The sequence below is a fragment of the Podarcis vaucheri genome, assembly GCF_965113315.1.
Source record: "Podarcis vaucheri genome assembly, chromosome: 10".
NCBI classification, from domain to species: domain Eukaryota; kingdom Metazoa; phylum Chordata; class Lepidosauria; order Squamata; family Lacertidae; genus Podarcis; species Podarcis vaucheri.
In genome coordinates, this window is record NC_138748.1 from 73872121 (window position 1) to 73992273 (window position 120153).

General features: G+C 48.6%; 8 protein-coding genes across 18 annotated transcripts in view; 7 read left to right on the plus strand and 1 right to left on the minus strand.

The window, feature by feature from the left end:
* LOC309542456 (uncharacterized protein) overlaps positions 1–9435 on the plus strand; it is an 18708-nt gene extending 9273 nt beyond the window's left edge. Inside the window, exons 3-5 of the mRNA XM_082241255.1 lie at positions 964–1232; positions 2361–2506; positions 6596–9435. Of these exons, the coding sequence (XP_082097381.1) occupies positions 964–1232; positions 2361–2506; positions 6596–9178 (2998 nt within the window). The 3' untranslated portion in view covers positions 9179–9435. The remainder of the gene's footprint in view (positions 1–963; positions 1233–2360; positions 2507–6595) is intronic.
* A 4399-nt stretch (positions 9436–13834) lies between these two features.
* LOC309541334 (acrosin-like) lies at positions 13835–31150 on the plus strand. Its single transcript, XM_082239105.1, has 5 exons — positions 13835–13943; positions 16006–16209; positions 18345–18610; positions 21237–21382; positions 30221–31150. Exons 1-5 carry the CDS (start codon positions 13870–13872, stop codon positions 30992–30994), a joined length of 1464 nt encoding a protein of 487 aa, XP_082095231.1. The 5' UTR covers positions 13835–13869; the 3' UTR covers positions 30995–31150.
* Positions 31151–37026: 5876 nt separating this feature from the next.
* Positions 37027–45925, plus strand: LOC309542536 (acrosin-like). The gene is made up of 5 exons (XM_082241388.1): positions 37027–37173; positions 39955–40158; positions 42227–42492; positions 42949–43097; positions 44703–45925. Exons 1-5 carry the CDS (start codon positions 37049–37051, stop codon positions 45417–45419), a joined length of 1461 nt encoding a protein of 486 aa, XP_082097514.1. The 5' UTR covers positions 37027–37048; the 3' UTR covers positions 45420–45925.
* Positions 45926–48921: 2996 nt separating this feature from the next.
* On the plus strand, positions 48922–61204 carry LOC309541384 (acrosin-like). 2 transcript variants are annotated; one of them, XM_082239213.1, is made up of 6 exons: positions 48945–49052; positions 56310–56411; positions 56889–57092; positions 59023–59297; positions 60261–60400; positions 60638–61204. In XM_082239213.1, exons 3-6 carry the CDS (start codon positions 56932–56934, stop codon positions 61151–61153), a joined length of 1092 nt encoding a protein of 363 aa, XP_082095339.1. In that variant the 5' UTR covers positions 48945–49052; positions 56310–56411; positions 56889–56931; the 3' UTR covers positions 61154–61204. The 2 variants fall into 2 exon arrangements, with proteins under 2 accessions (XP_082095340.1, XP_082095339.1); XM_082239214.1 differs by lacking the exon at positions 56310–56411 and having other exon boundaries at positions 48922–49052.
* A 5873-nt stretch (positions 61205–67077) lies between these two features.
* LOC309541362 (acrosin-like) lies at positions 67078–75297 on the minus strand. Of its 3 annotated transcripts, none has more exons than XM_082239167.1 (5): positions 75129–75297; positions 72355–72558; positions 70402–70676; positions 68948–69087; positions 67078–67716 (listed from the first exon to the last, which is right to left on the minus strand). In XM_082239167.1, exons 2-5 carry the CDS (start codon positions 72513–72515, stop codon positions 67192–67194), a joined length of 1101 nt encoding a protein of 366 aa, XP_082095293.1. In that variant the 5' UTR covers positions 72516–72558; positions 75129–75297; the 3' UTR covers positions 67078–67191. The 3 variants fall into 3 exon arrangements, with proteins under 3 accessions (XP_082095293.1, XP_082095292.1, XP_082095294.1); XM_082239166.1 differs by lacking the exon at positions 75129–75297 and adding an exon at positions 73113–73244; XM_082239168.1 differs by lacking the exon at positions 75129–75297 and adding an exon at positions 72646–72664.
* A 127-nt stretch (positions 75298–75424) lies between these two features.
* On the plus strand, positions 75425–82200 carry LOC309541358 (acrosin-like). Its single transcript, XM_082239162.1, has 5 exons — positions 75425–75556; positions 76746–76949; positions 77628–77887; positions 79636–79784; positions 81456–82200. The coding sequence occupies exons 1-5, from the start codon at positions 75447–75449 to the stop codon at positions 81990–81992; spliced, it is 1260 nt and encodes a 419-aa protein (XP_082095288.1). The 5' UTR covers positions 75425–75446; the 3' UTR covers positions 81993–82200.
* A 2781-nt stretch (positions 82201–84981) lies between these two features.
* Positions 84982–91988, plus strand: LOC309541350 (acrosin-like). 2 transcript variants are annotated; one of them, XM_082239148.1, is made up of 5 exons: positions 84982–85144; positions 85775–85975; positions 88157–88431; positions 89231–89376; positions 89714–89845. In XM_082239148.1, exons 1-5 carry the CDS (start codon positions 85035–85037, stop codon positions 89750–89752), a joined length of 771 nt encoding a protein of 256 aa, XP_082095274.1. In that variant the 5' UTR covers positions 84982–85034; the 3' UTR covers positions 89753–89845. The 2 variants fall into 2 exon arrangements, with proteins under 2 accessions (XP_082095274.1, XP_082095273.1); XM_082239147.1 differs by lacking the exon at positions 89714–89845 and adding an exon at positions 91165–91988 and having other exon boundaries at positions 85000–85144.
* A 7839-nt stretch (positions 91989–99827) lies between these two features.
* On the plus strand, positions 99828–118472 carry LOC309541238 (uncharacterized protein). Of its 7 annotated transcripts, none has more exons than XM_082238856.1 (6): positions 99979–100125; positions 100735–100961; positions 102301–102584; positions 103702–103847; positions 104825–105711; positions 117979–118472. In XM_082238856.1, exons 1-6 carry the CDS (start codon positions 99994–99996, stop codon positions 118124–118126), a joined length of 1824 nt encoding a protein of 607 aa, XP_082094982.1. In that variant the 5' UTR covers positions 99979–99993; the 3' UTR covers positions 118127–118472. The 7 variants fall into 7 exon arrangements, with proteins under 7 accessions (XP_082094979.1, XP_082094982.1, XP_082094983.1 ...); XM_082238858.1 differs by having other exon boundaries at positions 99980–100125; positions 100761–100961; XM_082238853.1 differs by lacking the exons at positions 100735–100961; positions 102301–102584; positions 103702–103847; positions 104825–105711 and adding exons at positions 112999–113199; positions 114905–115188; positions 116245–116390 and having other exon boundaries at positions 99828–100125; positions 116597–118472.
* The last annotated feature ends 1681 nt before the right edge of the window (positions 118473–120153 follow it).

The following is a 120153-nucleotide window of genomic DNA, read 5'->3' on the forward strand; positions in this document are numbered from 1 at the left end:
CACAGAATAGTGGGCAGAGATTCTAGGCAGACTCAGCTGCATGCTAGAAACTGGACACTGGTGGGAGCTGTCTGCTTCCTTCTGTCCTTTCGCCATGTCTCAGAAACTTTATGTTGCCTCATCGGCACATCAGGTGTTTCCCTGCAGTGGGTCACCCCTTCCCTGCTTCAGAAGCTGTTTGTGCAGGGGCTGGTTCTGATACCTGGCTGATTCCCAGGGGTGGGACATTCAGAGGGACAAGAGGAGCAGCTATTCTGATACATGTACTTTGTGATTTAAATGACCATCCAGAATGCTGGCACGCCATTTTGGACTAACTGTAAAAGTATACAGGCACATTAACATGAATCTATAGGTAACTTCAGCCCAGTGCAGTGTCCCAGCAAAATGTGTGCAGTGTGACTCATCAGTTAGTTCTACTATTTGCTCAGTACCAGCAACCAACAAAACCACAAGACTGGCATGTTAACATCTGCATGAAGCTGGAATTGGTGTAAATAGTCCAGGTGTGCCTCATAGCTTGATGATGATGATGATGATATATTATTTATACCCTGCCCATGGGTTTCCTCAGCCACTCTGGGCAGCTTCCAACCGAATATTTAATAACAATACAGTGTCAGACATTAAAAACTTCCCTAAACATGGCTGCCTTCAGATGTCTTCTAAAAGTCAGATAGTTGTTTATTTCCTTGACATCTGATGGGAGGCTGTTCCCTCTGCCTGGTTCCCTGTCACCTCACTTCTCACAGGGAGGGAACCACCAGAAGGCTCTCGGCGCTGGACCTCAGTGTCCGGGCTGGATGATGGGGATGAAGACGCTCCTTCAGGTATACATGTTTATCAGTATTAGGGTGTCCAGGAATTATTATTCCCCCCATTTTTGCAGCAGTAGTCAGGGAAAACTCTGTTTAAAAAAACTCCGGAGGGCCTCGCGCTAACCATGTTCTGTTTTACCTGCAGCTCACTGAATCTCTGGAGGATTGTGGTGGGTGCCACAGACCTTTCCAAGTTGCCGGACAATGTGCAAATCCGCTCGGTGCACAAAGTCCTCCTCCACCAGGATTACAACCCGCGCACGGAGGCCAATGACATTGCACTGATAAAACTCGAGAAACCTGTGGCTTTTAGCGACTACGTTCAGCCAGCCTGCCTGCCTCCTGTCACCATGGGCTCTGATACCAGCTTCTCAGACTGCCACATCAGTGGCTGGGGCACCACCTCCCAGAACAGTGAGAGACTGGGAGCAGAGGGAGACAGGGACTGGGGGCAGCTCAAGCAGGGGTGGAAACGCAGCTGTGAAGATAACACACAGGGCAGGGGGAGATAGAGGTGCTGCTGTGTGGATGGCTGGTATCCCAGTCCCCACAAACTTCAGATCTGGGAGAACAGAAATTAATGAAGGCTTATTTCAGGTCAGATGGAAATCTGGCTGCTTCCCCTTCACACAAAGGTAGTTGTTTTCTGGTGCTTCCTTCTCTGGAAGTGGAAAATAGATCCAACCCACATGTGGGTAATTAATACTAAAACAAATTGGCCAGGCGCCTAGATTCAAAACATGAGGCTTTGCACACTCTCCCGCAGGAGAGAGCCTCCAGCAGAGCTTACAACGCCCTCAGAGTTAACCCCCAGAATAGCGTAGAAATTGGGATATTTTGCCTACAGGCAACACCCTGTTAAGTAAGTTTAAAAGCTTTACTTACTAAATTGAAAGGTCTGGTTCATGCATTATTCCATGCAGCAGCAAGGAGGAAGAATTGTCCTGGGTGTAAAATACAGATTATAGTTTCAAGCATGCGGTCTGTACTTTGGAACAAGTTCAGACATGTCCGTACTGGTCAGTTACATAACTAGAGGAGAGTGAGCAAAAGAAAGAGAAGCAGATTCGCTTCCCCCCTCACGGAGGTAAGGGGGAGTGGCCTACCTGGTCTTAACCCCTTCATGCACTAACTAGCACTCATGCATGTTTAACTGCAACTCCCACACCTTCCTCCTTCCATTTTGCTTACAGGAGCTTTAAAAATATCCTAAGGTGCTGAAATGATTTGAGTAGCACACAAAATGAGTGTGTGTGTATGTAACTTGTTTTGGTTTCTTCCTCTTCCTCTGCCAAGCTACATTTTACATTGAATGCATATTTTAATTTGTGTGTGTGTGATCCTGAACCTGTGACTTTAACAACAACAACTACTGCACACACAGAAGCAAATACCTATTTAATGTAACATGTAGTTTTGCCAAGCTATATTCCAGCAGGGAAATTGCGTGTGTGTTTGTGTGTGGCTAGGGAAGGGAAGAGCTGTGGATTGCAGTGCTTGGAGAAAGCAGAAACCAACCTAATCTGCTGGCTTTCCTGACAGGTGTGAAGACATCAGACATCCTTCAGGAGGCGAGAATCAACATTCTGGACACCAAGAAATGCAACAGCAGCCAGTGGTACAATGGGGCCATGAGTCCTCACACCATATGTGCAGGATATGAGGAAGGGGGCATTGACAGCTGCCAGGTAAGGAATCCCACTGCTGTGATAGGTCTTCCTTAGCACAGCTGCTTGAGATCCCTCTAACTGTCAGGCGGCAGAGGAACCCCCAGGATGGACAAGACAAGGAAAACTCCTTATCATCTGCTTTTATTCAATATCCACAGAGAGACTTGGGAATGTGGCGTCTCAGAATAATGGCGTTGCTCCTCATGAGTCTCCACCCCCTCTGTCTCTCCCACTTCCTCATGAGTCATCGCTACTGGTGCTGAAAAGTGTCCTCTGCCTTTGAGCTCTTTGCTCTCCTACTTTCAAGGCCCGCCTTGTCTTGGGAGAGGGAGGGTCTGGAATGCTTTCTAAAGACACTGAGTCCATCAGCTGTCACTCCCCTGTGCTTCTTCTCTCCTCCTCCTCCTCTCTCATCATTTCCCAGCTTTCCCCCTCATCTGCCTCTGAGTTGTGACCTCCCTCAAACCCCTGTTGTAATTCTGAACTGTCTCCTTCTTCTCTGGAAGGGTCAGGCTGGGGAAGAGGTCTCCACCACTCCTCCTCTGCCCAGTCCCTGACACTAACTGAAGCTGCCCAGGATTGAACCTTTGATGAGCAAAGCATATGCTCCGTCGCTGAGCTAAGGGACGCCTTTTGCTTTGGGCAACTGGGGCTGTGCCTGTTGGGATGTGTCAGGGGAGATGGGGGCATTTGGCAGGCCCCCAGCTGGCTCCAGCCCTTTGGCTAGCAGCTGGGCAAACTCTGGTTCTCAGAACAGCATCAAAAACTGCGACTCAAGTCTCAGAGACCTTTAGAGACTGAGCACACAAGCCAACAGAGATAAGAACTCTTTGCAACGGAGGTAGTGGACAGAGGCATATGTAGGCATATTTACAGCATTTTATTCAGCAGCAGGACAAAGGAAAAACATGTCTCCTTCCCTTCGTGTCCAAGCAAAAAGCATAGGCAAAAGCTATATACAACGGAAGTTCCCAGCAGACTGTGCTGGAAGTAAACAGACATGTGACATACAACAATTCCACATGCCTGTTCTAAAGGTGGAATGGGACTATATCCTAACAGTGCCCTCTCCCACACACAGTGGACACCCTTTGAACCTAAAACTTGAGACCACTCTTCCTCACCTCTTCCCCTCCACCAATGGTAGGGAACCTCTGGCCCTCTAGACATAGCTGAGCTACAATGCCCATCAGCCCCAGCAAAAATGGCCAATGGCCATGGCTGATGCAAGTTGCAATTCATCAGCAGCTGGAGGGCCACAGGTTCGCCACTCCTGCCTCACACTCTAATACCTTACTCTCTGCTTTCTGTCTGCCTTGCTGCATGGAGTCTGCACGGCCTGCTTTCCCTCATCTCACTTCTGTATTTGGGCTCGTCCATACTTCTGCTTGTCTCATGCCCAGAAAGCATGCGTCAGAGTGGTTTGTCGCTCAATCCGTGTTGGCGTCATGTGAACAATGGGTGAAACTCCACAGTGCTTGGACTCATGTCTTGAGTTAGCACATCTTCCCATGTCTGGATGTTCAGAGATAAGGGTGCCAGTTGTACTGGGTTACCAAAGCAACACCTGCAAGGTTGAGTGTATGACTTGCCGATTCTTCCACCCTCCCATTGGTCCAGGAATGTAGACCAATGGGCATAGTAGGGCATTGTTTTCATTATGTTCCTGTCCTGTTGCACGTCCGTGTCTTGTCATGTTTGCTGTCAGGGTCTGATACTGAATCTGCGAGAGTCAGGGGAAAGGCTGTGGGCTTTACACACCAACATAAGCTACCATGGGGATAGTGTTAGCAGATCTGTCTGTACATATGTATGCTTACTTCAGAGACCAGATGAATTGAATCTAGTAGTATTTAGCTTTGTCTTGCATCTGGAGATAATAAACAGTTGATATGAACTGTGTGGAAGAGGAGTTTTCCCCTAAACTAGGGACTCTGGGGAAAAACTGTTCTGCTGGGAGCGGGAGATCTCTGAAGACTCTGCTGGGGCTTTGCATGCACAGCTGAGGTCGAGGTGTGGTGAGCTGCCAGCTGACTTCCACAGGTGGAATGGGACTATATCCTAACAGTGCCCTCTCCCACACACAGTGGACACCCTTTGAACCTAAAACTTGAGACCACTCTTCCTCACCTCTTCCCCTCCACCAATGGTAGGGAACCTCTGGCCCTCTAGACATAGCTGAGCTACAATGCCCATCAGCCCCAGCAAAAATGGCCAATGGCCATGGCTGATGCAAGTTGCAATTCATCAGCAGCTGGAGGGCCACAGGTTCGCCACTCCTGCCTCACACTCTAATACCTTACTCTCTGCTTTCTGTCTGCCTTGAATTGAATCTAGTAGTATTTAGCTTTGTCTTGCATCTGGAGATAATAAACAGTTGATATGAACTGTGTGGAAGAGGAGTTTTCCCCTAAACTAGGGACTCTGGGGAAAAACTGTTCTGCTGGGAGCGGGAGATCTCTGAAGACTCTGCTGGGGCTTTGCATGCACAGCTGAGGTCGAGGTGTGGTGAGCTGCCAGCTGACTTCCACAAGTCACCAGCAACTTGTGCTTTCTAGACACAGGTCTGAGCGGTTTTCCTTTTGCCCCAGGGAAAACCGGCTCTTTAGTGACAGATTGGAACCAATGGCAATGGGGAAAGCCTGAAGTGCTGTTTGCTCCAACTGAGCACTAAAGAGCATTTTTTCTGGGGCTGAAGGAGGACAAGAGAAAGCATGAATAAGCCCAGGGTTAATCTTTTTTCCTGTCTTTCTCTCTCTCTTTCCAAGACCGTGTCAGGATGTTGTCGGTGGGTTTCAGCTGTTGCCCAGGAAACTATAAAGTCAAGGAAAGGTTTCTTACTGTCCTTTTTTAGTCAATATTTACAGAGAGAGGCTGTAGAACCCAGCCTCTTGGATAATCTACCACCCCCCCCCCAGTCTCTCCCACTTCCTCATTCGTCACTTCTATGGGTGCTGTTATGTACCCTCTGTCTTTGAGCTCTTTTCTCTCCTACTTTCAAGGCTCGATGGGTTCTGGGAGATGGAGGGTCTGGGAAGCTTTCTGATGATACCATGTCAGCTAGCTGCCGCTCCGCTTCTGCCTCCTCCTCCTCCTCTCCCATTATTTCCCAACTTTCCCCCTCATCTGCTTCTGAGCTGTGATCTCCCTCAAACCCATGTTGTAAATCTAAACTGTCTTTCTCTTCCCCCTTCCTGGAAGGGTTAGACTGGGGATGTGGTCTCCACCATTCTTCCTCTGCCCAGTCCCCGACAGACCTCCTCACCCAAGTTACTCAAACTAAGGGATTAGTTGAGAAAACACTGTAGCCCTGTAGTCATCGGTACTCCAAAAGTGAATTTGTGCCTCATACCATTGAAGAAGAAGAAGAAGAAGAGTTTGGATTTGATATCCCGCCTTTCACTCCCTTTAAGGAGTCTCAAAGCGGCTAACATTCTCCTTTCCAGATTTTCTGAAAATACAATTCAGACATTTTCTCCCAAACCATAAATCTCATGTCAGCATATGCAAAAATTAGGGAGATTAATACAGTTTTAAAACAGACAATTACAAAAAAAAGCTCAGAACTAATCAATTCTGATAATCAATTTTACGAACAAATGCATTTAGAGAGAGTGTCTGCTCTATTATGGCAAATCTCAGCTCTTTCCCTGAAGGTATGTTCCAAGGAACTTCACATTCAGCATGGAAACAGACGCGGCATTATTCATTCTGTAGTGATAGCGCCATGTATTTAAAGCCCATTTAAAGTACATGGCTTGCCCCAGAGAATCCTGGGAACTGCAGTTTGCTGGAAATTGTAATTCTGTGAAAGATAAGTTATGGTTCCCGGGATTCTTGAGGGAAGCCATGTGCTTTAAATGAATAGTGTGAATGTGTTCCTGGTAACACAGGCAGAAGCACAAGATGGGTGGGCGTTTCTTGGCAAGCAATGAAGAGATGAATGGCAGGGGGTGAGTCTGTGGTGTCATGTAGCAGCTAAGAAGGTTTATGTGGTCTTTGGTCCTGGCAGCTGGGTGGGCTTAGACTTGCACCTACACCATAAGTGTGAGGGGACCTTGCTTTCCTGAAAGAGCACTTAAGTTTCTTCCTTCCTTCTCTCTGTAGGGTGACAGTGGGGGCCCCTTGATGTGCAAGACAAGCCAGGATTCCCCGTATTACGTGATTGGCATCACAAGCTGGGGAAAGGGCTGTGCCCAGGCAAACAACCCAGGAATCTATACCTTTACCAAAGACTTCCTTGAATGGATCTTGGGGGAGATGGTGGAAGCCAAAGGGCAGAAGCCCAAGAAGAAGAAGAAGAAGAAGAGAAAGTCACCTGGTGGAATAACGCTCCTGCCTAACAGAAAGGACATCTTGATGACACAAGAGCCAGCAACCAACCCAAAGGTGGCCACTGGTCCTCTGTCCACCACCACTCCTTCAACAGCACCTGAAACCCCCACAGAGGTGCTCACAGTCCCTCTGCCCACAGATGCTCCAGAAACTTCCTCACAGGTGCTCACAGTTCCTCTGCCCACAAATGCCTCTGAAACTTCCTCGCAGGTGCTCACGGTCCCTCTGCCCACAGATGCCTCCAAAAAGTCCCCACAGGCACTCACAGTCCCTCCGCCCACAAATGCCTCTGAAACTTCCTCACAGGTGCTCACTGTCCCTCTGCCCACAGATGCCTCCAAAAAGTCCCCACAGGTGCTCACTGTCCCTCTGCCCACAGATGCCTCCAAAAAGACCCCACAGGTGCTCACGGTCCCTCTGCCCACAGATGCCTCCAAAAAGACCCCACAGGTGCTCACGGTCCCTCTGCCCACAGATGCCTCCAAAAAGACCCCACAGGTGCTCACGGTCCCTCTGCCCACAGATGCCTCCAAAAAGACCCCACAGATGCTCACGGTCCCTCTGCCCACAGATGCCTCCAAAAAGACCCCACAGGTGCTCACGGTCCCTCTGCCCACAGATGCCTCCAAAAAGACCCCACAGATGCTCACGGTCCCTCTGCCCACAGCTGCTTCTCCAAAAGCCCATGGTGCTCACTCAACACATCCCACCAAACGCCGTCGTCGAAGGCCCAAGGCAACTTTGAGGTCCCCGCACAATGATCCAGAGCCAACCATCCTTGTGGAGCCCCCTTTCATACCCCCAATAATTACACCTCCCCCTATTGAAGCCCCATATGTCCCTTCAGAACGAACTGTCACCCTGGAAGCACCCTATTTTCCCCAAGAAACAGCACCCAAACCTCTAGCTCCTCCACGTATTCCTAAAGAGATACAGCCCACGGCTCTAGAGGCCCCCTACATCCCCCCTGACGTGACTGCATCTCTGGAGCCCCCCTATATTCCTCTGGGGGAGCCTTACACTGCCCCAGAGCCTCCATTTCTTCCCCCACCACCCAAATACATCTCTCCAAAACAAGGCAGTGTCTCATCCAATTCCTCAGAGTCCCCGTATGTCCCACAAGAAAGACCATTCGCTCTGGATCCTCCATATATTCCTCCAGAGACATCAGTCACTCTGGAGCCTCCATACATCCCCCAAGAAACACCCCCAGGGGCAACTGCCATTCTGGATCGCCCATACACTCCGCCAGAGAACCCAGTCACTATAGAACCCCCATTCATCCCCCCAGAGAACCCTGTCATTTTGCAGGCTCCATACATGCCTCAAGACAAACCGGTCACTCTGGAGCCTCCATATACCCTGTCAGAGACACCGGTCACCCTAGAACCCCCATACACTCCTCCAGAGACGCTGGTCACCCTACAACCCCCATACACTCCTTCAGAGACATCAGTCACTCTAGAACCTCCATACACTCCTCCAGAGACATCAGTCACTCTAGAACCTCCATACACTCCTCCAGAGACATCAGTCACTCTAGAACCTCCATACACTCCCCCAGAGACATCAGTCACTCTAGAACCCCCATACACACCTCCAGAGACACCTGCCACTCTGGAGCCTCCGTACACCCCACCAGAGGCACTTGTCACTCTAGAACCCCCATACACCCCTCCAGAGACACCTGCCACTCTGGAGCCTCCATACACCCCACCAGAAGCACTTGTCACTCTAGAACCCCCATACACCCCTCCAGAGACACCTGCCACTCTGGAGCCTCCATACACCCCACCAGAGGCACTTGTCACTCTAGAACCCCCATACACCCCTCCAGAGACACCTGTTGCCCTAGAACCGCCATACACCCCACCAGAGGCACTTGTCACTCTAGAACCCCCATACACCCCTCCAGAGACACCTGTTGCCCTAGAACCGCCATACACCCCTCCAGAGCTGCCTCTCACTCTGGAGCCTCCATACACCCCGCCAGAGCCACCTGTCGCCCTAGAACCCCCATATATTCCTCCGGAACCACCTGCCACCCTAGAACCCCCATATATCCCCCCAGAGACACCTCTCACTCTGGAGCCTCCATACAATCTCCCAGAGACACCTGTCACCCTGGAAGCCCCCTACACTCCCCCTGAGATCCCGTACACTGATCCATACCCTCCATACATCCCTCCAGAGGCCCAAAATATCCCAGAAGGTTCAGCTGAGAACCCAGAGGCACCATATAGCATTCAAGTGGCTGCTGACCCTCCCAAGTCTTACAAGCGTTCTCCAGCATTCTATGCTATTCGCATTCCCCGAGCTGCTCCTCCAGGCCGACGCTGGCAACCTTCCAAATAAGAGAGTCCACACATGGGCTGCAACCTGCCTACAGCTCTTTGTCCGTCTGACCCTCAGGCTGTCCTCAACTAGCCAGTTCTTCAGAAGGCCACGCAGCAGTAAGTGCCATCCGTCTCCCAAATACTGTAATTTGCACTTCGATACCATGACCTCCATCCTCACATGCCAGGGCCCAAAGCTCCCTTGGATTTTCAAGATTACCAAAGAGAAGGGATGCGATTAAAGCAGTTGATTGCCAGTCCGTAGCAGATAGCGGGACTCATGTGGACTTACGGAGGAGCAACGGGATGGCACACAGGGTGCAAAACCTGCCCTGCTTTATGTCACTGGTGGCCTTGGGACTACGAGGTGGTTAATTCAAAGTAAAAGAGGAGGAGATGCATGAGGGAACATCCACATCACTGAGAATCCACGCACAGACCTGCCATGTGGTCTCACCCTCTGCTGCAGCCGCAGGAATGCCTTAATTCCAGAGGGGAAGCAGTCGGAGCAAAATGCTACCATGCTTGCTTGGAAACACGCAGGTCTGGCATGTGCCTGAGAACCTGATTCCGGGTCCTGCCAGTGCCCTCCCTCACCCTCAGGAACTACGGGCAACTGGAGGAAATCTGGCGGTGTAGGAATTCTGCCTCTTCTATTCCCACTGGAGGACAGAAAGCTATTGCTCCAGTAACTCTGGTTCAGAACATGGTGGGCAAAAACCGATTATAAAAAGAGGGAGGGGAAATTAAATTGGCCTGCGCTTATTTATTTTTAATTGCAAACATGAAGGTTGAAATCATATAGACCTTTCGTTAAGCTCAGTTGACTGTTGCCGGGATGCGCTTCCATCCGATGGCTCCGTAAATCTCTTTTAAACAACAACTTGGTTAATATTATCCAGTCTAAGCCGGAGCTGGATAGCCCAGCAGTGAATCTCTGAATTAATTCCCTCTGCTAGGCTTTTCTAGCCGAACCAATCCAATCATTTCTCAGATATGAATATTTACACTAGGATGGCCAGATCCAGCCCTCCGGGCTGCAAGAAGTGACCTGCTAGCTCCTGCAGCTTTATCTCCCCAAAGGATCACAAGAACATAAGAACAGCCTACTGGATCAGACCAAAGGGGGCCCATTTAGTCCGGCATCCAGTCAGATGCCTATGGGCAGAACATGATCACAAGGGCCCTCTCCTCTCCTGAGGTTTCCAGCAACTAACATTCAGAAACCTTGGTGCATGTAGATAATAAGAGAGTTTGTGTACTGGTCCAGTAAACGCTTCCACTGCGCCACCAGCAACAGCTCTCTTTGCAGAGCATTAATTAAGTCCAGTGCAGAGATTCTTGTTGCAGTACAAATTTCAGAGTCTCAGCAGCAAAGAAATAACGACACAGGGAAGCCTGTCTTTCCAAAGACAGGTTTATTGCAGAAAGATCACAAAAACACCTCCGGAGCTTTCGGACATTTTTGCTTCACGCCCCACACCACGCAGAGAAACAAACACTCTTTATATACTGAGCAACTTAACAACTTAATGAGCTTGACTACTTAAAGTTACATGACATTGCTAACTTGCCAGCATCTTAGGTTTCACACCCTAACAGATAAGTGTATTCACACATACACCCACACACCAATATATGCAACCAAACACACCACCGACAGAGATCCAACCAGATCTAGGCTAGATCTACACAGTAAAAAAAAACCCACTTTGAAAACACTCTTGGGGGTAAATCGTTGTAAAGCTCACAATGGAAAATATTGTGTTGCGATTTCAGTTCTACACTGGTGTCACAGTGTTATAACGCATTTATAATGTTGTAGTTTGACTAATGTAGCTGAGTCCCTATGGGCCATTTAAACTTTAAATCCCCTTACACAACAGTTCCCCCTATAGGGATTAGGCAAAGAACTGCAGGCATCGCCTCCACTGAGAAGCAACGGAGAACAGGAGACTTGGCAAACCAGCGGAGTCAGATAAGGCTGCAATTAGCAGAAGTTATTAATCTCGGCCAATTTTATGAATGGAAATTCAGGAGAAACATGAATGAACACTACAAATTGTACGGAAATGGTTTAATTGCAAATAAAAGTCAAAGCAAAGATCACACACGTTAACCAAAGAGGTTCCAGGTTGCAGGGCCTGACCCAACCACAAACTGCCATAATCTCCAAGGCACAGGATCACGTAGACCAGCCTTTCTTAACCTGTGGATCCCCAGATGTTGTTGAACTACAACTCCCCTCACTCCTGGCTAGCAAGGCCAGAGCTCAGAGATGATGGGAGTTGTAGTCCAACAACATCTGGGGACTCGCTGACGTAGACACAATCCAGTCTTGGAGAATTGCAAATAAACTATCAGCACTGGTAATGGGGGGGGGGGAGGACAGCAATCAATGGAGAAATATAGAAGTGGTTAAAGCAAACAAGGTGAAGGGAATATGGCAATGGCTCTGACTGCTCAGTAATCCTGTTTAAGGGATCCAGGGAACTCAAAAATCCAGCACGGACCAGGCTATTTGCCAGGGGATTTTTCTATCTCTCCAGCCTCCCTTTGCAATGATAGTTCTTTGTGGAACTCAGCCAGGAAAGCAAAGCTTGATCTGGCTACTGCTTAAGGGCACAGGTCCGTGCTTTACAGTGCCATGCTTAATCACTTTTTTCGTGCTTTCCCCGCGGAAACCCACTCTTTACTGCTGAATGTCAACTCACAGAAACCCCGAATTATTGTTTGTTCCAATTCAGTATTAAAGAGCAAGTTTTGTGGAGAAAGTGCTGAGGCAATAAATAAATCAATAAATAAATTGTTCAGCTGCCTGTACCTAAAAAGCACAAGGCAAAAGGTGAGTGTGGATGAGTCCTTACTGTATTCTCCCATCCACCCTTCTATTACTTTGAAGAGCATCATGTGCATTGATGGTGCTTAACAGCAGTATACTTCACTATTTATCTGCATGCGGTACTCCTGCTTTTGCAGGTGAGATATTTGAGTAAACGCAACAGTAAGTGCACCACCGGAGGGCTCATCCACACTAACCTTTCCTCTGCTTTTTCCAGGCACAGCCCACAATTTAAAGCTCTGTGTCCAAGTGCCCTTTTTTTCACACCAAAGCCTTCTCCACAGAAATCCGCTCTCTAAAGCTCAATTGGAGCAAACGGCAATCCACAGGAAACCTAAATTGACTTTTGCTCCAATTCAGCTTTAAAGAGCAGGTTTTTGTGGGGAAAGCTCCCAGGTGAAGGGCACACACATGCTCCTGGAAGGCGTCGGACAAGAGATAAGTGTGAATAAGACAAGACATTATTTGCTTAACAACTGAAGCTTCTCTCTGCTGAATTTCTAGAATCTGAACAAACACAAACCCCTGTGTTGCAAAATGTAACAATCTACAAAAATGAAAACGCAACACGTTGGTTAGTGAATATATAATTGGTTATGATGTCATTCAAAATATACAAATAAGCCACTTCAAAATTTTGTATCCCTCACGTGATCACATTTATGCATAACAGATCCTCTATATTTTATTTTCTCTCTCTTTTTAAATTTTTTATTTGATTTTACAAATTCATTCACACTCTAATCACAAAGAATAAACATTACACAAGATTCTTCCGAATATCAAGACTTTCCTCCTCCCCTCCGTGGGTTATTTAAGTAACTTTTTTTAACTGGATATTATAAGTCCATCTAATTTACAATCCTCCATTGTATCCAAAATCTGTGTAACATTACAAGAGTCATTTAAAACCTGCCAAAGAGTTCAGGTGTTTACCATGGTATTTCAAATATAATATAAATTTGTCCCATTCTTTGTTGACATTTTGATCCTCCTGGTTTATGATTTCCCCAGTTAATCTTGCAATCTCTGTATAGTCCACATTTTATTCTTGCTGCAACTCTGTGGTTTAAGAAGAGGGACAGCAGATTGCTCTAGGACACCCAATAAGCTTGATGACTGAAGAAGGATTTGAACCCAGGTCCCCACAGTTCCGGTGGTGCTGTGGGTTAAACCACAGAGCCTAGGACTTGCCGATTAGAAGGTCGGTGGTTCGAATTCCTGTGACAGGGTGAGCTCCTATTGCTCGGTCCCTGCTCCTGCCAACCTAGCAGTTTGAAAGCACTGCAAGTAGATAAATAGGTACCACTCCGGTGGGAAGGTAAACGGCGTTTCCGTGCGCTGCTCTGGTTCACCAGAAACATCTTAGTCATGCTGGCCACATGACCCGGAAGCTGTATGCTGGCTCCCTTGGCCAATAAAGCAAGATGAGTGCCGCAACCTCAGAGTCGGTCATGACTGGACCTAATGGTCAGGGGTCCCTTTACCTTTTACCCCGCAGTTCCAGTCCAACCCTACACTGCACATGCTCTATTCTAATCCAAATTTAACAAATAATCATAGTAATAATTCTAAGTAAACTATCTTCAAGCACTCTGCGGGGTTATGGCAATCCTCCTCCACCAGCTGGGCATGGTGAACAAAGAGTTAAAGGTTCCTTCCCAGTTTCCCTCTAGCTCCATGCTCAGGTGCTTGAATGTATCCGTGGTGCAGCCCTGAGACTTCTCAATGCACCTTCCTGGGGCTCAATGACTCGTTCCAAAGGAAACTAAAGAACAACTGCTGGCACTTCTGTGTGATGTCATATAGAACATAGTTCTATATGATGTCAAGTGGAGAGAGAGCAGGAAGCAGCAATCGCAAAGAGGATGAGAAGGCTGCTTCTCGCTCTCCTGGCCCTCCTCACAACCTGCCCTATGCGTGCCGCAGATGACAGCTGCAGGTGAGTGACCACAGCAAGAGCAGCCTCTGTTCACCTGGATGATACCACTAGCTCATTGCAAAGACGCCTTTCCCAGAAAGCTGAATTATGCAGACGGCATCAGTTCCACAGCCTGCAGGGCACAGGCTTGGGTCTACTAGTTACCTAGGGTTGCAGTCTTTCAAAAAGTAAAAACCGGGATACCCCACAAGTTGTTGAGCTTGTCAAGTTGTGGTTGAACATATCAGACGACACAGCGATTCTTCAAACAGCTCTTGTTTATTCACAGGCCAGGACAGAACTGAACTGAACTGAAGGGTTCAGTCAGCCTGCTTATATAGAGTTCCAGTACAATGTAACTGTAACAAAAAACTAAAACTATCCAATCACTGAACATTACTTTCGATCCCTTATTTGCATAACTATATACAGTATCCCCCTGCTGGCCCAGGGTGAGAACTTCAGTACATAACAGAGCTTTATTTTTAGGATGCCACCGAAATTGTTGATCCTACAAATCACCCCTCTGAGAGGCAGCATAAGTAATGGGGAGAGGCGGACCCCTTCTGGTAGAATAGGATAGCCCACTTCCCCTGAATTTAGAAGAGTTGGGTTCAGCTCCTGAAAGAATTGGAAATAATAATAATAATAATAATAATAATAATAATAATAATAATAATAATTTTTTTTTCATATCACCCTTCCCAGTTCAGAAAACCGGGCTCAGGGCAGCTAACAACAAATTTAAAACACTTAATTGATGCAACAAAAACAGCATAAAATACAGTATAAAACATGAATAACAATAAATTCGGAATTCAAAAATCTTTTTTTTGGGGGGGGGGGAATCCATCCAATAAACATTAGCTGGCTAAATTAGTCCTATTTGAGCCAGCGAGGAGACCAGGGGAGAATGAGCTGTGAGATCCCAGAGTGGGTAATCTTCATAAAAAGGGGAGAGGGAGGGAAGGAAGGGGAATAAAAGATCAGGCTAAGTTCAAATTGAAAGCCAGGCAGAATAGCTCTGTCTTACAGGCCCTGCGGAAGGAGGTTAAATCCTGCAGGGCCCTGGTCTTCTGGGACACAGGTTCTATATCTGCTGAAGTGTATAGATAAACCCCATTTCAGCTGCAAGATGCCCTGTTTTCAGGTGTTCTAACCACAAGCTCTGTTAAAGATAAGCTTCTAAGCGAGTCGGCGCTTACTTAGTTGAAATATGCTCGGAGTCCTATAGTGATTTCATGCTCTTTATTGCAGCTTGTAAAACAGTGATTGAATTATCCCCCAAACCTCAGGCTTTTATATACATTATTTACACAATGAGTCCCTTCTGATTGGCTGATTCTGCTTCCCTCCTGGAGCTTGATTGGTCTTTTCCTGCAGGCCAATCAGTTGTTGCATTCTAGGATCCTACCAGACTAAGAGGCTAGTTAACTTCCTCCTGGAGCCTGATTGGTTTTCTCCTGCAAGCCAATCAGTTGTTGCATTCTAGGATCCTACTTGCCTATTGTTGTAGGATCCAAGCTTAGTACATAACATTATAAAATAATAATAATAATAATAATAATAATAATAATAATAATAATAATAATTTGTTTTTACCCCGCCCATCTGGCTGAGTCTCCCCAGCCACTCTGGGCGGCTCCCAATCAGTGTTAAAAACAATACAGCATTAAATATTAAAAACTTCCCTGAACAGGGCTGCCTTCAGATGTCTTTTAAAGACAGGATAGCTGCTTATTTCCTTCACATCTGAAGGGAGGGCATTCCACAGGGCGGGCGCCACTACCGAGAAGGCCCTCTGTCTGGTTCCCTGTAACCTCACTTCTCGCAATGAGGGAACCACCAGAAGGCCCTCGGCGCTGGATCTCAGTGTCCGGGCTAAACGATGGGGGTGGAGACGCTCCTTCAGGTATACATTAGCTGTTGTAACCTTCTGGTCTTTGGTGGAGGAAAAGCGCAACATTTTCATTTCTGACAGTGATGTAAATCGTCTTGGAGAAGCTGTTGAAGGGCAGGATATATAAGCTAACCGAGGAATAAATCCTACCCTTGATGCTCTTTCCGCTGCTCTCCTTTCCAGTGGAATTTGTGGGAGGCGCCCCTTGGCATCCAGCCACAGCAGCTCCCTTGAGATGGGGGGAGGCGTCAACACCTTGCCAGGAACCTGGCCTTGGATGGTCAGCATCCGGACGCCGTTCCGGTCAGGTTATCAGCACACCTGCGGAGGGTCCCTCATCAGCGCCAAGTGGATTCTGACTGCAGCCCACTGCTTTAGAGATAAGAGGTGAGCCAAAGGATCTGGGGCGAGAAATAGACTTGTAGGGGGGCTTTAAAAGAGGACTGGACAAAACCACAGAGGTCAAGCTGTCGGTGCCTATAAGCCACAGTTGCTATGCTCTGCCCCTCATGCTTCTGAATACCAGCTGCTGAGAATCGCAAAGTGGAGACAGTTGCTGTCTGTGGGAATGTTGAGGAAAGTAGGAGAGGATATATTGATTGCATACTATCCCTCCTCACTCCCACTAGTGAGCAAGCAGCAGAGCACATTCCCCTGTGCATTGCTGGCACCAAGCTGATGGATTCGTTAGAATCACTTTAGTTGAGCAATCCAGACTGGCTTCTCCAGTCTGGATTGTTCTTGGTAAGTTTCCCCTTTTATTTCCCTCTTAAAAATATAGTCATACCTTGGGTTAAATATGCTTCAGGTTGAGCGTTTTCAGGTTACGCTCCGTGGCAACCCAGAAGTAATGGAACTCATTACTTCCGGGTTTCACCACTCATGCATGTGCAGATGCTCAAAATGATATCACACACATGCGCAGAAGCGGCGAATCATGACCCGTGCATGCGCAGTCGCCGGTTGCATTCTACTCAGGAAGCGAACGGGGCTCCAGAATGGATCCCATTCGCATCCAGAGGTACCACTGTAATAACACGACAAGTCACGTAGTGATTTCATGCTCTGTATTGCAGCTCGTAATGAATAAATTTCCCTCAAAACCTTGGGATTTATATACATTATTTACACAATGGGTCCTGTGTGATTGGCTGATTCTGCTTTCCTCCTAGAGCCTGATTGGGCTGCTCCTGCAAGCCAACTGGTTGTTGCGTTCTAGGATCCTACCTGCCTATTGTTCTAGGATCCAAGCTCAGTACATGACAAAGAGTAAACCTTACTTACCATACATTCAGTTCACAGTATGTCCTGAAGGCAGGCTTTATCTTGTAGAGAAAAGAAGTTTGAGCTAGGCCTCAGACTTTCTACCTTGTGGCTTCCATCCTCTGGAAGAGTGAGCCATGTGCTGCTGGCTAAGAGTCAGAAGAGAGGAAGATGGCAAAAGAGCAAAAGAGCAAAAGGGGGAAGATGGCTGCATGGCTAGCCCTTTTGTAGGGTCTGCTAGGACCATGCCCATCTACCTGGTCACACAAAGGGGGAGGAGGCTCCACGGCAGGTATGACAGGAAGTCTTCCCTCTCTGGAGCCACATTCCCCTGTGTGTCCACTGTTGTTGTTTAGTCATTTAGTTGTGTCTGACTCTTCGTGACCCCCTGGACCAGAGCACACCAGGCACTCCTGCCTTCCACTGCCTCCCACAGTTTGGTCAAACTCATGCTGGTAGCTTCGAGAACACTGTCCCACCATCTCGTCCTCCGTTGTCCCCTTCTCCTTGTGCCCTCCACCTTTCCCAACACCAGGGTCTTTTCCAGGGAGTCTTCTCCTCACCTGAGGTGGCCAAAGTCTTGGAGCCTCAGCTTCAGGATCTGTCCTTCCAGTGAGCACTCAGGGCTGATTTCCTTCAGAATGGATCGGTTTGATCTTCTTGCAGTCCATGGGACTCTCAAGAATCTCCTCCAGTGCCATAATTCAAAAGCATCAATTCTTCGGTGACCAGCCTTCTTTATGGTCCAGCTCTCACTTCCGTGTCCACTCTAGGCAACAGGAAATGCTGTGTTTGACTGCTTCAGTGATGACACATCCCACACTGTCACACTCAAGTCCTGCTTGCTGACTTCTCACTGGGACATCTCATTGGCCACTGTGAGGACAGGATGTTGGACTAGATAGACCGCTTTTGCTCTGACCATACTGCAGGGCTTTTCTGACCTCATGAAGAGGACAGTGAGCGTTGAGAGTGGAGGGAGGGAGAGAGGCGGAGATTTCACACAGGCGCCAAGGAAAAGCATGAAGGGGGTCGTTGCACCCATGGGTACCACTCTGGCAACCCTAGTGCTAGCTTACGCTCCCCTTCTTGGGGAAGGGGCAGAACTCAGTGGTAGAGCATGGGCACTGCCATCAAATGGTCCCAGGTTCAACTCTGGTCAGCTGTGGTCAGAGCTGCTGTCCATCACAGCAGACAATACTGAGGTAAATGGGCAAAGTGTTGCGTAAGACGCTTCCTGTTTTCTTTCTCTGCTCTAGATATCTAGAAAATTGGGAGCTGCTGTTGGGTTCCACCGTGCTCTCCCGGCCTGGCCCTGATGCGGAGGTGCGCTTCCTCAAGAGGGTGGTGGAGCACGAGAACTACATCCCACAGCAGCAAGTCAACGACATCGCTTTGATAGAGCTGGATGACCCGATCCAGTGCAGTGACTACATCCAGCCTGCCTGCCTGCCAGAGAGCTTTGTGGACGTGTCTGCCATGGCCCATTGCTACATCGCTGGCTGGGGTTACACGCATGAGAAATGTGAGAGAGATGCAGCAATGCCCTGATGCTCCTTTAGGCCTGGGACAGGATGGGAAGCAGTGGAACAACCGTGTGATTAATCAGAAGGAAGCCCAGTCTCTGCTGGCAGTCTCTCTCCCCCACCCCACCCCCAAAAAACCCAGCCTCCAAGACCCTAAAAGCATCAATGCTGCAAAATCAGAAGTTTGCAGCAGAAAAGCTGTACCGTGAGCCAAGGGCATATGATCTCCATACACCTTGGGACTGCAGCTGGTGGGCTGAGGTCATAACAGAGATGCCTTGAGCTAAGAACGGTTATGTATGCTTTTAAAACAGGGGTCAGCAACCTTTTTCAGCTGTGGGCCGGTCCACCGTCCCTCAGACCATGTGGTGGGCCGGACTATATTTTGGGGGAAAATATGAACGAATTCCTATTCCCCCAAAATAACTCAGAGATGCATTTTAAATAAAAGCACACATTGTACTCATGTAAAAGCGCGCTGATTTCTGGACCGTCCACGGGCTGGATTGAGAAGGCGATTGGGCCGGATCCGGCCCACGGGCCTTAGGTTGACGACCCCTGTTTCAAAAGAAGAAGAAAAATGAAGAGAGGAAAGCAGGAAAGGGGTGGCAAAGCCGAGAGAGAAAGAGTGAAGGCGTCAAAGGAGAAAAATAGACACACCGTGTAATATTGGACTTCAAGCGGTAGTCTACAAACTCAGTTTGGCTCTACATCAGTGTAACTGTTGTTGCTTTCCCCAGTGAATCCTGGGAATTGTAGTTCATGAGGATGCTGGGATGCATGTGTTAGAGATCTCTTGACACTCATCCCAGGGTCCCTTGGTGAGATAACTATGAAACCAGTTCAAGTCTGTGGTATTGTCCCAATTCAAGTCACGTCCTTTGATATGCAAAGTTGGAACAGGACAAATGGTTTCCAAAAAGACAGAACCATGCACAAAAGTGGGGCCTAGGGATGAAGAGGAAGTAGGGAAGGGTGCACAGATTTATATGGGCTGCAAAGAGTGTACTCAAGTATACTGCACAGTTTAGGCCACTGGTGTCCAAACTTTTTTCAAAGAGGGCCAGATTTGATGAAGTGACCAAAGGGCTAACTAAACTTATTGACATTTTTTTAGGGTTTGAGTTTTTGAGGTTTTTTTAGCACAGGAAATAAACTGCCAGGATTGAACAGGATTAGGCCCCCCAAACAGACTTTAGACATGCCGGGCTTAGGCAAGCCTGATGACCTATAAATGTTGTTCAACACCATCTTCCATCGACCCCACCCAGCATCACCCATGGTAGAGAATTATGGGAGATGGAGTCCAACAACATCTGGTTTGGCACCAGAGTGGCAAGCCCTGGTACAGCCCTTCAAATAATAAGCCCTGAGGAAATGTAGTTAAAATCACTGAATGGAAAATGAAATCATTCAATATGTCACTCTGAAGGTATGGCTAAGACACAAACCTCTCATAAACTGTAGCAGTGTTAGAAACAGAGATATGAAAGCTAGAAACTGAGATACGGAAGCTAGGAGCTAAATGACACCTTAAGACTAGGGCACAACAACGGAATGTCTAGGCACGCTTTTTAATAACAAGAATACAAAGCTGAAAGTGAATGAACTGCAGCTAAAATATTATGTTTGTTTTTCACATGGTCTACTCTAGTCCTTCCGCTGCCCCCCCTAATATTCTTAAGGGGGTCTCTTCTCCTGTCTTCAGAGAGTAGCTGGAAGTGGGGAGGCAGAAAAAGGTCCTCCTTTCCTTCCACTCTGCAGTTTTAATCTGAAATTTTAGGTGCAGTACTGTGCCCAGAGCTCAGAAATCACTTGCCCTAATGAAATCCCATTGCAAAATGCGCCTAGAACAATGGGATTTTTTTAAAAAAAATAAATTTCATTAGTATTTTCCACACAACAACACGAAAAATATCGGAAAATGATAATACACAACACACAAAAACCAACATTCAAAAACTAAAGAAAGGGGGAAAAAACAAAAAAAAACACAAATCCATATCTTACAAGTTAATACTATAAACACTAAAACAACAAGAAGATATTGACTTCCACCAATCCCACAGCACCTCCTTTATCTCTCATTGTGTCTTCCTGTTTTCCTGATCATCTCTATCCTAGTATCTAGATATAAATCCCTCTTTCTTATCCTTTCAATTCACAAAATTATTCCAGACTCAGCCAGATTTCTGTCCTCAAAGCTTGACTTTGGAGGTATTCATTTAGGCACTCCCAGAACAATGGGAATTTTGAACACTGAACTGTAGTCTGTTTTTAGAGATGCAATGGCCCAACTGTCGCCTTTGTGCAAGTCGATCTGCACCTATTTCAGAAGTTCTGCCTCTGCACACATTCTGATATTGACTTCTTTTATTGACCCAGTCAAGCACATGGAGTGAGATTCGCCAGGTAATGGGAACCCCCAGCCCTAGTCTCTGGCAAGGAGCTACTGGGTCAAACAGCCTTCTAAGCATAACTCACCACATAGGAAGGCGAAGGATGGCTGGTTCCAAGGGTTTTCCCCGGGAATAGAAAATGAGTAGACAACAGAGAAAAAGGCTGGAGCGTTCACTGGACGGGTCCTGCGCATGTAGAAATTTCATAACTGTTTTCTCCTTACAGCGAATGCTCCATCCGACATCCTGAAGGAGGCCAAAGTGGAACTTATTTCCCAAGAAAGGTGCAATAGCACTTCCTGGTACTATGGAAGCATCAGAGTCAACAACCTGTGTGCAGGGTTCGAGGCAGGAGGCATTGACACTTGCCAGGTATGTGAATTTGGGCTGCTGCCACTCACCTGCATCTTCCAACTTTCCTGCGTCTTCGGCCAGATACTTCTTCAATTCTCTCATCACCGGCTAGTGCTGAGGAAAAGTTACAAAGCAGGGCTGAGGTGTGCCCCAGCCAGCATCAAGGCCAAGTGTTTAAAAGGGGAGTAGAATCGTTGGAAGGGACCTGTAATGGGAATTGGGGGTTGCTCGTGTGTAAGTTGCCGCCACTCTCAGTGAGGTTGCCTGGATAAACCTTTCCCTGGCTGGACAGTCCTGATTCCGCGTCTGTCTCAGTCACTGGCAGAATCCGTCAGTGGGCGTTTCCTGAACTTCTTCCAACATAAAAGTTCCTTGACGGATAGTCTCCGCCTAGCCTCCCTGCGCGGAAGTCTTCTGCGCAGGGTGGGTGTGGTCAGTGGAGGACCAATGCTCTCCCCGCTGGTCTCTGGCGGAGAGTCCTGGAGCCATCCCTCCGAAGCCCGCCTCCGCCCGCCTTTCTCCCTGGTGTAACGCTGATTTCCTTCCCCGGTTACTGAGTCCCCTCTTTTCCTGCTGGGACCTTCTCCGGCATCGCTCGGGAGCCCTTCCTCCACTCCTGACTGCGATGGCAGTTCCCTGACAGGACCCCAGGGGGACATCTAGCTCAACCCCCCATCCACAATGCAGGAAGAATAATAATAATAATTTATTATTTATACCCCGCCCATCTGGCTGGGTTTCCCCAGCCACTCTGGGCGGCTTCCAAAAGAATATTAAAATACTGTGATACATCAAACATTAAAAGCTTCCCTAAATCTCAGCTAAAGCATCCTGGACAGAGGGCCATCCAATCTCTGCTGTAAAACCTCCAAGGAAGGAGAGGCCACCACTGGCAAGGGGATAAAATGAGGGCATCTGCCACCATTGTGTTCTGTGCCATTCAGAAAACATACATGGTCCCAGTCTCATGAAACCTAGCACCTTCTGCGTGCAAGTCAAAGCGATTTGCAAACGTCCCAGAGAAACAGCTCCTTACAAAAGATGGCACCTCACCAAAGCTCGAGTTTTTTGGGGAGGTTTTTTGGATGAAAAAATTATTTATTGAAATTCATTAATGTCATTACAGATTTAACTTCACACATATACTATATATATATATATTTAAATTAGTTTAACTTAGAATGTTAATTTAACCTTCTAATTACACTTAGATATCAGCTAAGCTAAAATCATATAATGGTACATGAAGTAAAGTAAAACAACAACAAGAAACCAAAGTAAAATAAATATAGACTTCCCATCATTTGCCAATATAGCTGACATTTGTGATTTTGACTGTACTTATAATTATTATTATTGTTGTTGTTGTTTAGTCATTCAGTCGTGTCCGACTCTTCATGACCCCATGAACCAGAGCACGCCAGGCACTCCTGTCTTCCACTGCCTCCTGCAGCTTGGTCAGATTCATGTTTATAGCTTCGAGAAAACTGTCCAACCATCTCGTCCTCTGTCATCCCCTTCTGCTTGTGCCCTCAATCTTTCCCCACATCAGGGTCTTTTCCAGGGAGTCTTCTCTTCTCATGAGGTGGCCAAAGTCTTGGAGCCTCAGCTTCATGATCTGTCCTTCCAGTGAGCACTCAGGGCTAATTTCCTTAAGAATGGATGTGTTTGATCTTCTTGCAGTCCATGGGACACTCAAGAGTCTCCTCCAGCACCAGAATTCAAAAGCATCAATTCTTCGGCGATCAGCCATCTTTATGGTCCAGCTCTCACTTCCATACATACGAGACAGGCCTGGGGATTAACATGACAGCAAAAAATGGAAATTTATTTAAAGACAATTATGAAAAATGCTGGGCCGAAGTGAAAAAAGATTTAGTAATTTGGTCAAATTTGAAGCTTTCACTGTTGGGTCGTATTGCTGCGATAAAAATGAATGTATTGCCTAGTATGTTGTTCTTGTTTCAAACATTACAAATTGTGGGTAAAATGGACTGTTTCAAGAAGTGGCAGACAGATATTTATAGATTTGGCTGGCAGGGCAAGAAGCCTAGAATAAAATTTAAAATTCTAACATATGCAAAGGAAAGAGGTGGATTTGCCCTGCCAGACTTTAAACTTTACTATGAATCAGCAACTTTTTGCTGGTTGAAAGAATGGCTGCTTCTTGAAAACACAGACATTTTGGATTTAGAAGGTTTTAACAATGTATTTGGATGGCATGCATATCTGTGGTATGATAAGGTCAAAGCACATAAAGCGTTTAAAAATCATATTGTCAGGAAAGCATTGTTTAATGTCTGGATAAGATACAAGGATTTATTGGAAAATAAAACCCCAAGGCGGCTGTCACCGATGGAAGCCAAAGCACAGAAAAAGCTCAATATGGAGACCAAATGGCCAAAATATTGGGAAATTCTGGAACAAGAGGGAGATAGACTGAAATTGCAGAGTTTTGAGGAACTAAAAAATAAAGTGCGAGATTGGCTTCATTATTATCAGATAATGGAGGCATATAATTCGGACAAGAAAATTGGTTTCCAGGTAGAGAAATCAAAATTAGAAACAGAACTGTTAGAACCCAATACTAAGATTTTGTCAAGGATGTACAATCTGCTGTTGAAATGGAATACTCAGGATGAAATGGTGAAATCTGTTATGTTTAAATGGGCACAAGATGTGGGACATAATATAATGATGGCTGACTGGGAACAGTTATGGACCACAGGTATGAAGTTTATGGCATGTAATGCCTTAAGAGAGAATATTATGAAAATGGTATACAGGTGGTACATGACCCCAGTCAAGCTTGCAAAAATCTATCATTTGCCCGATAACAAATGTTGGAAACGTAAAGAACCTGAAGGTACATTCTTTCACCTTTGGTGGACGTGCCCAAGGATTAAGGCTTTCTGGGAGATGATCTATAATGAATTGAAAAAAGTATTTAAATATACCTTCTTGAAGAAACCAGAGGCCTTCCTCCTGGGCATAGTCGGTCAATTGGTGCCAAAGAAGGACAGAACTTTTTTTATGTATGCCACAACAGCAGCAAGAATACTCATCGCAAAGTATTGGAAGACACAAGATCTACCCACTCTGGAAGAATGGCAGATGAAGGTGATTGATTATATGGAACTGGTGGAAATGACTGGCAGAATCTGAGACCAGGGAGAAGAAGAAGAAGAAGAGTTTGGATTTGCTATCCCGCTTTATCACTACCCTAAGGAGTCTCAAAGCGGCTAACATTCTCCTTTCCCTTCCTCCCCCACAACAAACACTCTGTGAGGTGAGTGGGGCTGAGAGACTTCAAAGAAGTGTGACTGGCCCAAGGTCACCCAGCAGCTGCAGGCGGAGGAGCGGAGACATGAACCCGGTTCCCCAGATTACGAGACTACCGCTCTTAACCACTACATCACACTGGCTCCCAGAGTTGGTGGAAGAAGATTGGAAGAAATTTAAAGACTATTTACAGAAATATTGTAAAATTAATGAATGTTAGAATGATGTTGGATAGAAACTAAGTGGTTTTTAGCTGCAATACTATAAGGAAATATGAAAAATGGATTACTAATAGGTAAAGATTTAATGTTACTGTACAATATTTTAAGATTAAAGATTAGGATAAATAAAGAGGGGAAGGATTTGCTGAACCAACAAACTGAATTGGAATACAAAAAAGGGAGGCGTGAGGAGGTCCGGGAAACTAATGAAAAATAAGTAATGGAAAGACTGAGTTGTTTTTAATTATTTTTATTTTGTATTTTTTTTAATTTTTTGTAATATTTTGAAAATCTTAATAAATTTCTTATAAAAAAAATAAGAATGGATGTGTTTGATCTTCTTGCAGTCCATGGGACACTCAAGAGTCTCCTCCAGCACCATAATTCAAAAGCACCCATTTTTCGGAGATCAGCCTTCTTTATGGTCCAGCTCTCACTTCCATACATCACTACTGGGAAAACCAAGGCTTTAACTGTATGGACCTTTGTTGGAAAGATGATGTCTCTGCTTTTTAAGATGCTGTCTAGGTTTGTCATTGCTTTCCTCCCAAGAAGCAGGCGTCTTTTAATTTCGTGGCTGCTGTCACCATCTGCAGTGATCATGGAGCTCAAGAAAGTAAAATCTCTCACTGCCTCCATTTCTTCCGCTTCTATTTGCCAGGAGGTGATGGGCCCAGTGGCCATGATCTTCGTTTTTTTGATGTTGAGCTTCAGACCATATTTTGCTTCACTCCTCTTTCACCCTCATTAAAAGGTTTTTAATTCCTCCACACTTTCTGCCATCAAGATTGTGTCATCTGCATATCTGAGGTTGTTGATATTTCTTCCGGCGATCTTAATTCTGGCTTGGGATTCATCCAGCCCAGCCTTTTGCATGATGAATTCTGCATATAAGTTAAATAAGCAGGGAGACAATATACAGCCTTGTCACACTCCTTTCCCAATTTTGAACCAATCAGTTGTTCCATATCCAGTTCTAACTGTAGCTTCTTGTCCCACATAGAGATTTCTCAGGAGACAGATGAGGTGATCAGGCACTCCCATTTCTTTAAGAACTTGCCATAGTTTGCTGTGGTTGACACAGTCAAAGGCTTTTGCATAGCCAATGAAGTAGATGTCTTTCTGGAACTCTCTAGCTTTCTCCATAATCCAGTGCATGTTTGCCATTTGGTCTCTGGTTCCTCTGCCTCTTCTAAATCCAGCTTGCACTTCTGGGAGTTCTTGGTCCACATACTGCTTAAGCCTGCCTTGTAGAATTTTAAGCATAACCTTGCTAGCGTGTGAAATGAGTGCAATTGTGCAATTGTGCGGTAGTTGGAGCATTCTTTGGCACTGCCCTTCTTTGGGATTGGGATGTAGACTGATCTTCTCCAATCCTCTGGCCACTGCTGAGTTTTCCAAATTTTCTGGCATATTGAGTGTAGCGCCTTAACAGCATCATCTTTTAAATTTTTAAATAGTTCAGCTGGAATATCATCACTTCCACTGGCCTTGTTATTAGCAGTGCTTTCTAAGGCCCATTTGACTTCACTCTCCAGGATGTCTGGCTCAAGGTCAGCAACCACACTACCTGGGGTGTACGAGACATCCATATCCTTCTGGTATAATTCCTCTGTGTATTCTTGCCACCTCTTCTTGATGTCTTCTGCTTCTGTTAGGTCCTTTCCACTTTTGTCTTTTATTATGGTAATCTTTGTACGAAATGTTCCTTTCATATCTCCAGTTTTCTTGAACAAATCTCTTGTTTTTCCTAATCTCTTGTTTTTCCTATTCTATTTTCCTATTCTATTGTTTTCCTCTATCTCTTTGCATTGCTCGTTTAAGAAGGCCTTCTTGCTATTTTTTGGAAATCTGCATTCAATTTCCTGTATCTTTCACTATCTCCTTCGCATTTTTCTTGCCTTCTCTCCCCCGCTATTTGTAAGGCCTCGTTGGACAGCCACTTTGCTTTCTTGCATTTCCTTTTCATTGGGATGGTTTTTCTTGCTGCCTCCTGTATAATGTTACGAGCCTCCACCCATAGTTCTTCAGGCACTCTGTCCACCAAATCTAAATCCTTAAACCTGTTCCTCACTTCCACTGTGTATTCATAAGGGATTTGACTTAGATTGTATCTTACCAGCCCAGTGGTTTTTCCTACTTTCTTGAGTTTAAGCTTGAATTTTGCTATAAGAAGCTGATGATCTGAGCCACAGTCAGCTCCAGGTCTTGTTTTTGCTGACTGTATAGAGCTTCTCCATCTTTGGCTGCAGAAAATATATTCAATCTGATTCCGATGCTGCCCATCTGGTGATATCCATGTGTAGAGTCATCTCTTCTGTTGTTGGAAAAGAGTGTTTGTGATGACCATAATAATAATTTATTATTTATACCCCGCCCATCTGGCTGGGCTTCCCCAGCCATTCTGGGCAGTTTCCAAGAAATATTAAAATACTGTGATACATCAAACATTAAAAGCCTCCCTAAACAGGGCTGCCTTCAGATGTCTTCTATAAGTCTGGTAGTTGTTGTTCTCTTTGACATCTGGTGGGAGGGCGTTCCACAGGGAGGGCGCCACTACCGAGAAGGCCCTCTGCCTAGTTCCCTGTAACTTGGCTTCTCGCAGGGAGGGAACCGCCAGGAGGGCCCTTGGTGCTGGACCTCAGTGTCCGGGTAGAACGATGGGGGTGGAGACGCTCCTTCAGATATACTGGACCAAGGCCGTTTAGGGCTTTAAAGGTCAGCACCAACACTTTGAATTGTGCTCGGAAACATCCTGGGAGCCAATGTAGCTCTTTCAAGATCGGTGTTATATGGTCTCGGCAGCCACTCCCAGTCCCCAGTCTAGCTGCCGCATTCTGGATTAGTTGTAGTTTCTGGGTCACCTTCAAAGGTAGCCCCTTGTAGAGTGCATTGCAGTAGTCCAAGTGGGAGATAACCAGAGCATGCACCACTCTGGCGAGGCAGTCCGCAGGCAGATAGGGTCTCAGCCTACGTACCAGATGGAGCTGGTACACAGCTGCCCTGGACACAGATTTGACCTGTGCCTCCATGGACAGCTGTGAGTCCAAAATGACTCCCAGGCTGTGCACCTGGTCCTTCAGGGGCACAGTTACCCAATCAGGACCAGGGAATCCTCCACATCTGCCCGCCTCCTGTCCCCCAAAAACAGTACTTCTGTCTTGTCAGGATTCAATCTCAATCTGTTAGCCGCCATCCATCCTCCAACCGCCTCCAGACACTCACACAGGACCTTCACCGCCTTCACTGGTTCTGATTTAAAAGAGAGGTAGAGCTGGGTATCATCCGCATACTAATGAACACCCAGCCCAAACCCCCTGATGATCTCTCCCAGCGGTTGCATGTAGATGTTGAAAAGCATGGGGGAGAGGACAGAACCCTGAGGCACCCCACAAGTGGGAGCCCAGGGATCTGATCACTCATCCCCCACCACCACTTTCTGAACACGGCCCAGGAGGAAGGAGCGGAACCACTGTATGACAGTACCCCCAGCTCCCAGCCCCTCAAGACGCTCCAGAAGGATGTTATGGTCGATGGTATCAAACGCCGCTGAGAGATCCAGCAGAACTAGGAAACAGCTCTCACCTTTGTCCCTTGCCCGCCAGAGATCATCAACCAGTGCGACCAAGGCAGTTTCAGTCCTATGATGAGGCCTGAATCCCAGCTTGTTCTCTTGGCAGAACTCTATTAGCCTTTGCCCTGCTTCAATTTGAACTCCAAGGCCAAACTTGCCAGTTGTTCCTTTTATCTCTTGACTCCCTACTTTAGCATTCCAATCCCCTATAATGAGAAGAACATCCTTCTTTGGTGTCATTTCTATAAGTTGTTGTAAGTCTTCATAGAATTGGTCAGTTTCAGTTTCTTCAGCACCAGTGGTTGGTGCATAAACTTGGATTACTGTGATGTTAAAAGGTCTGCCTTGGATTCGTATCGATATTATTCTATCATTTTTTGAGATTGCATCCCAGTACAGCTTTCGCCACTCTTTTGTTGACTTTGAGAGCCACTCCATTTCTTTTACGGGATTCTTGCCCACAGTTCTTGAGAGTCCTTTCGGCTTTGGCCCAGCCGCTTCATCAGCTCTGAATCTACTTGTACTTGTCCTCCACTCTTCCTCAGTAGCATGTTGGACGCCTTCCGACCTGAGGGGCTCATCTTCCAGCGTCATAACTTTTATATGCCTGTTGTCTTTGTCCATGGAGTTTTCTTGGCAGGGATACTGGAGTGGCTTGCCGATTCCTGCTCCAGGTGGATCACGTTTGGTCAAAACTCTCCGCTATGACCTGTCCATCTTGGATGGCCCTGCACGGCATAGCTCATAGCTTCTCTGAGTTATTCAAGCCCCTTTGCCATGGCAAGGCAGTGATCCATGAAGGGGACTTATAATTATTACCTTACATTTAATATACTTTCTAATACTTTCTTACAACCTAGCACAGAGGGAAGATGAGGGACTTTCCTGGAGGTTTTTAAGCAGAGGTTGGGTAGCCATCTACCATGGATGCTTTAGCTGAGATTCCTGCATTGCAGAGGGGTGGACTAGATGGGCCCCTTCCAACTCGATAATTTGATGATTTGATGATTCATTGACATTTTTATTATATTAAAACAGGCATAGACAAACTCGGCCCTCCAGATGTTTTGGGACTACAACTCCCATCATCCCTAGCTAACAGGACCAGTAGTCAAGGATGATGGGAGTTGTAGTCCCAAAACATCTGGAGGGCCGAGTTTGCCTATGCCTGTATTAAAACATATTATTATTAAAACTAATATAGTGTAATATATAAAAATAATATATCGAGGTAATATTGTTATATAAAAATAATAAGAACAGCATTTTTTCTATGACTTCTTATTTTGTTATATACTTCCTTTCCTGCTGCATATCTAGGCACTGAACCACACTTTAAAGTGCCATGTCCAAATGGGTTGTTTTAATTCCTGCTCCTTTCCTCAGGAAAAGCTGCTCTTTACCGCTGAATTGAAGAAAACAGCAATCTGCAGAAAAACCCAAATTGCTTTTTGTTCCGATTGAACACGAAAGAATGTGTTTTCCTGGGGAAAGTGGCAGGACAAACAAACGAAAAGCACTCAGACCTTGAGCTTGGAAGCACAGACCTGTGTCTAGAAAGGTCAGTGTGGATGAGCTCTGAGTCAGACCACTGGCCATCAGTACTGTCTACACTGACCGGCAGCCATGGCCCTCCAGGTTTCTGGCAGGAGTCCCCCTGTCCACCTGGAGATGCCACTGGGGACTGGACCTGGGACCTTCCTCTGGCAGGGCAGGGACTCTCTCCACTGAGTGGCTGGCCTTCCCCTTCCTCACACGGCTGTCCTCTCCCCACTGCAGGGCGACAGCGGCGGGCCCCTCATGTGCCGGGAGGATCGCTCCGAGCGCTACTGGGTGGTGGGGATCACCAGCTGGGGACTGGGCTGCGCCAGAGCCCAGAAGCCCGGCGTCTACACCTCCACGCAGCACTTCTTCAACTGGATCCAGAGCTACACAAGGCCAAACTCACAACCACCCCCGGCGCCGACCGAGGAAGAGCAGGCGCCTGAAGAAACTGAGCCGACACTCGAGCCAAATCTGCACATGTCTGAGTCGGACTGGTCAGAGATATTAGCCCCACCGCAAATGGAAACAGCACCCGAACCAAATCCTCAGCCGCCACCCCAGAAACCCAAACGACCCAGATTGCTTCGGTTTCCACAGCTGCCGCCCGCATCTGAAGCACCACCCCAAAGGGCAGAGCCACAGCCTGTAACAGACACCACAACCACAACCATGACCACCACTACCACCACTACCACCACCACTACCACCACTACCACCACTACCACCACCACTACCACCACGACACCCACCACTACCACCACTACCACCACCACTACCACCACGACACCCACCACTACCACCACCACGACACCCACCACTACTACCACAACACCCACCACTACTACCACAACACCCACCACTACTACCACAACACCCACAACAACGACCCCGTATTATTTCATACCATATATTCCAAAACGCAAAAAGAACAGACAAATGACCACCAGCGTCAGCTACGGCAGCAGTTGGGGTAGCTGGCCTGGCAAACGGGCGCCATTGCAAGCCTGACGTCGGCGTTTGTGACGCAGCCCGTCCTTTTATTAACTTTATAAGCGTTCAGTTACGCAAGCAAAGTGTTCCACAATGGAGCGTGTCGGTATATCCAATGTGTTGAAATCGTTGTGCTTAAAAATAAAGACATGCCACGCTTAGCCTGTGTTCGAATGGCGATTGCTCGGAGTCCCAATATTGCAAGCTTTGAAATTTCGGAATTGATGGTGCCTTCGCTGCTGTCAGCGTTGCTGCAGAAAAGCCGACTGCCGTTTGCTCCGACTCAGCAGTAAAATGCAGGCTCTCCCAGAGAAAGTAGCAGGGCAGAAAATAAAAGCCACTGGGGCACAGACCTGGAATCCCTAGAAAGTGCAGTATGAAAGGGAGTGTGGATGAGCCCCAAGAGAGGATTACTGGCCTATCTGCTTTTTGTCTGCATCTCCTCCCTCCATTTTTCCAGGCATCCTTTTAACCTCAGGCTTCATGGTCCATCATATTGGCAAAACCTATTGGTGTTTCACAACTTTCTGACTAGTTGCAGGACCTTAGACAGACCTAGCAGAGTAAACGCAGAATCCATGGAAGCAATTGGCAACTTGACTGCAGACAGGATGGACGAAGCAGGAACCAGGAACTTGTAGTTAGGTGTTTATTATATACAGTGGACTATTTACAGGAACAGAACACAGATCTTTTGCTTGCTCTCTCTGACACAACTCCAGTTAGTAGGCCATCACTCCCTTGAGAGAGCTTGACCAATCATGGAGCTGTCCCCATGCCTCTGTTATCACCAGGCAGACTTACTCCTTCACATAACCTTTTGGCTGTCTGCCAAACCTTAATTGACTCTGTGTGAGTAGCTGCATGTACACAGTTTCCCAACACATCTTTCCATTTATCTATAGGTATTTATGATATTTCTAGGCCATTATTCCAAAATGACTTGACCACATACAGGTCTTGTCAAATAACATACTTATTTATGAGAGCAGCCACAATTACAGACATATCAGGAGTCCAAGTTCCCAGCTTGATAACACAGTAAGCGTAGATAATTAAAAAGGAGGATTTATTGCAAAAACAAACAGCTCCGGATGGCTCTAACAAAGCCTCCAGCATCATTACTCAAGGTGACTCTTCTGAAGACTCCTTCCGGTGTCGACCGAAGATATTGAACTTAGGAACTTTACGTCTCTTGTTTTGTTTCCTATCTAGCAGCCCTCCCATTCGCTGACTCTTCTGACTTAGTGGATCAGCTCCAACCTCTTCCTTTTCTGAGAGGTTATCTCTGAGTCTATTCAGCCTATTTGTGCTTCCTGCGAGCTTTGGCTGTGTTCTAGTCTTCTCTCAACTACTGCCTTATCATCCTTCCTGCCAAGGTCAGGAAGAGCCAAAGTCTGCAGCTGCCAGCTCTCCCCTGCCTGACTAACATCTAAGCCTGTCTGTTACTGGCTGCTTTCTGCAGTTGGCTGCAAACCTTTGCTTGGAGCTGGCTCATTCCTGACAAGGCATCCCAAAACTTTTCCTCTCTTTTGTGACAAACTCAGATGCTTCAACTCCTACCAGTTGAAAAACAGGTATGCAATTTCTCCTTCATGGAGCAGGATGATTGACACAACTCACTGCAATATTTTACAAAATTTAATTTCAAAATAGACAAACGCGTATTGCACAATTTTGGTACCACAAGCCTTTCTCTTTCTCTTTGGCATGTTCTTTTCTGGTAGTATTTAGGAATGTTTGGTTTTAATTACTCTGCTGTTGATTATAAAATCTAGAGGGTAGAACACAAAACAAGCAATTCCATCTACTTTTTCGTCTTGCACAGAACGCGGGTACAACATGATGAACATTTCGGGGTGGGGTGTGGGGTGCTGCAGTCTCTTTTGACCAATAGTTCAGACATGGAAAGAACACACCAGTGTTATGTTTGGCTCAGCTCAGTTTATTTAATTTATGCCCTCCTTTTCTACATGGGTTTCTAAAGCAGCTTAAAAATGGAGGAAACACAAGATAAAATAAAACCCACATTAATTCAACCAACAATCTGATAGTCTGAGATCTTGCCCACAATTCTGCTTGTCTTGCTGCTTTCACTGGGAAAAACCCATTGTTTACTGCTGAATCAGAATAAACACAAATTGGGTTTTCTGTGGAGTGACGTTTGTTCCGATTCAATGGTGGGTTTTCCCAGGCAAAGAGCAGGGCAAATGAAAACCTCTTGGACCTGGACCTTGAAAACACAGGACAGGCCGAAGTGTGGATGAGGCCTCAGAGAGTTCCATGTTTTTGACAGAAGCGCTGCAACAAGATGTTCCTTGGACTTGGCCCTGATGTCTCACCAGAGGCTGTGCCAGAGAAAGGAGTACTCCTGGCAGAAGCAAACTGCCGTGTGACCCCATAACCCGTGCCATGGGCTGGCAGGACAGGGCTCGGATCTCATAGCTTAAGGATGATGATGATGATAATTAATAATAATAATTTATTATTTATAGCCCACCCATCTGGCTGGGTTTCCCCAGCCACTCTGAGCAGCTCCCAACAGAATATTAAAAACACAATAAAACATCAAACATTAAAAACTTCCCTAAACAGGGCTGCCTTCAGATGTCTTCTAAAAGTTAGGTAGTTTTTTATCTCCTTGACATCTGATGGGAGGACGTTCCGAGAAGGCCCTCTGCCTGGTTCCCTGTAGCTTTGCTTCTTGCAGTGAGAGAACTGCCAGAAGGCCCTCGGAGCTGGACCTCAGTGTCCAGGCTGAGCGATGGGTGTGGAGATGCTCCTTCAGATATACTGGACTGAGGCCATTTAGGGCTTTAAAGATAAGCACCAACACTTTGAATTGTGTTCGGAAACGTACTGGGAGCCACTGTACGTCTTTCAGGACCGGTGTTATATGGTCCCGGCCGCCACTTCCTGTGATCCTGGAATAGTTGTGATCCTGGATTAGATCCTGCCACATTCTGGATTAGTTGCAGTTTCCAGGTCACCTTCAAAGGTAGCCCCACGTAGAGTGCATGGCAGTAGTCCAAGTGGGAGATAACCACAGCATGCACCACTCTGGTGAGACAGTCTGTGGGCAGGGAGGGTCTCAGCCTGCAGACCAGATGGAACTGGTAGACAGCTGCCCTGGATGCAGAATTGACCTGTGCCTCCACGGACAGCTGTGAGTCCAAAATGGCTCCGAGGCTGTGCACCTGGTCCTTCAGGGGCACAGTTGCCCCATTCAGGACCAGGGAGTCCCCCACACCAACCCGCCCCCTGTCCCCCCAAAACAGTACTTCTATCTTGTCAGGATTCAGCCTCAATCTGTTAGCCGCCATCCGTCCTCTAACTACCGTATTTTTCGCTCCATAGGGCGCACCTGACCATAGGGCACACCTAGCTTTTAGAGGAGGAAAATACGGAAAAAAATATTCTGAATCAAATGTTACACTAAACTATTTAAAGGAGCAAAGCGGGCGGCTCCTGTCCGCTTTGCTGCTTTAAACTGAGCCTCAGAGGAGGGTAGGAAGGGAAACCATGGCTTATCTAAGTCCAGTTAATAATGCTGAGCCTGACTTATGGCCATCGAGATTAGCCTGGCCGTCTCAGTGGAAATCTGGGGAGGCTGGGGTGGACTTTCAGTGGTCAAAGTGAGGTTGTGTCTTCCTGCCCGGCATCTATTTCCTGCCCTCTTTCCCCCCTGTACCCCTGCACCCTGCTTCGAGGGAAGGAAGCGGAGCCATGGATCCTCTGCTCGCAACTGCAGTGGATTCCCTCCACTTTGAAGCAGGAAAGTGGGAGAGGAGCTGCTTACATGAGTGTAAGCTGCTCCCCTCCCACATTGCCACTTCAAAGGGAGCCCAGGAGGAGGGAATCTGCTGCAGCCGCAAGCAGTGGAGGATCCATGGCCCCTTTCCTTCCCTCCTCCATGATTGCTTTGAAGCAGGAAAGTAGGAGAGGAGCTGCTTACACAAGTGTAAGCTGCTCCCCTCCCACTTTGCTGCTTCAAAGGGAGCCCAGGAGGAGGGAATCTGCTGCATTTGCCAGCAGAGGATCCATGGTCCCCTTCCTTCCCTCCTCCGTAGTTGCTTTGAAGGAGGAAAGTGGGAGAGGAGCTGCTTACACGAGTGTAAGCTGCTCCCCTCCCACATTGCCACTTCAAAGGGAGCCCAGGAGGAGGGAATCTGCTGCAGCCGCAAGCAGTGGAGGATCCATGGCCCCTTTCCTTCCCTCCTCCATGATTGCTTTGAAGCAGGAAAGTAGGAGAGGAGCTGCTTACACAAGTGTAAGCTGCTCCCCTCCCACTTTGCTGCTTCAAAGGGAGCCCAGGAGGAGGGAATCTGCTGCATTTGCCAGCAGAGGATCCATGGTCCCCTTCCTTCCCTCCTCCGTAGTTGCTTTGAAGGAGGAAAGTGGGAGAGGAGCTGCTTACACGAGTGTAAGCTGCTCCCCTCCCACATTGCCGCTTCAAAGGGAGCCCGGGAGGAGGGAATCCGCTGCAGCTTCCCCCACCTCCCGCAAAAGCCGCGCGCTCTTTAAAGGGGCTGCGCGGCTTCTCCTGGCTTTTCTGGGAGGTGGGGGGATTTCCCCACCTCGTAGAAGAGCCTGCAGGAGGTGCACAGCCTTTAAAGAGGGTGCCGCTCTTGGGGGCTTTTCCCCCAGGAGGGAGAAGGGACTGATGCGGCCAGTCAGTCCCTTCTCCCTCCTGGAGAAAAGCCCGCAAGAGCGCACAAAGCTTGTGTGCGGCTCTTGAGGGCTTTTCCCGCCTGCCTCCCCCCTGCATTCGCTCCATAGGACGCACACACATTTTCCCTTGCTTTTTAGGAGGGAAAAAGTGCGTCCTATGGTGCAAAAAATACGGTACCTCCAGATTTCAAAAGGAGTAGCAGAGACTGGAGACTGCAGCAAGTGGGGTGACAATGGGATAAGTGTTGCTACACCTCTTGCCCATCACATGAGCAGACAAAAGGCTATGTGCAAACTTGCTAGGCATTGCAGATGGTCTAGAGTTGCCCTCATTGGCTTTGGCCACAGGAGACCCATGGAAAACCAATAAAAATGATTTCAAATGCCAGAAACCACCCCGTTGGATGAGGATTCCCACCCCCTGCCCAACCAATGATTTGAACAGACTCCCAAGCTGTGATGTATGGAAGTACATTCCAAACATCCCAGTAGTGATGTATGGAAATGAGAGCTGGACCATAAAGAAGGCTGATCGCCAAAGAATTGATGCTTTTGAATTCTGGTGCTGGAGGAGACTCTTGAGAGTCCCATCGACTGCAAGAAGATCAAACGCATCCAGTCTTAAGGAAATTAGCCCTGAGTGCTCACTGGAAGGACAGATCGTGAAGCTGAGGCTCCAATACTTTGGCCACCTCATGAGAAGAGAAGACTCCCTGGAAAAGACCCTGATGTTGGGAAAGATGGAGGGCACAAGGAGAAGGGGACGACAGAGGACGAGATGGTTGGACAGTGTTCTCAAAGCCACAAACATGAGTCTGACCAAACTGCGGGAGGCAGTGGAAGACAGGAGTGCCTGGCGTGCTCTGGTCCAGGAGGTCACGAAGAGGCGGACACAACTAAACGACTAAACAACAACAACATGTGGCACATACAGAACTGCCTTATACGTATCTGAAGAAGTGTGCATGCACACGAAAGCTCATACCAAGAACTAACTTAGTTGGTCTTTAAGGTGCTACTGGAAGGAATTTCTTTATTTTGCTTTATACTTAGTTGGGCCAATGGTCCACCTAGTTTAGTATTGTCTGCACAGACTGGCAGCAGCTCTCCACATCTGGAGATGGCAGTGGGGATTGAACCTGGAGTCTTCTGCTCCTGAGCCCCATCCCTTCTTGAGGACAATACTCTCGGGCTACAATGGCTATGGCGCAAGAGGAGAGCCAGGGGTTGTTCTGCTGCGTTGCCCGGCCAGCCCTGCCTCAGGCCGGCCCCTCACAGAACTTCCATGGGAGACCCTCATCCATTCTGCTGAAAGAGAATGGCGGGCTCTTCCAGAGTGATGTCATACTTGCCTTGTGCTGATTGGCCGGGGCTCCAGAAGCGCATGGTTTGTGATGTCACATGAGCAAAGGGAACAGGCGGCGGAAGCTTCCACCTGTCGAGACATGTAGGATGAAGTGGCTTCCTCTTCCTCTTTTGGTCCTTTCCGTATTCTTCTCTGAACATGCTCTAGGTGAAACTTGCAGGTAAGTGGCATCAGAATCCAGTGGGAAGGTGGGAGGGAGATGAGAGCCCCAGCCCAGCCCTCCTGCTCAGACAGGCACCTGTTGTGGTGGACACCAACCCCTGCCTTTGGCTTTCGTATCAGGTCACACATATTGCAGCCACTGCAGACACTTTCTCCCCTGCCTCTGTCCCTGGTTGGTCTTTCCTGGCCTCCTTAAATTTAGGGTTCACCCACACTTCCACTTTCCCCATGCCTAAAATGTAGGGGTCCAAGCAGTCTTCCTCCTCTCCCACTCCTTTCCCATGGAAAACCCACTCTTTAGTGATAGAGTGGAACAAATGGCAACCAGGGTGGAATTTGAATCACTCTTATTGCAGTTATTCGTATTGCACATAGGAAAGTAATTGGATGAATACAACACACTCTTCTTCGACTAAAAATTGCCCAGTCCAAAAATATGGTTCATAAGCTTTACTAATAGAACTTCTTCCAAAACAGACACAAAAACAAAGTAAGTTACATCCAAATAGTTTCATGATATCACATGCTTGACCAAGCACAGGCACAGCATCTTGGAACTATAAAATTACTTCTTCCAGAGCGGAAAACAAAGGCGTGTCTCTCCCACAGCCCCCATTACAGCTGGAGGTTGTGTTTTCCTAGAGAGAATCACCTCCTCACGTCTTTTCTTCCAAGGTGCTTGAGACAGAACAAGGACCCAACTCCCACGAAACGTAGGTTTGCAAGCGAATACTAATTGCATACACCCCGTGGGATCCAAAGGTTAAACACCTTGTGACAGAGTAGCAGAGATACATTCAAAGTTAATTATGCAACTCCTTTGTTTAGCTGCAGTGGAAGTTTCCGTGCTCTGCATTTAGCAGCACATATACAGAGTTATTTTCCATTTTAATGGAAATTTAATTAAATAATTTAATTAAACAATTATACTCAACATCCCTCTCCTCCGACTGTGTGCTCAAGAGCACCTTTTCCTAGGAAAAAGCAGTGTGACAAGAGGAAAGCCTCTTAGCCCCATGTTTTCTAAGCATGGCAGAAGCGGAAGTGTGAATTAGTCCAGAGCAATCGGCAACCATCTTTTTTGTGAGTTGCCTTTTACCCCATGGGTTTCCCTGGGGGAAAGGAGCAGGGCAAACAGAAGTGTGAATGAGCCCTAAGTAAGTCATTTAAAGGTAAAGGGACCCCTGACCATTAGGTCCACTCGTGGCCGACTCTGGGGTTGCAGCGCTCATCTTGCTTTACTGGCCGAGGGAGCCGCCGTACAGCTTCCGAGTCATGTGGCCAGCATGACTAAGCTGCTTCTGGCGAACCAGAGCAGCGCATGGAAACGCCGTTTACCTTCCCGCCGGAGCAGTCCCTATTTATCTACTTGCACTTTGATGTGCTTTCAAGCTGCTAGGTTGGCAGGAGCAGGGACTGAACAATGGGAGCTCACCCCGTCGCGGGGATTCAAACCGCCAACCTTCTGATCGGCAAGTCCTAGGCTTTGTGGTTTAACCCACAGCGCCACCCGCGTCAGACGTTTAGATCACTTTAAATGAAGTGCATCCCCTTTTTGACATCCTTCCTGTTGTTCCGCCAACCCCTGTGCCTGCAACCAAGAACATGCCTGCAATCCTAACCACACTTACTTGGAAGTAAGCCCCATTGAACTCAATGGGACTTACTACTGAGTAGGTGTGATTAGACATGGGCTGCAGGGCACCAGGCAAGCACATCTAGGGAGGGAGTTCCATAACTGATCCTGCTTTCTGGTTTCCCACGGGCGTCTGGCCAGCCACCGTGAGAACATGATGCTGGACTGGAAGGGACATTGGTCTGATCCTGCAGGCTCATCTTATGTTGCCACGTTCTTACAACTTGGGTGAGTTAGGGGCTTCCTCTGCATGTGAAGACAGATTCCAGCAGATGGAGCAGAAGAAACCAAGAGATGGAAGTGAGGGGCAGGTGGGGCTCATTCACCTGGGAAGGGAGACCATAGAGGAGAAGAAAAACTCTGGTCCTAAACCAAAAGGCTCAGGAGTAAACCCTATACAAATCTGGAGTGGAGTTCCTAAGGTGGTTGGGTGGCGTCTTGTATGCCTCCTTCATGCAACTCCTGCAGCCTAACTGGTGCCAAACATCTTGCTCTGCTCTCCTTTGGACCACATCAATGAGGCCAAAAGAGGGGTCTTGTCGTCTGGGCAGCCCAGGACCTCCAGACACATTGCCCAGGCTTGATCCCTGGGAGGTCACTCCAAGCCAGTGTGGTGTAGTGGTTAAGAGCGTGGACTCATAATCTGGTGAACCAGGTTTGCTTCCCCACTCCTCCACATGCAGCTGCTGGGTGACCTTGGGCTAGTCACACTTCTCTGAAGTCTCTCGGCCTCACTCACCTCACAGAGTGTTTGTTTTGGGGGAGGAAGAGAAAGGAGATTGTGAGCCACTTTGAGACTCCTTCATGTAGTGATAAAGTGGGATATCAAATCCAAAACTCTTCCTCTTCTTCTTTGGTCCTGCTAATGCAGAGGTGCACCCCATTGTCTCTTGAGACAGACCAATGTCAACAACAACTCAGGTGCCATTACAGAGAAGTCCTTTTCCCACAAAGTTGCCTGCCTCACATCCCAAGGTGGGGTTGCTTGGGAAAGGGCCTCTGGTGAAGGCTTGGCTTGGGCGGGTTCCTGTGGCAGAAGGCGGACTTTTCAGGGAGGGCTGCTCTGCTTTCCTGAGTCTTGTGTGCCTCTCACCTGTCACACATGGCATGTGTGGGCTGCCCGCGCTTTGTGTCCTTTTCCAGTGGAGTCTGCGGGAGACGTCCCTTGGCGCCCAGCCATGGTGGCTCAGTTCGGATTATCGGAGGCACGCAGGCTCTCCCCGGGACATGGCCCTGGCTCGTCAGCATCCAGGTCCCATCCAACCAGGGCTACAGGCACACCTGCGGAGGCTCCCTCATCAGCTCTCGCTGGGTCCTCACTGCAGCGCACTGCTTCTTAGACAGAAGGTGAGCAGGGTACCAGGGGGCAGCTGCATGTGGCAAGGGGTGGGGGACTTTGCTGTAGAGTCTCCAGATGTGCTGTCCCTGCAGATCATTCAGCCCGGCAGATGTAATGCTGGCTGAGCTGTGGAGCTCATGTCAGGCACATGGCCCCCCGGAGTGCAGCAGAAGAGTCGGCCTCATAAATTGAACTAAGTGAGCAAGGGGCTATCTCTGCAGATGAGAGCTGGCTGTCAGAGTCCAGGAAGGGCAGTCTGGCCCCCCTCCTTCCCAGGGAAGACGCTGTTTGCTCCCAAGGAGAGGAAGAGTTAGAAAGCGGCCAGAGCGTTGCCAGGCAGCCAGCAGATAAGCCAGAGTCTGAGGCTGCGTCATCTGGGAGTGGGGAGGAGGCAGTACTAGCAGTCCCCGTACTAGGAGCCTGGAGGGGCTCAGAGAACAACGGAAGGGAAGGAGAAGAAAGGCAGGATTTTGGCGTCCTTCCTGTTGGGAGAGGGACAGTGATTCAGACTGATCAACTACTATTAATATGAACAGGTGGGAAGCCATGCTCTGGATGTGTTTTTCTTGTAAATAAACCTACATAATGTCAGAGAGACATTGTTGCTTATCAGGCTGCTTGCCTACCAGAGATCATTATAGCTCATTTCATCCTTTAAAAGATTTTTGCCCCTCACCACAGCCAAAAAAAGGGGGTCGGGGAGGCAACAAGCAGCAGAAAGATGGCTCCCTCCTTCATATCTGAAAGGCATGGCACAAAAGGAAAGGGGGTTGGGATGGAGGAGGAAAAAAGAAACGCAGGTTTCTAGCTACGAAGTTCTAGAATTTAAAAATTGGTAGAGTAAGGTGTGTGCCAGAAAGCCCCAAGTTTATGTCCTTCCTCAGCCAGGAATTAATGAGTGTTTCAGGATAGTTGTAGTCCAAAATATTTGGGTGGCACCAGAGTAGCAAGTGCTGGCATGATACAGATTTTGTCACCTCTCACAGCATTACAGTTCCCAGGGGAGGTGAAATTATCATTAACCTAGTTTAAGTCTATGGGGTACCTAAGCCTAGTCTGAACCCTGTGGTTTTATGAACTGTTTTGTATCATTAATTCCACATGGGTATGGAGCATTGCAATGATTGCTTATGATCTATTCTGCTAGCCACCCTGAAAGCATAGTTGCCCTACATGCACTGCTTGTACAGAGGTTAATAACCATAATAACAGCTAAAGCGATGGTCATTGTTATCACTGGCATTATTATTTGGGTGCCACGCTCATGGTACTTATCTCTCTCCACAAAATGCCCTGAACAGTGCTGCAGGCAGCCAGGAATTTCCTTGTTCAAATCACAGAATCATAGAACTGTAGAGTTGGAAGGGACCACGAGGGTCATCTAGTCCAAGCCCTGCAATGCAGGAATTGTTCATCCTCAAAACCACGATGCTGAGATTACGAGTCTCATGCTCTACTGACTGAGATAATATATAGCCTATACATTATATTATATAACAATTATATATGACATTATACATATGAATATTTCCCCAGCTACCTAGAGGGCAGCAACACGAGAACAGGGCCTTTTCTGTGGTGGCTCCCACTTGTGGGATGCTCTCCCCAGGGAGGCTCACCTGGCGCCTTCATCACATAACTTTAGGCACCAGGCAAAAGCGTTCCCCTTCTCTCAGGCCTCTGGCTAATTAAACCATTTATGGCCTTTTAAACTGTGGCGGGTATTGTTTCGTTTGTTATTATGTTATGTACGTATTTTTGTGTTTTTAATATTGTAAACTGCCCTGTTGTCCTCCGGTGAAGGGTGGCATAGAAACTTAATAAGAGAATAGCAGCAACAGCAGCAACAGCAACAACAACAACAAATCAACCAAACAACACCAACAACAATTTAAAATAGTCCCTCCCTCATGCCATCCTTGGAAACCCAGAGACACCTGCAATACCATTCAGTCTAACCGCTTTTCATTGGGTTCCTGAATCTCTCCCCAAAATCATAGACGAATGGCACACGGTTCAAAGAGAACCTCTTTCTTCCCCCTTGGTGGGCCAGTTTTCCATCTTTCTCTGCTACAGGTTTCTCGATCAATGGAAGCTGGTGATGGGAGCCAACCAGCTTTCTGACCCTGGCCCCAACGCCCAGGCGCGCACCATCAAGGACCTGATCGTACACCCGCAGTATATCCAACGGATAAACCTCAACGACATCGCCTTGATGGAGATGAGCGCGCCGTTCAACTGCAGCGACTACATCCAGCCGGCCTGCTTGCCTGACATGGACGTGGATGTGATGTCTCTGACGCATTGCTATGTCAGCGGCTGGGGAGTGACAGATGTGTCAAGTGAGAGTCCTGGGGTGGGATGTACATCAAAGAGGGTCTCACAGGGGAAGCGTTGCCTGGCAACACCTGGTGGGAGGACACCACATCTGCTACCCTATGCGTACATAACTGGAGACCAGCCACCTCTTGGATGTACTGGGAGTCCTTAAACTAAAAAAAATGTGATTCACCCAGCTCCTGGACCGGATAGGGTGGGTGGGTGGCTATATTCCTACCTACCAAGGGATGCATCGAGATGGCCAAAGATGGCAGGACTGGGAAGCGGATATTGCTTCTCCAGAGGCTGTAGGACCTCCCAGCTGATAAGAGGGGCCAGTGGGAATCATAGCCCAAAACCACCGGGAGGGCACTGGGTTGGTGAGAGCTGGTTCAGAAAGTTCCCGGATCAGTTGTATTGACTTGGAAGCCAGGTTGCGTCCTGAGGCGAGATGCTAAAGCGAGACTTCCTGCTTGCAGAGCCAGGCGTGACCTCGGATGTCCTGCAAGAGGCCAAAGTCAACCTCATCCCTTCCCACATCTGCAACAGCACCGGCTGGTACAATAAGCGCATCCACCTCAACAACATCTGCGCTGGGCACGAGCAAGGGGGCATTGACAGCTGCCAGGTATGCAGGGGCGCAAGGCCAAAGGCTGCTTCTCCAGGGAGGGGGGAAGCTGGGGGGAGGGGCAGGACGAGGGAAGCCCCCTCCTCTTGGAGGAATGGCCTAACTCTGTCCCACCCAGGAAAATCCCCTTTCCATCCCATATTCAGACAGCCCCCGTGGTTAGCAATATGTTATTATCTTCCTGACTTTCCCTCCAAGGAGATCCAGGTGTCAGACGTGTTTCTCCCCCTCCTCATTTAATCCCCACAACAACTCTGTGAGGTGGGTTGGGCTGAGAGGCAGTGACGGCCCCCTAAGCTCATCCAGTGAGCTTCCTGGCTGAGTAGAGATTTGAACCCTGGTCTCTCCCAGGTCCTAGTCCGACCACTATGCCACACTGCAGCTCTCAGCAAGGAGGGCAAGGCAGGCAAGTTGTCTCATTCAGGGCTCTCTCTCACCTGCTCCAGAAGACGTGCTTGGCTGTCCCTCAGAATTCCCCATCCTTCAAGGTTTGCCTGTCCCACCACAGAGTCCTCTTGCTCCCAGATTATTCATCTTTTTGGCATTGGGAACATAGGAAGCTGCCTTATCCCGAGTCAGAACATTGGTCCAGCGAATCTCCATTACATGCAGAAGGTCTCAGGTCTGGGCATCTCCAGCCAGCTTCTCTGCCTGGGAACTTATCCACAATTACCTTTCTTCAGCTCTTTCCAGGCACAGGTCTGTGCTTTAAAGCTCTGTGTCTGATTACCCCCTTTTGTTTATTTTTTTTGCTCCAAAGCCCCATTCTGGAAAGCACAGCGAAAGCAAACACAATCCTTGGAAAACCCAAATTGATGTTTGCTTCAATAGAGTGCTAAAGAGCAGGTTTTCATGGGGCAAAAAAGACACTTAGGCTGGATCTACACTGACCTGTTTAACGTTCTTAGAACGTTATTAGAGATGTCATTCTAAAATATCACAAGGCATACGTGTTAATTAAAGTGGTGGTTTTTTTTACCTTGGTCTTTTTCATCAAAATGCAGTCCGCGGGTTGCTCTGCTGTGCCCTTTGGTGCCACACCTTAATAACACATTATGAATGTTAAAAGCAGAACATCATGGGTCCATATACATTTTCAGAGTCATTCCTTAACCCTTCCTTAACATTTGAAACCATGAGTGTAGATCCACCCTCAGATTCAGAGCTTTAAAACATGGAAAGAGTGCCTGGAAAGCGTGGGGCAGAAAGGAAGAGTGAATGAGACCTCAGACCCTGGAAAGGTGCTGCCACTCAACATAGACAGTTCTGAGCTAATTGGAGCAACAGGCTGATTTAGTGTAAGGTGGCTTCCAGCGGTCGTATGGCTCTCTTTTGCTCTGCCCTTCCCAGAATTTCACCTCACTGCTGAAATAGAGCTGAGGCATGAGTGAAACAACCCCGGCGCGATATTCTCTGCCCATCTGCAGAAGCCCTGCTTTTTGTGTGACCCCGTCTCTCTTGCATGCAAGATGAGGGATGCCTCCATCCTTTGTGGTCGTCATGAGAGCTCCTTGGTGGTGCTGCTGCTGGCGGATGTGCAACCCAGTTCTCCTGAGTGCAGCTGCACCCTCTTCACTCGTCTCCTGTCTTTTCCTCCTGCCTCAGGGTGACAGCGGAGGCCCCCTCATGTGCCGGGAAATGAGGTCTGAGCGCTTCTGGGTCATCGGAGTCACCAGCTGGGGGACGGGCTGTGCCAAGGCACAGAAGCCAGGCATCTACACGTCAACACAGCACTTCCTCGACTGGATAAAGTGGTCGACCAAGGAGGACTTCTTCCAGGGTGGCTTTGTGGGGAAACCTACAACGATGGCCCCACCCCCGCCCCCGCCCCCACCACAGAGCTCAACGTCCCAGGTGTGGTGGCCCACGGGCCCCTACGTCCACATGCCGCTTGAGACCTTTGCCAATCCTTGGATGAAAACCACCAGGCAGCGGCCGGCCTCCCCCAATGAAATCCAGCAGTTTGAGAACTGGGCTTACACCCAGCCTGTCGTGACGACCCCCCCTCCCCTTTGGCAGCAACCGCCAGCCGAGACCGAGCCCCCCCTGCAGCCCGTGCAAACCCAGCCGCCCTGGGGGTCCTACGGCTGGACCCAGACGTGGACCGTGGCTCCGACCCGGCCAGCGTGGAATATGTGGGTGCTGACTAGGCCGCCCCCCAGAACCTACCCACCATACACTGTGCAGCAATACCCTTCGTGGAACATACAGGTGACCCGGCCTCCCCCCAGGACCAGGCTCACGCAGAAGTGGACCTTTGGTAAGCCTTCTTGGGTGGGGACTTACTACTGGAACATTAGGAAGAACAGGCCAGTCAAGTAGCCGGACAGTCCATCCCGGCCCCTGGCCACTCAGCTGCCCTGCCCTCCCCTTTTCAGACTAACCCTGTACAAGCTGCTGCAGCCGTCAGCTCGGTTCCCCTTCCCTTACTGCACATGAAATCAGATCTCACAAGCCGTCTTCCCGGGACAAAATAGTTATCTTTTAAGTACATAGAGATACAGACACACAAACACACATATGCGCTTTTTTGGCAAGCCACAGAAATTGCTGGAGGGATGCGGCAGGAAACAGGCAAGAGTTGCATGTAGGGGCAAAGCTCGCTTCTGAGATCAATCTGCTCCAGAGGACCCAACGCCGCTGCCTGGACTCTGCCCCCCTGGGGCTCACTAGAGGGGCAAGGGGGTTCCCAAATGCACCCCAGACATTTCAGGGCCCTTGTGCATCCACACCGAAGCCTTTGTGGGAAGACCTTGTGGTTCCAGCTGTCTCCCGGCAGCTGTTCTGTAACGTGCAGGGCACATCTGCAATAAATTGGTGCTTTCTCAGCCGGCTCTCCCTGCTTATTCTGTTGCTTGGTATGGGATTATGAGTGGGAGGAGCTGTCTGTTTCATTCCCTCATTTCTGCAGTCTCACGTTCCTTTTTTTTTTAAAGTAATATTTATTGAAATTTTACAAACATTAAAAAGTTTCAAAATTTAAACTTAAAAAATAAAAACAAAGAATAACCCTAATAAAAGAAAGAAGAACTACAAAAATACAAAAACAAAACACATGAAAAATACAAAATAGAAAACAGTTAACAAGAAGAAAAGAAGAAAAGAAAAAAATCAATAATTTCATATCTTATACTTCATTTACTAGTTTCCTGACCTCCTCACACCTCCCTTTTTGTATTCCAGTTCAGATATTTAATTCAGCAAGTCCTTACCCTCTATCATTTGTCCTTGCTCAGCATCTTAACCTATTATAAATATATATTTTCCACCATTGTCAAACCATATTTACATATTCTTGTTAATCTTTTTACCAATACCGCTTGTTTTCAATCCAACATCCCTTTAACATTCATTGATTTTACAGTATTTCTGCAAGTAGTCTTCAAATTTTTTCCATTCTTCTTCCACCGCCTCTTCTCCCTGATCTCGGATTCTGCCAGTCATTTCTGCCAATTCCATGTACTCTATCACCTTCATCTGTTCCTTTCTCCACATGTCCATCTCAGTTTGAGAATTCTTCATTCGTGGCGGGTGGGGACACACACACACACACAGCATTTTAGTGTGAATTTCCTCTAATGTATATGTTGGTGAGGTTGCACTGGGTCGTATATGGGGAGTTCAAGGGTCGTGGGGTGGCAGGTAATGCTATGGCAATACGAGAAGTTTCTGAGCCAAGATGGGTGAGCTGGAGGTTTTCTGTCATCTCTCTTGGATGATTTAGTTGAGATGGCAGCATTGCAGGAGCTTGGACTTAATGACCCTTCCAATCAGTGCTTTTTTCCTAGACATGGTACTCACCATGAAGTTGTTACCGCAAGTGCCACACTTTTTAGCAACAACAAGAAAGAGGTGCATGCACACACTGCATGCCCTTGAATTTTAAGTTGTTATAAGTTTAGGTCAAGTCTGCTGCAACTGGATTTCTTATGGACAGTGCCAATCCTGATTCTATTGGATTTGTGAACATTATGCTCATTTGCCTTCAGTAGCAGTAAAGCTCTGCTGAGTGAAATACAATTGCCTCTGGTCTTTTTTTGAATTTTTTTTTTTAAAAAAATCCTGCAACGTGTTAAAGTTGTTACTCTGCTAACTATACATTAGAACCTGCTCTGCATCCATAAAGGTAAAGGTAAAGGGACCCCTGACCATTAGGTCCAGTCGTGGCCGACTCTGGGTTGCAGCGCTCATCTCGCTTTATTGGCTGAGGGAGCCAGCGTAGAGCTTCCGGGTCATGTGGACAGCATGACTAAGCCGCTTCTGGCGAACCAGAGCAGTGCACGGAACTCTGTTTACCTTCCCGCCGGAGTGGTACCTATTTATCTACTTGCACTTTGACATGCTTTCAAACTGCTAGGTTGGCAGAAACAGGGACTGAGCAACGGGAGCTCACCCCGTTGCGGGGATTCAAACCACTGACCTTCTGATTGGCAAGTCCTAGGCTCTGTGGTTTAACCCACAGCGCTACCCGCATCCCTGCTCTGGATGAATACTAAGTAGAATTTCAATGGCAGTTTCTGAGCATCGTTTCTAACCTCAAGATACAAAGGTCTTTCAGATACTGTATATACTGTATATACAGTGATCTTGAGGTGGAAAATGCAATCAAAGAGAAGATGTTCTAGACTGGCTGCATATTTCTTCTAAACACGGCAAAGAGCTAACATTTATAGATACACTTAATGACTGTCCTAAAACAGTTAGTAATGGAATTGACCAGAAGAACATAAACTCTGGGTTTTACCTTAAGTGACAGCCAGGATCTGGTTAGAGATGAAAGTGTTGCTGAACTAATTGGGAAGAATGACCACAGTGCTGTCAAATTCAATTTATATATGTACTGGACAATTGCAAAGTAAGTTCATTGTAGTCACCTTTGACTTCAAAGAAAGGGACTTCCCAAAAATGAGGGAGCTGGTAGACCACTTAGGGGTTATTCAAAATCACAATAAGGGGATCTCAACTATAATGTATATTGCACTTCAGGAAAAAATACAACCTGGGCCAAGAGGGTGCCAGCATGGCTAAAGAGCAGAGTCCAGGAACCAGGGAACCAGGCACAGGGCCTTCTTGGTGGTGGCACCCTCCCTATGGAACACCCTCCCTTCAGATGTGAAGGAGATAAAGAACTATACAACTTTGAGAACACATCTGAAGGCAACCCTGTATTGGGAAGCTTTTAATGTTTGCTGCTTTATTATGTTTTATATATTTTGTAAGTTGCCCAGAGTGGCTGGGGAAACCCAGCCAGATGGGTGGGGTATAAATAATAAAATTATTATTGTTGTTGTTGTTAGGAAGCTATTAGGAAGCTATTAGAGGCAGGAAGGCTTCCTTGAGGAGAAAACAAAGGAATGCAAACTTTGGCAAAAAAAGTGCAAGCTGAAAAGATGGAATATTTTAAAATTGGTGCATCCTCATTTGGGCATCTTGCCCTGGTGCTTCTGTTAATATTAATTAAAAAAGAGAGAGAAGGAGGAGCATAAAGCAGCAATTATGTTAGGCTGCCCACATGCTCTCTGGACAGAAGAAGAGAAGAAGAGAAGAAGAGTTTGGATTTGATATCCCGCCTTTCACTCCCTTTAAGGAGTCTCAAAGCGGCTAACATTCTCCTTTCCCTTCCTCCCCCACAACAAACACTCTGTGAGGTGAGTGGGGCTGAGAGACTTCAAAGAAGTGAGATTGGCCCAAGGTCACCCAGCAGTTGCTTGTGGAGGAGCAGAGACGCGAACCCAGTTCACCAGATTACGAGACCACCGCTCTTAACCACTACACCACACTGGCACCACAGAACCTGGATTCATGTGTTTTATGATGTCATGAATTCTAAGACAAGGTGGTGGTGGTGGACCCCGTAGCCTTGGGAGCTGCCCAAAGGATGAGATGGTTGGTCCTCTCTGTTCTGGTCCTTGCTACATTCCAGCCCACTCATAACACCACTGTCAGCAGCTGCGAGTAAGAGGTCAAAGGTGGCATTTTGTAAGGAAAGACAAAAGAGGGAAGAAGTTTTTTTATTGGTCTTCTGTCTGCCTGTCCATCTACCAGGGTTGCTCTCCTTCCATTTTGCCTTGAGAATCTTGTGATATTTGAGATTTCATCCAACCCTCTGGAGTAGACCTGTCAGGGGTTCAGGAGCAGAGACGCAGAGAAGGGAGGAAGCAGAGAGCGAGGGGGAGGAATCCGAAGGGAAAATGAGTGATGATGACGACCCGAGATCTCCAAGCCTAAGCAGTGAGTCAGAGGACTCCCAAAAGGGAGCCCCAGTGAGCAGAGCAAGAGGGGGATCCGGGGGGACACCCCAGGAGGAAGGGAACAGAGGAGATTCAGAGAGCAGCAGCTGGAAGTCGGGACCCACGCTCATAACTGAGGGCGGCAGCAGCTGGAAGTCGGGACCCACGCTCAAGACTGAGAGCAGCAGGGAGGAAGGTAGCCAGGCATCGGGTTCCGGAGGCTGTCAGCAGGAGGGAGGGCACGAGTCAGGGGTGGTCACGCCCTCCTCAGAGAGCGAGGCAACGGTTAAGAGGAAAGTAGAGAGTTGGGCGCGCGCGCCAAGTTCAAATGCAGCGGAAGCTGGAGCAGTAAGCAGCCCGGAGAGTGAGCCAGGTCCTAAAGCCCGCCGCAAGGAGGCAGAAGGATCAGGGGGGTCAGCGTCAGAGGAGAGTAGAAGGGAGGAGGCCCAGGGGGGCAGAAGGACCCAGAGACGTAGGGAGAGGCGAAGGAGGTGGAGCAAGGCTAGGGTATTAAGCTGGTGTGCAAGAGGCGGGGACTCAGACGGGTCTTCGCCGACCTAGGGCAGAAGGTGTAGAGCTGCACGCTGCAGTTCGGAAATGAAACCTGTAACTTAATAAAGACTCTTATAAAGTGAACGCTGGCGGACTTGGTCCTATGTGAGCTGGGACTGGGTGGCAGCTCTGACAGTAAGACCCGTCTCTTGAAAGCTTCGGACACCTGATATCTCGCAGCGGAGAGAGAGGCAGCTGGAGGAGGGGATCGGTGTTTGGGAGCAAGCTCACGACGGTTAGCAGAGATGACGGAAGCAGAGAAAGTTGCAGCGCTGCAACAGGCAGTTACCCAATTGAACGCGGAGGTACTGGCATCCCAGAAGAGGGAGGAGGATGCGGCAGCCGCCTACAGAGATCTCCACGCCAGGTTTGAAGCATGGGTTAAACACGGGCAGCCAGGACCCAGACCGGAGGGGGTTGGGTTGGCACGGAGAGCAGGAGGGCTTGTGGCTCACTTCGATGGGAATTTACAACAGTACCCCAATTTTCGAGCAGACGTAATGTGCGCACTGCAACTGCTGGCAAAAGACTTTAGAGATGAGGAAGAGAAAGTGGGGTTCATACTATCCCATTTGCATGGGGATGCTAAAGCGTGGCTACGCAATTTGTGGAGGGATAAAGATCCGGCGCTTCAGAATGCAGATGCCTTTATCAAAGCGATGGATGCGTGTTTTTTGTCTACTATTGATGTGGATCTTGCCCGACGGGAGATTCATGGACTGAAACAAGGGAGGGCAAGCGTCCGGCAGTACCACGCCCGCTTTTTTGCGCTGGTCAGTGCCTTAGAGTGGGACCGGGATTCGCCCCCTGTCAGAGACCTGTTCTGGGAGGGTCTAAGCTCAGCGGTCAAGGATGAAATTGCAAGGGGGGAGAGGCCCCGAAGCACGCAGGAGGTGGTCCAAAGGGCGCTGACTGTGGGGGTGAGGCTGGAAGAACGTCCCTGGTGCAGAGATGAAGGACGTGGAGGGCGCGAAGCAGCGAGAAGTTTCTCTTTCGTTCCAAGAGAAGCAGCGCGTGCGCAATCCACACCTCCGCCAGGAGGGGGAGGGGAACCGATGGAGGTTGGAGGTGCAAGGGCTCAGTCAGCAGCCAGAGCCCAAGCACCGACAGCAGTGAAAGCGAAGCCTCCTAGAGGGAACAGGAAGTGTTACATCTGCGAGGATCCAGGCCATTTGGCGAAAGAGTGTCCCCGGAGGCTCCACAAGCACACTGCAGCCTCAGCAATGGTGACTGCAGCAACGCAGCAAGGGGAACCACAGCAGGGAAACGACGATGTCTGGCTGGAGACAGAGGCACTGGGGCCCAGCCAGACGCATCAGTGAAGCAGTCCCCAGCGATCTTGCAACCCACGGACCCCCTCCCACCCAAACCAGTAGTGCAGCTCACAGCATCTCTCCAGCTACCCGATGGCGTCACTATCGAAGTGCCGCTTTCTGTGGATTCTGGAAGCAACGCAGACTTTATAGCGCAGGATTTTGTGGAGCAGCACGCTATACAGCTACTGCCTGCCACTCTGCCCCTGCAAGTCGTCACAGTGGATGGCAGAGAGTTGCTAGGGGGGCAGGTGGTGAAGCAAACGCCACCGATGGTGATGCGCCTTGGCAACCACAGGGAAGTCATCAGTTTTAATGTCACCCAACTGTCGGACACGCCCATTGTGTTGGGCATGAGTTGGCTGGACAGGCACAGTCCGACACTGGCTTGGTACCAGAGACAGCTGATCTTCGGCTCCTCTTATTGCGCAGAACACTGCATCCTGCCCAGACAGGAGGGAGAGGAGGAGGAATCACAACTGCAGTTGGGAACGTTGCAAGCAGTCCCCCACAAATACGCGGACTTTCTGGAGGTCTTCTGTGAGAAAGAGGCTGACAAGCTACCACCGCACAGGCAATATGACTGCAAGATTGACCTCCTACCAGGGGCGACGCTGCCGAAAGGGAAGCTGTATTCCATGTCTGAGGACGAATTACAGGAACTCAAACAGTTCATAGATCACAATTTGCAGCGCGGTTTCATCCGGGAGTCCAGGGCAGTAGGGGGCAGTCCTGTTTTCTTCGTGAAGAAGAAGGACACGCCCCAGAAAAGACTGGTGGTGGATTTTCGCCTCTTAAACAAGATGACCAAGCCTTCTGATTTCCCCATGCCCAGGATTGACGACCTGCTAGCGACGGTGCGCAAGGGACGCGTGTTCACCAAGTTGGACCTGCGAGGTGCGTACAATCTCATCCGCATGAGGGAGGGCGATGAGTGGAAGACAGCCATGTTCACGCCTCTGGGCACCTACGAATACAGAGTGATGCCGTTTGGATTACAAAACGGTTCTCACTGTTTCCAAGCTTTCATGCATCATGTGTTGGCGGGACTCCTTTACAAGAAGTGCGTCTGCTTTCTGGATGACATCCTGATATTCTCCGACTCGCAGCAAGCCCATGACCAAGATGTTCGGGAGGTGCTGAAGAGGCTGCAGCAGCATAGACTGTACGCCAAACTGGAGAAGTGCCAGTTCGACACGACGGAGGTGGATTTCTTGGGTTACAAGTTGTCGGACAAGGGGCTAGCCATGGACAGCGCCAAGGTTCGTGCGGTGTTGGATTGGAAGAGCCCGCGCAATCGGAAGGAGGTCCAGCGGTTTGTCGGCTTCGCCAACTTCTATCGCAAGTTTATCAAGGGGTTCGCGATGCAGACGGCGGCCATTACGGACACGCTAAGCTCCAAGAAAAAGAAATTCATCTGGACGGAGCAGGCGGAGCAGTCCTTTCAGGCACTCAAGCGTCTCTTCGCGTCGGAAGAGCAACTGCTGCATATCGACCCCAGCAAACCGATGCGGGTAGAGACAGACGCGTCCGATAGAGCAGTGGGAGCTGTCCTGCTGCAAAGGGACCCACAGGGGGTCTGGAGGCCGGGAGCGTTCTACTCCAGAAAGCTCAGCAAGTCGGAGCAGAACTACACCATCTGGGACAGGGAGTTGCTGGCCATTCATGCAGCTTTCAAGGCGTGGAGGCACTTCCTGATCGGCGCCAAGCACACGGTGCAGGTCTGCACGGATCACAAGAATCTGGAGCACTGGCGCACGGCTCAGTTCCTGAACCAGAGGCAGATACGTTGGGCGGAGTTCTTTGCTGATTTCAATTTCCGAATAGAGTACGTCCCAGGCGACACCAACGTCATGGCGGATGCACTGTCCCGCAAACCGCAATACCTCGAAGAGGCGACGCCAGCGGCAGCCATGCACATCTTCGCGCCAACAGCGTGGGCGTGCGCTTCAGCCACAGTAGACCTGGATGCGGTGCGGCGGGCGTTGCAGGACGACTCCTTCGCGCGGGCGAAGATGGCAGAGGTGCACAAGGGCACGGCGAAGGGCGACGAGTTCCAGATACGAGACGGCTTGCTCTTACGTAAAGGGGCCATCTACGTGCCGGGAGACGAACTTCGCGCCAGGGTACTGCAGCAGCTGCACGACGCACCCACGGCCGGGCACTTTGGCACGGAAAAGACGGTGGAATTAGTCGCAAGGGACTTTTGGTGGCCCAGACTGAGAGGGGAAGTCGCGGACTACGTTGCGAGGTGCGACACCTGCCAGAGGGCCAAACCGGTGCACAAACCACCGGCGGGACTGCTGGAACCGCTGCAAACGCCGTTTGAACCGTGGGAGAGAGTGGCCCTGGACTTTGTTACGGATCTACCCAGCTCGAGAGGCAAGACAGCTGTACTAGTGGTGGTGGACTTGTTCACCAAGATGGCACATTTCATTCCGTGTGCGAAGGTGGCCACGGCGGAACAAACCGCCAAACTGTTCATAGATCACGTGTTCAAAGTGCATGGTCTGCCGCGGTCTATCCTGTCCGACCGCGGGCGCCAGTTCGTCTCGAATTTCTGGCAGAAGCTGATGAGTTTTCTAAATGTCAAGGTCGATCTGGCATCAGCAAGACACCCGCAGACCAACGGGCAAGCAGAGAGGGTCAATGCCATCATGCAGCAGTACCTGAGATGCTATGCCAATCAACAACCTGCGACCTGGGTGGATTACCTGCCGCTCGCCGAGTTCGCTTACAACAACACGAAGCACGTGTCCACAGGGGTGACGCCGTTCTTCGCCAACAATGGGAGGAATCCCAGAACCTTCCCGGGACGGGAGAGAGTGGGGGACAGAGAACCACAGACGGCGGACGCGTTCGCGTCAGAGTTGCAGGCGGTACACGATCAACTCAGACGGCAGCTGGAGCTAGCTAAGCACGCCTACAAGGTGCAAGCTGACAAGCACAGGCGGGTTGGCGAAGAGATCCAAGTGGGAGACTGGGTCTGGTTGGCAGCCCACGCAGTGCCGACCAGGTCACTAGCCAAGAAGAAGTTGGGGCACAAGCAAATTGGTCCGTACCAAGTCGAAGCACGGATCAACCCGGTAGCCTTCCGACTGGCGCTGCCGGAGGGTTCCAGAATGCATCCGGTGTTCCACAGGTCGGTGCTCACTCCCTACAAGGCACCTCACAGATTCCAGGAGCCAGGGACGGCACCGAGTCCGTTCCGGGAGCGGACGGAGACGCGAGGGGTGACGCAGCAAGACCCCATCAACGAGGTCACGGAGATTTTGGACTCCAGATGGGGAGAAGAGGGAGTCGAATACCTCCTAGCCAGAGAGGGCACCCGGGCCAGCGCCAATAGCTGGGTGCCAGACTACGCTTTGGAGGAACCCCTGCTCAAGGACGAGTTTCATGCCCTTTTCCCACACAGACCCATGCCAGCGAGCTTCTTCGACGACTGGCTGTTCACGCCCACACTTTCTTCCAGCACGTTCCATGGATTCGACTCGGACGGGGAACCAGCACTGAGCACCCGTTCCCCAGAAGGATCGCCGGCGGGTTCGGCGTCAGACACCTCGTATTGGTGGGACGATCGACCGGAGGAGCAATGGCGCCGGAAGTGGCTGGAGATGCCAGGTCGAGCGACCGACGCAGAGACTGACATGGACGTGTTCGGGGGGGACCTTGGGTTCGAGCACGGCGGTACAGAGATGGAAGCGGAACAGGTCAACGTCGGCGACCGCGAGGGGGAAGACTCGGAGGTCTTCAGTTGGCGGCCACCCACGGGGAGCGAACTGTATCCGGCATTCCCTCCCGTGATGATGGAGCACCCAGCACCCACACCTGAAAGCGGGGAGGGGGGAAGGGGGGGCTTCGAGGGGGGGATGGATGTCAGGGGTTCAGGAGCAGAGACGCAGAGAAGGGAGGAAGCAGAGAGCGAGGGGGAGGAATCCGAAGGGAAAATGAGTGATGATGACGACCCGAGATCTCCAAGCCTAAGCAGTGAGTCAGAGGACTCCCAAAAGGGAGCCCCAGTGAGCAGAGCAAGAGGGGGATCCGGGGGGACACCCCAGGAGGAAGGGAACAGAGGAGATTCAGAGAGCAGCAGCTGGAAGTCGGGACCCACGCTCATAACTGAGGGCGGCAGCAGCTGGAAGTCGGGACCCACGCTCAAGACTGAGAGCAGCAGGGAGGAAGGTAGCCAGGCATCGGGTTCCGGAGGCTGTCAGCAGGAGGGAGGGCACGAGTCAGGGGTGGTCACGCCCTCCTCAGAGAGCGAGGCAACGGTTAAGAGGAAAGTAGAGAGTTGGGCGCGCGCGCCAAGTTCAAATGCAGCGGAAGCTGGAGCAGTAAGCAGCCCGGAGAGTGAGCCAGGTCCTAAAGCCCGCCGCAAGGAGGCAGAAGGATCAGGGGGGTCAGCGTCAGAGGAGAGTAGAAGGGAGGAGGCCCAGGGGGGCAGAAGGACCCAGAGACGTAGGGAGAGGCGAAGGAGGTGGAGCAAGGCTAGGGTATTAAGCTGGTGTGCAAGAGGCGGGGACTCAGACGGGTCTTCGCCGACCTAGGGCAGAAGGTGTAGAGCTGCACGCTGCAGTTCGGAAATGAAACCTGTAACTTAATAAAGACTCTTATAAAGTGAACGCTGGCGGACTTGGTCCTATGTGAGCTGGGACTGGGTGGCAGCTCTGACAAGACCCATTGAAAGCAACAAACACATTAATTTTGGTGAATTAATTGTGGTGTTTACCACCTATAGCCACGGCATCCAGAGAGATCTCCCAAGGTTATGTCATGTTGGAGGCAACCAAAATCTTGACCAAAGATTGGACTGTAGAGCAGTCCAAAGGGGAAGGTCCTAAAACACAAACTATTGCATATACGGTATTTATATTGTGCCATTTGAAGCAACTGGATGCATACAAAACTGGCTACTTTTGGTATAAAACATTGTCCAGGCCCATATGTTTGATTCAGCGCTTTACTTGCAGAACTTTATTCAAAACAGGACAGAAACATCAACAACGCATCTAAATAAATTTACAATTTCTTGTGCATGTCCAGCACAGGCTCAGCATCTTATAAGAAATAACTTTACTTCTTCCAGAAATCAAAACTGTGTCTCTCTCCCATTCTAGCCTGCATTCACCTACCTAAGGCTATGCAACTCTTGGAGAGTTGCATTATCTTCCCCCCACTCTGACTGGGAACAAAGGACCAAAGACCAACTCCCCAAGATGGTGATTTGCACATTGAATACCTTACTCATGTGACCTAAGGTTAAACACCCATGCGCTAGCTAGCAGAGATCAATAGCAGTTAATTATCAACCGATTGAGGTGCTTGGATAGCTCTTCTTGCTCTTCCGTGGAATCTTTCTGTTAAACCCTTTCAGCATTCTCCATCTCAGTGTGAATTAAGCAATTCTACTTAACATAAACAGCCCTGGTCTTCTGCAAGGGTGTTTGCAGGTGGCCAAAGTTCACTTAGCTCATGGGCAGTGAATGGGATCTCTGGTGCACAGGGATCTGGTCCTTTGGGTGTCTCCAGCTTTGTACCTCACTTTGCCAAGGAGGTCAAGAAATAGATGCTTGTCTGCTGCAAGAAAGCATTTTGGGGAGAAGTGTGGAAGTCAAGCGTGTCCGAGCCTCTTATGCCAGCTGCACAATCCACCCACGTCATGCACATGATCTGTTGACGCTCTCTATCTTTTTCAGTGGCATCTGCGGAAGACGACCCTTGGCAAGCAGCCATAAGTTGATGCATATTATGGGCGGCAGCGATGTTCTTCCAGGCACGTGGCCCTGGATGGTCAGCATCCAGACAAAAGTACAAGGGAACGTCTACATCCATTCCTGCGGAGGTTCGCTCATCAGCCCCCAATGGGTCCTCAGTGCAGGTCACTGCTTCCCAAAAGGAAAGTAAGCAGAAGGGGAAGTATGCTTAGCAGAAGGCCGTTCCTGGGAAGGGTTGTGGAATCTGCAAACCCAACAGCCTGGGGGTATCTCAAGGAAGCAGAGTCCCTTCTTCTGCCTTCCAGGTGATACTTGGAGGAACTGCAGTTCGCCTGAACACAAAGCTAGATGGTGGAGTCTACAGCCCAGGAACTGCCCTACCTGATCAGGACTAAGGTCCAGTTGGTCCAGCATCTCATTGGGAACCTCAGAGGGCTGGGTACTTAGAGGCGGAGCAAGGTGGGTGCGGTGGGTGTGGCTGGCACTCAGTGTCATCCCTGAGGGTGCGTGACATCACCACGCCGCCGCCCTGGGACGCTCGTGGTGGGCAGTGCACCCCGCAGGATGCTCACCTAACCCCCCTGGGATGCCATCCCCACCCCCATGGGTGGCTATCCCCGCCCCCTGGGTGCACTCCGCTCTGGGTGCCAGAGCAGCTAGCTGCATCACTGTGAGCACTCAGGCCGATCCGCCCCCTTTTGGTTCACAGGAATATAGGGCTCACCCACAATTCCATTTGTCCTGTGACCTGTAGGCACAGATCCGAGAGGCTTATCCTTTCTCCCACTGCTTTCCCCAAGAAAACACACTGTTCATCACTGAATCAGAACAAACACCAATCGGGTTTTCTGCAGATTCATGTTTGCTCCGATTTAGATGTAAACGGCAGGTTTCCCCAGGGAAAGTGGCCAGGCACAGGAACGAGGACCCAGGACGTGGGCCAGCCCCCTTGTGCTAAAATTGTGCTTTTAATGGGGGTGTTGTTCTAACTCGGGTGGGTGTTGTTTATTGTTCTTAAGTGTTACATGTCAATTTGTATTTGTCTTTTTTGTTTTTGTTTTATAAAGCTGATTAATATTCTACAGTTTTTTAAAAAAAATATGTTTGTAGGAATGGAGTCATTGTTTCGTTATTTCTTTGTTTTGACTATTGTGTTTTTACCTTGGATTTTTATCCTGTGAACCACCCTGAGACCTTGTGATCAAATCAAATAAAAAACAGTCAAATCAAATAAATGTCTTGAAATCACGGGGAATCATAGAATCAAAGGGAACAAACGGAACAAACAGAAGTGGGCAGGAGCCTTCAGAGGGCATTGCTACCTTTGACTATGACGGAAGAGCATAACTATCCAAGAATTTGCCCAATCGTCTTTTAAAGCCATGTAGACTGGTGCCCCATTGCTGCCTCTCGTGGGGGCAAGTTCCCCAGCTTAGTTATGTGTTGCATGCAGGATGTCCTTTCGTCTCTCCTGAATCTCCATGGGGTGTCCACAACTCCTAGCGTTACAGGAGAGGGAGGAAAACTTTTCTCTCTCAACTTTCTCCGCACCATGCATAGTTCCAGCAACCTCAATCATGTCACCTTTCCCCCACATTTTCTCCAAACTAAAAAGTCCCAAGCGTGGCAGCCTTTCCTCCTAGGGGAGTCCCTCCACACCCCCTGATAATTGTGGTGGCCCTTTTCTGAACCTTCTCCAGCTCTGCAATATCATTTTGGAGGTGAGGTCAGCTTCACTGGAAATCCAGGTGTTCCATCCTTGTGAGAGAGGGAGGGAGGATTTTTTCTCCATCCTTTCTTTGATATTCAGGGAGTCCAAGAACAGCCTCCCATCCTGCTCTGGTACCTAGAGCAGTGTGCATCCCAGGGGACATGGCGTGCTCCCCATGGGGGGCGTGACCCACATCCTGGGGGCGTGGCATGCCACCCAGGGGTGTGGTGCACCACCCATGGGGGGCGTGGCACGTGTCCTGGAGACGTGGCGCATGTCCCGAGGGGTGCCACTGATCGGGGGTTGGCATTTTGTCACCCTCCCTTTGGAATGGCACCCCCAACCTCAGAATGCTCCTGCAGCCTCCCACAAGCCATATATCCCTGTTCTTCATCCCACCTGCAGAGACCAGTACAAGCTTGTCCTTGGCTCCAGCTGGCTCACCAATCTGGGCCCTGAGACTGAGCAGCGCTTCATCAGGAGGCTGGTGAAACACGAGAGGTACGACAACAAGCTGAAGCAAGGAGAGGTGGTGTATAGAGACATTGCCTTGTTGGAGATGGACGAGCCCGTCAACTGCAGCGACTACATCCAGCCTGCCTGCCTGCCTGACAAAAGCCTGCCAGTTTTGATGCTCGGCCATTGCTACATCAGCGGCTGGGGCGGCCTGCTGCCAAAAAGTGAGAGCAACCTTGTGAAAAGCAGGAGGACTGGCTCCCCTGAAGTGTTTGAAATAAATTCATCGCCTGCATCTTCACTGCCAGCCGGCATATTCCAGGGTGGTTTAGGGCTCGTCTGCACTTCCGCTTATCCTGCTGTTTCCCCCCAGGGAAAACCTGCAATCGAATTAGCCACAGATTGCTGTTTGCTCCTGTTCAGCAGTCAAGAGTGGGTTTCCCTGGGGAAAGTAACAGGGCAAGCAGAAAACCACTCGGACTCATGCCAAGGGGGCACAAACCTCTTGGACTCATGCTTTCTAGGCAGGAGACGAGTGGAAGTGCGGACAAGCCCTTCCAGTGGGAGGAAAGTTAGTAAATAAAATGGAAATGACCGTGGCAAAAATTATAGCTCTGAATGAATAAATGCTTCTGGTTGGGCTGCACAAGGTTCCTTCTTTGCAGGAGAGGTTTTCTTTTGGGGTGTTCCATCCCTGTTTCACTTCCCCTTTCTTTTCCATGGAGGAGATTTTCCTCGTTCTTGCCTGTAATTATTTTGCTTTAGAAATATACCGGGGTTGTTGTTTTTTTTGCTGTATTTATCACTTTTGGAGTCTTCATGGTTGAAGGCTCAGGATATCTATTTATGAAATAAAAGCATGGTTAGCAGGGATTTTTGCAGCCATAACTCACTGGAACTCTGTTCCAGCACCTCTCAGGTGGGCCCCATTGCCATTATAAGAGACCAGGGAAGGCGTTTGTGGTGAGTTCTGGCACCTCGTTTCTAGAAAAACAGCACTGCTGGTCCACGGACTGAGAACAGCTAGCCGTTAGGCAGGTCTTAAGGCTTGTCCACACGTCTGCTTTCTAGGCATGGCTCTGAGGGTTTCCCCCCTTTCCTCTCTCCTTCCCCTGACCCAGTTAGGATTCATGGGCAGGGCACCCCCTGGTCATCTCCATTCCCACCCCGCTACTTTCTGCTCACAGATTTCACTCCTCCTGACATCATGCAAGAAGCGCCAATGAATATCTTCAGCAGAAAAAAATGTGGGAACTGGTGGCGCAGGAAGATCCCTACACAGAACATCTGTGCCGGACACGAAGAAGGAAAGATTGCAATCTGCAAGGTAGGTGAACCACGGTCAGGAGCCAAAGGCAGGATTTTGTGCTCACTTGATGAAGGGGGTGGCACCCAGTGGCAATAAATGAAATAAATAAATGAAATTAGTGCACTGTGCTGCCTCCTGACAGGATGGTTGAGCCTTGTATCCTTACCCTATTTGCCTCTTTTCAGTAGCCTCTGCCTCGGTCTCCACAGCATCATGCCTGCACCTCATTCCACCACCTTCTTTTCCCCCTCCCAGGGTGACCGCGGAGGCCCCCTGATGTGCAGGGAAGAGAGGTCTGAGCGCTACTGGGTGATTGGAGTCTCCAGTTTCGGACCCGTGTACTGTGGCACAGCGAAGGTGCCAAGCGTCTTCATCTCCACACAGTACTTTCTAGGCTGGATCGAAAGGAACTCTAAGCTGCAGCTCTCAGCTCCCAGACCCACCCCGCTGCTGGCGCAGGCCACAACAAGGCGCAAACCCAGGACTTCACCTACCTCAGCCAGGCCAAAAAAGCACAGGCCTCCCTGGGTGAGGCCCCCACTGTGGAGTGGGGGGCTTCCTCCCTGGGTAAAGACCACAACATCCTCCATCCCTCCCTGGATGAGGGAGAACTATGGGAGGCGCCCAAGGCCTGACCACAGGCCACGGTATAGATATCAGCAGCCCTGGCCCCAGATGGCACCTCAAAGCCAGTTCGCAGATCTACCAGGGTACTACCCTGGCTCCGAAGACTACCACGATCTGCTTGTGCCCTCAGGAGAGCAGGATTGAGAGGGGCAGCTGGGGCAGGCATTATAAAGCAGAGGGGCAGGCTAGAGCTCACCATGATAGGCATCGGATATTCTATAGAATAATAAAATGGAGATGGTTTGAGCAAGCTGCTTGGGATTTGGCAATGAGTCTTTGTGTCTTTCACACCATCATCTCACCAAATCTCAGAGAGATGTGTTGGGAAATGGCCAAATCCAGAGCCATATTCTCTTACTTATGTTCATAATTCCTCCAGATCTTTCCTCCATTAAATGGAAGTGGTGGAAACTGAAAAGAAAACAAGAAAGAAGGGAAGGGAAGGATGAAGGATATTCTACATTTAAGAATTCCAAAATGTATAAAATGCATTATGTTCCTGTGAAAATAAAAACCCTCCCCCAATGTTACACAATATTTCTTAGTAATTGCCACTTTAATTAGAGTGAGAAAACAGCCTTTTTTTTAAAAAAAAAAGTCCTGCTGCACCCTTCTGACACTAAGTCCTGTCTTTCTTCACCTGCTCCAACCCACATCTTGTGCTCATGGCAACTCACAACACTATATGGAGAAAAATACCAAAATATTGTTACCAAAGATGGGTGCCTGCCTGTCCGAGACAGAAATGACAGCCTTGAGGGAGTTTTTAAGAGAAGAATCTGGTAAGGGGCTTCATCAGACCTTCCAAGGCACCAGGTGGTGCCCCAATGCTATTTGTGAAGAAGAAGGACACTACAGAATTTAGATTATTTGTGGACTATAGGAAGATTGATGCCCTAATGGTTCCTAATCATTATCCCCTACCAACTATTGGGGATTTGTTAGAAAGGCTGAGGTCAGAGAAATTTTTCACGGAGCTGGACTTAAGGGGTGCTTATAACCTGATCCGTGTGAGGGAGGGAGACAAGTGAAACACAATGTACTGCACTAAGTATGGCAGCTTCGAATACCTGGTCGTGCCCTTTGGACTTCAGTTAGGGACAGCAATGTTCCAAGCCTTCATCAACCACATCCTCAGTGGCCTGGTAGATAAGTTCATCGTTGTTTACCTTGATGATTTTTTTAACTTCTCTGAAAGCCAGGAACAGCACACGAGACATGTGACAGAGGTGTTGTAGAGGCTGAGAGAACACCTCCACCGGCTTTATGCTAAGTTAGAAAAATGCCAGTTCCAAGTCTCTACAGTAGATTTCCTGTGTTACCGCCTCACAGTAGAGGGGGTACACATTGATCCAGCTAAGGTGCAGAGCGTAGTGTCATGGCAGGAACCCAAGATGAAGAAAAACCTGCAGAGATTCTTGAGGTTCGCCAACAACTACCGCAAGATCGTTCCGGTCTATTGAAGACTCACAGCACCTCTCACGGATTGTTTGAGGGGCAATAAGTGCTTCCAGTGGACTGCTGAGGCACAACAGGCATTTGAGCAGCTCAAAACCATGTTTTCCTCAGAGGTGTACCTAGTTCATGCTGGCCCTCACTGGCTGCTGATCATGGAAACAGATGCCTCTGACAAAGCAGTGGGGGGGTGGTGGTACTGCTGCAAGAGGACCAAGATGGCAACCAAACACGTGTGCCTTCCACTCTAGGAAGCTGACTTCTTCCGAGCAGAACTACACCATTTGGGAAAAGGAACTTTTGACTATCCGCGAAGCCCTTGAAGTGTGGAGACATTTCCTTGAGGGGGCACAACACAAGGTGGAGGTGTGCACTGGCCATCTGAATCTGGAGTAAGGGCAGGCAATGAGACATCTCAATCAACAGCAGATTCGCTGGGCACAGTTCTTTGCCAGCTTCGACTTTAGAGTACAGTATGTGTCTGGCAGTCAGAATCAAAGGGCGGGTGCTATTTCCAGGAAGCTGGAGTGCCAGGATGGTGAGCCAGTTCCAGTGTATCAGCACATCTTGAAACCAGAGCAGCTACAGCTAGCAGCTGGGTCAGTTGTCAAAGTTTCCGAATTCCAGTTGAAGACACAGGAGGATGCTTTTGCAAAGTGCAAGTTAGTAGTGCTGCGGGGAGACACAGGTGGCGCTGAGGGGTTAATGGAAAAGGGTGGGCTACTGTATAGAGGGGGAGCTTGCTATGTTCCAGAAGGAGATCTCTGAGCCAAGGTCCTACATCAGTGCCATGACAACACTACAGTGGGACACTTTGGGCAGCACAAAACGCTATACCACGTGACAAAGCAATTCTGGTGGCCAAGATTGAGGGAGGAGGTCAAGGAATGCGTCCAAGCCTGTGAGGTTTGTCAGCGGGTAAAAAGACCCAGGGAAGCACCTTCAGGATTGCTTCAACCACTAACCACACTGCAAGGACCATGGGAAGCCGTAGCTATGGACTACATCACTGATCTGCCAGAGTCACTGCAGAAGACAGTGATCTGGGTGGTGGTAGACTTGTTCACAAAGATGGCTCACTTCATGCCCTGTAAAGGACTGCTGACCACACAAGAGATGGCACAACTCTTTGTAGAAAATGTATTTAAGTCGCATGGGCTCCCCTTAAAGTGATTTCAGATTGGGGGACCCAATTCACCTTGCAGTTACTCAAGGTAGAAGTGTCCCTCACTCAGCCTGACACCCAGAGACTAATGGGGAGTTGGAAAGGGCTAACGCCATGTTAAGCAGGACCTCCGGTGTTATGTGAACTACCAGCAAGATGATTGGGTATCCAAATTGCTCTTGGCAGTGTTTGCGTACCACAATGCACTTCATACTTCAATTCAGCAGACCTCCCCCCCTTTTATGCCAGTTACAGATACCATCCATGTACTTTCCCATCACAGACAGACACCCTGTCAGTACCAGCAGCAGAGGACTTCAGAGAAGACTTAACAGCCATCCGAAGTTTGCTAAGGAAATGCTTGGACCATGCTAAGGAGTTGTATAAGAGAGCAGCAGATGCCCATTGACAACCAGGTAGTGAGATAAAGGTGGAGGATCAGGTGTGTCTGTCTACACATGATTTGCCCCAGAGAGGTAGATGCAGGAAACTAGATCCTCAGCAGGTGGGGCCATTTGAAGTGTACTTTCAGACTCAGATTGCCAATATCAGTGAAGATACACACTGTATTCCAAAGATCTGTGCTGTCCCCAGTAGTGCCAGCACACACCTAACAAACTCTCAGGCAAGCACTCCCACTTCCTGTTCTGGTAGAGGGAGAGGAGGAGTTTGGAGTAAATTCTAGACTCACACATGACACAAAAGAGACTGCAATACTTGATTGCATGGAAGGGTTATGGGCCTGAAGAAAGATCGTGGAAATATTCAGAACATGTTCATGCCCAGGAATTGCAAAGGGAGTTTCTTAGGAGCCACACCAACAGACCAATACTGAAGGGGTGGGGGGAGGAAGAAAGGGAGGAGGAAAGCTCTGGGTAGGGGTGTGATGTCAGGGACTGGACCAAACAGGAAGGCTGGGGAGTGTCTCCTCAGTCTGCTCGGCTTCTCTTGGAAGAGGAGGGAGAGTGGGAAACTTCACCCTCACCCTTTGTCTCCAGCAGTTTCTAGATGTCATGAACACATCTGACCCAAGTAGAGAAACACAGCAAGAGTTAGGAAGCAGTCAGACAGCTGGGAGCAGTCCTCCTTCCCCTGACATGGAATGGAATGGAATGTAGATAAGGCATTGGCAGAGAGTGGGAGGGAGAGAAGTCAGCTCGCTCAAGCAGCACAGGCAGCTTCAGAAAGCAGGAGCGGTAGCATTTCCTCACTGGAAGAGGTGGCAATAAATCCCCTGAGCCCAAAGAGTAGACGTATGGGAAAGGTATTACACAGGAAATAAACCCAGAAATGTAAGGGTCATAGGTTCAGGATATTCTGCAGAACCAGGAAGCACTCTTCAGGAGGGTTAACTGACTTGTAAGAGGTGGACGCTCAGTTGGATGTCCAAGGCTAATTGTTTGTATTGCAATAAATCTTCAAGTTAACTATGACTTGTGTGCTGTGTTATCAAGACTGCAGCCTGGGCTCCTGACACTCGATGAGAAGGGGACAGGGTCGAATTACAGCTGAATGAAGAATTGCCTAGTTACAAGATTGTAGATGAGGAGGGAGGAGGGAAGGAGCAGCAAGCAGAGACCTCCTTGAAGAGTCTGGGAGATCCTCCCTCCCCAAGGTCCTGTCGGTCCCTCTGAATTCAAGAACAGAGATTGCAGAGGAGTGTGACACCTGGGACTTTCCGTAGGTACTCAGGATGTTGTTGGGGATGGAAGAGGCGGGCTCAGAGTAGGCAACGTCTCCTTTGCATGGAGACATGGATTCTTTGATGGATCTCAGCTCTTCTCCCTTCTTCTCTTTCCCAACAGACGTTGCTCAAATATCTTCCTTTTCCTGTCCCCTCAAACACACACCATCACTTTGGTCAGGTCTCTCTCCCCAAGTGAAAGGATTCTCTCCAATGGCCTATTGACACTTTTTGTCATGTTAACAGGTTTGCTGTTCCCTAAGTCAGCCAGGCTGGTTTGCATAACCCAGCCCAGAAATTTCCTGTCTGGCACAGCTCTGCAGATTGTCCCTTTAACCCATATCCCAATTAATCAAAATCCCAGCCTTTATTCATTCCTAGGATTTGGGGGTGGGGGTGTCAGTTTGCATTTCTTAGTGCAGAAAGTATTGATCTGATGTGTAGAGATCTTTCCTATTCTACTTAATTCAAGAGGGTTTTGGTAGCTTCAGAAGATTCATGATGTTTGGGTTATTCCTTCATAAAAGTTGAGTACAGCTGGCTTAAACAGGTTTTTTTATCTCTTCTTCAAGGTCATGCTGACTATAAAAGGAAGGACAGAAGGAGTCTAGGTTTCACTTTCTCTTTCTGTCTCTCTTCCTTCTAGTGTGGTGTTCTGTATACAGTGTTAAGGTTTATAAGTTAAGGTTATTATAAGTTAAGTCTACAACAACTGGATTTCTTATGGACAGTGAATGTATTGGATTTGTGACCATGATGCTCATTTGCCTTCCGTAGCAGTAAAGCTCTGCTGGATGAAATATTAATTGCCTCTGGTCTATTTTTTTGGAATCCTGCAAAGTGTTTAAGTTTTTACTCTGCTAACTATAGGTCAGAATTCTGCTCTGGGTCAATATTGAGTAGAATTTATTGACAGGTTATGGGCCCAGAAAGTTCTTTTGCTGTGCTGATGGGTTCCTGAGGCTGAGCAGAGTGCTGAGGAGATCTGGTTGTGCAGTGCCAGAGTGTTTGCTGTGAATGAGCAAAGGAGTAGCTGCACCAAAATGCTGGAGGGTGAGGAGGACCTGGAGAGTCTCCGTGCCTGGGCAGCAGTGGTGAAGCAGCTGGAGTGGAAGCCGGCCGTGGTGATTTATGAGCTGGGTAGCTATTGTGGAACAGCCTTGCAGTGCCGAGAAGCCAGAAGAGGCTTGATTCTGGAGATGGCTGTCAGTGGTTGGTGCAGATGCAGCATTGGGAGGTATGGAGAACCTATAGGGGCTGGGAGCTGGCAGCGGTTTTACTGGTATGCAGGGGACGTTTATATTTGCCTACTAACAGTGGTAAAATAAGCTGTAGTCCTATCTTAAAGGAGTAGGTGATTGATTAGGCCTGGGAGACTGGAAAGTGTCTTAATGGTTTTATAGCAGGTCATTTGCTGAGCCATGTTTCCTTTGGGTGAGCATCCCACGTTGCAAACTCTTTTGGGGTAATAAATTAACTGCAATAGTTTTGGAGTATAAACTGTAAGATGTGAAATATAAAGTGTTTCTAATTTGTTGTGAAATTCTTAAACGTGGAATATCCTTCATCCTTCTCTTCCCTTCTTTCTTGTTTCCTTTTTCTTTTTCCACCATTCCATTTAATGGAAAGAAAGATCTGGAGGAATTATGAACATAAGTAGGAGAATATGGCTCTGGATTTGGCCATTTCCCAACACATCTCTCTGAGATTTGGTGAGATGATGGTGTGAAAGACACAAAGACCCATTGCCAAATCCCAAGCAGCTTGCTCAAACCATCTCCATTTTATTATTCTATAGAATATCCGATGCTTATCATGGTGGGTTCTAGCCTGGCCCCTCTGCTTCATAATGCCTGTCCCCTGCCCCAGCTGCCCCTCTCAATCCTGCTCTCCTGAGGGCACAAGTAGATCGTAGTAGTCTTCGGAGCCAGGGTAGTACCCTGGTGGATCTGCGAACTGACTTCGAGGTGCCATCCGGGGCCCGGGCTGCTGCGGTCTGTACCTAGTCCTGCGGCCAGGCCTCCGGTTACCCCAAAAATACTTATCCCTCATCCAGGGAGGGAAAGGGGACCTTGTGGTCTGCACCTGGGGAGGAGGCCTCACACCCCACTGTGGGGGCCTCACCCAGGGAGGCCTGTGGGGTCTTGGCCTGGCCGCTGTAGGGAAAGTCCTGGGCTTGCGCGTTGTTGTTGCCTGGGTCTGTGCCAGCAGCGGGGTGTGTGTGGGAACTGAGAGCTGCAGCTTAGAGGTCCTTTGGATCCAGTCCAGATAGTACTGCGTGGAAATGAAGACGCTTGGCACCCTCGCTGTGCCGCAGTACAGCGGTCCGAAACTGGCGACTCCAATCACCCAGTAGCGCTCAGACCTCTCTTCCCTGCACATCAGGGGGCCTCCGCTGTCACCCTGGGAGGGGGGAAAGAAGGTGGTGGAATGAGGTGCAGGCATGATGCTGTGGAGACCGAGGCAGAGGCAAATGGGGTAAGGATACAAGGCTCAGCCATCCTGTCAGGGGCAGCACAGCACATCAATTTCACTTATTCCCCGTGGAGTAAAGGGTCAAGTTTAAGGTTCTGGTTTCGACCTTTAAAGCCCTTTGTGGCCTAGGACCCACGCACCTACGGAACCACCTCTCCTGGTATGCCCCACGGAGGACCTTAAGGTCCACAAATGACAACACCTTGGAGGTCCCAAGTTGTAAGGTGGCTAGATTGCTCTCAACTAGGGCCAGGGCCTTTTCAGTACTGGCCCCAACTTGGTGGAACGCTCTGCCACAAGAGACTAGGGCCCTGCGGGACTTGACATCTTTCCTGCAAGACAGAGCTGTTCTGCCTGGCCTTTGGTTTGGACTCAGTCTGACCCTTATGTCTTCCCTCCCCTTACGGTTTTGATTTATGGGCTACTTTTAAAATGAGGCTGCTTTTTAAATTGCATTTTAACCTGTATTTTAAATTGAGTTGTTGTTGTTTTTCCCCCTATTATGTTTCCATTGTAATTTTACTGGTGTTAACCGCCCTGGGGAATAAATTATTATTATTATTATTATTATTATTATTATTATTATTATTATTATTATTAATTGCATCTAATTCCAGCCTTGCAGGGGGTTGGACTAGATGACCGCCCCGAGGTACCTTCCAACTCTACAATTCTAAACATATACCCTGCTTGATTGTACAACAGCAACCTCAAGGCGGTTCACGAGGAGAACAAAACAATAACGAGTAAAACCAACTCTTGAAAACATTCAGATGATAAAACCAGCTACAAACTGAAAACGGATTGAAACATATACCAACATCCTACATTTAAAGTGTGTGACTCCCTCCCCCACAAGAATCGTGGGAACTGTAGTTTACTCCTCATGGAGATCTGATTCCGGGCACCCAAATTGCAGTTCCTCAAGATTCTTTTTCTTTTTTCAGTGGTGGGGGGGAGGGCAGCGGGAGTCCTGCACTTTGAATGTGCATTGACCGTGTGGTGTGTAGACAGCCTCGGAGAGCAGCCTCAGCTCAGCTTGCCAAGCGTTGAAACTTGGTTGGCCACAAAAGAGCTCTAATGTGGAGCCATAGAGTGATACCCTTCATCAGGTGAGCACAAAATCCTGACCTTGGCTCCTGACTGTGGTTCAGCCTACCCTGCAGATTGAAATGGTTCCTTCTTCGTGTCCGGCACAGACGTTCTGTGTAGGAATCATCCTGCCCCACCGCATCCCACATTGGATTCTAGTGTAGATAGTCGTCGCCCCTTCTTGCATGATGTCAGGAGGGGTGGAATCTGTGAGCAGAAAGCAGCAGGGTGGGAATGGAGATAGACAGCTGGACGCCTGACCAGTGGGTGCTCTGCCCATGAATCCTAACTGGGGCAGGGGAAGGAGAGAGGAAAGGGGGAAACCCCTCAGAGCCATTCCCAGACTCTGGACAAGCCTTAAGACCTGCCTAACGGCTAGCTGCTCTCAGTCACTGGACCAGCAGTGCTATTTTTCTAAAAATGAGGTGCCAGGACTCACCACAAACGCCTTCCCTGGTCTCTTATAATGGCAATGGTGCCCACCTGAGAGGCGCTGGAATGGAGTTTCAGTGAATTCTGGCTGAAAAAATCCCTGCTAACCATGTTTTGATTTCATAAATAGTTGGTGTTGGTGTTGACCTTGAAAGCCCTAAATGGCCTCAGCCCAGTATACCTGAAGGAGTGTCTCCACCCCCATCGTTTAGCCTGGACACTGAGGTCCAGCTCCAAGGGCCTTCTGGCAGAAGTGAGGTTACAGGGAACCAGGCAGAGGGCCTTCTCGGTGGTGGCGGCGCCCGCCTTGTGGAATACCCTCCCACCAGATGTCAAAGGAATAAACAACTATCTGACTTTTAGAAGACACCTGAGGGCAGCCCTCTTCAGTTAACTAGTTAACTTTTTTAATGACTGGTGTTTTAACGTATTTTAATCTGTTGGAAGCCACCCAGAGTGGCTGGGGAAGCCCAGCCAGTTCGGTGGGGGAAAAATTATTATTATTATTATTATTATTATTATTATTATTATTATTAGATATCCTGAGCCCAGTATATTATTAAAGCAGAATAATTACAGGCAAGAATGGGGGGAAACTCATCCATGCAAGAGAGAGGGGATGTGAAACAGGGATGGAACACCCCGAAAGAAAACCTCTCCTCAAGGAAGGAACCTTGTGCAGCCCAACCAGAAGCGTTTATTCATTCAGAACTAGGTATATTATTTGCCACGGTCATTTCCATTTTATTTCTTAACTTTCCTCCCACTGGAAGGGCTTGTCCACACTTCCACTCGTCCCCTGCCTAGAAAGCATGAGTCCAAGAGGTTTGTGCCCCCTTGGCATGAGTCCGAGTGGTTTTCTGCTTGCCCTGTTACTTTCCCCAGGGAAACCCACTCTTGACTGCTGAATAGGAGCAAACAACAATGTGTGGAGAACTCGATTGCAGGTTTTCCCTGGGGGGAAACAGCAGGATAAGCGGAAGAGCAGACGAGCCCTAAACCACCCTGGAAAATGCCGGCTGGCAGTGAAGGTACAGGCGATGAATTTATTTCAAACAGTCCTCCTGCTTTTCACAAGGTTGCTCTCACCTTTTGGCAGCAGGCCGCCCCAGCCGCTGACGTAGCAATGGCTGAGCGTCAAAACCTCCATTTTTTCGTCAGGTAGGCAGGCTGGCTGGATGTAGTCGCTGCAGTTGACGGGCTCGTCCATCTCCAGCAAGGCGATGTCTGCGAAGACCACCTCTCCTTGATTCAGCTGGTTGTCGTACTTCTCATGTTTCACCAGCCTCTTAATGAAGCGCTGCTCAGCCTCAGGGCCCAGCCTCTTGATCCGGTTGGAGCCAAGAACAAGCTTGTACTGGTCTCTGCAGGTGGGACCAAGAAGAGGGATATATGGTTTGTGGGAGGCTATAGGGGCGTTCTGAGGTTTGGGTGGGCGGCACGCCCCGGATGCCATTCCAAAGGGAGGGTGACTAAATGCCAACCCCCGATTGGCGGCACCACCCGGGACATGAACCATGCCCCTGGGACATGTGCCACGCCCCCCATGGATGGTGCACCACACCCCTGGGTGGCATGCCATGCCCCTGGGTGGAGTTCCACACCCCCAGGATGCACGCCACGCCCCCCATGGGCAGCACGTCACGTCCCCTGGGACACACGCTGCTCTGGGTACCAGAGCAGGTTGCTTCGCCTCTGGAAGGCTGTTCTTGGATTCCCTGAATGTCAGAGAAAGGATGGAGAAAAAATCCGCCCTCCCTCTCTCATGAGGCTGGAACACCTGGATATCCAGTGAAGCTGGCCTCACCTCCAATAGCATATTGCAGAGCTGGAAAAGGTTCAGAAAAGGGCCACCAAAATTATCAGGGGTGTGGAGAGACTCGCCTATGAGGAAAGGCTTGGGACTTTTTAGTTTGGAGAAAATGTGGGTAAGAGGCGACGTTGGTTGAAGCCTGAGAGGTTTTATTATTCATTTGATTTGACTTGATTTCATTTGTATATTGCCTTCATCACAAGATCCCAGGGCAGTTCACAGGATAAAAATCCAAGGTAAAAACACAAGTAAATAGTCAAAACAAAAAATAACAAAACAATAACTCCGTTCCCACAAAAAAAACTGTAGAATATTAATCAGCTTTATAAAACAAAAACAAAAAAGACAAACACAAAATACCAGTTAACACAGAACACTTAAGAACAATAAACAACACCCACCCAAGTTAAAATATCACCCCCATTAAAAGCACAATTTTAGCACAAGGGGGCTGGCCCATGTCCTGGGTCCTCGTTCCTGTGCCTGGCCGCTTTCCCTGGGGAAACCTGCTGTTTACATCTAAATTGGAGCAAACATGAATTCATAGAAACCTCGATTGACATTTGTTCTGATTCAGCGGTGAACAGTGTGTTTTCCTGGGGAAAGCAGTGGGAGAAAGAAGAAGCCTCTCGGATCTCTGCCTACAGGTCTCAGGACAAATGGAATTGTGGATGAGCCCTATATTCCTATGAACCAAAAGGGGGCGGATCGGCCCGAGTGCTCACAATGATGCAGCTAGCTGCTCTGGCACCCAGAGCAGAGTGCACCCAGGGGGAGGGGCTAGCCACCCATGGGGGCGGGGATGCCATCCCAGGGGGGTGAAGTGAGCATCCTGCGGGGTGTGCATCCTGGGGGTGTGCTGCCCGCAACGAGCGTCCCAGGGTGGCGGTGTGACGATGTCACCCCCCCCCTCAGGGATGACACCCAGGGTCTCCGCACCCACCTTGCTCCGCCTCTGAGTACCCAGCCCTCTGAAGTTCCCAATGGGATGCTGGACCAACTGGACCTTAGTCCTGATCAGGTAAGGCAGTTGCTGGGCTGCAGACTCCACCATCCCAAGAGGACGGCTCTGTGTTCAGGTGAACTGCAGTTCCTCCAAGTATCACCTGGAAGGCAGAAGAAGGGACTCTGCTTCCTTGCTTGAGATGCCCCCAGGGTGCTGGGCTTGCAGAGTCCACAACCCTCCCCAGGAACGACCTTCTGCTAAGCAGACTTCCCCTTCTGCTTACTTTGGTTTTGGGAAACAGTGGACTGCGCTGAGGACCCATTGGGGGCCAATGAGCGAACCTCCGCAGCTAGGAAAGTAGACGTTCCCTTGTACTTTTGTCTGGATGCTGACCATCCAGGGCCAGGTCCCTGGAAGAACATCGCTGCCGCCCATAATACGCATCAACTTATGGCTGCTTGCCAAGGGTCGTCTTCCGCAGATGCCACTGAAAAAGATAGAGAGTGTCAACAGATCATGTGCACGACGTGGGTGGATTGTGTAGATCTTTGAATATTGTGATCGCACATTTTACCTTTTTTACTGACACAGGCTCCTCATATATCATCTGGTATTTTGCAGGTCTTTTATATAGTTCCACAAATTTTATTTTTGGAAGAAAAAAATTCTACTATTGTTATTATTATTTTTTTAAAAATCCACCCTTGTCAGTTTTATGTAATTCATGATAGTAACCTTGGGAGATCTGTTTGGATGCCATGGCTATAGGTGGTAATCAACAAGACTTGTCTCAGAGTACATCCACCAAAAGTAATGGACCTAACTTGTTTGTGTTCATTGCTTTCAATCGGTCTACTTCAGGGGGTTGGCTGAAATGCCACTAAATTTCATGAGACCCTCAAGGCAAAATGGAAGGAGAGCAACCCTGGTAGATGGACAGGCAGACAGAAGACCACCTGGGGTCTTTTTCCAAGGAAAAAACTTCTTCCCTATTTTGTCTTTCCTTACAAAATGCCACCCAACAACCCAATGGCCTCTTACTCGCAATTGCTGACGGTTGCGTTATGGGTGGGCTGGAATGCAGCAAGGACCAGAACAGAGAGGACCAACCATCTCATCCTTTGGGCAGCTCCCAAGGCTACGGGGTCCACCACCACCACCTTGTCTTAGAATTCATGACATCATAAAACACATGAATCCAGGTTCTGTCCAGAGAGCATGTGGGCAGCCTAACATCATTGCTGCTTTATGCTCCTCCTTCTCTCTTTCTTTGAGACAGACAAATGTTATTAATATTAACAGAAGCACCAGGGCAAGATGCCAAAACGAGGATAATAATAGTAACAACAATAATATTTTTATTATTTATACCCCACCCATCTGGCTGAGTGTCCCAAGCCACTCTGGGCAACTTACAGAATATATAAAACATAATAAAGCAGCAAACATTAAAAGCTTCCCAATACAGGGCTGCCTTCAGATGTGTTCTAAAAGCTGTATAGTTCTTTATCTCCTTGACATCTGAAGGGAGGGTACTCCATAGGAAGGGTGCCACCACCGAAAAGGACCTCTGCCTGGTTACCTGGTTCCTGGACTCTGCTCTTTAGCCATGCTGGCACCCTCTTGGCCTGGGTGGTATTTTTTTCGTCAAGTGCAATATACATTATTGTTGAGATTTGCTTATTGTGATTTTGAATAACCCCTAAGGGTTCTGCAGGGTTTTTGCCTTTCACCTTCCTTTCTACCAGCTCCCTCATTTTTGGGAAGTCCCTTTCTTTGAAGTCAAAGGTGACTACAATGAACTTACTTGGCAATTGTCCATTACATATATAAATTGAATTTGATAGCACTGTGGTCACTCTTCCCAATTAGTTCAGCAGCGCTTTCATCTCTAACCAGATCCTGGTTGTCACTTAAGATAAAGCCCAGAGTTTATGTTCTTCTGGTCAATTCCATTACTAACTGTTCTAAGTCATTTAGCGTATCTATAAATGTTAGCTCTTTGCCGTGTTTAGAAGAAATATGCAACCAGTCTACAACATCTCCTCTTTGATTGCATTCTCCATCTCAAGATCACTGTATATACAGTATCTGAGAGACCTTTGTATCTTGAGGAGGTTAGAAACGATGCTCAGAAACTGCCATTGAAATTCTACTCAGTATTGATCCAGAGCAGATTCCAATGTATAGTTAGCAGAGTAACAACTTTAACACATTGCAGTATTTTAAAAATAAAATAAAATAGACCAGAGGCAATTGTATTTCATCCAGCAGAGCTTTACTGCTACTGAAGGCAAATGAGCATAATGGTCACAAATCCAATACAATCAGGACCAGCCTCGTGCTCTCCAGCAGCTTAGGACTACAAATCCCATGAGTCTCAGCTGGGAAGGCTGTGTCAATTGACGCTGATGGGAGCAGCAACCCAAAGCAACTGGAGTTATGCTGCTGTAACTAAAGCAGGAGTGGGAAATCTCAGGCAGGGGGCCAAATGGGGTGCTCCAAGCCTTACTCACTGGCCCCCACTTGCTCCCAGCCACACCCGGTCTCCATAGACCATGCCCCACGTCAGCCCTGCTTCCCAACATCCTTGGAGCTTTCACCTGGATGGAAGGTATCCTTGGACTCTGATAATGCCCCTCACTTGACCGGTAGATGGGGCTGGGGTGTAGAACCCAAGGCAAGCTTTAGAATGGTTGCTCCACCAACTTTTGCCCTGGCCCCGCCCACCATGGGCAAGATTATTTGGAAGGGAATGTGGTCACTCCGGACAAAGAAGGTTCCCCACTCACCGACCCCTGAACTAATGTCCAAACCCATCCTAACTTCCTCTCTCCACAATTGGCCATTGAGTTTGCAGGCTCTGTAGACAGCTGCCTTCTGCTATGGATATTTTGAATTTTTCTGGGATTGTTGCATTGACGCCATTGTGATATTTTGTTAACGACCTTGGGATTTCTAAGGGAGGGTGGTGTAATAATGTTTTAGTAAAATAAATGCTGCTAAGCCATGCTCCCTGCCTCCATACACAAATTGCCTCCATGCACAAATACACACAACTTAAATGAAGTCCTCCTCGTGACTTCCAGGTAGTTCTCGGCTTTCTGCCCAGGTTTCCCTGATGCCACAAATCATCCTCTCTCTTCCCTAACCCTGTATTGCAAGGGTTGGACTAGATGGTACTTCGGGTCCCTTCTGGCTTGACAATTCTTTGATTCCAGCTGTCCATTGCCGTTTCCTTCACTTTCTCTTCCTGCTCACCAAGTGCTGAGTTTCACACCGGCTTCTTCTGTTCTTGCACCTTTGCCAAAGCCAGCTGTGTGATGTCAGGACCTGGGCACACCTGGTTTGTGACGTCATGGATTCCAGGAAAACATGGTGGAGGAAGCAGCGCCCAGAGCTGGCAGAAGGATGAGCTGGTGGCTTCTCCTCATTCTGGCCCTGGCTGATTTCTGGCCCACCCATGCCGGAGACCCTACCTGCAAGTAAGCGCCAAAATGGACCAATGTAGCAAGGAGGCAGCACAGAGGCATCTCCCTCTGGATGTGGCCTCCATGGCAATGAAAGCACAACTGAGCCCAAGTGGCCTTTTCCTCCCCAATCTATATCCCCTGCGGTCCACTCAGTGTCCTGACATCTACTAAGGAAAGTCAAGCCCTATTCTTGGAGCGGGAACAAGCACTTGGCATCTTTTGCCTTTGACAGAAACATTTTCAGATCCCTGGCATTTAGATCAACTGTGAGTTGCCCAGGTCACTAGGCAAAGTGAAATCTCCCACAGGTTTATTCTAGACTAAACAGGTATATTATACAATCATAAAACTGTGGAGTTGGAAAGGACCCCAAATGGTGTAGCATTGGGGAGGGGAAGCACAGGGGCAGCTGCCCTGGATGCAAAATTTGTTAAGGGCACAACATTTCAACACTCGGTGATGCTTCAGTACAGCTATGTGCTTTTGTCACTGGGCTCAGTTGAAAATGGCTTCTCCATGTGAAGCAGGAAGGGATCTCTCCAGATGACAGAATGACTCTTTTTATCTCTGCGGCTGTGATCTTCTGGGTGACATGGACGCCTTACAGTTGTATGCACATGTGCACTCTGTCTGTTTCCTGCCCACCCACCCTCTCTGTGTGGCCCCAGGTGATGGCAACCCATGCTATGCCACTGATCGAATCCAAGCCCTTGCAATGTAGGAATCACAGCTAAAGAATTCTGGGCAGAGGCTATCCGACCTCTGTTTACAAAGGAAGGAGCGTCCACCACCTTCTGAGCTTATCAGGTCTACTCCTGAGCAGCTCTCAAGAAACCTCTTCCTAGTGTATAGTCAGAATCGTCTTTCTTGCAGTTTGAATCCATTGGTTCGGATCCTCCCCTTTGGAGCAACAGAAAATAAGCTTGCTCTGTCTTCCATGTGGCGCTAAGCACCACGGTTTGCTGGCATTGCATTTTAAAAGAACACAGCTCACTCAGCAACTATCTATTGGGCATCAAAACAAACAGGTACCACATAGTATGAAAACCATAAGAAAGGGAGTAAATTCCTTGAGGGACGGAGCCTCCAATCTCCTTTCGGTTCTACAGCGGCAGCAATACATGTGCGGCTGAAAACTAATGAATCATAGAGTTGGAAGAGACCACAAGGGCCATCAAGTAATGGAAATGTTCCTTTCCAGGGGATCCTGTGGAAGACGTCCGCTGGCGGTCAGTCAGTACTTGAGGAAGGCCATGAGTGGCACTGACGTCCTGCCAGGAACGTGGCCCTGGCAAGTCAGCTTCCAGTACCTAAGCCAAGCTGGGCACTGGGTCCATTTCTGCGGAGGTTCTCTCATCAGCTCTCGCTGGGTCCTCAGTGCAGCCCACTGCTTGAAGATCAAGACGTAAGCCAAAGGAGCAGCTGCTCCTCGGGTAGGAGAACATGGCAGGGTCTACAAAGCAGGCAGCCTGGGGGCATCTCATGGAAGCAGTCCCATCTTCTGCCTCTGCCCAACATGGAGCATGAAGGCCTCTTTAGTTGTGATGGGTGAAAGCCACTGCTAGATCAGTCCTTGGGGGATCTGTCTCAGTTTTGACATTCTGAAAGCAAGCATCTTGTCTTTAGGGCTGCTAAAAGTGCAGTCCAACCAGGAAGAGTCCTCTCCCCTCCTGCAGCTTCCAGCAAATGGTTTTCAGACAGATTGCAGCCACCAACTGTGGAGGCAGAGCAGAGCCATCATGCGCTTTAAATGTATGGCATTTATGCAGCCCTTAGAGTGACCCAGGAGATGACCTTGCCAGACAATGAGCTGGTTCCTTCTACCCTTTTACAAACCCCTCCCTTTCCCCTTTCTAGCCCCTTTAATCCGATGCCCCTTCCCACCTGGGTCACAAAAGATGTGAAAAAGGGTCCCTGGCCAGACAGCTGGACCAAACTCCTTGGCTCTGACTTGCCTCTCCATCTTATTCCTCCATCAGCTGAGCTCTAGGCCTTTCACGGGAGCATCCAGACTTCTTTGGGTAACCTTTGTGCGGTCCAAGAACCTTGTCCCACCAGCAATGAACCTATTCTTCCCTTCCAGATTGAGAAAAGTATTTAAGGTGGTGGTTGGCATCACCAAGCTCTCACAGCCTGGTCCCGATGCCCAGCAGCGCCGGATAAAGAGGGTGGTGGACTACAAACTCTATGAGGATGACGAGTCGCCTCGCTACGGCCTCTCTGTTGTGGAGCTGGTGGAGCCGGTCCACTGCAGTGACTACGTCCAGCCGGCCTGTTTGCCTGACGACAGCGTGGTACTTTCGATGCTCACTCATTGCTATATCAGTGGCTGGGGCGACATGGGTGAGGAAAGTGAGAGCCCCAGGACCTCCCCACGAAAGCAGCCCCCTGTGAGGACTGACCCCACCCTGGAAGATCAGAGTGCAAATATGTCCCATGCCTTCAATGCCAAGTGTAACAAACACACAATAATTGCAACAACGGTTGTGAACAAATGTCTGGTCACAGAAGGTGGTGGACTCTCCTTCCTTGCCGAGGTTGGGTGGCCTTCTATTCCCGCATTGCAGGGGGTTGGACTAGATGACCCAGGACCCTTCCAATTCTAGGATTGGAATGCCCATTTCCTTCTTCCAGGAGCTGTGTTCAAATCCCAAAGTCTTACCATCCTCCACCCAGCCCATGACAGGAAAACACCGTATAACAAGACCATATGTCCCTTCACGTATTTGGGGAAAACACTGCTGCTCATGGGAGGAGCTTCTGCTATCTTCTCTTCCCTCCTTGCTGCCTTGCTTGCACTGAGAAGGCCCTGGCCCTGGTGGAAGATAGTCTGACATCCTTAGGGCCCGGGACCTCTAAACTATGGTTATTCATGGACCTTAAGGTCCTCTGCGGGGCAGACCAGGAGAGGCGGTCCCGTAAATATGCAGATGACCAAAAATAGCTTTAGCATGTATAATGACACAAGAATCCAATGTCTCTATTCAGACCAGGTCTCTCCATAGTTTTCAGTTTAGTAATAAGTTGTGATTCAGCAACTTCTCTTTCAAGTCTATTTCTGAAATTCTTTTGTAATAAGACAGCTGCTTTGAGGTCCTGTACTGAATGTCCTGGGAGATTGAAGTGTTCTCCTACTGGCTTCTCTGTCTTGTGATTCCTGATGTCAGATTTATGTCCATTTATCATTTGGCGTAGGGTTTGGCCTGTTTGTCCAAGATAGAGAGTTGAAGGGCACCGTTGTCATTTGATGGCAGACACAATGTTAGAAGATGAGCAATTAAATAAGCCTAAAATGGTATATTTGATGTTGTTGGGTCCAGTGATGGTGTTGTCTGGATGTCTGTGGCAGCAAAGTTGGCATTTGGGTCAGTGGCGTAGCGTGGGGGGTGCAGGGGGGGCCAGCCGCACCGGGCGCAACATCTGGGGGTTAGGATTAGGGGGCGCAAATCCATGGGTTAGGGGGCGCAAATTACTTGCCTTGCTCCGGGTGCTGACAACCCACGCTACGCCACTGATTTCGGTTTATTGCAGGCTCTGGTACCAGTGTCCATGTTACGTCTGGCTGCTGTATTGTTGTGGGTGAGGAGTTGTTTAAGATTGGGTGGCTGTCTGTAGGCAATGAAAGATCATCCTCCCAGACAATGACAGTTCTCTTTCTCAAGCTCTGGGAGGAAGACCTTATACTCAGAACAATCTTAGTTGGTCTCTAAGGGCAAAAAAAATAAAAAATAAAAAATAAAATTATTTCAGCTGCGTCAGACCAACATGGCTACCTACCTGAATTTATTTACTGCTTAGGTTTATATCCCAAGTTTTCTACAAGGAGCTCAAGGTGGCAAACATAGGTCTCCGCCCCTTTTCATCATCAGGACCAGCCCTGTTAGGTAGGTTAGCCTGAGAGTGAGAGACAGCAAAATAAATATTGTTGCATAATCCTCAGGCTATCTCTGAGGGCTTGGAGGGCAGTCATCTCAACAGCTGCCTTTGCTATGTGCCATTGATCGGAGGATCATAAATCAACATTCTCCGTAAATATCTCTCATTTAATTCCTGGAAGGAACTGAACACTTCTTCCTGCCTTCCACTCACAGAGCATAAAACATCTGGCATCCTGCAAGAATCAAAGGTGAAACTCCTTTCCCTACAAACCTGCGGCAGCAAGAGCTGGTGGAAGCGGAAGGTGGCCGATGAGATCCTTTGTGCTGGATACGAGGAAGAAGGAGGCAACAGCCTCTGTGAGGTAGGCAAGGGCCAAAGCCTTCCAGGGCTACTGCTGGAGAGGAGAAGGGGGAACTGGATTTGCTGCCCCCTTGCACCTCTGAGCGCTGACTTTGCACACTGGCTGAGCTGAGCAGGCATGGTGCAAGTGCGATACAGAGCCAGGCAGACTGCAATCGTGTAGCCTCCAAAATCCCGGCGATGAAAACCAGGAGATGCAAGCCTTCCTCTCCCCATCAAATGTCCCCCTTGCAGGGGCAGATTCATGTGTGCCCCACAACACAAACTCACACCCCTCCTGTTACAGAAAAATCTAGGTGCAAGGCTGCTCAGTCCCCCAGCTCATCGGGCAGAGCCTGCGGGTCCCTGCGGAATAAAGGAAGGAGTCCAGCCACCAACCGGAGCAAATAGCTGTAGATCAAAGTTTATTGTGCAACAGGTTCAAGGAGGAATTTTGAACCCCGAGGATGGGGTGACAAGGACTTTTAAAAGTTTCCCACCATATCCCAGAAGACAGTTCATACAGCATCATTGCTACATCACTGACAGGTCACAAAAGGGGAGGGGTAGACAGGGGTTACACTAGTTTAGCCTTGCCAAACATGTCCAGACAAGTCCTTGGTACAAGATTAGCATAAGGGCAAGACCCAGGTATAAGATTAGCATAGGGAAACACCTCTGAAGGCCCACCACCCAAAGTACTGTACAATAGAACTTCCTTTGCATGGCTGGACCCCTTGTCAAGTCTGGTGATAGGATTAGGCTTTCCTTGGCCAACAATCAGCTCAGCAATTGTCATCTATGGGAACTTCTTGGAGTCCTTTTTGAAGGGGAAAATAACTTTGGAATGGAGGAAACTGGCAAAGGAGTTGATTTTATATTATTTTTAAAGGTAGGTAGCTTCCCTGAGCTGTCAAGTTGAAAAGATACATTCAGGCATAATATTTGTAACATTTAACATCTTGCAGGATGCCAGATATTTTAAAGATGTGCCCACCCCCGTAATTTCCGTAACACCGCCCAATCCAGACCACCACCCACAAGCCCATTTTCTTCATTCCCCTCTGCACCCGACTTTGCAGGACTGCTCGCCACCCCCCATGCCAAGTCCCCTTTGTCAATGCCACCAATCTGCCCACCCCATCCCTCCCCTTTCCCAGCTGCTGAGGACCCCATTCAGCTCCAGCCCCACCTTCCTCCTTCACTCTTCATCTCCCCCATCTTCCTCTCTAGTGAATGCTCCAGCCACCACCCACCTCCCTCCCTCCCTTACAAATCACCCAATGCCCCGCTTGAGCCGCCCGCCTCCCTCTCAGGAAGCTCATAGCTCAGCAGGAGAGCAAGCACCCGCCTTGCATGCAGGTCCCAGGATCAGGCCCTGCTGGCATCTCCAGATCTAGCTGGGAGAGAGCCCTGCCTGGAATCCTGGAGAGCCACTGCTGCCAGTCAGTGTCGAGAATATTCCGCTGGATGGAACGAATGATCTGACCCAGCATTTCTCCATATTCCTAGTCCATCTTCTACAGACCCACAGCTCTCTATTGAGCTATGCTGAGGAACCAGCAGCTGGGTTCGGGTGGCGCTGTCCTTCTCCAAAAGTGGCCGGCTGCTCCTTAGGGCTTCCTTTCCCCTGAATGCCCACCTGCCCACCTGCTGACCGCCTCCCGCCATCCTTTGTTCTCCCCACACACAGACCGACGTTGGTGCCCCGCTCATGTGCCGGCAAGCAAGGTCCGAGCGCTACTGGGTGATTGGCGTCGCCAGCTTGGAGGCGCCGATCTGCGGCCAGGCAAAGCGGCCGGGCATCTACATCTCCACGCAGCACTACCTCCACTGGATTGAAAGGACCACCCGGGAGAGTCTCTCTGCGCCCAGCCGCCAACCACTCCTGGCACAGAGGCAGGCATCAGATGCAAGCACACCCAGCCCAAAGCAGGACCGTAGGGCTTTGCCCATGCCCACCGGCAGGCCTTGGCCCAGGCCTACAAGACTGCACGCAGCTCTCTGCACCAGGCCCACCCAGCAGAGTCCTCCAACACCACCTGTGAGACACACAAGGTGGCACCCCAAGAAGGGAAGGCCCCCAGGCCAGGCCAGGCCTAGTGCCAAGCCAAACCGGGGGGCATCACCTCCAGGCTATGGGGATTTTTACAGCTGGGATCAGGGGTACATTAACCCCAGGCCTCAAGCACAGCCACCAGTTCTGCTGCCAGGGCAGCTGCCGCCATGAGGGGAGCATGGCATAAAGTCAAAGCAGCCAGGACACCATTGATATGTATAATGTACCTATGAAGATATGTGAATGAAGGCATATTAATGAGACTTTTTGGAATTTGGGAAGTGGGCACCAATGGGTTTTGTGCCATCGCTGGACCCAATAGGTTTTGTGCTGTCGCCGGACCCAGATTTGTTGAAAAAAGACCCAATCCAAGAGCATTCTTTGCCGTTTGTTCTTTGTGTCCCCTTTCTTTGAGCGGTTTAAAATATCTGATGCAATTGCAGCGAGGTTTCTCTTTCAACTTTTTTTGCAACCCTTGGCGTCTATACGCAGTTAGGGGGTGTCACATTTAAATCTCCCGCTCTGTGATCTAAGAAAACCATCCATCTACGCATGTCTCTTCCTGGGAACCAAGGTTCCCATACAGCACAAATGTAAGAAGGGCTGCTGTTATGTACTGAGTTCTGAGTATATATCAGCTGCTGTTCCCCCCAGTGCTAGTCCTACTCAGAGGAAAGCTACTGAAATTAATGGGCCTAAGTCACGTTGGCACTGGGCAACAGAATCATAGAGCGGTAGAATTGGAAGGGATTCCCAGGGGTCATCTAGTCCAACCCCCTGCAGTGCAGGGATCTCAGCTAAAGCATCCGTGACAGATGGCAACCAAGTTTTCTGGAAATCTATTCTTGATTGGTCCTCCTTCAGTGTCCAGCTGCGGTTTGCCAATTGAGCCAAATGCAGACTTGTTTTAGGAGCTGGATGAGGCCCACAGAAGGCTCACGTATCCCTGGTCGAGGGATCCCACGCCTGCCCACTGGCTTATAGGATTCAGGACCAGCTTTCAGCAACAAAGATAAGCAGTGGGTCTTTCCCCCCACCCCATAATAATAATAATAATAATAATAATAATAATAATAATTTATTATTTATTATTTATACCCCGCCCATCTGGCTGGGCTTCCCCAGCCACTCTGGGCGGCTTCCAAAAGAATATTAAAATACTATAATACATCAAACATTAAAAGCTTCCCGAAACAGGGCTGCCTTCAGATGTCTTCTAAAAGCCTGATAGTTGTTGTTCTCTTTGACATCTGATGGGAGGGCGTTCCACAGGGCGGGCGCCACTACCGAGAAGGCCCTCTGCCTGGTTCCCTGTAACTTGGCTTCTCGCAGGGAGGGAACTGCCAGAAGGCCCTCGGTGCTGGACCTCAGTGTCCGGGCTGAACGATGGGGGTGGAGACTCTCCTTCAGGGATACAGGACCGAGGCCGTTTAGGGCTTTCAAGGTCAGCACAAACCCTTTGAATTGTGCTCGGAAACGTACTGGGAGCCATCCCCTTGACCTGTTGCACTGGGTAGATGAAGCAGGCAAGGAGTTTCTTTGGTGTAACCCCTTTGACCTCAGTGGAGTTTACTGGTGAACAGACATAAGAACCTAAGAGGCTGCTGGATCCAGCCCATGGCCCATTTCGTGCAGGCATCCTGTTCTTACAGCGCGTACCCCTCAACCGTCACACCTTGAGCAGGACGTCCCAGAATCTATCTATTGATTTGTAAGAGAAAACTGGATTCGTTAGGGCTCACTCTGACTTTGAAAGCTCTGATCCCAAAGATACATGGGAAATTATCAGAAAGACTCTCATAGAAAAAAGTGTTCTCGTCATGCTTGAGGTTGCAAAGCACAGCACCTGCTCTCCTATCCACTTAAATCTCCCTTTGTGTAGAGATTTCCAAAAGGGATACATGACAAATCTGAAGAAACATGAATCGTGTAGGCTGTTTATGTTGGCCAGATTCAACATGTTTCCCTCGGTGGTAGTGAGAGGAAGATACTTAGCTATCCCAGAATTAGAGCGTCTCTGCAAATGCAGAAAACAGGAACCCGATACTCTAGAGCATATATTCTTTTCCTGTGATTTTGGCAGTTATGCCAGAAAACAATTATTTGAGGCCCTAAAATTTAATAGACAGTTTTTTACACAACCAACTGTTCAGGACCTGCTGGCGGACAGCGATGATCAAATTGCTTTAATAGCAGCTGAATTTTTGAGTGCTGTCCATGAAGAAAGAATGGGCCATGATAAAGAGACTTAGTGGTTTTTAATGGTAGGTGATGTTGCTGTGTTGTATTATATTATCTTTGTACATCGATTCATTTCTTGGAGTTAAGAATAGGACTAGGATATATTGTGTTCGCTGAGCCCGTATTTTATACAGTCTGTATATGATGTTTGTTTGTTAATGTGTGGTGTGTTATGCCTAATAAAGGATTTTGAATTTGAATTTACAAAAGCCCTTCCAGCTTCTGTTTGGATCCCAGGATGTCCCAATTTTCGGAAATTGCGCCTGGATGCTATTTTCAACAGACAAATCACAGCTATGTCTTCTAAAATTGTATAGTTACTTATCTCTTTGGCCCGGGGTGTGTGTGTCCCATAACTCCTTACCTTTCTCTGATGAAAAAAGGGACATCCTAAGGAAAAGTGGGACATTCCGGGATCAAATCAAAACCTGTGTCAGATCCTGTAAATCCAGGACTGTCCTTGGAAACCGGGGGTCCAAGAGGGTCCGCTGTTGTACACAATTTGAGTGTGCATGGGTAATGCAGGGCGAAAGGGGCACATGGAACAGAAAGGAGCCCTTTGCACACACAACTTGTCTCTAGAACATAGGCTTTAGAGCACAGTGCCGGTGCTTCTCTTTCTAGGACTATAATGGGTGCCTTGCCTTGGCACTCTGGCACTCTCATAGGCACAAGGAAGGGTACCCTGTGCTGCAAAGAATGGATGTTGCAGTTGGCCAGTGCCTGCAGGGATAAGCATGACAGGATGCCCACTCCATGGGGCAGAAGGTCGGGTGCAAGCCTTACTCTTTCCATGCTTCTGGGCACATAAACACTTCTCTCAGATGGAAGGTTGTTGAAGAGAAGAGAAGAGAAGAGAAGAGAAGAGAAGAGAAGAGAAGAGAAGAGAAGAGAACTTGTGATGACGTCAGACTCTCCACCTGCTGATCTGACAGATCTTCCGTTTTGTGATGTCATGGATTCCAGGGAAACATGGAGGAAGCAGCAACACCTGGAGCCGGCAGAAGGATGGGGTGGTGGCTTCTCCCTGTTCTGGCCCTCGCTGCTTTCCGCCCCACTCATGCCGAGGAAACCACCTGCGAGTAAGTGGGGAGAGAGGCCAGACATGGGGAGGGGGCAGGAGGGGGAATCCCATCCACCAACTCCTTCTGGATGTGGTCTTGAAGAGGAGGGGGGCACAACTGACCCCATGGCTGCTCTCACTCCCCTTCATTGTGGTGGGTCAAAACTAGCGTGCAAAGACAGAGTCTGTTCTCAGAGGGCATGTTCCTCCCTCTCTCAGAATACTAGAATCCATCTGGGTCACACAAGGAAGCGGAATGGGGGACCAGTCAGGGGGACAGACAAAAGGAAATATTTCTTTTCTTGAAAGAGGACAGAGGGAGGGAGGGAGAGAGAGAGAGGTGGAAAATAGCTTACTAATTTGGATTTGCTGAATAGTCCATTTTTGCCTCTGGCACCACCCAGCACTGAGATGTGGCCCTCAGAAGACAATGTGGCCCCTGGCCTCGAAAAAGTTCCCTCCTCCCTGGGAGTGATGGGCATTTGGGAGGCATCCAGAAGTCCAGCTGGACAGCTCCAGTTTCATCCCTCTCTTCCCAAGATGGCCAAGAGGAGGGGACTGACCAATATTTGGGGCAAAGTGGGGGGAGGTGGTATATATGCAATGGCTCTGATCCTCTTTAGATGGCAATCTGTTTCTTGCTTTCCAGCGGAGTCTGCGGAAGGCGTCCCATGGCAGGCACCCATACCCTCCTCCGGATTGTGGGCGGCAGCAACGTTCTCCCTGGAACGTGGCCCTGGATGGTCAGCTTCCAAGTCATTACACGGAAAGGATACGTCAGTTTCTGTGGAGGCTCCCTGATCAGCCCTCGATGGGTCCTCAGTGCAGCCCACTGCTTTCAGAAACCAAAGTAAGCAAAGGGTTCCCAAGAAGTGTTGTCACGGAGTCTGCAAACCTGGCACCCAGGGCGGGGGCATCTCATGGGAGCAGAGTCTCACCTTCTGCCTTCAGATGGGTGGCTGCTGTCGCAGGGCGTCATAACTCAGAGTCATCCTCTTAGGACAATGGAATCGGAAGCCCAGGAAAAGCCCTGCTGGATCAGAACTCAAGGTCCAGATAGTCTATTGCAGGCATGTCCAACAGGTCAATCGCAATTGACTGATCTTGGTCGATTGTGGGCTGAAACAAAGCAGCAGCTGTTGATAGAGGCGGGTTTGATAGCAGCTTGGTCGATCGTGGGCTGAAACAAAGCAGCCTCGAACAAAGCAGCAGCTGTTGCTGCTGCCACCATTCTCATGCAAGCCTGAGCTCCTCCTTCTCCAGCCGAGCCTTCTTCCTCCAAAGTCAGCTTGCCGCCCTTCCCCACCACCCGCTCTGCGCTTTGGGGGCAGGGGAGAAAGGGCTGCTTTGGAAGCAGGGAGAGAGAAAAGCCCTGTGTGCTTCTACTATCTCCTCTGATCCATGTAAAGTAATGTAAAAACACACCGTATTTTTCACTCTATAGGACGCACCGGACCATAGGACGCACCTTGTTTTAGAGGCGGAGAACAGGGGGGGGGAATCCTCCCCCTCTCTGCTCAACGCCCCTTCAGCGAAGCGGCAGGAGACACAGAGCCCCTTCCATTTCTCCTCCCGCTTCGTTGAAGGGGCGCTGCGCAGAGAGGGAAAACTTTGCAGCGCCTCTCCAGCAAAGCGAAGCCTGGAGAGCAAGAGGGATTGCTGTGCACTGACCCCTCTCACTCTCCAGGCTTCAGTGAAGGCAACCCAAAGCCTTTGGAGCGCAGCAGGAGTTTCCACTGTGCTCCGGAGATTTCAGGCGAAAGCAACGTGAAGCCTCCGGAGCGTGGCAGGAGCACTCCCTCTGCGCTTCGGAGGCTTCACGTTGCTATCGCTGAAGCCAAGGAGCCTGCATTCGCTCCATAAGACACACACACATTTCCCATTAATTTTTGAAGGGGAAAAGGTGCGTCTTATAGAGCGAAACATACGGTAGTTTGACTTTTCTCACTTGTTTAGTTACTTGTCCATCTGGTAACTATTTGGGTCTGTCATTATGATATCCAAACATAACTACTGCACTTGTGAAATAGGGATTCATTCATTTATTTATTTCATAAACTTAAATGACTTCGGAGGGTGGTAAATCACTGCCAGTTTTTGATAGTGGATAGTAGATCACAACCGACTTGAAGTTGGACATGCCTGGTCCAGCGGTTCTACTGCAAAACTTGAAAGGACAATGGGACTAAGCTGGCCCCCTACTCTTTGATTCATGTTTCCGGGACTCATCCTATAGGTTCTTTCAACTATGAAGTGTTACTGAAGTTTTCAGTTTCAGGCCCACAAATCTGCAAACTGGACAGGCCTTTCTGGAGTTCTTTTGAGAAACTTTTGCTCCAGAATTTGCCACTCCAGAGTTTAACGAAAACAGCAGAGGTAGATGAAAAGTCAAATTTATTACACTTAAAAAGAGAGCAGTTGGCATATTTACTAGAGGTTTTAAACAGAATTAATGAATAGCAATGTGTGTAAGAATGCATGTGTTGGGCTAAAGCGTCCTTTAGAATCCAATATTTCATGAAAACAGTGTACAAAAAAAAATTGTTTGGGGGCAAATTGCTCTGCAAAAATGTGTACATTAAGAGAAATTTACAGTAAAACAATGATGAATTTTTATGAGGACTTTTTAAAAAAATGATGCGGAGAAGATTAGAAACATGGTAGGAACCAAAACCAACACCCCAAATGTAATTTCCAAAGATTTCCCTCCACCCCATGGATCAAAGCAACTCTTCATCGCTTCATCACTTTACTTAAAACTTTGCCCCAGTTTGATGAGGGACCACCGATGAGTAAGTTGTTCTCATCTGGTTTTCCAGATCCACCTGGTGGCATTATGCGGGAAGGGAGATGTGCAGCTCAGAACCAAATTGGGGGAGGGGAATGAGGCAAAGGGCGGTGAGGCCTGCCTGCTCCCCTCTCTCCTCAGACCCAACTGTGCTCCCTGTACTCCAACATCCAGCCAACTTTGGCTGACCTTCATTTTGTTCAGGAGCACAGTCCCCCACTCTGTGCATATTCTTTGTTCCAGGGACATACCATGGATAAGACTGTCGATTGGTGCCAACCGCATCTCCAGCCCCGGCCCCGATGCCCAGAGGCGCTCGATCAAGAGGCTTGTGAACCACAAGCTCTACAGGCGTGAGCCTGGCAACAAAATACACAATGACATTTCCTTGGTGGAGCTGAACGAGCCAGTCAACTGCACGGACTATATTCAGCCAGCCTGCTTGCCGGATGACAGCATGGTGGTTTCCTTGCTCAAGCACTGCTATGTCAGCGGTTTTGGAACCATGGACCCGAAAAGTGAGATCTGCAGGGAAACCAGGCCCCTAGAAGGAGTGGCCTGGCTGTGTGCCTAAAGTAAATTTGCAGACCACACCTTCCCTGACGATCAATTTCGCCAAAGAAACATAATAGCAATGGTAGTCAGGGTGTAAATTATAGTGGCCAATCGCAGTCTAGAATTTCGATTCCTGCGTTGCAAGGGGTTGGGCTGGATGACCCTTAGGGTCCCTTCCCACTCTAGGATTCTAAGTTGGTAGTTACGGTTGGGCTGTGTACATCAGAAGCCCTGAGTCTTAGGGGTGAGGCAGGTGTGTGCGTGTTTCACAGGGCAGAAAAGGATGGAGATGGTTGGTTTTGAGAGCCATTCCACTTCACGGCTTCTGGGCAGATCGCCTTCTCCAGACATAGATGCTTGCCCCCAGAACTCAGCTCAGTAATGATGGCTTTGCATGCAGAAGATTGAGTTTCAATCTCTGGGTAGGGCTGGTGGAAACTCCTGTCTACCTCTGCTGTCGCTCAGTGTACGCAATACTAGGACAGATGGAGAGATAGGGAGGGAGAGATGTGGTTTCAGGAGGAAACAGAGAGTTTTGGGGTCTCTAAGAACCCCTAGAAACCAGGAGCTCACCCTACACTGCAGCCTGACATACCCTTGTCTCTGATCTCACCCCCAGTCCATCAACTAGGTTTTAGGGGACTTGAAATTGCTGCACCTGCCTTCATGTCTCTCTCCATTAGTCCTGAGGGTGCAAGTTGTGTGGAGAGTGAAATCTGAACTGAGACTCCCCCTTCCCCCACTTTCCCTTTCTGCTCTCAGCGGGGGAAAAGTCGGATATCATGCTGGAAGGTTCTGTTGACATCATCCCCACGGCGACTTGCAGCAGCCCGGTCTGGTGGTCCAAGCTGATCCTCGAGGAGAACATCTGCGCTGGACGCTTAGAAGGAGGCGTAGCTACATGCAAGGTGGGTGAAGCTCTGACAAAATCAAGGCTACGGGTTTGGCTTGGGAGCGAAACCTTCCGGTGCTCCTGGAACAGCAGAGCACTTGCTCTGAACATGCAAAACTTCCCTGCAATTCAGCCTCCAGCATCACAGGCAGTAGCTGTGAGAGAAGAAGAAGGCCACACCAAGGACAAATCCTTGGAATGCTGCAACTGGCCAGAGCAGAAAATGAAGGGCGAGATTCACCAGAGGAAAACTTGGCATAAGGCATTCACATAAACATGAATGCCCTCCTTGGAGTTCAGGGGCCTTCCTTATCAGACACAGGGCAGATGAAGATGATCCCCTTTGCCCTCAGCATCCCTCCAAGCTCTGCTCCAGAGGTCACCACCCTTAGCATCTGGACTCAGAAGGCGTCACAACCCAAGTAGGGGTCATCGCCTCACTGGTGGATATGAGTCCTTTAATGCCCAAACCACCAAAAAGGCCAGCTCAATTTTACGTTAGATATGTTAGTTTCTGTTTGCCACTGTGCAGCTGCTTAGAGACACAGGACTCTGCTTACATTTCAGAGACAGTACAGGCTGTTGGAAGTCTCACAGGAGATGGGAGATGGGATGTGTCTTTAGTGGTTTCCTGTTCCTTTGTTCCTTTGTTTGAGTTGCTCTCTGCTCTCACAGTGAGAGGATGTATTTTTCTTTGCTCTCTGAGTAGCTTAGTAATAAAGCACAGTATGTAGCCATAAATCTCATCACTTCCGTATGCTGCTGGAATCTCTGCTGGATGCAAATGTGCCGGAGGCCTCCTCAAAGGCTCAGGTCGTTAATTATTCGTCGGGAGGAAAATGAGCTTTATCAGCTTGGCCGAGCTGAGATCCCGACAAGATATTTGCCAAAAGAGAAAATCCCACAGTGGAAGGGTGTCACCAACAGTGGCCACATTTCTGGAGATACTGCAAGAGACTGACGGTGGTGTTTTAGTGGTGAGCATAGCTGCACTCCAAACAGCTGACCTCGGTTTGGTTTTCGGCAGACACAAAAAGCCCTTCTTTTTCCTGGTTGGTTCGGTGTGGTGCTGAGAAATCTATGGTTGCTGGTTCGATCCCCATATGGGACAGCTCCAAAGAGTTGGACTAGAGAAGGGGTAGGCAACCTAAGGCCCGGGGGCCGGATGCGGCCCAATCACCTTCTCAATTCAGCCCACGGACGGTCCGACAATCAGCGTGTTTTTACATGAGTAGAATGTGTGCTTTATTTAAAATGCATCTCTGGGTTATTTGTGGGTCATAGGAATTCATTCATTTTTATTTTAATATAGTCTGGCCCACCACATGGTCTGAGGGACGGTGGACCAGCCCAGGGCTGAAAAAGGTTGCTGACCCCTGGACTAAATGATTCTCAGGGACCCTTCCATCTCTGCGATTCTATGACCCTCAATATGCAGAGCAGGGGCTCTGTTTCTGAGCTACAGCCTTCCCTTAGATTAGATGAGCTTCCTTGGAAGTTCACCTAGGCCAACCATCAGCTCAATGGATGGTCCAGGGTGCAAGATGCAACTCTGTGATGCTTCCAGCTCTTTGATTTTGCAGCTCCCAACACCTTCCAAAGCCCCAGTCCTTACACATTGCTTCATCCTTCCAACAGCAACAGATTATTTGCACAAGCGAAAGTGCTGTTACAGGTCCAACACCACAGCCAGAGTTTTCATATGACATCTTCACAAACCTTTCCTCTTACAAAGCTACACTTCTGAACCACCTGGCTGTCAGCATGCTCCTCCTCACAGGAGCCTTTTCTCTCCCGCTTGCAGGGTGACAGCGGTGGCCCCCTCATGTGCCGGGAGCAGAGGTCCGAACGCTACTGGTTGGTTGGAATCACCAGCTGGGGACCGTCCTTCTGCGGTCAGGAAAAGAAGCCGGGGGTCTACACCTCCACACAGTTCTACCTCGACTGGATCAGGAAGACGACCAAGGAGGACTTTTCCCTACCCAGCCACACACCGCTAATGGCAGAGCCCCAGGCTACGCCACCGCCGCACCCACCTCCAAGGCCACAGCCCCAACCGGGGAAAAATGGGAATTTGCTATATCCCAGGCCCCCTCCAACAGTCTGGTACATGAACAGGCCTTGGCCACCTCCCAAGACCCGCCCTCAGCGTGGTCCTGCGCTCTCGTATACGAACAGACCCAACTCCCGCCGTACACGGTATAGGAAGCCAGTAAGGTGGCGTCTGAGGACAAGGGCCCCAGCTTTGCATGCACATATTTACAGGCCGTGGGTCATGATTCACACACCCCCACCATGGATTGAGTTCCAGGTGCAGGAACCACCTGGGAGCCAAGTATCTTACAATGGAAATGGTCCCTAGCTCAGCCGCTGGAAGAGTAGCAGTCGAGGGCTGATAAGGACTGCTAGGCTTGGGTGGCAATGCCAGGGGTGCCCATGGGCATGGTGGGTGGGCTGCCCCTGCCAGATCTCAGAGCCCACAACCCGTCCTTTGCTGGTCCTGGCTTGAATATGAAATTGCATCCAAATGGGGACTTAATGCTGCAAACAGCTTGTTGGTGACACTTTTTAATAAAATCTAAATATCAAAGTTCTAAAAATGAATAAAACCACGAATGAATGGATAAACAGGTGAGTGTTGGTGTGCTGCTTTTTGCAACCCAAAGCAACAGCTCTCCTGAATCATGCTTGGGAGGCTGTAAGGTGAATTATTTGGGTCACTTGCTGTGATCTGCTTCTGATATTTCAGCTGCAGATCCAGGCTGTTCCCAGGGTGCTGCAATGCTCTATTGGCTAAGGCAGCTATCAGCAAGACTCCTCTTGAAACCCATGCTCTGCAAGGCTTCGTTCAGACTCAAGTTCCAGTTCCTGGCTGATTGTTTCAGACCATAAATGGACTTGGGGAGCTTCCATACTTCATCTGGCCTATTGCCCTCAAACCCTGGAGGAGGGAGCATGTACAGATCCTCCCTCAGGTCTGAGTTCAAATAGGCTACATCCACATCAAAGTGATGCACCTGTTGACCTTTCTGTGCAGCAACGGCTAAGAGGATGCACAGAGTTTCACTTCTGGAAGTAGGAGCATACACTCCAGTTGCCATGGGTTTAAGATGGTAAACCCAACGACTGCTCATGGCCTGCTTGCCTGCTGGCAGCGTCATGATGGAGAACATGCCTAGAGACTCCATTGAGCTCAGCTCTTTCTTCACTGCCACTTGCCATTTTCTGGCTTCTGCTTCAGGCAATTTCTGAACTTCCTCAAAGCTCTCTGGTTCACATTGAGCCAGACCAACCCACACGCTAGTGACCTCAAACCTTTCGGGTGGTTTTCCCTTTGTAGTGCAAGCTGACCGCCTGAGCGCTACTTCAGGTACCCCCTCTGACCCACTAGGGCCAGCTAGAGTGTCCTTGCCCTCAGAGGACTCCCCCTCTGACTTACTGCATCTTCTGGACTTCTCAACTGGACCTGTGGGTGATGAAGGTGCACTCCTTTGCACTAGCTTAACAGCTTTAGGAGATGCCCTTTCCTGTTCTTGCCCTTGGTCAGGGATCTGATCCTCAGCAGCCGGATCAGTTTCAGCTTCTTCCTCCTCAGCAGAGTCAAGCAGACTTTCTGAGAGGATGTCAGGATTCCCATGGATATGTGTCCATCCACTTTGCTCACAGAACTCAGCACTCCTGCTAACTAGAATCCTAGACTGATTACCTTTGGGATAGGCAAACCTCCACCCCTTGGTCCCTGGCTCATACCCACAAAAGATCATTCTTTGGGACCTGGAGCCACCCTTTCTACGCTTGGCCTTTGGTACAAGGACCAAAGCCTCGCACCCAAACACACAGAAGAAATGCACCTTGGGCTTCTTACTATGCAGCAGAAAATAGGGCGTGTCCCCTACTATAGAACTGTACGAGCGGTTCAAAGTGAAAGATGCGGGCTTCCATGCTTCTGCCCAAAAGCGCTGAGGCAACCCTGTGTCAAAAAGCATAGCTTCTGTTGCCTCCTGCAGCGTGCGGTTCCGACATTCTGTCACCCCATTCTCCTGAGGAGAATGCATGACTGTCAACCTGTGGCATATCCCTTTCCAGTGGAAGAAGTTCTGCAGCGCAGACTGGGGGAACTCCCCACCACGATCTGATTGAAAGCTCCTGACCTGCAGTGAGAACTGTAGTTCAACTGCAGTGATCCAGTCTTTCACCAAGGCAGCAGCCTCTCCCTTGTGCTTCAGAGTGAACAACCACCCATTTTGGAAAGAAATCATCTACCAGAGATAACACAAATTTCGCCCCACCCAGACTGGCAACTTGCATAGGGCCGCAAAGATCTGCATTTACTAGCTCAAAAGGTTTTGTGGTTACCCTGTCAGACCTAGGATAAGTGCACATTTGAACCTTAGCTTTCTTGCAGGCCCTGCAATCCAGTTATTTGGCACATGCCTTCATCTTGCATCCCTCAGTGCAACTTGGGATCTTCTTCACATACCACCAGTTAACGTGTGACAGTCTCCTGTGCCACAGATGATGGCACCCATCGTGGATGGGAATGTTAGCACACTGTGCTTGTGCTGGCTCAGTGAGACCTTTACCTGCAATAGACGTTTCCAGAACAAACAGCCTGTTTTTGCACTCAACACTGACCAGTTGTTGCCCACCTCTGGAAATGGAACACACATTATTTTCAAAACACACTTTGTAGCCATCATTGACAAGAGAAGAAACAGTCAGCAAACAGCACTGCATCTCTGGCATGACGGAGGCCTCAATCTCTGCCTGTAAAAAAGAAGCAAAAACAGAGCCTGAAACAGTTAGTTTACGCTTGAAACCATCTAGAAGAGTCACACTTTTTCCTGTCATCACAGCCCTGCAGTTCCTCAGAAGACCAGCAGAGGGCATCAGATGGTGACTGGCACCATTGTCAATCACCCAGCTCAGCACTTGGCCTTGATCGCAGCTTTTCACTGTTGCCATAGAAGCGGCCAGGTGGTGGTGTGACGATATGTCTCTATCGGTTCTCTTGGGGCCTCTCTGAGCCTTCCCATGCTTGGCAGCACCTCTAATCTGATTGCCCTGGGAAACGGCCTTGGAGGCTTCCTGTGGCTCCACTGGACACTGTCTAACCGGATGGGAATCAAAGCCGCAACGAAAACAATGACAAGGTGAAAAAAACTTTCACTGTTTCTTCACTTCTCCCTGCACCCCCCCCCCCACACACACACCTGGTTGCAGGACAGCCTGGGCCTGCTCACCCTCCATCTTTCTGCCAACATTGTTCCTCATCATACAGCCTACCCGAGATAAACTCTAACATCAGCTGCCCCACTGGCATGGTCTCCAAGGTCTAACACAAATTATCATAGCTTTTATCCAATGAGCTCAGAAAAATGTAAACTTTTAATTCTTCAAGGAAGGCCACATTGAGCTGCCACAGTTTACTGAATGCAGCCAGCATACGCATAATGTGGTCTCTAACAGGTTCTCCAGGACATAGTTTCATCTCAAAAAGACTCCTTGTCACATGAATCTTGGGCCCTGCTGTAGTGCGTAGGTGCACTCTCTCCAGAGCCTGCCAGATTGCCTGTGAAGTCCCTAGCCCATCAAGGTGGGGCAATTGGGAAGAGTCCAAACTGAGCATCAATAGACCCATCATTTTCTGGTCTCTCCTCAACACAGCAGTGGCTGTTACCCTTGCAGCTGCAGCTGCACCAGCTGGTGCAGGGACTGGGGCATTCTGCGTACAGTTCCAGAGCCCCTTGCCTGTAAGCAAGGCCCTGACTCTTCAGGATCAATCCTCCCAGTTGTGCCCATTGAGCCTCTCAAATGGGACATTGAAGGTCTCCTGAGCCTCTGCCATCTTCTCCCCCAGGGCTTAGCCTACTCATGCTCCTGCCAGCCAGTCCTTGCAGAGGCGATCTCCAGTGAGGTCCTTCTTCACCAGCGAGTTTCACTGCCTTGCCTTAAGAACACAGCATGGCAGGATCTCTAGCTGGACTTCTCTGCAGCTCTTCACACACAGACACAGCACAGCCATGACTGAAAACCTCCATAACCTAGAAGGTTAGCCCCCATAACCTGTGAGATAAAGAATGAATCCAGTGCACTTCTGCTGCCACTCAGCTTGCCAGACTTGTAGCAGAGTAAACACAGCGTGTGCCCTTGTGTGCGCATGCAGGAAATAGGAGTCTGTACGCAGCTTCTCCTCCCCGTCCCTTTAAACCACTATACAATACGGACACTGAATGTATGAATGAAGTTTGTATCTGCATACTACCAGCTGCCGCCCAATCAGGAGAGCTCAATTTTGACAGCTAGCCAATGGTGGGTATCGAAAAGCGGCCCCTAGCGACAAGAAGCTCAACCAGCAGGGAGCTTCTTTTACCATGCCTTTGCAAAATTGTCCAGCTCAGCTCTGCAAAACTGTTCAGTCTTCCATGCTTCATTAATTCCCCTGCTGAGCTAACAATGGGTTCAATGTATTAAAAGGTTATAATTGGTTTCAATCACTCAAATGTTGTTACAATGTATATTTGCTGCTATCAAACCACTGTAGCTTTTTTTTAGCAGCTTGAAAAAAAGGACTGAGCTTTGGAAATTTGTATGAAATCCATTTCTTAGCCAATTCCTTTAATTCCAATGCTGTTTTTCTCCATGTAGAAAGCACTTTCACCCCTTCACCCACTACCATTACCCGGGGGACAGGAAGTCACGTAGGCAGAGAGGCTTGAACTGTCCGCCATAACCCTCAAGCCTGAGATCACGTACACATTGCCCCTCCTCGAGAGAACACCCCAGGGCAACATTAGCAAGGATATCAGGCTTCCCTAAGTATCAGGCTGTACATCTCTGGACTAGCCCATGGACAAAGATGTTTCCCAAGTGCCATTGTTCTCTTGGTGATGGGCACTTAAGAGGTGTTTAGAACATGTTTGTCTATGCTAACCTTGTACTTGAGGACTTGCCCTGACATGTCTGTTTATGTTAATCATATATAACCCTTCACCTTTTGACATTTTATTGATGTAAAAATGATGTTTTAGTGACACTGTATGCAATGTCATATGGGGAACCATGGGAAGTTTTAAAAATGAATGTCACCCCATGCTCAGGGTTCTTACTGAACAAACAAATAAATATCTCTGTCTACTGACAGCAATTTCGCTCCGGTTTGTGGCTGGAATCTCCTTCCTTTCTGACCGGGAGCACCCATGGGCTCTGCCTGACGAGCTGGGGTGTTGAGTAACTTCACAACCCGGAATTTTCCCTTTCAGTTTCGATGTTCTGACCGTATATTTATCTACACATTTCCATTCTTTCTTAAGTTTTTGATTAGATTGTAATGTAATTGCTGCCGTCATTCTTGCTAGTTCAATAAATTCAGAAAATTTAAATTGCCAATCTGCCACTGATGGTACTTCCTCTCCTTTCTAGTTTTTGGCAACAAATATCCTGGCAACAGCTGTTATTGGCAAAACCTATTGGTGTTTCGCAAATTTCTGACTAGTTGCAGGACCTTAGCCAGACCTAGCAGAGTAAACGCAGAATCCACAGAAGCAATTGGCAACTTGGTTGCAGACAGGATAGACGAAGCAGGAACCAGGAACTTGTAGTTAGGTGTTTATTATATACAGTGGACTGTTTACAGGAACAGAACTCGAATCTTTTGCTAGCTCTCTCTGACACGACTCACAACTCCTACACTCACACAGAACTCTGAACCTCTGAACACTGAACTAACACATTCCAGTTAGTAGGCCATTAATTATCACTCTCTTGAGAGAGCTTGACCAATCAGGGAGCTGTCTCCATGTCTCTGTTATCACCAGGCAGACTTACTCCTTCACATGACCTTCTGGCTGTCTACCAAACCTTAATTGACTCTGTGTGAGTAGCTGCACGTACACAGATTCCCAACAGCTGTTGTGTATAGAAAGATTCTTTTCTTGTCCTTGGGGATATGACTATTCCTAAGAGGAATGCTTCCGGTCTTTTTTCAAAGGTTATTTTAAACATTTTTTTTTTTAACTCCTCATAAATATTTCCCCAAAACTTGTTAATTTTAACACATTCCCACCAAACATGATATAATGTTCCCTCTGATAACTTACATCTCCAACATACATTCAGTGGTAATTTATAAATGTTTGCTGATTTGGCAGGAGTCATGTACCACCTGTAGAGCATCTTCATTATATTTTCTTTAATAGTATAACAGATGGTAGAATTGATGTCATATTTCCAAAGCCTTTCCCATTGATCCATCTGTATCGCATATCCAAAATCCTGTCCCCACTTAATCATAACCTCTTTTATCTCTTCATCTTTAATTTCCCATTCTAGTAGCAAATTATACATTTTTTTACAATGGGGGGGATTTTGCAGTAGTTCTATATAGAATTTTGACTCTTCTTTTTGAAATCCAATTTTCTTATCTGAGTGAAATTGATCGTTGTTGGTGGTATTGTAACCAGTTAGTAACAATACTGTTTGATTTCTTTATATGATTTCAGTTTTTTTAAAAAATCATTTTTATTGATTTTCCAATAAAAACAGCCAATCGACATGTCCACATCATAATCCAATTAAAAACTAAAAACTAAAATAAGAAAGACCAATTTGTAATCCAAATTTTGATTATTAATTTTTCCGGGCTCCCCATAGTTTGGACCTCTGAAGCATATCTCCAAATCTTCATATATATTTTTTAAATAATATTTATTAAAGTTTTCCAGACAATAAAAATTACAAAATTAGAGATAAGAAAATAAAAAAGCATAACAATAATAAAAGAGAGAGAAAAAATACAAAAATAGACAATAAAGAAGGAAGTTAAAAAAGAGAGAAAAACAATCAATATTTTCATGTCATATCTTTCATTTACTTATTTCCTGACCTCCTCACACATATCTCCAAATCTTCAGTCCTGCCTCCTCTCATTGTTTTCATATTTTCCACATCCCAATCTTAATGATTTATAGTTCTTCGTCCTTGGCTCTGCGATTCTCAGTCATGTCAAAAATCATATATCCTTTCGTCCGTCGAACACACCTTTATTTGTGTATATATATTTTTTCAACTGTCTATTTGCCAGCACAGCTTTCCCTGACTCCATTCCAATCTTCCAATCTGGCTGTTGTCCAAGTCTATCATCTGAAGTTTGATGACACAGCAACTCCCAAGTTGTTAAATCATTCCAATCCGGGCTGTTGTCTAAACTTTTCATTTGAGATTTAATAACATAGTAACTTCCAAATTGTTAGGTTCTTACTGTAAATTGTTGAGCATACTGTTTGCAATATTGTATTGTAAATGAACTGTATTCTACAGATATAAGTCATTTGGTGATCATTCAGCCTCTTGGAGACCACGCAATCCCCCCCCCCGGGCCCCGGGGGGGGGCTGCTGGAGATCCATTCAGCCTTCTCTTTCGCTCATAATGAAAAACTTCTGCAAACAGCTGCACTATACGTTGTCCCAAATTGTTATCTCAAGTCATTACAAAGGCAGCCAGCAAATATTTCCTGCTTCCCTTGAAAAAGGGAGGAATTCTCATTTTTTCGTGCTGCGTCATATTAACATGTGCCATCTTGTTTCTTCTTTTATCTTTATCAAGTCTTTCAAGTCTAAGTAAAGCTGTGCAGTTGAGTACTTAATTATAAATAGAAGTCCATCTGTACTCTTTTTTTTAAAAAAAAAATAGGTTTCTTAATGAGGCTTAGCATAGAAAACCAATTGTAGATGTTAAGAAGAAACAAAAGACATACCAAACACCTCCATAATCCACATGCCATGATGAGAATTTATTTGAAGTCCAAGCTTAAACTTAAACACCAGGGACTGTATAGTTCTGTAGGTTTTTCCTTAGTCGTCTTCGGTCAAGACTATGTCTGTTTATTGTCCAAATCCAATCATTTTATCAAACAGATATTTCCGGCTATGAGAATGACATCGGAGAGTCATGCTCTGGGACTCAGTGTCCTGCCGCTTGCACCTTGATGCAAGCTGACAATCTTGGACAATCTGCGGGTCTGTGAGACAGTCCTCCCCCACCCCGGGGGGGCTGCCAGGGCTAATGACCCCCATATCAGCTCTGAATTACCGACACGGCTGGGATCCAATTGTATGGGAGTCAGCCATTTCCCACCGCCGGAAACAGGAAGCTGTGTATGAGTTCAGTTTTAACTGTCCTTGTTTTCTTTTCTTTTTATATAAAAAAAGTTACCCCATTTATTCCATATTTTTCTTTTTTGTCAAAATCATCTCTAATGGTGCAGCCCACCATGGGGTCTTTGGTTCTAGTACGTTTTGGTACTTCCTCCATACTGTAAATAAATAATTCTCTTTCTAGGACTATAATGGGTGCCTTGCCTTGGCACTCTGGCACTCTCATAGGCACAAGGAAGGGCGTCCTGTAAAGAATGGATGTTGCAGTTGGCCAACGCCTGCAGGGATCAGCATGACAGGACGCCCACTCCATGGCCAGAAAGCCTTACTCTTTCCATGCTTCTGGGCACATAAACACTTCTCTCAGATGGAAGGTTGTTCAAGAGAAGAGAAGAGAAGAGAAGAGAAGAGAAGAGAAGAGAACTGGTGATGATGTCAGACTCTCCACCTGCTGATCTGACAGATCTTCCATTTTGTGATGTCATGGATTCCAGGGAAACATGGAGGAAGCAGCAACACCTGGAGCCGGCAGAAGGATGGAGTGGTGGCTCCTCCCTGTTCTGGCCCTTGCTGCTTTCCGCCCCACTCATGCCGAGGAAACCACCTGCGAGTAAGTGGGGAGAGAGGCCAGACATGGGGAGCGGGCAGGAGGGGGGAATCCCATCCACCAACTCCTTCTGGATGTGGTCTTGAAGAGGAGGGGGGCACAACTGAACCCATGGCTGCTCTCACTCCCCTTCATTGTGGTGGGTCAAAACTAGCATGCAAAGACAGAGTCTGTTCTCAGAGGGCATGTTCCTCCCTCTCTCAGAATACTAGAATCCATCTGGGTCACACAAGGAAGCGGAATGGGGGACCAGTCAGGGGGACAGACAAAAGGAAATATTTCTTTTCTAGAAGGAGGACAGAGGGATGGAGGGAGAGAGAGGTAGAAAATAGCTTACTAATTTGGATTTGCTGAACAGTCCATTTTTGCCTCTGGCTCCACCCACCACTGAGATGTGGCCCTCAGAAGACAATGTGGCCCCTGGGCTAGAAAAAGTCCCCCCTGTCTTAAAAGCCTGGGAGCGATGGGCATTTGGGAGGCATTCAGAAGTGCAGCTGTGCATATCCAGTTTCACCCCTCTCTTCCCAAGATGGCCCAGAGGAGGGGACTGACCAATATTTGGGGCAAACTGGGGGGAGGTGGTATATATGCAATGTCTCTGATCTTCTGTAGATGGCAATCTGTGTCTTGCTTTCCAGCGGAGTCTGTGGAAGGCGTCCCCTGGCGGGCAGCCATAACCTCCTCCGGGTTGTGGGCGGCAGCAACGCTCTCCCCGGAACGTGGCCCTGGACGGTCAGCTTCCAAATACTTACTTATACGGGATACTTCAGTATCTGTGGAGGCTCCCTGATCAGCCCTCGATGGGTCCTCAGTGCAGCCCACTGCTTTCAAGAACCAAAGTAAGCAAAGGGTTCCCAAGAAGTGTGGTCACGGGGTCTGCAAACCTGGCACCCAGGGCGGGGGCATCTCATGGGAGCAGAGTCCCACCTTCTGCCTTCAGAGGGGTGGCTGCTGTCAGCATCACAGTGTGTCAAAGAGCCATCCCCCAGTGCTATCCAAAGAAGTTGTTGACCTTTTTTTAGGATTGAAGTTGTTGGGCTGTTTTATGATTTTACCCCAAAGTTAGTTGTTGAGCTCTTTTTTTTTTAGAATTCAGAAGCCCAGTAACAACCCTCGTCAATGGCAGGGCTGATCTGAAATGGAGATCAATTTGTTTGTTTGTTTGCTTGCTTGCTTGCTTGCCTATTTATTTCATAAACTTAAATGAGTTTGGAGGGTGGTTGATCACTGCCAGTTTTTGATAGTGGATAGTAGATCACAACCGACTTGAAGTTGGGCATGCCTGGTCCAGCGGTTCTCCTGCAAAACTTGAAAGAAGGACACTAGGACTAAGCTGGCCCCCTACTCTTTGATTCATGTTTCTGAGACTCATCCTATAGGCTCTTTTGACTATGAAGTGTTACTGAAGTTTTCAGTTCATACGCAGGCCCACAAATCTGCAAACTGGACAACCCTTTTGGAGTTCTTTTGAGAAACGTTTGCTCCAGAACTCACCACTCCAGGGTTTGCCACTCCAGAGGTAGATGAAAAGTCAAATTTATTACATTTAAAAATAGGAGAGCAGTTGGCATATTTACTAGAGGTTTTAAACAGAATTAATGAATAGCAATGTGTGTAAGAATGCATGTGTTGGGCTAAAGCGTCCTTTAGAATCCAATATTTCATGAAAACAGTGTACAAAAAAAAAATTGTTTGGGGGCAAATTGCTCTGCAAATATGTGTACATTAAGTGCAATTTACACTAAAACAATGATGAATTTTTATGAGAACTTTTTTAAAAAATGACGCGGAGAAGATTAGAAACATGATAGGAACCAAAACCAACACCCCAAATGTAATTTCCAAAGATTTCCCTCCACCCCATGGATCAAAGCAACTCTTCATCGCTTCATCACTTTACATAAAACTTTGCCCCAGTTTGATGAGGGACCACCGATGAGTAAGTTGTTCGCATCTGGTTTTCCAGATCCACCTGGTGGCATTATGCGAGAAGGGAGATGTGCAGCTCAGAACCAAATTGGGGAAGGGGAATGAGGCAAAGGGCTGTGAGGCCTGCCTGCTCCCCTCTCTCCTCAGACCCAACTGTGCTCCCTGTACTCCAACATCCAGCCAATTTCAGCTGACTTTCATTTTGTTCAGGAGCACAGTCCCCCACTCTGTGCATATTCTTTGTTCCAGGGAAATTCCAAATATCACTCTGTCGATTGGTGCCAACCGTATCTCTGACCCCGGTCCCGATGCCCAGAGGCGCTCCATCAAGAGGCTGCTGAACCACAAGCAATACGTGCGCTTCTGGAACAAAACCTACAGCAAAATACACAATGACATTTCCTTGGTGGAGCTGAACGAGCCAGTCAACTGCACGGACTATATTCAGCCAGCCTGCTTGCCAGACGAAAGTGTGGCGGTTTCCAAGCTCGGGCACTGCTATATCAGTGGTTTTGGCATCATGGACCCGACAAGTGAGATCTGCAGGGAAACCAGGCCCCCAGAAGGAGTGGCCTGGCTGTGTGCCTAAAGTAAATTTGCAGACCACACCTTTCCTGCCCATTAGTTTCGCCAAAGAAACATACCGTAATAGCAATGGTAGTCAGGGTGGAAATTACAGTGGCTGCATTTGTGGTCCTGAATCTTGATTCCTGCAGTGCAGGGGGTTGGGCTGGATGACCCTTAGAGTCCCTTCCCACTCTAGGATTCTAAGTTGGTAGTTACGGTTGGGCTGTGTTTGTTTTGAGAGCCATTCCATTTCTCGGCTTCTGGGCAGATCGCCTTCTCCAGACATAGATGCTTGCCCCAGAACTCAGCTCAGTAATGATGGCTTTGCACGCAGAAAATTGAGTTTCAATCTCTGGATAGGGCTGGTGGAAACTCCTGTCTACCTCTGCTGTCGCTCAGTGTATGCAATACTAGGACAGATGGAGAGATAGGGAGGGAGGGATGTGGTTTCAGGAGGAAACGGAGAGTTTTGGGGTGCATTATAAAACTTCTGTATTTGTGAAAATAATGTACAAAAATGCATTATATTAGTGGAAATGGCTTTGCAGAAAGGTTTCTCTTAGGAGAAACTTGTATCCAAATTCCTGGTGAGTTTTTTAAAAAATTCAGAAAGTGATACATGTACAGGGAGATCCAAACTAAAAACAGAAAAATAATGAGGAAAACAGCAGTTGACAGGTTAACCCATCACAAGTGAACCCCAACAAATTCCCTGGGATTTACTCTGGAAACAATAGAGGAACAAGTGAAACACTAAAGAATGCATTTTCTTGAGACCCCAGGGGTTTGCCATATTGGTCCCAATGTGTTTTGTTCTAAAGGGGGAGGAGGGATGTGGTTTCAGGTGGAAACGGAGTCTTGGGGTCTCCAGGACCCCCCAGAAACCTGGAGCTAACCCTACTCTGCAGCCTGACATACCCTTGTCTCTGATCTCACCCTCAGAGATTTGGGGGGGTTAGGGGGTGATATTGCTGCACCTGCCTTCATGTCTCTCTCCTTTAGTCCTGGGGGTGCAGGTGGGGTGGGGAGTGAAATCTGAACTGAGCCTCCCCCTCCCCCCCCACTTTCCCTTTCTGCTCTCAGCGAAAAAAATGCCCGACATCATGCAAGAGGGGTCTGTTGACATCATCCCCAGGTCGACTTGCAGCAGCCCGGACTGGTGGTACCACTATATTCTCGAGGAGAACATCTGTGCTGAAAATTTGGAAAAAGGCACTACTATGTGCCAGGTGGGTGAAGCTATGACAAAATCAAGGCTATGGGTTTGGCTTGGGGGTCAAACCTTCTCATGCTCCTGGAACAGCAGAGCTCTTGCTCTGAACATGCAAAACTTACCTGCAATTCAGCTTCCAGCATCTCAGGCAGTAGCTGTGAGAGAAGGAGAAGGCCACTCCAGGGACAAATCTTTGGAGAGCTGCAACTGGCCTGAGCAGAAAATGCAGGGCGAGATTTACCAGTGGAAAACTTGGCATAAGGCATTCACATAAACATGAATGCCCTCCTTAACAGACACAGGGCAGATGAAGATGATCCCCTTTGCCCTCAGCATCCCTCCAAGTTCTGCTCAAGAGGTCGCCACCCTTAGCATCTGGACTCAGAAGGAGTCACAACCCAAGTAGGGGCATTGTCTCACTGGTGGTTATGAGTCCTTTAATGCCCAAACTATGTTAGATATTTGCCAAAAGAGAAAATCCCACAGTGGAAGGGTGTCACCAACAGTTGCTACATTTCTGGAGATGCTGCAAGAGACTGACAGTGGTGTTCTAGTGATGAGCAGAGCTGCACTCCAAACAGCTGACCTCGGTTCGGTTTCCAGCAGACACAAAAAGCCCTACTTTGTCCTGGTTGGCTTGAGTGTGGTGCTGAGAAATCCAGTGTTGTTGGTTCGATCCCTGTATGGGACAACTGCAAAGAGTTGGACTAGAGGATTCTCAGGGACCCTTCCAACTCCGCAATTCTATGACCTTCAAGATGCAGAGCAGTGGCTCTGTTTCTGAGCTACAGCCTTCCCTTAGATTAGATGAGCTTCCTTGGAAGTTCACCTAGGCCAACCATCGGCTCAATGGATGGTCCAGGGTGCAGGATGCAACTCTGTGATGCTTCTAGCCGGAGTTTGCATACCTTTCCTCTTACAAAGCTCCGCTTCTGAACCATCTTGCTGTCAGCATGCTCCTCCTCACAGAAGCCTTTTCTCTCCCGCTTGCAGGGCGACAGCGGCGGCCCCCTCATGTGCCGGGAGCAGAGGTCCGAACGCTACTGGGTGATTGGAATCACCAGCTGGGGACCACCATTCTGCGGCCAGAAAAAGAAGCCAGGGGTCTATGCCTCCACGCAGTTCTACATCGACTGGATCAGGAAGATGACCAAGGAGGACTTTTCCCCACCCAAAAAACCACCGCTAATGGCACAGCCGCGTCCTACGCCACGTCCACACCCACCTCCAACGCCACAGCCCCAACCGGGACAAAATGGGCATGTGCCATATCCCAGGCCCCCTAAAGCAGACGGGGTCACCAGGCCATGGCCACCCCCCAAGACTACTCCCCAGACCCCTCCTATGGTCTGGCCCACCACCAGACCTTGGCCACCCCCCAAGACCACCTCCCAGACCCATCCTGTGGTCTGGCCCACGACCAGACCTTCACCACCCCACAAGACCACTCCCCAGACCCCTCCTGTGGCCAGGCCCACGACCAGACCTTCACCACCCCACAAGACCACTCCCCAGACCCCTCCTGTGGCCTGGCCCACAACCAGACCTTCACCACCCCAAAAGACCACTCCCCAGACCCCTCCTGTAGTCTGGCCCACAACCAGACCTTGGGGACCCCCCAAGACCACCCCCCAGACCCATCCCATGTCCTGGTCCACTCCCAGACCCAACTCCCATCCCACACGGTGGACCAAAGGAGGGGGTCCCAGGGGCATTATATGGTACATGCCTCCCGGAACGAGGCCCACGGGACTGGGCGCCTTGACTCCCCCCCAGCGCCCAATCTGGGGCCTAACGCCTCCTCCGTGGTCCATGAAGCCGATAAGGTGGCATCTGAGGACAAGGGCCAAATTGCAGCATTGGCATGGGCAGATTTACAGGCCGTGGGTCACAATTCGCACACCCGCACAAGGGATTGAGTCCAGGTTGCTGAAGCCGCTGCAATGGCAAGTTCCGGCGCCACCCGGGAGCCAAATGGAAGTGGCCCCTAGCTCAGCCGAGGGCTGATAAGGACTGCCAGGCTCGGGTGGCAATGCCAGGGGTGCCCGTGGGCATGGTGGGTGGGCTGCCCCTGCCAGATCTCAGAGCCCACGACCCGTCCTTTGCTGGTAACAAACTAAATGCATCTTCTCCCCATTTGATTTTCTTCTTCTTCTAACATCGCCCATAATGGATCACGTGCGCAAAATTCATCTCATTGCCTCGTCACCATTTCCTCAGAGTTTCTCAACGTGGCTTGAATATGAAGTTGAATGGGGACTTAATGCTGCAAACAGCTTGTTGGTGACACTTTTTACCAAAAAAAAAATCAAAGTTCTCAAAATGAATAAAACCACGAATGAATGGATAAAGGTGTGTGTTGGTGTGTTGCTTTTCACAACCCAAAGCAACAGCTCTCCTGAATCATGCTTGGGAGGCTGTAAGGTGAATTATTTGTGTCACCTGCTGTGATTTGCTTCTCTTATTTCAGCTGCAGATCCAGGCTGTTCCCTGGAAGCTGCAAGGCTCTATTGCAAACTTTCTTCAAAGAAGGCCAGATTTGATGCAGTGAACATGCGTGAGGGCCGACCAAATAGAATAGAATAGAATAGAATAGAATAGAATAGAATAGAATAGAATAGAATCATAGAGTTGGAAGAGACCACAAGGGCCATCGAGTCCAACCCCCTGCCAAGCAGGAAACACCATCAGAGCACTCCCTGACATACGGTTGTCAAGCCTCTGCTTAAAGACCTCCAAAGTAGGAGACTCCACCACACTCCTTGGCAGCAAGCAAATTCCATTGTCAAACAGCTCTTACTGTCAGGAAGTTCTTCCTAATCTTTAGGTGGAATCTTCTTTCTTGTAGTTTGGATCCATTGCTCCGTGTCCGCTTCTCTGGAGCAGCAGAAAACAACCTTTCTCCCTCCTCTATGTGACATCCTTTTATATATTTGAACATGGCTATCATATCACCCCTTAACCTCCTCTTCTCCAGGCTAAACATGCCCAGCTCCCTTAGCCGTTCCTCATAAGGCATCATTTCCAGGCCTTTGACCATTTTGGTTGCCCTCCTCTGGACATGTTCCAGTTTGTCAGTGTCCTTCTTGAATTGTGGTGCCCAGAACTGGACACAGTACTCCAGGTGAGGTCTGACCAGAGCAGAATACAGTGGCACTATTACTTCCCTTGATCTAGATGCTATACTCCTATTGATGCAGCCCAGAATTGCATTGGCTTTTTTAGCTGCTACGTCACACTGTTGGCTCATGTCAAGTTTGTGGTCAACCAAGACTCCTAGATCCTTTTCACATGTACTGCTCTCAAGCCAGGTGTCACCTATCTTGTATTTGTGCCTCTCATTTTTTTTGCCCAAGTGCAATACTTTACATTTCTCCCTTGTTTGTTTTTGCCCAGTTCTCTAATCTGTCAAGGTCGTTTTGAAGTGTGATCCTGTCCTCTGGGGTGTTAGCCACCCCTCCCAGTTTGGTGTCATCTGCAGATTTGATCAGGATGCCCTTGAGTCCATCATCCAAGTCGTTGATAAAGATGCTGAATAAGACCGGGCCCAAGACAGAACCCTGTGGCACCCCACTAGTCACTCTTCTCCAGGATGAAGAGGAACCATTGATGAGCACCCTTTGGGTTCGGTCAGTCAGCCAGTTACAAATCCACTGAGTGGTAGCATAGTCAAGACCGCATTTTACCAGCTTCTTTACAAGAATATCATGGGTAAGCACATGGTCCTTTGTTCTATTGTGCAGTGGGGATTAAGCAACCCCTCCCTCAGAGTTCACAGTGACCCAAGGCAGTGAAGATTTGTTTTGTATTTTGAGATTTTTGAGATTTTGATTTTAAAATTTTGACAAATTTTTAAATATTTTTCACATTTTTGAATTCTAAGATGGCTAGAGCAGCTTTTGGTAGTGATGCAAAACTAGGAATGCCTGTGCTAAATGAGTACAATTTTGTGCACTGGAAGAAGCGCTTAATAGCATTTCTAGATTAAAAATACGTTTTGGATGCTGTAGAGAACCCTCAGCCTACAGGAGCAACTGAGGAAGATTTAGCCAAGATAAGAGCTTGGAAAGACAAGAACAGTGAAGCCAGACACATAATTTCGAGTGGACTTTGTGATGAGCATCTATTAATAAATAGTCAAGATGATGCATCTCAAATCTTAAGTAATATTGAGCGCATGTATCAAGAATCTACCAAGAACTCCTACAGAACCTTGATGTGTAAATTAACCAGACTGAGGATGAATTCAAAAGAAGAACGCACAGAGCACATCAACAAATTTACTGAGATTATTCAAAGGATTGATCTTATTCCTAAGCCTTTTGATGAAGATACAAAGACATCATTTTTGCTATCATCCCTAGGACCAAAGTTCGATTCATTTGTTAGCATAATGGACCACAGAGAAGGTCTAACTTTTAAAGACCTGACCAGTCATTTAAGGGAGGAATGCAGAGAGAGAGCTGAGTCTCCAGTAAGAAAGGCTAGAAGCAAGGACAGTAATTATGCATCTAGGCAATTTACAAAGTCCAGAGAAATGCCCAAGAAAGTGGTTTACTTCAATTGCAACAAGGAAGGGCACATTGCAGATAACTGCAAAGCTCCTAGGACAAGGAAACCCCACCCCTTTCAGCCAAAAGGGGAAAAGAAGGGGAAATCTGAATACACTTTGCTACTACAAGAAAGGAATTCAGCTGTCCAGAATCGTGAAAATTGTTGGGTAATTGGTGTAATAAGTGGATTATTGATTCTGGGGCGAGCTCACATTTCTCATTTGAAAAGGACTATTTTAATGACAAACCTAGACAGCATCTTAAAAAGCAGAGACATCACCTTGCCAACAAAGGTCTGTATAGTTAAAGCTATGGTTTTCCCAGTAGTGATGTATGGAAGTGAGAGCTGGACCATAAAGAAGGCTGATCGCCAAAGAATGGATGCTTTTGAATTCTGGTGCTGGAGGAGACTCTGGAGAGTCCCATGGACTGCAAGAAGATCAAACTGATCCATTCTGAAGGAAATCAGCTCTGAGTGCTCACTGGAAGGACAGATCCTGAACTGAGGCTCCAAGACTTTGGCCACCTCATGAGAAGAGAAGACTCCCTGGAAAAGACCCTGATGTTGGGAAAGATGGAGGGCACAAGGAGAAGGGGATGACAGAGGACGAGATGGTTGGACAGTGTTCTCGAAGCTACCAACATGAGTTTGACCAAACTGCGGGAGGCAGTGGAAGACAGGAGTGCCTGGCGTGCTCTGGTCCAGGGGGGTCAAGAAGAGTCAGACACGACTAAACGACTAAACAACAACAAAAAATTTAATGAGATAAATGATGAAGTATCTGAAATTGAGATTGCAGATGGCAACATTGTTAAAGCAAAAGGTTCAGATTGCATGGACTTGAAATTCAATATAAACAATGAATCTATTGAATCTACAGTTTCTAGAGTTTTGTATGTACCACAACTGAGCTGCAATTTACTCAGCGTGTCCACTTTGGACAGAAAAGGTTTCCAGATTACGTTTGGAAATGGAGAGCGTAATGTGACTAAAAACGGTAAAGTGTTTGTACAAGCCAAGCTAGTAAATGGTTTATATGAGATTGATCTTTCAGAGAACCAGTCTGCAAAAGTAGCATATTCCAGCCAGAAGGATGAGGCAGACCTGGGCCTATGGCACAGAAGGCTTGGACACAGAGACACCAGCGTTATTCTGGATCTAGAGAGAAGAGATCTTGTAAGAGGTTTGCAGGTAACAAAGAGTAACAGAGCTCCAGTATAAGCTGTGTTACTGAAAAGGCTGTAAAACCTTCATTTCCACGTTGTACAGAACACAGAAGCACCAAAGTGCTTGACATTGTGCACACTGACTTATGTGATGATGACTTTGTTGATGATTTTTCAAAGTAAAGAGCTGAAAAAAGGACAAGATGCAATAAATGGTGATATTGCGGCTCTAAAAAAGAATACAGGAAGAAATGCTTGATCAGATAGCAATCTCAGAAATGCATGAAAGAGAATGAATTCTCTGCTTCCGTGGGATCCCTGAAACACCAAATGAGGACATCAAAGCAAAACTGAGAAAAGAGTTGGCGACCTGGCTGGGAGTACAAGAGGATCAGTTAACAATGGACATTGACAAGATCTTCAGGATAAAACCAGATCATGGAAAAACCTTTAAGGGACCTGGTAATTGCATGGTTTTCCTTAATTCAAGATTACTGAAAGACAAGATATTGCAAAAAAGAAAGTTGATAATTGACGGGAGAAATATTCTAATTTACAAAGAAATCCCAAAACGTCTGTTGAAAAAGAGACAAACGTACCAGACTCTGACAGAGGCATTGAAGACAAATGAAATTAGATACAAGTGGGAATTTCCTGAAGGTATTTCCTTCATTTACAAAGACAGAAGAAAGACCATTAGATCCCCAGAAAAATTAGGAAATTATTGGCGGAAATATAAAAGACACCTGGGAGGGGGTACAGCTCAAGAAAGAGAAGAAAGAGGTGAAGGACAGGAAAGTCCAGGAGGAGAATAAAAGAAACAGAAGCTCTCATAACTATTTTACTGTACTTAAATGCAATTCCATATTTTATGTTGGTATTTGATTTTGTGTTTAATAAAGATTAATGAACTTGAACATTATATCATGGAACATCAATGGTTTGAACAATAAGGTGAAAAGGCACAAAACCTAGCATATTGTAAGAAAGAAATATTGGGATGCCATTTGTCTCCAAGAAACACATATAGCAAAGAAACATGACAAAGTTTTGATAAATAATAAATTAGGAACAGAATATATAGCATCAGATGCTTCCAAAAAGAGAGGAATAGTTATATACATAAATCAAAAGATAGATGCAAAAATCCTATTTAAAGATAATGAAGGAAGAATGTTAGGAATACAAATGACAAAAGGTAGAGGATAAAATAATCTTGGTTGGGGGTATATGCACCAAATGGAAATAAAACAAACTTCTTAAAAAAAAACCTTGAATATTAGCTATTAGAATACAGTAATGACAGTATGATCATTATGGGATATTTCAACGGAGTAATAACTCTGGATCTAGATAGAATGGAGAGAGAGACAACATCAAGAAAAGGGACGCTCCCAAGAGAGAAAGGAGAGAGAAATATATAAAGGACAGATAATATACCTTCTATTCATATGCTTAAAAATCAGCCAGTTGTATGGATGCAATCTGGACTTCAAACAATCTAATACCTTTTATAAGTAAAATTGAGATCCTCCTGAAAACGATATCAGACCATAATCCAGTAATGATGGAACTAAGATATAATAAAATTAAAAGCAGAAGTTGGAGGTTGAATTTTATGCCATTTGTTCTTTGTGTCCCTTTTCTTTGAGTGGTTTAAAATATCTGATGCAATTGCAGCGAGGTTTCTCTTTCAACTTTTTTTGCAAACCCTTGGCATCTATACCCAGTTAGGGGGTGTCACATTTAAATCTCCCGCTCTGTGATCTAAGAAAACCATCCATCTATGCATGTCTCTTCCTGGAAACCAAGGTTCCCATACAGCACAAATGTAAGAAGGACTGTTGTCCCGTCCCCGTTCCCCCCCCCGTGCTAGTCCTACTCAGAGGAAAGCTACTGAAATTAATGGGCCTAAGTCACATTGGCACTGGGCAACAGAATCATAGAGCGGTAGAATTGGAAGGGATTCCCAGGGGTCATCTAGTCCAATCCCCTGCAATGCAGGGATCTCAGCTAAAGCATCAGTGACAGATGGCAACCAAGTTTTCTGGAAATTTATTCTTAATCTGGAAATTTAGCCTTGATTCGTCCCCCTTCTGTGTCCAGCTGTGGTTTGCCAATAGAGCTGAATGCAGACTTGCTTTAGTGGCTGGATGAGGCCCATCTGGTCCTGCGTCCTGTTCTTACAGCGCGTACCCCTCAACCTCATTCCAGCTTCTGATTGGATTCCAGGATGTCCCATTTCGACTCTCGCTTGAGTCACATGATGGAAAAATCAGAGCTATGTCTTCAAGAAGTTGTATAGTTACTTATCTCCTTGCCCCAGGGGGGTCACATAACTCCTTACCTTCCAACATTTCTCTGATGAAAATAGGGACATCCTAAGAAAAAGCGGGACATTCCAGGATCAAATCAGAACCTGGGTCAGATCCCGTAAATCCAGGACTATCCCTGGAAAATAGGGTCCCTGGGAGGGTCTGCTGTTGTATACAATTTGAGTGTGCACAGGTAATGCAGGGAGAAAGGGGCACATGGAACAGAAAGGAGCCCTTTGCACACACAACTTGACTCCAGAACATAGGCTTTTGAGCATGGTGCCAAAGAGAAGAGAAGAGAAGAGAAGAGAAGAGAAGAGAACTTGTGATGATGTCAGACTGTCCACCTGCTGATCTGACAGATCTTCCATTTTGTGATGTCATGGATTCCAGGAAAACATGGAGGAAGCAACAACACCTGGAGCCGGCAGAAGGATGGAGTGGTGGCTCCTCCCTGTTCTGGCCCTCGCTGCTTTCCGCCCAACCCATGCCAAGGAAAGCAACTGCGAGTAAGTGGAGAGAGAGGCCAGACATGGTGAGGAGGCAGGAGAGGGCATCCCACCCACGAACTCCTGGATGTGGTCTTGAAGAGGAGGGGGGCACAACTGACCCCATGGCTGCTCTCACTCCCCTTCATTGTGGTGGGTCAAAACTAGCGTGCAAAGACAGAGTCTGTTCTCAGAGGGCATGTTCCTCCCTCTCTCAGAATACTATAATCCATCTGGGTCACACAAGGAAGCGGAATGGGGGACCAGTCAGGGGGACAGACAAAAGGAAATATTTCTTTTCTAGAAGGAGGACAGAGGGATGGAGGGAGAGAGAGGTAGAAAATAGCTTACTAATTTGGATTTGCTGAACAGTCCATTTTTGCCACTGGCCCCACCCACCACTGAGATGTGGCCCTCAGAAGACAATGTGGCCCCTGGCCTCGAAAAAGTTCCCTCCTCCCTGGGAGTGATGGGCATTTGGGAGGCATCCAGAAGTGCAGCTGGACAGCTCCAGTTTCATCCCTCTCTTCCCAAGATGGCCGAGAGGAGGGGACTGACCAATATTTGGGGCAAACTGGGGGGAGGTGGTATATATGCAATGGCTCTGATACTCTGTAGATGGCAATCTGTTTCTTGCTTTCCAGCGGAGTCTGCGGAAGGCGTCCCATGGCAGGCAGCCATAACCTCCTCCGGGTTGTGGGCAGCAGCAACGCTTCCCCCGGAACATGGCCCTGGATGGTCAGCTTCCAAATAAAAACTTTTAGGGGATACTTCAGTTTCTGTGGAGGCTCCCTGATCAGCCCTCGATGGGTCCTCAGCGCAGCCCACTGTTTTCAGAAAGCAAAGTAAGCAAAGGGTCCTCAAGGAGTGTTGTCATGGGGTCTGCAAACCTGGCACCCAGGGCGGGGGCATCTCATCGGAGCAGAGTCCCACCTTCTGCCTTCAGAGGGGTGGCTGCTGTCAGCATCGCAGGGCGTCAAAACTCAGAGCCAGCCTCCACTGGTATCCAAAAAGGGCCAGATTTGTTGAAGTGAAGGGCCTTGAGGGCCGCCCTTTTTTTAGGATTGAAGTTTTTTAGGATTCGGAAACCCAGGAACAGCCTTCATCAATTGCGGTTCTGATCTTGGTCGATTGTGGGCTGAGAAAGAAAATCTTTTCTCTGCCGCCAGTCTCATGCAAGCCTGAGATTCTCCTACTCCTCCTCCTCCTCCTCCAGCCGAGCCTTCTTCCTCCAAAGCCAGCTTGCTTTCCTTCCCCACCATCCGCTCTGTGCTTTGGGGGAGGGAGAGAGAGAAGCCCTGTGATAGTCTCCTCAGAGAGAAAGGCCTTGAATCCTTGTGCACTCCATCTGTCTCCTCAGATCTCTGAAAACTAATATAAAAATATAGACTTTTCTCACTTGTTCAGTTACTTGTCCATCTAGTACAGTGGTACCTTGGGTTACAGACACTTCAGATTACAGACGCTTCAGGTTACAGTCTCCACTAACCCAGAAATAGTACCTTGGGTTAAGAATTTTGCTTCAGGATGAGAACAGAAACCATGCAGCAGTGGGACACTCTATTAGGTAAAGTGGTACCTCAGGTTAAGACTAGTTTCAGGTTAAGAACAGACCTCCAGAATGAATTAAGTTCTTAACCCGAGGTACCACTGTAACTATTTGGATCTGTCATGATAATATCAAAACATAACTACTATATTTGTGAAATAGAGACCCATTTGTTTGTTTCTTTGTTTGTTTGCTTGCTTGTTTCATAAACTTAAATGACTTCGGAGGGTGGTTGATCACTGCCAGTTTTTGATACTGGATAGCAGATCAAAACCTACTTAAAGTTGGACATGCCTGGTCCAGCGGTGCTCCTGCAAAACTTGAAAAACTTGTTTCATTCATGTTTCCGGGACTCATCCTATAGGTTCTTTCGACTATGTAGTGTTACTGAAGTTTTCAGTTCGCACACAGGCCCACAGATCTGCAAACCGGAGAAGCCTTTCTGGAGTTCTTTTGTGAAATTTTGCTCCAGAATTTGCCACTCCAGAGTTTAACAAAAACAGCAGAGGTAGATGAAAAGTCAAATTTATTACACTAAAAAAAAGGAGAGCAATGAGTAATGAATAGAAATGTGTTTAAGAATGCATGCATTGGGGTAAAGCGCCCTTTAAAATGCAATATTTATGCAATATTTCATGAAAACAATGTACACAAACAATTGGCTCGGGGGCAAATTGCTCTGCAAAAATGTGTATATTAAGAGCAATTTACACTAAAATGATGATGAATTTTTACGAGGACTTTAAAAAAAAATGACGCGGAGAAGATTAGAAACATGATGGGAACCAACACCCCAAATGTAATTTCCAAAGATTTCCCTCCACCCCTTTAGCAAAGTCATGCAAAGTCCCTCCACCCCTTCAGCAAAGCAACTCTTCATCGCTCCACTAATAACGTCGCCCCAGTTTGATGAGGGACCACCAATGAGCAAGTTGTTTGCACCTGGTTTTCCAAATCCACCTGGAACACAATCCCCACTCTGTGCGTATTCTTTGTTGCAGAGAAATACCAAATATCAGCCTGTCGATTGGCGCCAACCGCATCTCCAACCCTGGCCCCGGTGCCCAGAGGCGCTGGATCAAGAGGCTGGTGAACCACGAACTCTTTGAGCACTTCTTGAACGATACCTACAGGAAAGTGCACAACGACATTTCCTTGGTGGAGCTGAACGAGCCAGTCAACTGCACGGACTATATTCAACCAGCCTGCTTGCCGGATGACAGCGTGGTGGTTTCCTTGCTCAAGCACTGCTATGTCAGCGGTTTTGGAATTATAGACCCGAAAAGTGAGATCTGCAGGGAAACCAGGCCCCCAGAAGGAGCGGCCTGGCTGTGTGCCTAAAGTAAATTTGCAGACTACACCTTCCCTGCAGATCAATTTCACCAAAGAAACATAATAGCAATGGTAGTCAAGGTGGAAATTTCAACTCCTGCGTTGTAGGGGGTTGTGCTGAATGCCCCTTGGGGGTCCCTTCCCACTCTAGGATTCTAAGTTGGTAGTTACACTTGGGTTGTGTACATCAGAAGCCCTGAGTCTTAGGGGTGAGGCAGGTGTGTGCGTGTTTCACAGGGCAGAAAAGGATGGAGATGGTTGGTTTTGAGAGCCATTCCACTTCACGGCTTCTGGGCAGATCGCCTTCTCCAGACATAGATGCTTGCCCCCAGAACTCAGCTCAGTAATGATGGCTTTGCATGCAGAAGATTGAGTTTCAATCTCTGGGTAGGGCTGGTGGAAACTCCTGTCTACCTCTGCTGTCGCTCAGTGTACGCAATACTAGGACAGATGGAGAGATAGGGAGGGAGGGATGTGGTTTCAGGAGGGAACAGGGAGTTTGGGGGTCTCTAAGGGCCCCCAGGTGACACAGGTGGTGCTGTGGGTTAAACCATAGAGCCTAGGACTTGCCGATCAGAAGGTCGGCGGTTCGAATCCCCGCAATGGGGTGAGCTCCTGTTGCTCGGGCCCTTCTCCTGCCAAGCTAGCAGTTCGAAAGCACATCAAAGTGCAAGTAGATAAATAGGTACCGCTCCAGTGGGAAGGTAAATGGTGTTTCCGTGCACTGCTCTGGTTCGCCAGAAGTGGCTTAGTCAGTTACGACTGGACCTAATGGTCAGGGGTCTCCTTTACCTTTAAGGGCCCCCAGAAACCAGGAATTCACCCTACTCTGCAGCCTGCGTACCCTTGTCTCTGATCTCACCCCAGTCCATCAACTAAGTTTTAGGGGGGTGATTCTGCTGCACATGCCTTCATGCCTCTCTCCTTTAGTCCTGGGGGTGCAGGTGGGGTGGGGAGTGAAATCTGAACTGAGCCTCCCCCTCCCCCCACTTTCCCTTTCTTCTAACAGCGAGAAAATTTCCCGACATCCTGCAGGAGGGTACTGTTGACCTCATCCCCATGGCGACATGCAGCAGCCCGGACTGGTGGTCCAATAGGATCCTCGAGGAGAACATATGCGCTGGAGCCTTGGAAGGAGGCGTAGCTTCTTGCAAGGTGGTGAAGCTACAACAAAATCAAGGCTATGGGTTTGGCTTGGGGGCAAAACTCTCTGGTGCTCCTGGAGCAGCGGAGTCCTTGCTCTGAACATGCAAAACTTCTCTGGGATTCATCCTTCAGCATCTCAGGCAGCAGCCATGAGAGAAGGAGAAGGCCCCTCAGAGACCAAATCCTCACTGGAGCCTTTTCTCTCCCACTTGCAGGGCGACAGAGGCGGCCCCCTCATGTGCCGGGAGCAGAGGTCCGAACGCTACTGGGTGGTTGGAATTGCCAGCTGGGGACCGTCTGTCTGTGGTCAGGGAAAAAGGCCAGGGGTCTACACCTCCACACAGTTCTACCGTGACTGGATCAAGAAGACGACCAATGAGGACCTTTCACTACCCAACCACCCACCGCCAATGGCACAGCCCCAGCTTATGCGACTGCCACACCCCCCTCCAAGGCCACAGCTCCAAATGCGACAAAATGGGAATGTGCCATATCCCAGGCCTTGGCCACCCCCCAACACCAGCCCTCAGATCCCTCCTGTGGGCTGGCCCACCACCAGACTTTGGCCACCCCCCAACACCACCCCTCAGAACCCTCCTGTGGTCTGGCCCACCACCAGACCATGGCCACCCCCCAAGGCCATTCCCCAGGGCCTTCCTGTGGTCTGGTCCACCACCAGACCATGGCCACCCCCCACCACCACCACCCAGACCCCTCCTGTGGTCTGGCCCACCACCAGACCATGGCCACCCCCCAAGGCCATTCCCCAGGCCCCTCCTGTGGTCTGGCCCACCACCAGACCATGGCCACCCCCCAAGGCCATTCCCCAAGCCCCTCCTGTGGTCTGGTCCACCACCAGACCATGGCCACCCCCCACGACCACCTCCCAGACCCCTCCTGTGGTCTGGCCCACCACCAGACCATGGCCACCCCCCATGACCACCCCCCAGGCCCCTCCTGTGGTCCGGCCCACCACCAGACCATGGCCACCCCCCAAGGCCATTCCCCAGGCCCCTCCTGTGGTCTGGCCCACCACCAGACCATGGCCACCCCCCCCCACCACCACCCAGACCCCTCCTGTGGTCTGGCCCACCACCAGACCTTGGCCACCCCCCAACACTACCCCCCAGACTCCTCCAGCATCCTGGTACACGACCAGACCTTTGCCACCACCTGAGACCACACCTCAGACACCTCCTGTGGTCTGGCCCACCACCAGACCATGGCCACCCCCCAACACTACCCCCCAGACTCCTCCAGCATCCTGGTACACGACCAGACCTTTGCCACCACCTGAGACCACCCCTCAGACACCTCCTGTGGTCTACCCCACAACCAAACCTTGGCCACCCCCCAGCACCACCACCCAGACCCTTCCCATGTCCTGGTCCACCCCCAGAGCCAACTCCCATCCCACACGGTGGCCCAAAGGAGGGGGTCCCAGTCCCGTTATATCGGACATGGCTCCTGGAACAAGGCCCACGGGACCGGGCAACTCGACTCCCTCCCGGGGCCCAATCTGGGGCCTAACATCCATGCGGCTGGGAAGATTGCATCTGAGGACAAGGGCCCCAGCTTGGCATGGGCAGATTTACAGGCCGTGGGTCTCGATTCGCAGGCCGTGGGTCACGATTCGCACAGCCCCACCACAGATTGAGTCCAGGTCGCTGAAGCCGCTGCAAAGGCAAGTTCCAGCACCACCCGGGAGTCAAATGGAAGTGGCCCCTAGCTCAGCCGAGGGCTGATAAGGACTGCCAGGCTCGGGTGGCAATGCCAGGGGTGCCCGTGGGCATGGTGGGTGAGCTGCCCCTGCCAGATCTCAGAGCCCACGATTCGTCCTTTGCTGGTAACAAACTAAATGCATCTTCTCCCCATTTGATTTTCTTCTTCTTCTAACTTCACCCATAATGGATCACGTGCGCAAAATTCATCTCATTGCCTCGCCACCATTTCCTCAGAGTTTCTCAACCTGGCTTGAATATGAAGTTGAATGGGGACTTAATGCTGCAAACAGCTTGTTGGTGACACTTTTTAACAAAATAAAAAAATCAAAGTTCTCAAAATGAATAAAACCACAAATGAATGGATAAAGGTGTGTGTTGGTGTGTTGCTTTTCACAACCCAAAGCAACAGCTCTCCTGAATCATGCTTGGGAGGCTGTAAGGTGAATTATTTGTGTCACCTGCTGTGATCTGCTTCTGTTATTTCAGCTGCAGATCCAGGCTGTTCCCTGGAAGCTGCAAGGCTCTATTGCAAACTTTCTTTAAAGAGGGCCAGATTTGATGCAGTGAACATGCATGAGGGCCGACCAAAGTTGTTGAGCCTTTTTTTAGGATTGAAGTTGTTGAGCTTTTTAGGGCTTTCCCCCAGGAAATAAACTGCAACAGGGGCTGGATTAAACTGACCAGCAGACCAGATTAGTCCGGACTTTGCACGTGCCTGCTCTATTGGCTAAGCCAGGCCTGCTGTGATCTGCTTCTGTTGTTTCAGCTGCAGATCTAGGGTGCTGCAATGCTCTTTTGGCTAAGGCAGGCCTACCTGCACCACATGAAAGGGATTCCTGAAGCCATGGTGCTCCCTGTAAGTAAAGGTAAAGCTACCCCTGCCCGTATGGGCCAGTCGTGTCCGACTCTGGGATTGTGCGCTCATCTGACTCTATAGGCCGGGAGCCAATGCTGTCCGCAGACGCTTCCGGGTCACATGGCCAGCGTGACAAGCTGCATCTGGCGAGCCAGCGCAGCACACGGAACGCCGTTTACCTTCCCGCTGGTAAGCGGTCCCTATTTATCTACTTGCACCCGGAGGTGCTTTTGAACTGCTAGGTTGGCAGGCGCTGGGACCGAATGACGGGAGCGCACCCCGCCGCGGGGATTCAAACTGCCGACCATGCGATCGGCAAGTCCTAGGCGCTGAGGTTTTACCCACAGCGCCACCCGCATCCCTGTACCCTGTAGATGCAGCCAAACCTTGTTTTCCAGCCGCTGGTGCATGCTTGAAAGCTCCAGGTCCAAACAGTTTTCTTTCTGCCCCAGCTCTTTCTCGGGCAAAATCTGCATTTGACCACTGAATTGGAGGCAACTGTTCCCACCAATTCAGCGGTAAAATGAGGGTTTTCCCAGAGGAAAGAGCCAGGACAAAAAACCCTGGTTGGACACAGAGCTTTAAAGCCCCAATTGAAACACAGCAGCAAAGGAAGTCCCTTGAGCCAGTCACTGCCCGTCAGCTTAAGTCTATTTCATAAGGCTGTTGTGTGGGTTAAGGGTGGAAAGGGAGAACCATTGTCACCACCTTGAGCAACATGGGGGGGGGGACGGGATGGGATAGAAACGCAATAAATAAAGGTATCAAGGCATTTCTACACCATCCGGCTTTCCTGCCTGCTGGTGCCTGCACTGCAGCTTCCTGATGATGAAATTCTGCAGTTTTAAACACCCCAGTTTGTTAGGAGTCATTCTGCAAAGAAACAGAAAAGATGATTGTAACTTTAAGAACCTTTTCTGTGAGTTCTGAGTGTGGTTTTCTAGGCTGATTAGACACAGCTGGTGATGTGTATAAAAGAAAAGAAGTTGCAGTTTGAATTTTGCCTGCAGAGAGAGAACACCTTTGTGTTTGTTGGTTTTTGTATAGCTGTAATAAAACCTTTGTTTGAGCATTTTACACCGGTCTCGTGGTTCTGTCATCTGCCACCAGAAGAAAAAAACCCTCCAACAAATCATTCCATGGTTTGGTTGTTTCAGCAAAATGCAGGAGGAGGGGGGTGGCACTGCAATCC

What these genes read in the sequence shown, in the direction of transcription:
- LOC309542536 (XM_082241388.1), top strand. Translation starts at nt 37,049, where the DNA reads ATGAGCAAAGGGAACAGGCGGCGGAAGCTTCCACCTGTCGAGACATGT. An exon ending in CACTGCTTCTTAGACAGAAG is followed by an intron (nt 40,159 to 42,226) that starts GTGAGCAGGGTA and finishes TCTCTGCTACAG; the next exon opens with GTTTCTCGATCAATGGAAGC. An exon ending in GGGGCATTGACAGCTGCCAG is followed by an intron (nt 43,098 to 44,702) that starts GTATGCAGGGGC and finishes CTCCTGCCTCAG; the next exon opens with GGTGACAGCGGAGGCCCCCT.
- LOC309541358 (XM_082239162.1), top strand. Translation starts at nt 75,447, where the DNA reads ATGGTGGAGGAAGCAGCGCCCAGAGCTGGCAGAAGGATGAGCTGGTGG. An exon ending in CAGTGGCTGGGGCGACATGG is followed by an intron (nt 77,888 to 79,635) that starts GTGAGGAAAGTG and finishes TTCCACTCACAG; the next exon opens with AGCATAAAACATCTGGCATC. An exon ending in GAGGCAACAGCCTCTGTGAG is followed by an intron (nt 79,785 to 81,455) that starts GTAGGCAAGGGC and finishes CCCCACACACAG; the next exon opens with ACCGACGTTGGTGCCCCGCT.
- LOC309541350 (XM_082239147.1), top strand. Translation starts at nt 85,035, where the DNA reads ATGGAGGAAGCAGCAACACCTGGAGCCGGCAGAAGGATGGGGTGGTGG. An exon ending in TGGAACCATGGACCCGAAAA is followed by an intron (nt 88,432 to 89,230) that starts GTGAGATCTGCA and finishes TTCTGCTCTCAG; the next exon opens with CGGGGGAAAAGTCGGATATC. An exon ending in GAGGCGTAGCTACATGCAAG is followed by an intron (nt 89,377 to 91,164) that starts GTGGGTGAAGCT and finishes TCCCGCTTGCAG; the next exon opens with GGTGACAGCGGTGGCCCCCT.
- LOC309541238 (XM_082238853.1), top strand. Translation starts at nt 100,016, where the DNA reads ATGGAGGAAGCAGCAACACCTGGAGCCGGCAGAAGGATGGAGTGGTGG. An exon ending in GCCGAGGAAACCACCTGCGA is followed by an intron (nt 100,126 to 112,998) that starts GTAAGTGGGGAG and finishes CTTGCTTTCCAG; the next exon opens with CGGAGTCTGCGGAAGGCGTC. An exon ending in GAGGCGTAGCTTCTTGCAAG is followed by an intron (nt 116,391 to 116,596) that starts GTGGTGAAGCTA and finishes TCCCACTTGCAG; the next exon opens with GGCGACAGAGGCGGCCCCCT.
- LOC309541362 (XM_082239166.1), bottom strand. Translation starts at nt 73,189, where the DNA reads ATGAGATGGTTGGTCCTCTCTGTTCTGGTCCTTGCTGCATTCCAGCCC. An exon ending in GCAACCGTCAGCAATTGCGA is followed by an intron (nt 72,559 to 73,112) that starts GTAAGAGGCCAT and finishes TATCTTTTTCAG; the next exon opens with TGGCATCTGCGGAAGACGAC. An exon ending in CACTGTTTCCCAAAACCAAA is followed by an intron (nt 70,677 to 72,354) that starts GTAAGCAGAAGG and finishes TCCCACCTGCAG; the next exon opens with AGACCAGTACAAGCTTGTTC.
- LOC309541384 (XM_082239214.1), top strand. Translation starts at nt 48,976, where the DNA reads ATGAGATGGTTGGTCCTCTCTGTTCTGGTCCTTGCTACATTCCAGCCC. An exon ending in ACCACTGTCAGCAGCTGCGA is followed by an intron (nt 49,053 to 56,888) that starts GTAAGAGGTCAA and finishes TATCTTTTTCAG; the next exon opens with TGGCATCTGCGGAAGACGAC. An exon ending in GGGCGGCCTGCTGCCAAAAA is followed by an intron (nt 59,298 to 60,260) that starts GTGAGAGCAACC and finishes TTCTGCTCACAG; the next exon opens with ATTTCACTCCTCCTGACATC.
- LOC309541334 (XM_082239105.1), top strand. Translation starts at nt 13,870, where the DNA reads ATGAGAAGGCTGCTTCTCGCTCTCCTGGCCCTCCTCACAACCTGCCCT. An exon ending in CACTGCTTTAGAGATAAGAG is followed by an intron (nt 16,210 to 18,344) that starts GTGAGCCAAAGG and finishes TCTCTGCTCTAG; the next exon opens with ATATCTAGAAAATTGGGAGC. An exon ending in GAGGCATTGACACTTGCCAG is followed by an intron (nt 21,383 to 30,220) that starts GTATGTGAATTT and finishes TCCCCACTGCAG; the next exon opens with GGCGACAGCGGCGGGCCCCT.